The sequence below is a fragment of the Rhineura floridana genome, chromosome 12, assembly GCF_030035675.1.
Source record: "Rhineura floridana isolate rRhiFlo1 chromosome 12, rRhiFlo1.hap2, whole genome shotgun sequence".
Lineage (NCBI taxonomy): Eukaryota > Metazoa > Chordata > Lepidosauria > Squamata > Rhineuridae > Rhineura > Rhineura floridana.
Window position 1 is genome coordinate 28,406,555 of NC_084491.1, and position 120,436 is coordinate 28,526,990.

Genomic DNA, 120,436 nt, shown 5'->3' on the forward strand with positions numbered 1-120,436 from the left:
AACCTTTGGCCCTCCTGATGTTGCTGGAATACAGTCATCCCTGAGCACTAACAGTGCTGGCTGGGGCTGATGGGAGTTGGAGGTCAACAACATCTGGAGGGCCACAGGTTTGCTATCCCTGCTGTTACATGGTTATGCCTGACACACAAGTAGGGATGGACGAGAATTTCGCTTCAGTTCACATTTCAAGGTGAATTGATCAAATCCGCACTTTCTGAAACAATATGAGAACTAAAACACAGCCATCCTTTAAAACTTATTTGAATTTTGCAATGCAGTTCACCAACGATTGTTTACAAAAAAGTATATATTAGGGAAAAGTGTGCCTAAAAATTAATAGATGCCTGAAAATAACTCATATTTTAATTGCTATGTTTGAAATCGTTGTGATTTTAGAGTTTATTTCATTTTAATTATAACTTCTGTATGTTTTATGTGTTCTCAACTCTATTTGTTTTAATTTTTGTAAGCCTCCTTGAGTCCCAGTTCTGGGGAAAAGGGAGGACATAAACTAACAACAACAACAACAGCTTGCAAAATGTGTACATCAGTCAAAACGCCCTTCAAAAATGTATTTATTAGGAGAAACTTGCACTAAAATGCCAAAGAATTTTCATGAGGATTTTTTTTAAAAAAAAAATCACAAATTGCTGCAGAAATGTAGAGAACTGAATTTACGGCTGGAAAAATGAGAAACAGAGAGAAGCAAAACTGACAGCTCTTTCCATCCCTACATGCATGTAACACATGCCTTGTGTTGCATTTAGTTTATCCCTTCATCGGGAAGCAAAAGCATTTTGTGCATGCCCAGGGGCACATTATTTCATTATCCTATTAGAAATCCCAGGTCTGACTTTTTTTAAAAAAAAAATGAAGACAGCTTCCCAAAGCATGTCCCACTAGGACCAAAACTGGTATCTAAAGTGGCCCTTTGTATCTACAATGGCCTTTGGCCCAAGCAGTAATAGTAAACGGAAGTGGCTCTTTGTGGCAAATACCTACCTGAATAGAGCTGCTGCCGGAAACAGGATTCCCCGGGTTTTGCTTTACAAGGAGCAGTATTTTTAACACATGTGCCATTCCTATGTTCACGGAAACAGTTGTAGCATCTAAGGCTGCCAACTAGAGAGGAAGGTAGATAAATACAGAGATGGAGATAGGAAATATGACTCAGCATGGTGTACATTGAGCTGCTGACTGGTCAGCTGGCCATGGTAGCTGTCGTCAACAGCTGATGTGATGTGATGTGCAAACATGAGTAAGCAATAGAGATGGAGGAGAAATTTTATTCAGTTTGCATTTAAAGGTGAACCTACCTAATTCACACTTTCCAAAACAATGAGTGAACAGAAATACATACATCAGTTCTCCAAATTCTCAGTTCTCCAAAATTTTGCAATGCAGTTCTCCATCCAGGTACATAAATACAAATATAAGTGTGCATAAAATGCATATATTAGTGAAAACAACATACAAAAATGCATTACATTAGGGAAAATTGCTTTGCAAAAATGTGTATATTAGGAAAAATTGCATACAAACATGTGCATATCAGGAAAAATTCACACCCAAATGCTGATGAATTTTAATGAGGATTTTTATTTGGGGGGGGGAATATCCACAAACTGATGTGGAAATGTGGACAGCTGAATTTAAGATTGCAAAAATAAGAAACTGAGAGTGACTGAAAGTGACAGATTTCTCCTGTCTCTAGTAAACAATAATATTCTTCTTCACGTTTTAAAAAACCTCTGTTTTCTTCATATCATGCAGCTGTTAAAGGCACAACAGCAGACCAGGCCAGGTTGTTGTTTTTTCTGGACAGCTGGCTCTCCTGGAGTAGATCTACTGCCACAGACACATTTACTGTAATCTTTGGCATAAGAAAAGTAGGACCAGTGCAAAAAGTAGGACAAACAGCAATTTCTTACTCCAGGGATGGAGAACCTGTGGCCCTTCAGGTGTTGCTGGACTGTAGCTCTTAATGTGCCCGACCACTGCTTGACCGCTGGCCATGCTGACTGGGGCTCAGTGTCATAGGCTGCCCATCTCTGGCCTACTTTAATGCAGCAGCTATTGTTTACTTGCAGTTTTGTATGAGTCTAGGAGGCTGCCTTACGACAGATGACACCACTGCTCCATCTAGCACAGAGGCTGTGGTTATCCAGGGATTCAGGCAGGTGTCTTTCCCATTGCTATGTGGATATGAAGCAGGCCTCCTCCTGCATGCAAAGCATGTGCTCTACCACCGAGCTATCCCCTTCCCCCAACTCAAGGCTGAATGTAATTGCCAAAGGTGGCTCCTTGAGCAGGTTCACTGAAGAATTTTTTGCTATGTGAAGCTTTTTCTGCAGAGATGAGAAACTGCCTTTATTTATTTTATTTTTATTTATTAGATTTATATCCTACACTCCCTCCCAGTAGGAGCCCAGGGCGGCTGAAATGCCCTCTTCTACACAAGTCCACGTGAAAATTCGTACACATTTTCATGTGCATTTACATAATTTTGCCCAGTACATGCATTTCTTCAAGCCATTTTTCTCCAATAGAATTCTAATTTCACTAATATATGAATGATTGTACTCGTTCTTTCACTTGTGTCAACCAAACAGAATTTGGGAAAGTATGAATTTCAAAGGATTGCTGTTTCAGTTCACGTATACTGGATGGGAAAGTGAAAATGTGTTAAGTGTGCATTAAAAGGTGATCTGAACAAATTTCTCACCCATCCCTAAGGAAGGGTGCCCAGAACAGAGGGGGGAATCAACAGCACTCATACCCGCAGGACCCCTCATGTTTTTATTTTACACACATTTGAAGCACCAAAAGAGGGCTTATATTTTTAGTTTACACTAGTGGATGAAGGAAGCTGTGGACAGAAAATGCAGGAGTGAAAGGAGTGGAAGCTAAGTCCTTCCATCTCTGTAATGTTCCTTTCTATGCATGCATATACATTCTCATGAGGCTTAGGCATAGTGCCTCACAGAAGACAGGAGGACAACCCCAGCTGCTGCAGAGCTCTGATGTTTATTTCCAACTGAGCTGCTGCAAGCAGGATCACCTAATGATCCGGGGGGAATGATGTGGCTTATTCTTGTGTCTTCAGAATAGCCTGATGTGGCAGAAGTTGACTGCAGACGCTTTCCTCAGCATGAATAGAAGCATTCTGCTCAGCTAATGTCTGCGCACCATGCTGCCGTTGGTGGCATAGCTACCGTGGCCCATTGAATTATTGACAACCCTACCTAGTGCTGGAGAGTGGGACACTCATATTTAGTACTGTATGAAATTGTAAAGTTAAAGCAGTGTCACCAACATTTTTTTTTTAAAAAAAATGATACAGTGACCACATTCACACCACCCATTTATTCCATTATTATTCCACTTTAAACAGTCATGGTTTCCCCCAAAGAATCCTGGGAAGTATAGTTTTGTGAAGGCTGAAGAGAGTCGTTAGGGGACCCCCATTCCTCTCATAGAGTTCCAGTTCTTGGAGTTCTCTGGGGAGAGGATTGACTGTAAAACACTCTGATAATTGTAGCTCTGTGAGGGGAATAAGGGTTTCCTAACAGCTCTCAGCACGCTTCACAAACTGCTTGCCGGGATTCTCTGGGGGAAGCCATGCCTGTTTAAAGTCAGTGGAATAAATGTGTGGTGTGAATGTGGCCAGTTTCACATTGTACGTTGTTGCTACTAAGGTCAACCACAACTTCAAGGGTTTGTGCACCTGCTCATCTTCCAATCTAATATGCCATCATCAGCTGCCAGCAATGGCCTTTGGAATTCTGCACAGGGAAAGCAGGCCAGTCTGCATGCAGAAGAATAAATGTACACACAATCTGACATCAGAAACGGCAGTAATCGGAAACCGCTAGGAGCACATAGCAAGTGACCTGCTGTTACTGACCCTTAGGGTGTCCATTCTTGAATAAAGGGTCCCCAGAGGGAGACTCTAGCATTAAACTGCCGAAATAGGATAGATCATGAAGTTAAGTTCCATCATCTGTGGCCCAATTGAGATAACAACTTTTTATCCCACAACAGGTGTTAACTAGCTCATCAGTGCCAGGGAGTTTATGTTATCATCAACACTGCTTTGTGGATGGTTAGTCCTGCCCAACAACAGCCTGGCGCGGGGCCTCCCGAAGTGGGGCCTCCTGCTCAACAACAACCGCCGCTGCTGCGTCCTTCTCCTGCTCCAGGCAAGGCCCAGGTCCCCGAGCCCGAGCTCCCGCAGCCACCCCCAGACATAAACCAGCAGCAGCAGAAGCCCGGCGGGCAGCAGCTGAGCGACCCCGAGGACATGGAGAGGAAGACAACACTGAAACAGCAAACAGCTTCGCTGTAACAAATGCCTGTCGCCCTTCTGCCTCCCGCCCCTGCTAACACCACCTCCTCTTTCTCGGTGGTGTCGATAATGATAATGTTATTTGTTATTTAATTTAACTTTTGTAAATTGTATTGCTTTATTGTATTTTTATAGTATTTTTATACCTGTGTTTATTTTTCTTTGTAAGCCGCCTTGAGGGCCTTTGGCCGAAAGACAGGGTATAAATAAAATTTATTATTATTATTATAGTCACAGAAATTATTTTTCAATTTAAGTACTAACATAATTATGATGAACTGCGTTTCTTTCATTTCCCTCTAACCTCACTGCTAATGTTCTCTCTCTCTTTCCATCCATGTAGAAAGCTGTATGTTTTAAACCATGCCTCCTTTTAGCTGACATAAAAATCCCCCACCCCCTTCAAACTTGGCTCCCCTAATTATTTTATTTTAATTTTCAAAAGAATTGAAATATCATGATTTATTATTATGAATAAAATGTTGGGCTTAATCATAAAAATAAATCAATGTATTTATTTTAAAATATATATATTAAAATGTCACTTATATTGTACATATTTTTTGAAAACACTCACACCCTTCCCCCAAGATCTTCATATGGCCCCCTGATAAGAGGCACCCATCTGGTTGAGAAACATTTATGTAGAGAGTAATTTTCATGTATGTGATTGAATGGACATTGTTCTGCAAAAGCTTATGCTTATGCCACAATACATTTGTTAGTCATCAAGGTGCCAAAATACTTTTTTTGTTGCCACAGCCTAACACAACAAGACCTCTGGAAACAGCTATGCACTTGCCATTCTGTGGCAAAGCAATTGACAAGTTTTGTTAAAATGCCATAAGTTAGAGGCCAAAGATCTGTTTCATGGCATTTGTAATGAAGAAGCAGCTTCTTTCTTTGGTGTGAGTGACACAAACTAAAACTGGCTACTCACCTCTGCTTTCCATTCTCCAGTAGAGGGTAGTTGTACACTGAATTGCTCAACACAAAACAACCTCATCAGATAATAACAAGAATCATACCTTCCAGGCAAACTCACATACAAGCATGAAAATGTGGTTCGCTGAGGCCTCTGAAGTTACTGGTGATGCCTGTTTAGAAACCTACCCATTGCACAGGCAAGCAGAATCCACAAACCACGAGACAAAAGCTTGTTCATCCTGGAGCTTCCAACTCTCACGCCAAAATTTGCAGTAGATATTTAATCAGGATGCTTAGGAGGAACAGACCAGGAACAATGGAGGAGGTTCCATTAAACATTAACATAGGCACACAATCCCCTTCTGAGGATCAAGGGAGAGGCAACAGCAGTGGTTAGTCTGAAGAACAAACACCCCTTTTTCTCTTTTTGCAGGGCAGCCAGTTTTTCAAGCAGCCCCTGCATCAAGGCTGCTCTAGACACTGGTGTAAGTAACTAACTGCTAGTTTTAGATCCAATGAAAAAGAGAGAGAGAGAGAACTGGGTGCTAATCACCTCCAGAGACTGTATATATTTTTAGCATTGGGGACAAGATGACACCTAGCGTGTTTCATCAAGACCAGTTGACACCCAAGGGGTAGTCCAGCAGGCATCCAAGACCAGCTTTGGAAACTATCAGCTAACAAGAGTAGCCAGCTTGGTAGTCTCCTGATGTTGTTCAGCTCAAACTCCCATAATCCCTGTCCATTGGCAACACTGGCTGGGGCTGATGGGAACTGAAGCCCAACAATATTTGGAGGGCACTATCTTCGCTACTCCTAACTGCTGGTAGATACCTTGGGATGGAACACAGAGTAAACTGGAGTGATGGTTTTGAATTCCCAACCAACAGGAATGCTATGTAAGTCACATCCTTCTGAGATGAACTTTCATATGGGATTTAGGCATCTTCGTTAAAGTAGTTTCACATTATTGCAAACCTTGCCTTATTCTAATTGTCATATGACTAGACTGCTGATGGGGGTGGACGGCCAACAGCATGTGACATCCCTGATAAAACACTGGCTGCCCATATGCTACCAGGCAGGCTCAAGGCTCTTGTATGAACAACGTGGGTCCAGGATATCTTAAGGACTGCCTGAGCCCTTATATCCCAGCTCCATCACTGAGATCATCTGGGGGAGCACTGTTAGTTGTCCCCTATGTTTCAGAAACCCAGCTGGCTTTGACTAGTAGTCAACCAGTGGTCCCATGCTTTGGTGGAGATTCAGCAAACAACCTCCCTACTGATTTTCTGAAGTTTCATGAAGACTTTTTTATGCCGACAGGCCTATTCAGTGGTTTAAACTTTTTCAAGCTGAACCAGCCATTTTATGATTATTTTGTATTGTTTTAATGGTCTTTTATTTTATGTTTTATTGAACTTGTTGATTTTGTTGTCAACTGCTGTGATACTTTATATGAAGGGGCAGTCTATAAATATATTTTTTAAAATAAATACAAACACATATATTTTGAAATGCAGCCAGGTCGTCTTCATACGGTCGCCGTAAGTCAGGATCAACTTGAAGGCAGTCTATTTCCATTTTCATCTTCATAACTAGTTAGTACCTTTAAAACATTGAGTGGACTGAGATTGTGCCTGATGCCCACTTACCAAAAAGAACCAAGGACTTATGCACTTGATTTCCTTTTGTGTCCACCATGGCACACATAGGGAACTGTGGGTGAAGTAATCATTTCAATGCAAGGAGAGGTGCAATATTCATTTTGGAATTTCCTCTAGCAAGGGATGACACTTGAGAACATTGTACTACTAGCTGCACAGGCCAGCACAATCTAATCCAAACTTACCCAACCTGGTGCCCTCTAGATGTTTTGGCCTACAACTCCCATCGACCCCAGTGTCCTGGTTCCCTCTGAGCCCTCAGGTTCACAGCAGGAGTGGGAGGCACTTGAAGAGGAGGAGGACTCAGAAGAGGAGGAGTACTCAGAAGAGGCGGGGGAATGAGGCCATGCAGCAGAGATGGCTTGATGAAGCTCCTCCTCTGGCCCCACATGTGCTAGGACCTGATGAGGCAGGAGACCCAGGGGCTGCCCCTTCTCAGCCTGAGGTCAAGCTAGGTGCAGGGGGTGCAGCCTTCTGTGACAGAGCAGGAGAGTTCAGAGGAGGAGGGACACCCAACAATGTCTGCCAGGGAGAGGTGGCACATCACAGGAGACTTGTTCCTCTTGGAGAAGTGCCTGCCATCAGACCAGGTTTGCTCACAGGAACAGGAATTCTCATGAGTAGCTGGACACCTTTGCCTCTGCTTAAAGGCTTGCCAGGTAGGTGCCCGCATGGACACTTGTTGGAACAACCAAGCAGCTCCTGTGCGGTCTTGGAACTCTTGCTACTAATCTTGGACTCTTGAAGTTTGGCCTTTGCTGTCAGACTACATTTGTTTTTGCTACTCCTCTGCCTAGACTAGATTCTGTTTTTTCCTAGGCACTGAATTTGTACTGTTAGACTGCTATAATAAAAGTTTCCTTCCTTATATGCAAGTAAATACATCTGTTGTTTGGTTTGGGGTGGGAGCCAGGACACCCAGCCATCATGGCTAATGCACAGGGATGGTGGGAGTTGTCCAGCAATATCTGGAGGGCACCAGATTGGCTACCTAAAACATCATAATGATTTTTAAAAATGCCTGGGGTGCACACATTCCCTGCACATCCATGCCGCTTTTCAGAATAATCATGAAAACATACTGTACACATAAAATGAGCCTCAATAAATGCCCAGCTCTTTGACTACTTTTTATAAACATTATTAAAATACTATGTAAATAGTATAGCAAATTTTGATTTCCTTGAAGAACACTGCATACAACGCATTTGTCTGTTGGACATTTCATAAAATTCTACACACACACAAACACACGGTTCCTTGGAAACTTTCTCATGCCTTTGTGCAGTTGTTATGTCATGTGACTCCTCTACACGCACGCACGCACACACTAGGCATGAGCGTGAAATTTGATTCAGTTTGCATTTCAGGCTGAATCTATCAAATTTGCACCTTCTGAAACAATATGAGAATGGAAACACAGCCATACTTCAAAATCCACACTGATTCGAATTTTGTGATGCAATTTGCCAACCAATGTTTACAAAAATGCATAGGGAAAAGTGTGCATAAAAATGAATATATGAGTGAAAACAGCATACCAAATGCATTAGATGAGGAGAAATTGCTTGAAAAATATGTACGTTAGTCAAAACTGCCTACAAAACTGTGTTTATTAGAAGAAATAAGCACTAAAATGGTGGAGAATTTTCATGAGGATGTTTTTAAACAGAAGTCTGTTCCACAAGCTAGAGGGAGCCCCAGCTGACAAAGCGTCAAGGCGAGTTAAGCAGCAGAGCGAGTTCGGCAGCAGGGCGAGGAGGCCAGGGCCCCCCACTCTGCCCGTCTGTTCCCTGACCTCAACTAAACTGCAGTCTCCAACCCATTGACGTAATAAACCTTAAATAAAACTATGCAGGTAAGAAGCCAGCAGGGGTGTGGGGGCTTTCCAGTGTTTTGCACTGCCTGCAGCATGTATGACTATCTGCCTGTTGGACAGAAGTCGTGGGTGTGCTCTCGGTGCAATGAGCTCCTGGCTCTCCGGGAACGACTTCATTTCCTTGAGGCCAAGGTGGCGGACCTGGAAAAGCTGAGAGAGGCAGAGAGGTGTGTGGAGGAGGCCTTCAGGGACGTTATAGCTGTGTCCCACTCCAACGATGATAGCTCTCCTGCTATCATGGAGAACGATGGTCTCGGGGAAGGACAGCATCCAGCTGAGGAAGAGGGAAACGATCCCTTAGAAGGGGATCCTTGGGGGATGAGCAGCTATCCTCTTGTGCCGAGGATATATCTCCAGGGGGTGGAGGGATCCTTGTAGTGGGTGATTCGATCATTAGGAACATAGACAGTGGGGTGTGTGATGGGCGTGTAGACCGCAAGGTGTTTTGCCTGCCTGGTGCGAAGGTTGCGGATATTGCCCGTCGTTTAGATAGTTTGGTAGACAGTGCTGGGAAGGAGTCAGTGGTCGTGGTGCACGTTGGCACCAACGACATGGGGAAATGCAGCCGTGAGGTCCTGGAAGCAAAATTTAGGTTGCTAGGTAGGATGCTGAAAGCCAGGACCTCCAAGGTGGCTTTCTCTGAAATGCTACCGGTTCCACGCGCAGGACCAGCCAGACAAGCCCAGCGTGGATGAGACGATGGTGTCGGATGGAAGGGTTCGGATTTGTTAGGCACTGGGGAACATTTTGGGACAAGCCGGGCCTGTACAAAAGGGACGGGCTCCACTTGAACCAGAATGGAACCAGACTGCTGGCACTTAAAATTAAAAAGGTAGCAGAGCAGCTTTTAAACTGACTGAGGGGGGAAACCCGACAGGAGCTGAGAAAGGTCCGGTTCAGAATACACCTCCCCCCTGGGATAAAAACCAAAGAAATGATGAAATTTTAAAAGGGGTAGGCCTAGAAGTAGGCATTGTGAGAGCAGGGGCACAGGATATAAATTCAGAAGAGCAAAATTACCACAGGCCTAACCACAAGTGCCAAAGACACTTGAAGAGAGACACTGCTTACAAGTGCCTGTACGCTAATGCTAGGAGCCTCCGAACCAAGATGGGAGAACTGGAGTGCTTGGTCTTAGAGAAGAGCATTGATATAGTGAGCATAACCGAGACCTGGTGGAATGGAGAAAACCAGTGGGATACGGTTATCCCTGGATATAAACTATATCGGAAGGACAGGGAAGGACGTATTGGTGGCGGAGTCGCTCTATACGTGAAAGAAGGCATTGAATCCAGCAAGCTCGAAACCCCAAAAGAGGCAGACTCTTCCACAGAATCGTTGTGGGTGGTGATACCGTGCCCCAGGAGGGACTTAATACTGGGAACGATCTATCGTCCCCCTGATCAAAATGCTCAGGGAGACCTTGAGATGAGATATGAAATTGAGGAAGCATCCAAACTAGGAAATGTGGTAGTAATGGGTGACTTCAACTACCCGGACATAGACTGGCTGCATATGTGTTCCAGTCATGACAAAGAAGCAAAGTTTCTAGATATTCTAAATCACTATGCCCTAGATCAGTTGGTCATGGAACCGACCAGAGGGACGGCAACCCTGGACTTAATCCTCAGTGGGGACCGGGACCTGGTGCGAGATGTAAGTGTTGTTGAACCGATTGGGAGCAGTGACCACAGTGCTATTAAATTAAACATACATGTAACTGGCCAATTGCCAAGAAAATCCAACACGGTCACATTTGACTTCAAAAGAGGAAACTTCACAAAAATGAGGGGATTGGTAAAAAGAAAGCTGAAAAACAAAGTCCAGAGGGTCACATCACTCGAAAATGCTTGGAAGTTGTTTAAAAACACTATATTAGAAGCTCAACTGGAGTGCATACCGCAGATCAGAAAAGGTACCGCCAGGGCCAAGAAGATGCCAGCATGGTTAACGAGCAAAGTCAAGGAAGCTCTTAGAGGCAAAAAGTCTTCCTTCAGAAAATGGAAGTCTTGTCCGAATGAAGAAAATAAAAAAGAACACAAACTCTGGCAAAAGAAATGCAAGAAGACAATAAGGGATGCTAAAAAAGAATTTGAGGAGCACATTGCTAAGAACATAAAAACCAACAACAAAAAATTCTATAAATACATTCAAAGCAGGAGACCATCTAGGGAGACAATTGGACCCTTGGATGATAAGGGAGTCAAAGGTGTACTAAAGAACGATAAGGAGATTGCAGAGAAGCTAAATGAATTCTTTGCATCTGTCTTCACAGTGGAAGATATAGGGCAGATCCCTGAACCTGAACTAACATTTGCAGGAAGGGATTCTGAGGAACTAAGACAAATAGTGGTAACGAGAGAGGAAGTTCTAAGCTTAATGGACAATATAAAAACTGACAAATCACCGGGCCCGGATGGCATCCACCCGAGAGTTCTCAAAGAACTCAAAGGTGAAATTGCTGATCTGCTAACTAAAATATGTAACTTGTCCCTCGGGTCCTCCTCCGTGCCTGAGGACTGGAAAGTGGCAAATGTAACACCAATCTTCAAAAAGGGATCCAGAGGGGATCCCGGAAATTACAGGCCAGTTAGCTTAACTTCTGTCCCTGGAAAACTGGTAGAAAGTATTATTAAAGCTAGATTAACTAAGCACATAGAAGAACAAGCCTAGCTGAAGCAGAGCCAGCATGGCTTCTGCAAGGGAAAGTCCTGTCTCAGTAACCTATTAGAGTTCTTTGAGAGTGTCAACAAGCATATAGATAGAGGTGATCCAGTGGACATAGTGTACTTAGACTTTCAAAAAGCGTTTGACAAGGTACCTCACCAAAGGCTTCTGAGGAAGCTTAGCAGTCATGGAATAAGAGGAGAGGTCCTCTTGTGGATAAGGAATTGGTTAAGAAGCAGAAAGCAGAGAGTAGGAATAAACGGACAGTTCTCCCAATGGAGGGCTGTAGAAAGTGGAGTCCCTCAAGGATCGGTATTGGGACCTGTACTTTTCAACTTGTTCATTAATGACCTAGAATTAGGAGTGAGCAGTGAAGTGGCCAAGTTTGCTGACAACACTAAATTGTTCAGGGTTGTTAAAACAAAAAGGGATTGCGAAGAGCTCCAAAAAGACCTCTCCAAACTGAGTGAATGGGCAGAAAAATGGCAAATGCAATTCAATTTAAACAAGTGTAAAATTATGCATATTGGAGCAAAAAATCTGAATTTCACATATACGCTCATGGGGTCTGAACTGGCGGTGACCGACCAGGAGAGAGACCTCGGGGTTGTAGTGGACAGCACAATGAAAATGTCGACCCAGTGTGCGGCAGCTGTGAAAAAGGCAAATTCCATGCTAGCGATAATTAGGAAAGGTATTGAAAATAAAACAGCCGATATCATAATGCTGTTGTATAAATCTATGGTGCGGCCGCATTTGGAATACTGTGTACAGTTCTGGTCGCCTCATCTCAAAAAGGATATTCTAGAGTTGGAAAAGGTTCAGAAGAGGGCAACCAGAATGATCAAGGGGATGGAGCGACTCCCTTACGAGGAAAGGTTGCAGCATTTGGGGCTTTTTAGTTTAGAGAAAAGGCGGGTCAGAGGAGACATGATAGAAGTGTATAAAATTATGCATGGCATTGAGAAAGTGGATAGAGAAAAGTTCTTCTCCCTCTCTCATAATACTAGAACTCGTGGACATTCAAAGAAGCTGAATGTTGGAAGATTCAGGACAGACAAAAGGAAGTACTTCTTTACTCAGCGTATAGTTAAACTATGGAATTTGCTCCCACAAGATGCAGTAATGGCCACCAGCTTGGATGGCTTTAAAAGAAGATTAGACAAATTCATGGAGGACAGGGCTATCAATGGCTACTAGCCGTGATGGCTGTGCTCTGCCACCCTAGTCAGAGGCAGCATGCTTCTGAAAACCAGTTGCCGGAAGCCTCAGGAGGGGAGAGTGTTCTTGCACTCGGGTCCTGCTTGCGGGCTTCCCCCAGGCACCTGGTTGGCCACTGTGAGAACAGGATGCTGGACTAGATGGGCCACTGGCCTGATCCAGCAGGCTCTTGTTATGTTATGTTATTTAAGTCACAAATTGTTGCAGAAATGTGAAGAACTGAATTTAAGACTGGAAAAATGAGAAACTGAGAGCCAAAATTGACAGATTTTTCAATCCCTAACACACACACACACACACCTCTTTCTCTTTTTAAAAAAACACCATTGTGGAAGGGAGCTGAAGCGACAACTATGTGCAGGATACAGAATGAAAGGAACAGTTGAGCAGTTAGGATATTTGGCACAGAGACCAAAAGCGGCCTATGTTTCGGAGCTACTTAGCAATAAATCATGCTAGGAGGAGGCAGTGAACTACTGTTGGCTTGGGACTTTAGGATTAGTTCAGCCTGTCAAACTATTATTATTACTATTACTATTACTATTGTAATAGTAGTAGTAGTAGTAGTAGTAGTAATAATAATAATAATAATAATAATAAATGATGTAGTAACAGGCAATGTGGCATAGTAATTAGAATGTTGGACATGGGAGATAAAACAGAAAATGATGGAGAAAGGTGAAGAACTGAATTTAAGAATGGACAATGAGCAAGTGAGAGAACTGACACTGAAAGTGACAGATTAAAACATTATGGTTAGATCCAGACCAGGAATAAGGAAACTGAGGCCCGAGGAGGGAGGAAATGTGGCCCTCTAAGCCTCTCTGTCTAGCCCTCGCTGCTCTTCCGGAGCCATGGCCTATCCCCAGGCTACATCCCTTCCCAGCCCTGCTTTGCACCCTCCTTCAGTGTTTTGACTGGCTGGGGTGTGTGCCCTTGAACTCTGAGAATGCCTCTTGCTTGTCGAGATGGGGGATGGGTGAGTGTGCATAGAAACTAGCCTACTGTGCATTTAGAGTCATTGCTCTATCAATGTTCACCTCTGGTCCCACCCACCCGCAGCATATGGGCCCCAGAAGGTTACCCAGAAAAGAATGTGGCACTTGGCCCGAAAAAGGCTTCCCACCCTTGAATTAAGGAGGTGTGTGTTGTATCAGAGGTGTACACCCATAAGGCTGAGGGTGAAAGAGAATGTGTGAGCTTCTGTATCATCATTGTTACTGTAGTACTGTTGTTGTACAGGGGGTCAATGTGAGTCCAGACCTGGAAGGATCTGAGCTTGTACTGAAGAACATGCTAATACAGGCTGCTCACTCTTATCAAACCTTCATCTAAGAGCAAGACATTCTCTTCCTCATATTCACCAGGTGAGGGCCCACAGCCTTATGAGTCACAGGCTAAGTTATATCTAGACTAGAGATGGGGAAGAATTTCAATTCAGTTTGCATTTCAAGCCGAAGCTATCAAATTCGCATTTTCCAAAACAACATGAGAACTGAAACACACCCATCCTTCGAAATTCACACTTATTCAAATTTTGCAATGCAGTTCGCCAGCCAAACAGAAATGCACATGTAAGGGGGAAATGTGCACAGATAAATATATGAGTGAAAATAACATACAACAATGCATTATATTAGAATGGCTTGAACAAATGTGTATAGTCAAAACTGCATACAAAAATGTGTTTATTAGAAGAAATTTGCACTAAGGGATGCTGACCTTTGACTGGAATCACACTAAAGTACTGAAGAATTTTCATGAGGTTTTTTTTTAAAAAAAAATGCAAATTGCTGCAGAAATATGGAGAACTGAATTTAAGATTGGAAAAATGAGAAAGTGAGAAAACGGAAACTGACCGATCCTTCCATCCTTAAGATTCTAGTAGACAAAAAAAAGGAGGAGGGGGATTGGAGAGGAGATCAAGAATGTTAAATGAGAAGGTTTATCATGTATGATCTCCTGTCCTAAGCAGCAGCAGTGGCTGGAATGGTGAGGTGAAGCTTCCACCCCACATGGCATCACTACAGCTTACCTAGATGGGGCTAGGGTGGGGCAGGGTGGCAGCAAGATCAAGGCTGTCTAGACACACCAGGTTGGCTTTGCCAGTGTGCCCATGGAATCCTAATCTCATCCCTCCCCCCCCCAAGCCCTGTCCAAGCAAGCTCCACTACTGGGCACTACTGCTAAAGAGAGACAGTCAATCAAAATTACAGACAGCAACCAACAGTGGCAGAATTCCAGAAGCTGTGTGATAATAGGGAGATCCCTGAGAGCACAATTCCCACCCTGCCTCAGTTCCTTTGCATGACAAGTTCTGAGGCTCAATGTGTACTCAATTGTGCTACCCTTCAGATGTTGTTGGACTGTATCTCCCATCCATCATCTCTGACCATATTGGGTGAGTCTGGTGAGGACTGTCGTTCCAATACAGCCTGGAGGGCACCATGTTGGCTTCCCTTGGACAAATGGGACTATTTAGCCAACATGATTAATAACCACTGGAGGACCTCTCCTCCATGAATTTGCTCAATCCCATTAGCTAGTGAGTTATCGATCAAGTATGATGGGCTATCTGTTACTATACAAACAAAGACTGGCCTCGATTTTTGCCTCAAAAGAGAATGCAAGGACAAAGAAGAAACAACTGGAAGAAAGGGAGGAGAAGAATTAAAAGTTTGGTTTCTCTAAGGCAGAGCTAGGGAAACTGTGGCCCTCCAAATATAGTTGAACACCGACAATCATCATCTCCAGCCACTATGGGCAATAGTCACATGTCTGCATTTTCATCCAGTCCATCCAGTACAGTCCATTGGATGTGGACCAGGGAGGTTTGCTCCTAATTGTGGCACAACCAAAATCCTCCCCCATCCCTGGCCAGGACAGAATGAAGATGACAATCAATGTCCCTTCCCCTCATGTCCACATATTCATCTGATGGTCTGTGCATAGTGCAAGTTGCATGCACATCTAGACTCTCTCCAGGGAGCCAACACGCATACCACTTGTAGGCACAAATGCTCTGTACAGACCATCAGATGAATGTGTAGAGGCTAGGATGAGGCATAGAGGAGCACTCCTACTGCCTTCCCTCTTTGTGCATGCACCAAATGATTGGAAAGGACTAGATGTTCTGTGGGAGGTGATCATAATGATGGACTTGAGACTTGTCAAAGACTTGCCTCTAGAAACCAATCACAGGCTCACTCCCCACGTGTTCCTCAGAGGTGGATTCAAATTCAGAGTAGAGCTACACCCTCTCACACAGTGTTGCCTTGAGGGTGGAAAGGGAAACATGAACAGGCTTGTGCACCTTGGGTTATGGATGTTGCTGTCCATGGGAGTGGGTAAGTCTCTGAAGGAGGGATCTGTGGATCAGTCGATTTCAATTTCTCTCAGTTTCTTTCCATTTCTCCTCTTTCCAATCTTAAATTCAGTTCTCCAATTAGAGTGTTGGTGTGGCTGTTGTTCTTCATTTTATAAATATAAACAAAATATCTGCTGCCCTGGGCTCCTTCTAGGAGGAAGTGCAGGGTGTAGATTTACATTACAACAACAACAACAACAACAATGCGAACTGAACTTAAAAGTGGAAAAACAAGAATCAGAAAAAAACAGAAAAATTGGAGAAAATTGAAGAAGAAATAGGAAAAGGTGGCCCCTGGGGAGGAGTTCACAACCAGACTCAGGCTCCTGACTTTTATCTCAGCTGGAGACAGCTGTAATATGAAGAGAGATGTTTTAATGACTTAAACCTCACCATGAGGCTACCTATGAAAATGAAATGACCGAGAAGCCCAGGAGCAAATCAGACACTTCTTCAAGTCTGTCTTGTCCTTCCCCATCCACACCCACTCTTTTATTCACTGCCCCCTCCATCTCCTCCTGGCCCTCTACCATCTGGGGAAAATTAACAAAGGGTTTGTGCATGAAACAGGAAGATTCCCCTCTCAGGTACCCAGCCTATCGGGAGCTGGAGCAGAAGAATGTAGAGGGGGCAGTCACAGAGAGGGAAGGAAGGATGTCATGGGCAGAGTTTCTATCCTCACCTCTTGGTTCGCTTCCCCCAGTTGCTGGCATCAGCTGCGTCCACTGTCTGTACCAGCGCCCAGGTACAGAGTGTACCACTTGGAAACTTCCTTGCAAACTATATGCAGGGCAGTCGTGCTTCAAGCGGACAGTTTATTTTGGTAAGTGATCAGGGTTTCTAGTGTTTCAAATCCCAAGGTTCATTTCAGGACCATTTGAAGCAGTAAGAAAGGAAGCCTGCCTCTGAGCAGGAAGACCCATAACTCAGTGACAGAGCATCCGGTTTGGATGAAGAAGGCCCCAGCTTCAATCCCTGGCATCTTCAATTAGGGATGGGAAAGATCCCATACCTGAAACCCTGGAGAGCCACTGCCAGTCAGTGTAGATAATACTGAGTGAGGTGAACCAATGGTCTAACTCAGTATGCGGCATCCTTCTATGTTCCTATCAGCATATGCAGTAGGCTTTCCCCATTATCACAAGGCAAGCACTGCCAGCTTCTACAGAAATTAATGGGCAAAGCTTCTTGGTCAAAGTATGTTGTTCTGCTTTACAGAAATCACTAGGTGAAATGTTTCACTGCACAGAAGTGAAATGATCAGCAGAATCACTGCAGATCATGTGGTTCTTAAAGAAGCAGAGGCTGGGGAAAGGTGGCAACCCTACTGGCAAGTTTTCACCCCTGAAGCAATGGTACAGTGTTGGCAGAAGTGGTCACCAGATTTCTTATGGTCTCTAGAAAAACTCCATTGTAAATGAATGGTTGATTTTAGGGATGTAAAGACCTGTCAGTTTCAGTCCTCTCCAGATGTCATTTTTTAAATCTTAAATTCAGTTCACATTTCTGCAGCAATTTTCATTTTAAAAAAAAAATCCTGATTAATATCCTTCAGCATTTCAGTTGAATTTCTTCTGATAAGCACATTTTTGTATGCAGTTTTGACTAATGTACACAGTTTTGCAAGCAATTTCTCCAAATATAATACATTTCTGTATGTTGTTTTCAATAATATGTTCATTTTGATGCACATTCCCTCCTAATGTGTGCATTTTTGTTAACACTGGTTGGTTGGAGAACTGCATCGCAACATTTCGATAAGTGTAAATTTCAAAGGACGGCTGTGTTTTTGTTCTTTTTCTGTTTTGGAAAGTGTGGATTTAATATATTTGCCTTTAAATGAGAACTGCATTGAATTTTTTCCCCATCCCCAGTTAACACCAAAGCATTTGATCAGAAGGAAGGGGGACATCTCCCTCTAAATACAGTTTCTGGAGACATGCTTATCTATCTTCCTTTACAGGCCAGACTCCTCTCCACATTATCAAGGGCTGCACCTCAAGTTGCCAAAATGTGTCAACAAAGCACGGGGCTAAGAGCATTTATGAAGTCTACACTTGCTGCTCTGACAGACATTTCTGCAATCTCTAAGACACCGCAGTGATGTTCCAGTGGTGGACAGCTCTATTGCTTCTACTTTCTGCATACCTCCCCTTCTCAAGTCCACACTAGATGAGACGGTTCCTGATCGTATCTCCCATCTAGTTGAATATTCACAAACAGCAGCTACACCAAGGGGGAAGAGGAGATGATGATATAGATCTGTTGCAGGGAGGGGGGTATTTAACTCTTTCCCTTTGCACAGTTTTCCAAATGACCATCATGATTTGGCCTCAGCCTTCATCTGCCTCATTAGGGAAAAGGTGATATACAGTCATACATTTGCCAGTTTGTGTAATAAACACCAAACATGAAAGATTTCCCACAGTACTTTTTTTTCCTCATGCCCTTGGAGAGACAGATCTCTCCATTGACTTGCATTGCAAAGGTGGTGTTAGAAAAATAGCATAAATCACTAGGAAAGATTGGAGTGGGGAAAATGTCAGAGAGAGAGAGAGAGAGAGAGAACAAGAACTGGTTTTCACCAGGGTCACTGGTGAAAATTCTGCCACTCCCTACAGGCATACAGGAATTTGTGGGTACACAGCCTCTTCTCTCAGAGAAAGAGAAAGATCTTCACTGCCTGGCATAGCATAGATCCCCAGGAGAAATGTCACAAATGCAGCAAGGACCCTATTACTTCAAGAGTTGTGGGGCTTCTTCCCTTCCTTGTTTTTTGGGGGGAGGGGAATCAATGGAGATGCTTCCATTGACTTGCCTAGCGGAAGGCACTGCTCCACATGAAAAACAAATAGTTTTTAATCCCTCCCCCAAATCACTGTGATTGGAGTGCCCTGAGAAAATAACTCATTAAAAGCTAGGCCTGTGCTCCATAAATTTGTCTGATCCTCTTCTGAAGTCATGCAAAACCATCTAAGTTAGTGGATTATCAACTGACCATGGTGGGTTGTCATTAATTCCTGAGATACGGCAGTCCAACATTTTTATGATCAGCTGGCAAGAAAGAATATTTAATATGCTCACTTATGTGACTTATGAGTAGGTATTGCATGTGTCCTTCCCACATTGCGTGTCTCTTCCCCCCGCAAACGCCAAAGTAACAAACACACACACCTGGTCTGTTCCCATTTGTATCAGTCAATGATACTTCAAGAAAGAACATCAAAGCAGGAAAAAATCCACATCAGTCCACCTACAGTGTCCAAGCAAATCAAGCAATTAAGGGACTTGATATAGTTATGGGTTGCCTTTCATAGCCCCACTGCAAGAGGGACTCCAGAGCCTGATCTATTTGGAGCAAAGATGATTAAGGCCACTGATATTCACTAAACCATTAATAACCACTGATAGATCTATATGAATTTGTCAAACCCCTGTTCAAAGCCATGTAAGCTGGTGAGTTATCAATCAATCAGAGTGGATCATCAGGGCTTCAGCTACTGCTGCCATTGCTGCTACCTGTGTTAGCAATTTACTTTGCCCTGCACAAACACAATCAGACCAATGTCATCCCATTGAAGGGCCCTCATAGGCAATGAATAAAAGAAAGGAAAGATTTAACATTTGTAGTCTGTGTGCCCATCAGATGCAATCTGTTAGCAGGTTTTATTGATTGTTCATTAAGTAGGAAGCTTATATAAGTCCAGTTTTCTTAGATGGACATTCACACTCAATACACTCTGATAGCACAACATGCATCTGTTCACCTGAGCTCTTTGCACACCAAAGTTTGGGTGGAACAAGTAAGAAAAAGAAGAGGGAAAGCAATGAATATAAAACTTTTTAAAAATCAAACGTCTGAATGCTTTGAGCAAACGCACTCTGTCTCAGAGGCATTTGCTTAAAGAAGGCAATGATTTTCCTATGTGGCTATAAGTAGTGAATCTGAAGGCTTGTCTGTTCTTCCTCTGCTTGGGTTGTCTGTTGATAGAAGCCCTTTTCAGATTAGTTGGGAAGGACAAAACGGTCTTGGTCTGGTCCATATTGCTTGCACATGAGTAGATTGACACGTCTGTTCTATCCCAACTCTGAACTATTTTTTAGGAGAAGCACTAAAAAATCCACACACTTTCCAAACATTTAAATTGAGTTATGGAAGTATTTACAAGGTGGCTTGAAGATTTCCCTGGTTCTTGCTTTTAAACCATTTCCTTGCTCTTAAACTGTTTCACTACACTTGCCATTCTTATTCAAAACCTTTCATTGAAAGCAGCAGTAGATCAGGATGTACCCTACCTGGGTAACTGTATGGAGAAAAAGATGGCTGCCCCTAACCTATGGGTGCAACCTTTTTTCTTTTTTCTTTTTGGATACTGTCCCTGGTAGCCTTAATTTGGAGCAAGCCATGCTTAGAAAAATTATTACCCATGTGATGTAATTAAGGATGGAATGATCTGTCAATTTTGATTCTCTCTGTTTCTCTTTTTTCTAATATTAAATTTTGTTCACCACATTTCTGCAGCAATTTGGGATTCTTTAAAAAAAGTCCTCATGAATTTCTCCCAATAAATCCATTTTTATATGCAGTTTTGAGTAACATACACATTTTTGCACGCAATTTATCCTAATATAATGCATTTTTGTATGTTATTTTCACCAATATACTCATTGTGTGCACACTTTTCCTAATATATGCATTATTGTAAATATTGCTTGGTTGAAGAACTGCATTGCAAAATTCGGGTAAGTGCAAATTTCAAAAGATGGCTGTGTTTCAGTTCTCATATTTTTTCAGAAATTGTGAATTTGATAAATTCAGCTTTAACTGCAGATTGAATTGAACTTCTTGCCCATCCCCAGATAGGACAGAACCAAGATCATGATCAATGTCTCTTCCCCTGATGTCTACGTACAGTGCAAGTTGTATGTGCCTTTAGACTCTCCCAAGGAGCCTACATACATACATACCACTTGTAGGCACATAAGCATGTATTAATCCCCATCTTTTCCCCCTTTGTGTATGCACTGAATGATTGAAAAGGATTAGATGTTCTGTGGGAGCTGATCGTAATGATGTGCTTGGGACTTGTCATCCAAAGAAAACTACAAGGCATGTCCTCTAGAAACCAATCACAGGCTCACTCCCCACGTGTTCCTCAGAGGTGGTTTCTAATTCAGATTGGAGCTGCACCCTCTCACACAGTGTTGCCTTGAGGGTGGAAAGGGAAACATGCTTCTGCACCGTGGGCTATGGATGTTGCTGTCCATTGGATTGGGTAAGTCTCTGAAGGAGGGATCAGTGAATCGGCCAGTTTCAATTTCTCTCAGCTTCTTTCTGTTTCTTGCTCTTCCAGTCTTAAGTTCAGTTCTTCATTATTGTTGTTGTTGTTATAGTTTATAAATATTTGTAAATAAAATGTTTAGCCTCCTGGCCTCCTTCTAGGAGAAAGGGTGGGACAATAAAAACAGTAATAGCAATAGCAATAACAATAATAATGTAAATAAATAGGAGAAGGTGGCTCCTGGGGAGGAGTTCACAACCAGACTCGTACACCTGACTTTATCTTGGCCGGAGGCAGCTGTTATGTGAAGAGGGATGTTCCTATGACTTAAGCCCCACCATGAGGCTACCTATGAAAATGAAACGACCAAGAAGCCCAGCAGCAAATCAGACACTTCTTCAAGCAATCTGTCTTCTCCTTCCCCAGCCACACCCTCTCTTTGATTCACTGCCCCCTCCATCTCCTCCTGGCCCTCTGCCATCTGGGGAAAATTAACAAAGGTTTGTGCATGAGACAGGAAGTTTCCCCTCTCAGGTACCCAGCCTATTGGGAGCTTTGTCAACATCCCTCAGCTAGAGCAGGAGAATGTAGAGGAGGCAGTTGCAGAGAGGGAAGGAAGGATGTCTTGGGCAGAGCTTCTGTGCTCACATGTTGGTTCTTTTCTGGAGGCACTTTGCTACCTGTTCAGAGTACAGTATGTTCCCTTTGTATGTTACCTCTGTCTTCTTCCTTTTTCACCCACCAGCAACAGGATGACACTCACAGGCAGGTAGTTAGAAAAAAGACAGTGTCCTCTTGTCCTTATGCGCCAGATCAGCTTGGGGCAGATTTTCCTTCCAATTTCATGACAGAATCATGGTTTCTCTTCCCCCAGGTGTTGGCATCAAGTGCACGAACTGCCCGTATCAGGTCCCAGGCAAAGAGTGCATCCATCGGAAACTTCCTTGCAAACTACACGTAGGGCAGTCATGCTTCAAGCAGACAGTTTATATTGGTAAGTGATGTCGGTTACTTGTGTCTCAAATCCCAGGGTTTGTTTCAGGGCCATCTGAAACAGTAATAAAGAGAAGCTTGTCTCTGAGCAGAGGGAGACGTAGCTCAGTGATATAGCATCCGGTTTGGATGAAGAAGGCCCCGGGTTCAGTCCCTGGTATCTCCAGTTAGGGATGGGAAAGATTCCCTACCTGAAACCCTGGAGAGCCACTGCCAGTCAGTGTAGATAATACTGAGTGAGGTGAACCAATGGTCTGACTCAGTATGAGGCATCCTTCTATGTTCCTATCAGTGTATGCAGTGGGCTTTCCCCATTATCACAAGGCAAACACTGCCAGCTTCTACAGAAATTAATGGGCAAGGCTTCCTGGTGAAAGTATGTGTTCCCAGGCATGCCTTTTCCCAGAGATTATAACTTTTGAACACAAGTAGGTTCAAATGTATTTCATGGAGGGCTATTAAGTCATTCAATAAGTTTTACAGAGCAATCCTACTGGGTTGGGGATGAGAGGTGGACATCCATGGTGGAGCTAACATTTCTTAAGCCAGGGCAGAATGACAGAAGTTGGGGTGCGGGATGATTGTTTTTTATCTCTTTTTTCGTCCCTTCTAATAAGTCTCAGTGCTCTACAGTTTTTCAAGAGCTGAGATCCACCTGGAACTCCAACATGCAATAGGGAATCCATGTTCAAGAGTAAATGTACATGGAGTCAGTCTGGATTCTCTCAGTTTCTGTCCTGCCCAGAGTTCGAGCGATGAGATGGAGACGAAACTGGAATTAACTCTTGTTTTATTAAAGTAACTGTTACATCAAAAGCAGTACACATCATAGACCTCACTGTGCTGACTCAATACTGGCCCTAACTAAGTGACCTAGGCATACTCTGCAGCATGTGGAGTAAGTTGACTCAGCACCTCAATCAGGGGGTCGGTGCCTTAAGTAGGAAAGGTCTACGCCCATAATCTCTGACTCCTTCGAAGTTTCACCTTCTGGCTGACCCACTTCTCGCAGCATCTCACACAAGGAGAGGGGGGGGAAATCCGTCTGCTCATCTGACAGTACAGGCTCGCTAGGTGCCAGCTAACTTCAGGGGGACTGGAACCCATTGGTGGGGAAGCATTTGAAGTGCCAGATGGGGAGTCCTGGGGGGGTGGAGTTGGCATGAGAGAGAGGCCGTCCCCCAACGGCTCTGTTGGGGCACTTATAGGTGGAGTGGGATCCGCGTTGGTGGGTGGATTGTCCGTGGGAACTGGAGGGGCGGTCAACTTCACCCCCTCCCTCAATGCCCTGGAAAACCTCATCCACATCTGGCTCCTCTCCCTGATCTAGCTGAAGAAGCTGGGGCTCGACCGACTCCTCTCCCTGATGCTCCTGGGGGAGCTGGGGCTCAACAGTTTCTCATTGTCCCAGTCTTAAACTCAGTTCTCCACCTTTCTGCAGCAATATCCATTTTAAGACAAAATCATAAGAATTCTTCAGCATTTCAGTGCAACTTTCTCCTCACAAACACTTTGAATATGAATAATAGTTTCAGTTATTCATTTTTAACAGACAATATAAAAACAATACAAGCGTACCTTATTAGTGTAACAATATTATCATAAAATCACTTTAAAAAGGGGGCATTCTTTCGCTTCACCTGGACTAAATTAAAGAATTTAGCAACAGATTCTGTTGTTATCTTATCGGCATCAGACATAAGGAATTGTAAATACCAATCAGAAGATCTTCCAGGAAAATGATTAATTATAGGGAGAATAAATCTAAGATGTTCAGCATAGTAGAAATTACAGAAGAAAAAGATATGGGTCAGGGATTCAACCTCGGTGGATGAACATGGACAGACACAATTCACATAAGGGATACCTTGAAAGCGGACCTCAAGAATCACAGGGGGAAAACAGTTAAACCTCGCTCTGGAAAACAAGAGGCGATATTTCAGAATAGACAAATTTGCCAGGTAGGCAGCATGAGCAGGGAATTAAAATTGCAAACCAAAGAACATAGGAGAGCAAGTGTTATGGGCCCTAGATCTAGAATACTGAAGATCAATATCTTTAATGAGTTGCTCAATGATGCATTTGGCTGAGTTGGAGCCCAAAGAGGACAAGAGGTCTAATGAAAGGCCAAGCATCTTTAGTTTGTCCTGAAAGTTCTTTATCCATGAGCTAGTATACGAATCTTTCCATAGCAGATGTAAGTAGCCCATATCAGGGTTGGCATAGGCCACTTTAATCCAGAAACTTTCCCCTAATATAAGCATTTTTGTAAACACGGTTTGGTTGGAGAACTACATTGCAAAATTCTGATAAGTACCAATTTCCTGCGATGGCTGTCTTTCAGTTCTCACATTGTTTTGGAAATTACACATTTACTATACTTGCCTTTAAATGTCTACTGAACCAAATTTCTCCCCCGTTCCTAGCTGACATCAAATCATTTGATCAGAAGGCGGGGGACATCTGCTTCTATACAATTTCTGGAGAGACAATCATCTCTCTTCCTTTACAGGATGGACTCCTCTCTACACCATGATGGGCTGCATGACACGTTGTGAGAACTCATCGACAATGAAGGAGAAGAACGGAATTAGCAATGTTTACACTTGCTGCTCTGACCGACATTTCTGCAATCTCTAAGTTGCAGCAGTGGTGTGCCAATGGTGGACAGCACCACAGTATTGAAAGTTTAAGGACTAGAAGCTGTTGCTGACCTCCTTTCTACATGTACCCTCCCCTTCACAAGGCCAAACTAGATGAGATGACCCCTACAAATATCTCCCATCTTGTTAAACATCGGCAAACAGCAGCTATGTTGAGAGGAAAGATGAGATGGAGATCCAGATTACATCTGTGGCAATTCTTCCCCTTTGCACAGTTTTCCAGATAACAATCAAGATTTGGCCTCAGCCGCCATTTGCCTCATTAAGGAAAAGGTGATATGCAATCATAGGTTTGCCAGTTCATCAAATAAACACCAAACATGAAAGATTTCCCAGTAGACTTTTTTTACTCATGCCTTTGGAAACACAGATCTCTTCATGAATCTGCACTCCAAAGGGTGGTGTTAGAAAAAAAGCATATATCACTAGGAAAGATTGGAGTGGAGAAAATGTCACACACAAGACACACACAGCAAGAACACTTTTACCCCAAGGGTCGTTGGTGAGGGGTGAGATTCTGCCACACAGGAATTTGGGGGGATACAGCCTCTTCCCTCAGACACAGAAAGACCTTCACTGCCTGGCATACGGGAAAGAGGGTGAAAAAAATAGCATAGATCCCTAGGAGAGATGTCACAAACACAGAAAGGACCCTATTACTTCAAAAGTTGTGTGGCTTCTTCCCTTCTGTGTGTTTTTTTGGGGGGGGGGATCAACAGAGATGCTTCCATTGACTTGCCTAGTGGAAGGCACTCCTCCACATGAAAAACAATTTTTAATCCCTCCCCCAAATCACTGTGATTGGAGTGACCTGAGAAAATATCTCATTAAAAGCTAGACCTGTCCATAAATTTGTCTGATCCTCTTTTGAGGTGGTGTAAAAGCATCTATGTTAGTGGGTTATCAACTGACTATGGTGGGTTGTCATTAATTCCTGAGATATGTCAGTCCAACATTTTTAAGATCAGCTAGAAGAAGATTTGATGTGCTCACTCATGTGATGTATGGGTAGGTATTGCATGCAGTGGACACATTGGGTATCCCCCCTCTCATAAACACATACCAGAGCTTGGAAAAGTTACTTTTTTGAACTACAACTCCCATCAGCCCAATCCAGTGGCCATGCTGGCTGGGGCTGATGGGAGTTGTAGTTCAAAAAAGTAACTTTTCCAAGCTCTGCATACACCTTTACACTGCAGCAGAAAGGAATGTAGGGCAACCTGCTAGGTCAGATTAGAAAAAAAAATGGCCTGTTCCCAGTTGGACCAATTGATGATACTTCAAGAAAGAACATCAAAGCAGGAACAAATTCATATCAGTCCACCCACAAAGCAGATCAAGCTATTAAGGGACTTTATATAGTTGTAGTTTGCCTTTGTTAGAGGCACTCCAGAGCCTGATCTATTTGGATGCAAACATGATTGAAGCCATTGACATTCACTAACCCATTAATAACCACTGATAGATCTAAACTCCCTGAATTTGTCTAATCCCTGTTCAAAGCAATGTAAGCCGGTAAGTTATCAGTCAAGCTACTGCTGCCATTGCTGCTACCAGGGTTAGCAATTTGCTTTGCACTGCACAGACACAATCAGACCCGTGTCATCTCCGTCAACGGATCCCATGGGCAATGAACAAAGGAAAGGTAAGATGTAACATTTGTAGTCTGTGTGGCCATCAGATGCAATCAAAAATAGGGTGTTAGGAGGTTTTAAAGATTGTTCCTTTAATAGGAAGTTTATACAGGTCCAGTTTTCTTAGACAGACATTCACACTCTAATAGCACAACATGCATCTGTTCGCCTGAGCTCTTTGCACTATCAAAGTTTGGGTGGAACAAGTAATAAAAAATGAGGAGGAAGCATTGAATATGACACTTTAAAAAAAAAATAGCCAGCATCTGAATGCTTTGAGCAAATGCACTCTGTCTCAGAGGTATTTGCTTAAAGAAGGCAGTGTTTATTTCTGTATTGCTAAAAGCTGTGGATCTGAACACTTGTCTGTTCTTTCTCTGCCTGGGTTGTCTGTTGATAGAAACCTTTTTCAAATAGGAGTAGGAATGGACAAGATAGTCTTGTTCTGGTCCTAGGTAATTGTATGGAGAAAAAGATGACTGCCCCCATGTACTTATGGGGGCAAATTTTGCAGGGGTGACTCTGTCCCTCATAGTTTTATTTGGAGCAAACAGTGTTTGGAAAAATGAATAGGCATATGATCTAATTAAAAAACTAATAGTCATGCTCTGATCCAAGCATGGTCCATTGGATGAGGACCAGGGAGGTTCACTCCAAATTGTGGAGTGAACCAAAATCCTCCCCATCCCTAGACAGGACAGAATCAAGACCACGAGCAATATCCCTTCCCCTGATGTCCGCATAATCATCTGATGGTCTATGCACAGTAAAAATTGCATGCATATCTAGAATCTCCCCAGGGAGCCTACACACGTAACACTTATAGGCACATAAGCTCTGTACAGACCAACAGATGAATGTGTGGAAGCTGGGACAGGGCACAGCAGGAACAATCCCAGTGCCTTTCTTCTTTTTGCATGCACTGAATGATTGAAAAGGATTAGATGTTCCGTGGGAGCTAATTGTAATGATATGCTTTGGGTCATCCAAAGAAAACTACAAAGCATGTCCTCTGGAAACCAATCACAGACTCACTCCACACCTGTTCCTCAGAGTTGGATTCAAACTCAGAATGGAGCTGCACCCTCTCACACAATGTTGACTTGAGGGCAGAAGGGGCAACATGAGCAGGCTTCTGCACCTTGGGTTATGGATGTTGCTGTCCATTGGATTGGGTAAGTCTCTGAAGTAGAGATCTGGGAACCAGTCAGTTTCACCATCTCTCAGTTTCTTGTTTTTCCAATGTTGAATTCAGTTCTCTATATGTCTGCATCAGTTTGTGATTTTCGTTTTTATTACATCCTCATGAAATTTTGTGAGCATTTTAGTGTGCATTTATCCTAATTTACATGTTCTTGTATGTAACTTTTCAAAGTCTGAGTCCAAATAAGTGTGTGTGTGTGTGTGTGTGTGTGTGTGTGTGTGTGTGTGTGAGAGAGAGAGAGAGAGAGAGAGAGAGAGAGAGAGAGAGAGAGAGATCAGTATGCATCACTAGAAGATGCAACTTCCTTCCTTAACTAATGATGCTGCTGTGAATTCATCTGCTAAATGTACTACTATCCTGTATCGGAGAATGAAAAGCTGAAGTGAGTAGCTATAATATCTGCCTTTTCCTGCGCTCTCACCTCTTCCTGCTCCAGCTCCAAAGGAAAAAACTGCTTGCATGTTTAAGCACCTTTAGAAATACAATTCTTTGTTTTGCTGTTTCACGTTAACCACTTCACAAAGTACACAGGGAATATTTTCTTCATTCAGAATCCACTGTTCTGGATTCTTCAGACCTCTTTATAACACTGATTAGATATGCATGGGCTGTATTTGCACACTCAGTAGTATGTCTGGGCAAAATGGGCAAAACAGTGACACAAAACAAGGCACTTTCCATAGTGGCACCCACTTATGGAACTCCCTCCCAAATTAGATACACCAGTCCTCCATATTAGCTAGATTTAAGTGAGAGATGAAAATGTATTTATTTGCCCAGGCCTTTTGAACCTGATGTTTTGTTTTACTTTAATAGATTTCCTTTTCAGTTTTTTTATTTGGAATTGTAACAGAAAAGAAGAAAAAGAAAAATGAATAACAATAATAATCATTTAAAAAGAAAAATCCATTGCCAGCTTGTTATAGTCGCCCTTTGATTTTTCTTGGTTTTTGGCTGTCTCAGGCTTTCCAAGGTTAAATAAAATGTATAAAAGTTGGGAGACAGGATTTATTTTGTATTGAAAAAACAGCAGCTAGAGTACAAGCTGCTTAACTGCCTGAAGAGTTAAATTTCATTCCTTTACTCTTTTGCTTTTAATCTCTCCTCCCCTATCTGAAGACTAGGCAATCTCCCACCTCTTTTTTTTTATGGCTGCCAGAGAACAGCTGGTCCAGAAGGGTGCTAAGAGTCTAGGCCCTTCCCTCGTCTATTCTGTAAACGAAAGGCATCTCGGGAAACAAGCCTGTTAGACCTTTGGGGAGAGACCATGCAATACTGTCATCTCTAAGGAGTCAGAAGTCCTGTCATACCTTTAATGAATCACAGGATGTGATGCTCTTAAAGCTTTGAGCAGCTTCATAATGCGAAGCAGTTAACCTTCCAAGAAGGCACAAAAGAATAAAGTGAAAGCCCTCATCAAATAAGAAAGGCTAATAAATAGTTCGGAAACCCAGTGCTCAAGGCCGGTCCTTCAGGACTGTGCTAAAAAGGCGAGTCTTAGTGACCGCACTGAAGATTGAGGCCAACTAAGCAAAAAGTTTGTATTATATTTTGGCAGATATTTAACATGGTAAAGAGCGTAAGGAATATATATTTCCCCACATATGATGACTTTAGATGTGGCCAAAAAGAGACTATTATATAAAGTTTCAGACCCTCTGGCTGAGGCCAAAGAGAGCATTGTTTGTAAGCAAGTGAAATGTATAAGGCCGTTTGTACAAATAAGAAATATATCAGTCTGTTTGTACAAATACAAAGTGTATAAGGCTCTTATTAGGTGAATGTATATGTGCCTCTTTAACCATTAAGTTATAAGATAAAGCCAGCTATGTGCCTATCTAACCCATGTGATGTAAGATAGAGCTAGCTATGTGCTTGTTAGAACCATATGACTTGGCTACAGCCAGCAATATATGTCTGTTTAACTAATAAGCTACTGGGTAAGGCCAGATTCTTTCTATAATTATGTATGCATAGTTTCTGCACTGGCTGAGACCAGCTACTTGTATTTCTAGTCTGAACCAGACCTTAGTAAAGGAATTAAAAATATTATATTTTGATTTTCCACTGTGGAATCCTATTATTATATTTACTGACACATCCTCAGTCCCAAACAGTATCTTGGGTAGTATTTCTTTTTCTAGGGTTACCTACTCCAGTCATCCGCTAACAGGACTTTGGTGAGGACAATGTTTGATATATGACTCTGGGTAGATATAAGCCTAGGAAGAATGTGTAGAACCCTCATCCCTGTACATCCACTAAATAAGGGTCCATGTGGTAACAAGCTGATATTGACAATAAGAATATTCCATCAATTCCATTTTAAAAGGGTGCATTAATATAAGCAGTCCAAATAGGTTTCTAAGTGAAATTGACGATAAGAAATTGAAATTGAAAGGTAGAAAGGGAAGTGAGATCTTCAAACTACTGGGTAATAGATGGTGATGTTTGTTCTTCTAGCTTTGTAGTATAAGTCTGATGATGCTGAAGTCATCCACGGTCGTGAGGGATCATAGACACCTTACTTTTTTGGGAGCAGGGTCCCAGCCAGGTCCAATCATCATGAAAGAGAGTGTGTTAGCCACTGAGAAGAGTCCTTGTCTTTTTGTGCTGTCTGAAGCCAATCAAAGTGAAAGGAGGTGAGTCCACCACAAAGACTCTTCTCAGTAGCTAACGCACAGCCTCCCTTTTTATGCTGATTAACTCTTAGGGATGTCCGGTCTAGTGGAGTGTGGGCTCAGAGATGACACAGAGAGAAAGGGATACAAGGGAAAGGAAAAAGGGGCATGGCTGTGAGGCGTGTGGCCGTGACTATCATGAAGGGAACCTGCACTTCTAAATTTGCCACTACACTACTAATGCTAGCTGGAGTGTAGACTTAAGTGTTGCTGTTTTTATAATGGCTGCATGATTTTATTCTGTTTAATTTTATATGATATATTAATATTGTATGCTGCATTGTAAGTTGTATCTGCCGGAATGGTAGGGCATTAAAACTCTAAAATAAATAAATATCCTTTGTTTATGCATCACATCACAGATAATATCTAACTAACTTCTACTCAGAGTAAACCCATTGAAATTTATGGACTTAAGTTAGCTGTATCTATTAATTACGATGGGTCTACTAGCATTAGCCAACCAATGCATACCGTCAGAATTTCTGCTTGCACCACTGTACTTTCCCCCCTTCGCACCCTGTACCCTCCCCAGATCTGCTCCTGAGGGTTAGAGAAACCCTTAGAACAGGTTTAGGGGACCACACAGGGGGAGGAGAAGGGAAATCCCATTATTTCAGCAGAAATTCTTGTGCTGATGGGACTGTTTCTGCCTACTACTCTCCCATCCTGGGAAGTTAGCAAAGGGCCCTGCAGGTTCATACATGAGACAGGAAGTTTCTCCTCTCTGGCATCCAGCCTATAGGGCGTGTTGTCGATTTCCTTCACCTAAAGCAGGAAGAAGTAGAGGAGACGGTTGTAGAAAGGGAAGGAAGGATATCATGGGCAGAGATTCTATGCTCATCTGTCAGTTCTCTACTGAAGGCTGAATGTTCTCAGTGAACACTTTGCTGAATGTTCAGAGGGAAGTGCTTCCTCTTTGTATATTAACTCTGCCTTCTTCCATTGTTGCCTACCAATAATAGGATAACACAAGAAAATGTTTAGAAAAGCAAGGAGTGAATTGGGTTTGATGGACTGTATCGAGTCAGGTGATTTTCATACCCGTCTCTTGTTTTATTTCATCTTCTCTATTTTTCTATAGTTGTCAGCATCAAATGCAGCCACTGCCAATTTCAGCGTCTAAATGCTTCATGCTTCGAGCGGAAACGTCCTTGCAGATTATATGTAGGGCACTCTTGCTTCAAACAAACAATCTATTTTGGTAGGTAATGATACAACACCAAAAGCTGCCTTATATCTAATCAAGCTATTTGTCCATCAAGCTCAACAGAGCTTAGAAAAGTTACTTTTTTGAACTACAACTCCCATCAGCCCCAGCCAGCATGGCCACTGGATTGGGCTAATGGGTGTTGTAGTTCAAAAAAGTCACTTTTCCAAGCTCTTATATACAATATTGTCTGCACTGACTGACAGCAGTTCTCCAGGGTTTCAGACAAGGGTGTCTCCCAGCCCTACCTAGAGATGCTTGGGATTGAACCTGGGACTTTCTGCATGCAAAACAGATGCTCTACTACCGAACTATGGCCCATCCCCAGGGCCATATGTTTACCCATCAGATGATGGTCATTCATTCAATGGTTCACTTCTGGACAAGTTGTGGCAATAGTAAAACTTAGGTGTGTTTATGAGCATTTGCAGTGTGCAAGTGCAATCATGGGGCAATTGCAGTCAAGAGCTACAAAAGGTAATAGGCTAGGCTTCTCAGGATGTTGCTATTGTATGAGTATGAATATATAAGAGGATTGCTGCTGGACCAGCTTGACCCCTGTTTCCTGTATATCCAAAAGTTATCATTTAAAGGCAGGGAAGTTATCATTTAAAGGCAGGGAAGTGGGATAAAGAGACAGGATGTTGTGATGATGCAGTCTTCTGAAAACAGGAGGCCACCCCTACCAATCAGGGTTGCTAACTGCTCAGAAAAAAGGGGGGAAGCCTCAGCTATTCATGTGGGTTAAGGAGCAGGGGCTGAGATGAAACAGTTGGCAATCTTACTGCCAACTCATGATCCCTGAAACAATGAAAATTAGTCTGATTTCTTACTATCTGTAAAGCTTGATTGTAGATGTCTGATTTGCATCAAAGCTTTTGGTCAGAAGTAGGCAGAAGAGTCTCCTCCTAACTCTAAACACAGTTTTTAGAGATTGTATCTCTTCCTCTACAGGACAGACTCCTCTTTTTTCCAGCAAGGGCTGTGCCCCAAAATGTGTTAATGTCCAAGAAGAGCAAAAGGAAATGAACATCACTCAAACTGTCACATGCTGCTCCAACAGAAATTTCTGCAATTTCTAAGACATGGCAGTGGTATCCCAGTGGTGCGGGACAGCACCATCGTACCCACTTTCTGAATAAAAGTTCAAGGGCTGGAAGATATTGCTGGCCTCCTTTCTTCACATACCTCCCCTTCTTAAGGCCAGACTAGATGAGATGATCCCTGATAAGATCTCCCATCTTTTTAAACATTTAAACAGCTATCCCAAAGGAGAAGAGGAAATGGTGATTCAGGTCTGTTGCAGGGAGTGGGAGGAGTATTTAACCCTTTACCTTTGCACTGTTTTCCAGATGACAATCAAGATTTTGCCTCAGACGCCATTTGTCTCAGAGAAAATTTGACATACAATCATAAGTTCTCCAGTGCATCAAATAAACACCAATATTTTCCACCCTAACGGTTGTTTTTCTGAGGCTCTGAGTATCAAAAATGCCAAACTATAACAATTTCCAGCCACACTGCATTTTTTAAATGCCCAGGCTATCAAAAGTGCCCATTTCCATCAATTTTAAGGAAATATTTGGACTATATGTTGCTGGGGAAGTACTTGTTTGAGAAGATGGGCTTTGCTAGAATTTATTTTCAATCAGATTCTCTACCCATAAGGCAACATTAGGCACGACCAAGGTTTGCTGCTGCCGGAAAATAAGAATTTGACAAGGTGGGTTCTATCAAAACTGCTTTTTAGATTGCTGCTCTATCAATAAGACAAGGTATTCTTTAAAGAAAGTGTTGTTTTTTCCCGGATAGACTTTCTTACATCTAACATACCTGATATCAGGTGTAAAATTATGACAGGGTGCTGTCTGACAGCCACACTTCCAGAAGCTCATGCCTGTAGCCAACAGCGGTATCAAAACATGTGCATGTGTGGGGTTTTTTGTGTTTTTGATGACTAGCCTGCTAGCCAACAGTGAAAAGGAACCACTCTGATCTATGAGCTTGAATATTTCCTCCCATACCATCCTGCTCTTGTATTAAGATCTGCAAGAGTCCCAACTTGCAATTACTCTGCTCAGAGGTCAGGGAACATGGTCCACGAAAGGTCCTTCTCTGCCGCAGCTCCCTATCACTAGAAGGACTTCCCCTCAGAGGTGCGTGTAGCACCAACATTGCTGACTTTTCATCTGTTTGTGAAGATGCACCTGTAGGCCAGACCTTGCCAAGAGGGTGATCACTGTAATGAGCCAGTCTGAAACTGTCACCTGCTGTTAGATTATCTTGTGTATTCTAAGGATGCCTTATGATTTTTTAAAATCATTGTGTATTTATGGTTATTAGTTTATTCACTTGTTTAATTGCTGTATTCCGATCCTGTGGTGAGCTGGTGAACTCAGACAATATTCTGCTGGAGCTACGTCAAAGACAACATTCATTGAGAGGAATTTATCTTAACACCCACATTTCTAAATGTCATTTGAACCAATATATTGTATACACATCTGTGCAAACAACACTCCATAATGTCATGCATTTTTGTAGGTCGTTTTCACAAATATATGCATTCTTATGCATGCTTCCCCCTAATGATTGGTTGTATATACTGAATGGAGAATTTAACACCAAAATTCAGAAAAGTGTGAATTTTAAATAGTTGTCTTTTGGTTTATTATTGGTTTGAGAAGTGCAAATTTCTCATTAAAATGCAAATAAAATCTAATTTTCCCCTAATGCATGCTTTCCCCTAATGATTGGTTGTATATACTGAATGGAGAATTTAACACCAAAATTCAGAAAAGTGTGAATTTTAAATAGTTGTCTTTTGGTTTATTATTGGTTTGAGAAGTGCAAATTTCTCATTAAAATGCAAATAAAATCTAATTTTCCCCTAATGCATGCTTTCCCCTAATGATTGGTTGTATATACTGAATGGAGAATTTAACACCAAAATTCAGAAAAGTGTGAATTTTAAATAGTTGTCTTTTGGTTTATTATTGGTTTGAGAAGTGCAAATTTCTCATTAAAATGCAAATAAAATCTAATTCCTCCTGCCTCCCTCCACTTCACTGAAGGGAATTGTGCTCCCCATTTTTGATCGAGGTTTATCCTACTACATGTTTCTACTCCAAAGCAAATTCAACACAGCTTAGGCCCAATAAAGCGGGTACAGGATTGAATACAAACTGGTATAAAGCTGATGTTTGGAGAAAGACCACTGAGGGTGTAGAGGATTCCTGGGATTTCTCTACCCTGCGCCTGTGTTTTTTTTCTCATGGGGAGCGATCTGCATCAGAGGACAGTACCGTACCACTTGTTTTAAGCATACAGGTCTTTGAAATGCTAGATGAGCTAACAAAAAGTTGCTTGCACTTCAGTAGCCCCATCTCCTCCTGTCCAGCACAGGAGAGGTAGAAGGGAAATCTTTAAAGTTTATATGAATATTTATACTGTTTCAATATTTTTCCAAAATATTGTTTATTCATGTTCTGTCTATTCCTGTACTGCAGGGGATTTTAACCAATTAGAGTTCTCACTAAGCTAATTAGGGTTCTTCGAGAGTGTCAACAAGCATATTGACAGAGGTGATACAGTGAACACCATGGACCTGGACTTTCAAAACAGCTTTTGACAAGGTACCTCACCCAAGTCTCCTGAGTAAGCGTAGCAGTCATGGAAAAAGAGGAAAGGTTCTCTTATGACTGGCAAGGAAACAGAAATCAGAGTAGCAATAAACGGACAGGTCTCGCAAGGATCAGTACTGAGACCTGTGCTTGTTAACTTGTTCATAAGTGATCTAGAGTTAGGGGTTAGTAATGAGGTGGTCAAATTTGCTGCATTGTTCAGGGTTGTTAAAACAAAAAAGTATTGTGAATAGCTGCAAAAAGACCTGTCCAAACTGAATGAATGGGCAGAAAAATGGCAAATACAATTCAATGTAAACAAGTGTAACGTGATGCATATTGGAGGGGAAAAAAACTCCTTTATTTCACATATAGGCTCATGGGGTCTGAACTGGCAGTGAATGACCAGGACTGAGACCTTGGGATCATAGTGGCTAGCTCCGTGAAGTTCTCAACCCAGTTTGCAGCAGCTGTGGGGGGGGGAGGCAAATTAGTGCTAGGGATCATTAGGAAAGGTGTTGAAAATAAAAGTGCTGATGTCATAATGCCACTATACAGATCTAGTATTTGAAATAGTGTGTACCATTCTGGCCCCCTCACCTCAAACAGAATATCATAGAGAGCTGGAAAAGGTTCATAAAAGGGGATAAAGCAACTCCCCTATAAGGAAAGTTTGCAGCATGTGGGGCTTTGCAGTTTAGAGAAAAGACAAACAAGAGGTAATGACAGAGATGTATAAACATGCATGGCATGGAGAAAGTGGATGAAGAGAAGGTTTTCTCCCCCTCTCATGCTACTAGAACCCGTGGACATCCAATGAAGTTGAAAATTGGACAATTCAGGACAGACAAGAGGAAGGCCTTCTTCACATAGTGCATAATTAAACTAAGGAATTTGCTCCCACAAGAGGCAGTAACGGCCACCAACCTAGATAGTTTTAAAAGAGGATTAGACAAGTTCACAGAGGATAAGGCTATCAAAGGCTATGAGCCATGATGGCTCTGCTCTGCCTCCACCATCGGAGGTGGTATGCTTCTGAATACCAGTTGCTGGAAACGGCAGGAGGGGAAAGTGCTCTTGCACTCAGGTCCTGGTTGCCAGCTTATCATGGACATCCAGCTGGCCAGTGTGAGACCAGAATGCTGGACTAGATGGGCCACTGGCCTGCTCCAGCAGGCTCTTCTTATGACTGGCATGTCTAACTTGTTTTCTCACAAGTGCAACCACTTACATTAGCAAAAATCCTGTTCACTAGAAGCCAGCATCCTGACAAAGCCTATTCATTGGAATTTCTTCCTCCCCTACCACAGGAATTGCTAAGGCTCCAGTCTAGCTATTCTTAGGCACCAGTTTAAATTTCCCTTATTTCCAATCAGACTGAGAAAGAAAACTGATAGACTCAGAGGCAGGAATAATATGCACGTTTTATTTCTTTTGAGCAGCATTAAGTAGACCCAACTCTTCTTTCAGTTCCTGGAAGAAGGAAAAAGCAAGTGTTAGGGTTTTCTGGAGGATGGTTGCATGTGTATGTGGACAATGGAAACTCTACAGCTCCCTTACTTTACCCTGGGATGTGGGCAGGTCTGTGTGCCAGAGAGGGGTTTTCTAAGGTATACATCAAGTTCCCAAGCACCCATAAAATTTCCCAGCATCAGCTTCTTCTTTGTGGAAACAGTACCTATAATGTGTGGCTGAAGCATGAATTCTCTGAGAAGATGCCAACAAGCCCCTTCAATTCTTTGATGCTCTTTTGGTTTCACTCATGCACAACAGAGTAAAAAGAAACCAGAGTTCTATAGCTGCTTGAACTAAAATACACTATGATAGAAGCAAATGTGCACTCTGGCATTGTCAGAGAGTCAGTGCAGAGTATTCGGCAGAGACTGGGGGAACCTGGGTTCAAATCCTTGTTCAGTCACAAACCTTACCAGGTGACCTAGGACCAGTTGTTACCCACCCTACAGAATGGTTATTATTAGTGAGAGCCACGTACAACACCTTCAGCTCTTTGGAGGAAGGGAAGGATTTAAAATTTATTTTATTTATCTAACAAAATGTATATATATAAAACGAAACAGTGTACAAGACAAAGGTATCTACAAAAACAGTTCAAAACAAGTAATTCAAAACAAAGTCAGCAATAAAGTAAAAAAAGAGATGACAACATATGAACATCTATGTGTCTGGATACACTTGGCCTAAACAAAAATACTTTAAGCAGGCACTGAGCAGAACACAGTGAAGGCATATGCCCAATGTCAAAATGCAGGTCTAACTCGGTATATGTTCCTATGTCACTTCTCTCTTACCTTCCATCAGAACTTATAATCTCAGTTCTCCCTTCACTGCAGGCTTCCTCTTCCTGCTTGCTTTCCTCCCCTGTAGAAGAAAGTTTTTTAAAAGTTTAAGGGCCATAGCTCAGTGATAGAGCATCTGCCTTTCATACAGAAGATCCCAGGTTCAATTCCCGGCATCTCCAGGTAGGGCTGGGAGAGATCTCTGCCTGAAACCCTGGAGAGCCACTGCCAGTCAGTGTAGACAATACTGAGCTAGATGGACCAATGGTCTGACTCAGCATAAGGTGGCTTCCTAGGTTCCTAAAAAAGAGAGAAGAACTTACATGGAGATCAAAATGCAAGCTATGAGAGGAATATTTTTCAAGCACCAATAAAGCTAAAGGGACGCTCCTAACACTGAGGGAAACCTGGCATGCACTTCTTAAGTGCAGCTCCTTTGAGGCAACAGTCTCTGTTCTACTCTTGCCACAGCTAGCCCATCCTACTGGACGGGTGGGATATAAATCAAATAAATAAATAGATTTTTAGGTTTTCTGACTATTTAGACCAAGAATGTTGCTGCCCTGGGCTTCTTTTTAGAGGAAGGACTGGATATAAATTTACTAACAAACAACATGAACAAAATCAACTTTGGCATACCACAGGGTAGCGTCACTACTCTGTGTGCAAAAATATATATTCTAAAACAGTTCAGTATATTCATGGAGAATAGTTGCAAGTTCCATCAAGCTAGCTTTCTGTAACCAAGAGGAGGATGGGACTCTAAACCTGGGAGGGGAGAGAACAACTTCTTTATATCAATCATTGTACGTGGGGGTTGGGGGACAAAGAATGCATCCGTGTTATAGGGCTTCCATGTTATAATGAAAATGGTACTGAAAGGTACTTTTATGTTTTCTTTTAAAAATCGTCCTAACGGACACAGGGATTGGGACAAAAGAAGGAACCAAAACAAATAAACACAGTAACCAGGAGCAGAAACAAGAAACGGGGAACAGATGCGGGGCTGAGGAAGGGGGGAAAAAGAAAGAAATGCTTGAAAAAGGCAAACTACTGCCACCACGGCCGAGGCAAAACTGCTGCCACTGCATCCAAGGGGTGGAACAGGGAGGGGAAAAGCAGGAAGGGTAATGCTGAGGGAAGAATAAGTTAACAAATTAAACTCCAAAGGAAAGATTTAGGAGAATTCCACCCAAATCGGAGTTGGGACCGGATTTTTTAAAAAAACCCACCAATCTGTTCTCTTTCGACCCCCACCCTCATCCCTGCTGTGTTCTACAAAGATAAACTAAGGAGGATGAAGCAAACAGCCAGGAACACCTCCTGAACTGGTAAGGTCTGGCTGAGATTGGTGGGGCTGTGCTATTTGCCCTAATGGTCCAGCCTCCACTGCAGTACATCACAAGCAGAGCACAGAGCTACATGTCAGGATTAGTTCTATTGTCAGGTTCTATTCCACCAGAAAGCCGGTGGGTACTTTGGGGCAGACAGGCCCACACAAAGCTGGAGTAGCCTTCACTAGCCATTCGTAGGACATGGCCTAAAAAGGGCACCCAACACAGTCACCTCATTGAATTTAAGCAAGCCTGGGAACCAGGAATCATCAAGTGTGCCACCTAGAATTCTCTGGAAGAAAGGCAGAATCAAATGACTTAAATTCATTCTAGTTCCTAATAGATTAGGCATGGGAAACCTGTGGCCATCCAGACACTGTTGAACTCCAGTAGCCCCAAGCCAACATGATTAAAGATTATGGGAGTTGTAATGCAACATCTGGAGGGGCACAGACTTCCTTTCTCACCCACCCTTGTAATAGATTCCGCTTCTCTACCTATGATTTTAGTTTTACCAGAGATTGCTCCTGATCAGACAGCTGTTGCTCTTTCTTGGCTATAGATGCATGCTTGTGAGGTTGGCTTTTGACAGGTTTCATAGGAGACTCCTCCTTGGAAGAGTTCTCTGTCTCGTCACCTTCTTCAGAGCACTCTTCCTGAGCACCATCCCCTTCCCATGGGAAACCAACTGCAAGATAAAAGTTGACTCATGAAAATGTAGAAGTAGCTGTATAAAGAGCGACCATGATTTCTCAAGTCACAGGTAAATGGCCATGTATTTCAGAGACAGCTTGACTCACAGGGGAAAATTAGATGTGATGCTCAATTGTGTGAAAGCAATTGATGTGCACTTTTGTTATCTAAAGAACAGCCACGCAAAAGCCTGAACAGCTACTGACACAAATGGAATTCTCAGAACCCTGAAACTACAATTCCCACAGTTCTTGGCTAGAAAGGAGTACCCGTTGTGCTTAGGCTGGTAATACACATAGAAGCTAGCAAACAGAACTACCAAATGTGAGGCGATATTTAAGCAATGGGAGTATCTTGATTTGCCCAAACACATGCATGCATGAGTGAGACCACTGATAAAGAGCTAAAGGGTGGGGGGGGGAGCCCTTCAGCCGGATTTAGAAGTTAGGCTTGCATCCAGCCTGGATTCATAACTGACACACATACTGATCTTCAGTTAACAATGGGAAAACAGCCATAGATACAAGATGGGCAACTAATCAGACATGTATGCATCCTAAGATGCATTAAAAACAGATTTCAGGAGAGCCATTGGCTGACTATCCTGAATTTGTCAGACAGCATACTTGGCTAATTTCAAGATCAACTTTGGATCTTTCAATCGCAATCACTTGCTTTAGACTGGTGTTCTTCAACTTTGTAGTCCAACAATATCTGGGGACCCAACTCCCATGATCCTTTGACCAGTGGCTAAGCTGGCTAGGGATGATGGGAGTTGTAGTCCAAGAATATATGTGGACTCAAGGTTGAAGAACAGTGCTTTAAACCATGCAGAGGAGACAAATGCGGCCCTACAGGCCTTTCTAACCCTTATAGCTTGCCTCAGGTCATGCCCCTCAAAGGTCCTGCCCCATGTCCTCCTCAGGTGTTTTTGCCTGGCTGGAATGCATCTCTGAGATGCGACAATACTTGTTGCTTGCCTTGGACAGATGAAGGAGAGGAGTATTTATGCAAATTTCAGACTTTTTCATAGCTGCACTGTAGCCTCTGCCACAAGAACCAGTCCCAGGCTATGGTCTGAAGGCACAGAAGCTGAAGCTAAGCAGGGTCAGGTCAGGTCAATGTCTGGATGGGAAACTGCCTGGGAACCATATGTAAGCTGCCTTGGGTTTCAATCATGAAAAGATTGAAATGTAGAAATGTAATAAATAAATAAATAAGAACCATGTCCATTGCCCCACTCACTTGCTCTGGCCTCACCTACCCCTGACATGTGTCCCCTGAAAGGTTCCCCACAAGGGAACTCAGCCCTCACGCTGAAAGAAATTCCCTGCCCCTGCAGACTTTACCTGATAAATGTTGTCCAGCAAGGTAGACAGGCCCAGAGCCTGATTTTAGTCTGAATGTGACAGGAGGAGTCAGATCAAGTCCCACTAAGGTAGCCTAGAGGGTACACAAGTTCATATTCTGAGACACACCCCACCACACATAACAAACAAAGACATCAACAGCTATACCAGATTGGAAGCCAAGTGTTGCACAAATCCTACAGTGGCCTATGCTAGATCAGGCCAAGGCCTCATCTAGATGATGACATCTCCAGTTGGATATTTTGGGAAGCTCAAGAAATATTTGATCTGGCTAGAAAGTATTTTGGCAGAGGTAATCAATGCTTTTAAAAACATGAATAAATAAAATAGGCACTCACCATTGGAAGCACAGAAAGTTTCAAGGTTGCCACATGCACTGCAGTAGATGCCTTGCTATCTTTGGGAGGCATGATCTCCACAATATTGATTTCATCCTTGGCATTTTCCCCTAGACAGATCTTTTGAAAGAAAGCCAAAGCCATCAAGGGAGGCTCAAAAAAGCAACTGTAATAAGATCACAATTTCTTCAAGTGGTATTGGATGGAGATCCTTGGCACAACTCCATGATCATTCTCCTGTGAGTTAGCCCCGGTGTTTTCATTTTGCCTATACTGTGGATTCTAGCCATCAGATGTTTTGCAAGGAAGAAACAACTGCTGCAAGAAACTATACTGGATGATCTCTTTCTATCTGTGATTTCATACTCGCCACCACCCCCATGGCATATGAGGGATCTGTGGCCCTCCAAACGTTGCTGGACTCAACCACTCCCTGCCACCCCATGGTCATGCCCAGATATGAGTAACATGTGAACTGAGATAATGTAACATTACAGATCATTTTGGCTTGGCTAGGGTGGTGACACTGAAGAAATTGGATGGGAGAGCGCCTGGCAATTGCCTAGGTCATGGGTAGGGAACCTGTGGCCCTTTAGGGATGATGGGAGTTGGGAGTCCCAACAATATCTAAATAGCATGGCCAATGATCAGGGATGATGGGAGTTGTAGTCCAACAACATGTAGAAGGAACATGTAGAAGTTGGGGAAGGTACTCTATACCAAGGATGGACTATCTCGGACTCAATGGCCAAACGCAATCCTCCAGGCCTCTCCCTCTAACCCTCAGGACTCTGCCCAGGCCATTCATTTTACTGGCCCTGCTCTGTGTCTTCCTCAGATGGAATATGTCCTTGAGTGTGCTTGGATGTAGGATGCGACAGAGAGGGGTATATGTGTGCATTTATTTATTTATTTATTTATACATCATAGAAACCCAAGGCAGCTTACATACAGTTCCCAGGCGGTCTCCCATCCAGGCACTGACCAGACCTGACCCTGCTTAGCTTCAGCAGGGAGCTGGCCTCATGTGCCTTCAGAGCATAGCCTGGGACGGATAGAATGTAGCCTACTATACAAAGCTAGGAGTCCCATCCATTGCTCTATCTTCTTTTGCCTCTGGCCACACCCACCAGTGGGATGCAACCCCCTGGAAGGCTTCCCACAAGAGAATGCGGCCCTCGGGCTGAAATACCTTCTAATATACCTGATATATACCAGATATAATACCATGGCCAGCTAACTGCTCAGAGACCCTTCACTTTTTTAGGTAAGGCTAACAAGTCACATACCGTCCTCAGGGACAGCTGCTGATCATATGACCACTCCTCTGGGACATCAAATGTGTAGGTTGGGTTCTCACCATCTAGCTGACCACCTGGGCATGTAAAGCAGACATCAGAAACCTCGCTCCAGCTTTAGAGCAAACACTTTTTTATGTACATCAAGAAATGAAATTTCTCACCCCAGATCACACAGGTAGGCTTCTCTGATCTACAGCTTTCAGTGGTGGCAGAACTGTCCTCCAGGGCCATTGTTCCTGAATGGGATTCTTCTAAAAAGAAAAGGGCTCATGGTGAAGCCTGTACATCACTAACAAGGAGGAGTCCTATCTTAAGGATAGGCAAATCTGTCAGTTTTGGGTTTTTTCATGTTCTCATTTTTCCAATCTTAAATTCAGGTCTCCACATTTACACATCAGTTTGCATTTCTTGGGAAAAAAAGTTCTCATGAAAATCCACTAGCATTTTACTGCAAATTTCTCCTAATAGACACTTTGTGTGCAATTTTGCTCCATATACATGAGAAATTGCTTGCAAAAATGTGTTTATTAGGAGAAATTAACACAAAATACTGGTGAAAATATGACAATTTTTTTAAAAAATTGCAGATTGCTGCAGAAATGAGCTGAATTTCAGACTGGAAAAATGAGAATCTCAGAGAACCGGAATTGACAGAACATTCCTTACTGTCCTAGAGGGATGGAAATTTCCTATATTGTGAGAATTTTGGCTTGCATTCCTGTTATGCTCCTGACAAAGCATTTACAGGGACAACCAGTCCCCAAGGTTAGATATAGGTGACATTTCACCCTGGAGCAGAGACACGAAGGCTCTTCAAAAGGGATATAATACCATGGTCAGCTATTGACCTTTGTCATCCCCAGGTACGTGGGGGTGGAAGTGAGATGCTACCAACCATAGGCTCCAAACAAGTGTCTTCAAGGGAGGTTATTTGCTAAAGGCTGCCAGTGGAAAACAGGTAGAATCGAGGCAAGTTAAAACAGTGGGAGAAACTCTTTGGCACAGAGAGTAGAGAATCTTACACAAGGGGAGGAGGTAACGCAGGCAGCAGCGTTTTAACTGGAATTTTATCCTTGTTTTGAACTTTGGTTGCTGACAGCAATATTAGCATTTTTTTGCTAACAGATAGGAAATGGGGGACAGGAAAGTGAAAAGTCTTATTCATTGTGATCTAGTAACATGGAATGTTGTATTCATGACATTCAGATATAGTAAAACAGAATTGTGAACCATTATTTCCTTCACATGATATAACTGGGACATACATCCTGTTAGTACTACAATGGAAAGTAGATAGGTTTAGTTGTGTGTGTGTCAGCGTGCACTGGAGACTTGCAACACCAATGTTTTGTTTGCAAATAACCAGAGCCTAATGGAAGCAAGGAAATTCCTATAATAGACAACATAATAATTAATCTTACAGTAGATTGCCTAAAAACCTACAACTACTGCCAACTCCAAATCTACTAATATTTGTAACATGCACTTTTCATAAAACACAGCAAGGTAATAGGCAACATACCAAATTACGGTAACTGATAAAAGCCACAGTTAAAGCACTGAAGTATTTTAGCTAGCCACCTCTATACTATGTTAGCCTCCAAGCTAATTCTTAAGAACTGGTTCCAAATCGTTCTTCCCATCCGATTAAATATTACATCCCAAAGGTTGGAGAAAGCTCACCGCTTTCAAAAAACCATTGCCACACTTTAGTTTGAACATCTTGATTATGCTGAATGGGTACCCAATAGCATTGTCCCAAGCAGAATGTAGCACAACTATCCTTCAGATTTGTAGAGCTGACTTTCCCTATTCAAGGATTTAAAGCTAAATCCTTTAAAACTTTTTTAAAAGTTGCTAGCTTTACTTAGAGTAGGCCCATTGAAGTTAACTGACTAATTTGGATTTATTAATTTTGTTGGGTCTCCTCTAACTAGTAATTAGTTGGCTACAACCCCCCCAAAACCCCAAAGTATTCCATATTCAAGTTACTGCTTTGAGTTTCTTTTTACTTAGCCCTGCAACTGTGAGTTCTAGAGACCACCAAAGCTTCTAGGTTAGAGGAACATTAGACAAAGCTCCTGTTTTACACTTCCCCCAGTTGCAACTAACAGGGCCCAATATAACTCCTCACATTGCATTGATTAAGTACAGTCCTGCAACTCACTCCTATTTACTATAATACCATAGTTGCTAGATTACCTTCTTTAAGAAAATTAAGCTTAACAGTTGACTTTGAAACAAGCCTCTTTCATCCCCAGTGCTCATATCCAGAAGGAATAACAACCCGTTCTTTAATCCTTCCTAAAACCTTGTGAAATAAGAATTGAAGAACCCCTTACCAACAAATAGACAACACCCCAGAGCTTTTTTTCCCTTAATCGGGTGGCAGGGGACCTATTTGCTTTGATAAGAAACACTACAAAATTGAAAGTTTCCAGTGAATAATATTAAAGCTTAAATTACCAGAGAATAAGCTTGTGGCCCATATAAATAAAGTAACTATTCATATTGCAGCTATTTCCTACTACTTTTAGAACCCTAAAGTACACAAGACTATTTACTTACTAAAGCTATAGCTCACCAACAAACAACCCAGGAAAATCCAATCTAACCAGATACCCCTTATTTAAAAAACAAACAGGTGTTTAACACCAGCTTGGGCCAATCGACTTAGCCCACTAAGCAGAGGCAAAATTCTGATCTTAAAGAGGATGAGCCATGGGTGCACCAGTATGCCAGATCACAGATATTTCCAAAACTGGGAATGCTGAAAACATCAAAATAATGAAATAAGGGAGACAGACATTACCATTTTCAGTTCTGTAATTAAGGGACAACCCTTTAAAATATGAGATTACAGGTCATATAATGCAACCACCTGATACCTAAGTATATCAGGTGTGGGGAACCTTTGGCCCTTGAGATGTTACTGAACTACAACTCCCATCAGCCTCAGCAAACATGGCCAGTGGCCAAGAATGTTGGGATTTGTAGCAATTTGTAGCAATATCTGGAGGGCCAAAGGTTCCCCACACCTGAAGTGTATGGTGGCTGGGTGAAACATCTTTCAGCATCTTTAATGCTTCTGTAAGTTGGGGAATTTCAGCAGGTATAGATTGTATCTGAGTACCTCATATGTGACTGAGGGCTAATTCATTTTTTTGCTCACTCACTCTGGTATTGGATTACAGTAACTGTCTTGCAGTTTAAACCTATGGTTCTCTATTAAAATCTAAGGTCACTTCCAGACAACCTGTTTATTGGGCATTCATCCTGATAAGTTTACCCAAAATCTGCTGAGCAGTTATGAGACATTGGCTGTTCATTGAATATTCACTCTGACTTGCTTGCAGGAAGGTTATACAGTATTGCATCAAGCAAGTATTTCACACACTCCAGTGTATTTTCCCATCACTGCAAAAAAATTCAGATTTGGGGGGAAGTGGGTTTGCAGTGCAAGAGCTCCAAATCAATGTTTATTGTGTAACCTGAATTTGCCTGCATGTGATTGAATCCCACCCCAAAATGGTGACAGTTGGTACCTTTAAGAGGGAGTTTCAGCAATGTCTTGCCCTGGTGCTGCAAGGAAAATGGGAAGAGATGCAAAGCTAATGGCCCATCTAGTTCAGCATCCTGTACTCACAGTGGTCAAACAGATGCCTATAAGAAGCCCACAAGAAGGACCTGAGCACAACTGCCCACTTATGATTTCCAGTAGCTGACATTCAGAGTATACTGCCTTCGACAGTGGAGGGAGGGCATACAGCCATCATGGCTAGTAGTAGCCACCGATAGCCTTCTCCTCCATGAAGTTAATCCTCTTTTCATCATCCATTTCACCATGCATGTTAGTGGCTATTGCTACTTTTCAGTATGACATGGATATGGACTGTCTAGCCATCCAGATGATGCACTACAACTCCCATAAGTTGGAATCTAGCAATATCTGGAGAACCTCAGGTTCCCCTTCCTTGGAACAGATCAAGGTTTCCAAGTAACTGCATGAGAAGTAATCATCCCTCTTCTGCAAGGAACTGTTGATTGTGAGGTGAAGGCTTTGCCTGCCCACCCAACCCCAAATCAATCCTTTTGAAGCTTCAGGCTTTCTTTCTCTCCTTTTATAAGCCATTGCTGCTCTGATTAGAGAAACCATGCCTGACAGAATTCTCCAGGAAGAGAATTCTCTTCTTTATGTAGTTCTTAAAATACAGGACGCTAATGGATTTGACAGCCTTAAGGGGAAATGAGGTTCGCTTCCAGACAATCTGTTTATTGACCATTCATTCCGATGTCTTTGCAGGGTGGATATGTGATGTCACATCAAGCAATTGCTATCCCACACATTCCAATGCATCTTCCCATCATTTTCCTTACTGCAAGTTTTTTTGGAACTGGGTTCATTGCACACTAGAACCAAATCCACTTTAATTGCCCAACATGAATTTGCTGGGATGCAGTTGAATCTGGCAACCCTGTAACTAAGGTGGCCAGACACAGAAAAGGACAAGGTCCCTGCACCTTTAATTATAGCGTAGAAAAGAGGCTTTCAGCAGATGTAACTTGTCGTGCTGAAATTTCCTCTTTCACACAACTATTAAAGGTATAGGCGCCCTGCCCTGCTTTTTGTTCTGTTTTGTTTTAGTATTCCCATAGGCATCTGAACTATATGGGCCTTTGGTCTGATCCAGCAGAGCTCATCTTAAGTTTGAAGGAAAAGGAGCCGACACAAGGCAATTGTGTGGAATTAGGGATGTATGTTGTGTTGATCTGGTGTAATTTCTTTGTGCAATGACAATTACAAGAGAAGCCGTAATTGTGGCAAAAGCTGCATGTATATTTTGCATACAAAGAGGAGGGGAGTACCTCAGCCAACAGTGCGTGATACCAGCTGCATTCAGATGTAATAGCAAACTATGGTTTGGCAGAGTGCTTAAATTATTGGGAGACAGAGTCCACAAGCCCTATCTAGTGACTCCCCCAAATTATAAGCCAAATCATGCCCTCTACAGCCTTCGAGGGGGGGGGAACAGTAGCTAAGACAGCCAATGCAAAAGGTAAGAGGGCTAGGCCATCTCTGCCCCCCCCATGTAATTTGAGCACAGACCTTTGCCACACGAACAAACAAGCCTTATGTTTCCTCTTATTCACTCCTCCTCTTGAGTGCTCCAAATTCCTCTGCAGACCGGTTTGAATGTCCCTTTGCCCATGGGGTTTGAGATCAAACTGCAAGGGCAAAGGAAGCAGGGTTGCCTCAAACCTCACTACGTTTGCCTGTGTCATTTGATTTCAAACCGTGTGGGCTAAAACAAGCGTTTCTCTACAGGGCTTACTGTAACCACCAGTCACCTGATCAGCACATACAGCACACCTTGCTTGGCAAGGAACAATTGGGGCACACTTTAAAGCTCCCAATTGTTCTTTTACAGCCATATCTTTACCTGTCCCACACCTGATCTCACATATAATGTCACATGTGGCATGTACGTTGCCCATCCTTCAATACAAAACACACTTACTAAGGAGTAAGCCTCACTGAACACAGTGGAACTTATTTCTGAGTAAACATGCATAGGCTTCAGCCCTGTAGCCAGCCTTCCTTGTTAGGTGGGGCAGCCACATTTCTAGGTGGGGAATCTTGGGGGTAAGGCACATAGCACCAGCCAATCCCTCCCCCAACTCACTAGTGGAGAGAATGTGAGGGCCAGGCCAGGGGAAGGGAAAATCAGTGACCTTCCCCCTCATTCCTCCATGCAGAGAGTGTGTTAACTTACATAACGGGCTATGTAAAAGTCAAGTTAATAGAAAATTTAGTATGAATACCAGGAATTAATTTACTAGCATACTTTCTGTTTCATAAGAAAAAAAGAGGATGTTAAGGGTACAGTAAACAAAGTGAAACCCAAAGGTGTTAACTCCTCCTTTAGGATCTCTCATTCTAGTACTCTTCCTGACCTTTATAGTATCCTTCCTGTTGGGCAATCAAGGGAAAACTCTTTAACTGGTTGCTATATAAAGGACTAATTAAGAGATTGGAAACAAATTGTACTGGGGGGCAGGGTTGATTTTTTTTGCCCAGAAATCCTGAAAAGGTCTCATGCTGAGCTGCACACATTGGGAAAATCAGAAATTAGGTCTGAGTTACAACCTAAGTAATAAGCCAACCAGCTAACTGTAGTGTGCACAGCAGTGTTTCTATTTCTCTAGGGCTGTTTTCATCCTTTGCTATCAAGTACTCAAGTAGCCACTATGACTGTGAGTATAGTGAGTGCTTTGAAAGAGTGAAAGGTAGCTTAGAGTAGTTTTTTTTCAGATCACTTTATCTCTTTATTTCACACTTTAGAAATGTGCCCATATCTGCTCTACTCAGCATAACTGCAGAATAAACAAACACTTATGTCTTACTGCAGGCAAGCAAACATGCTTCTTTATTGTTAGCAGGGTAGAGAACACAACTGAAACTAACACTGAAAAGCAGAGCAAATGAAAGTCCAAGGAGTGGAATCTCCTCTAGTCCATAAAACAGAGTTCTAACATGTAACTCTTCAAGGATCATGTTACTATATAGGCTGATTTTTTCAGGATGACAAGTAATTATGGGGTGATTGTGGTCATGAAAATCCACCCTCAGTCAGAGAAAGTCGTGAACGAGCAGACTGTTGGAAGCTCTTCCAGATGAGGCTTTTGTTGTACATTCACCCTGCCTTACTCAATGAAGGTCATATTTTTTATTTGCTTCTGTTCTTAAACTGTCATTCTTTAAATGGAGGCTGTCATTGTCTGTCATGTGGCAAATTAAAAAGATAATTTTCCAAAACAAAAAATTGGGGGGTGCAAAGCACAGCTCTGGGGGGCAGTGCCTCCAATTCCCCCCCAGGGCCAGCACCAGGCATGCTGGGGCCCTTGGGTACCAGCTTGCCCCAGGCCCCGGCACATGCGTGCATGCATGCACATGCATGTGCGCATGGCCCACTTACCTGTCTCTCCTGTCTTTAGCAGCTGTGTGTGCTGTGCACGCAGGGCTGCTATTAACCAAGATGGCAACTGAGGTTTCCCTAAGGGGCTGAAGCCTCCACCATCATCTTGGTTGATGACACACATGCGTGCTATACGCGTGCATCCCTGCCATCAACCAAGATGGCAGCAGGAGCATCAGCACCTTAGGAAAACTTCGGCCACCATCTTGGTTAATGGAAGCCCTGCCCGTGCAGCCGCAAAAGACAGGAGAGACAGGTAGGCGGAGCCAGCAAACGGGTGGGTGGCTGGGACACTCTCTCCCTGTGATCCGCGGCAACTACTCTGCCACGGATCGCAGAAGAGGAACACTATTCCTCCCCACCCTATTGAGGGGGCCCTCAGTCACCCCTGTGGCCCCAGGAGCCCTCAGCTAGGGCCCAACCTGGCCACCCTTTAGCTCTGGTCCTGTCCCCCCCATCTACAGGGCTGATTAGGCCTTTACAATTAGGTTGACATGAGACCTGGGTTCAAACTCCATCTTAACCCCAAATCTACTGGGTGACCTTGGGACAGTCACTATCACTCAGCCTAACATTACTAACTGAGCTGTTGCAAGGATAAAGTGACAGGATAGGCACCATGTATGCTGTCTTGAACTCCTTGGAGGAAGGGTGGCTAAATATATGTGCTCAGGATTGCAGTCTTAGGCTGCAATCCAATACACACTTACCTGGAAGTGTCCCATTGAACCCAATGGGGCTTACTTCTGAGTATATATGTAGTGGATTGCAGCCTTAGTCTCCCATCATTTGTTCACCACATTATGAAAGAACTCACATGGAGAGACAAGCATAAAGGCAGATTTCTGGGAGTTTATTCATTAAAAGGAACCATAGTAGGAAATTATCCTGATGGGGCACCAAATTGTGTTTTAAATTGTTTTTAAAAGATGTGTTTTAAATTTGTATATTTGTTTTTAATGTTTTTAGTTACTGTAAACTGCCCAGAGAGCTTTGGCTATGGGGCGGTATACAAATACAATCAATCAATCAATCAAATCAATCAAAGGAATATGTATGTGATAGGACACGAGACCATCTCCTCCATTCTCTCTTTCTCTTTCTCACCTGACCCCAAAGATCTCTCTGGTTCTGATAGCAAAACACATTGTAAAAAGGAAGAAGCTGTCCATTATGGCTGATGGCAGCAGTTACAGACTGTGCTTGCAGAGTAAGGATGGAAAGATCTGTCAATTTCAGTTCTCTCAGTTTCTCATATTTCCAATCTTAATTTCAGTTCTCCACATTTCTGAAGCAATTCGCGTTTGTTTTTTTTAAAAAAAAACTCATGAAAATTATCCAGCATTCTAGTGCAAATATCTCCATATAAACACATTTTCATAGGCAGTTTTGACTAATGTACACGTTTGCAAGCTATTTCTCATCATATAATGCATTTTGTATGTTATTTTCCCTCATATATCCATTTTTAGGTACACATTCTCCAAAATACACATTTTTGTTAAACGTTGGTTGGTTGCAAAATTTGAACAAGTGCGAATTTCGAAGGATGACTGTGTTTCAGTTCTCATGCTGTTTCAGAAAGTGCGAATTTGATAGATTTGGCTTGAAGTTCAAAACTGAATTGAATATCTCTCCCATCTCCATTGAAGAGTGACAAGATAAGCTGGAAAGTTTTCTTCCCCAGCCCTGCCCCCTCCCCAAAAAAAGGCTACAATTTTTTCTGCTTTGTTATTGGGGCACTTCAGAGTTTGCTTAGAATTTTGGGGGATGCAGATCTTTAAGCTTTACCGGTGTGAGGTGGCCGAGGGTGATGCATGGTTGTGTTTTCTTTCCAGTAAACATTTCTCCAGCATTCTCCAGCTTTCTCATCTGCCCACGCTTCCTGGTCTGAAAAGTCCCACGGGAGGAGTTACCCCATGATGTCTTCCCCGTGATGTTTTTAATTGAAGCATGGGCACCCAGGAACGCTACAAAGCTCAAACCACTGAGACATGATGTATACAGTGGGAGAAAGGACACTTACAAACACTCCTTGGCCATCTGAAAAGTAAAGCCAGTTCAACAACAACAACAAAACCCTGCACCCAACCCAAGATTTCACCAGTTTTCTTTTTCCTTTGATAATTTTCAAAGGCAATTTCTTTTCTCATTGACTGATGGAGAATTAGAGTGGGAGAATTTTTTGGCACAGAACTAGGCAAGAGAAATGAGTGACAAGAGCACACTGGTGCTGTCCTGCTTCTAAGCTGCCCTCCACTTCCCATCCAAGACTACATATTGCAATAATCTCTGGAACAACAAACGATCTCATGCCACATGTAGGCACCGGTTGATCTGTAATTTTCACATTCCTGGAGACAGCCGACCTTAGAACGGATCATGGTATTTGCTGCAAAGAGAAAAAAGAAACTGAACACGTTATTTGCTGGGAAGTGAACTGCAAAACAGCCATTCCCCTCTGTTCTGTTAGTAGCTGATCTTTCTTGAAACTGTGAGCTCTTAACACTCAGTGGGCAATGTTACATTTTGCATGAGTGGCAAATTGCAGGTGCCATGTTGGCTGATGTAGTAGATTGGATTACTCAGTACATCCTCTATTTGCATGCTGGAAACGTCATTGACAGCACCCTCCTATGACTTTAATGAAACGTGGCCAGGTAATGACATTACAGAGCAAATTTGCACAAAACTGGGCTTTGCTCACCTTAGGGTTGCTAAAGCCCTATTTGGAAGACACAAACACATGCATGTTCAGTGAATGTGTGAGTGGGGAGCTGGATCAAACATGCTAGTCATCACACACACACACACGTAAGAAGAACCTGCTGGATGAGGCCAATAGCTCATCTAGTCTAGCATCCTGTTCTCACAATCGCCAACCAGATGCCTTTAGGAAGCCCACAAGCAAGACCTGAGTGAAAGAGCACTCTCCCCTTCTGCAGTTTCCAGCAACTGACATTTAAAGGCATTCTGTCTCCAACCATGGAGGAAGCACACCCATGTTGACGCACTCACTGGCCATATCTCTTTAGTGGTTGCTCCACTGTATCTTTGGTTTCTAGTGTATCTTTGGGGAAGCCTGGGCTGTTAAACCAGCTTAGGTTTGATAAGGTTAGTATGGTCACAAAAGGTTACTAATACACTGAAAAGGGCTGTGCCTCCCACCCTTGGCCTGCCTCTCCCTTAATAATCTAATCCAATCCCACCACTGGAGGGAGAGAGGACATCTACAACAAAGGTGGCTAACCTGTGGCCCTCCAGATATCCAACAAGCTACACCTACTGAAATTCCCTCTTCTATCGCACTACTGAAGGTGCCAGAGCCTTGTCCTTTTTGTATCTGGCCCCTCAGGCAGCTGCTGCTAGCCGTATGCCCAGGTTGGGCCCACTGCTGCCACCTGCTCTGAATCTCCATAATAGGATGAGGACGCGTGTCCTGCTTTACAGTGGACATCCCTTTCTTTGGAGGCATCCTATTTGAAAGGCTATCCAATCCAAATCTAGTTTAAATCTGATTTAAAGATGGAATGTGTCCTTGAACTCTGATCACGGAGATGGAGGAAAGAGAGATGTGTGAGTGTGTGTAGAAACTAGCCTGCTGCACAAAAGGTAAAATTCACATTGATTGCTCTGCCCACTTTTGCCTCTGGCCCTGTCCACCATTGAAATGTGGCCCCTGGACGTTTGTCCAGAAGGGAATGTGGCCCTCATGTTCCCAACCTCTGCACAAGAGCATCAACCCCACTTTAATTGCGCTCTCTGAATTCGCCAGTTTGCAGTTGATTCCCACCACAAAACAAGTGAGAGTATGGAAACCACCACAAAGCTTTTAGAATTGTCAGGCCAGTCTGGAAGCCCCCTCACTGCTCTGAATCCAAAGATATGATTCCTCAGACACTTACAGATATAAAGGTTTAATGTATAGCAGGCTGCTTCCTCACCAGCCCAGCATAATTCCTTTTGCGTAAGACAAACCCCAGATTTCTTTGACTTTTTGCACTGGAAACACCAGATGGCATTTGCTGCAGAAGAGGGAAGGAACAGAAAGAAGGTTGGGGGAAGAAGGGGAAAAAGCTGACAGTTTGTAATAGGAGCATAACCAAAGAAAAACCACCCTACATTGGCCAGAATGTCCATTTGCTTTACAAATGGTTCTCCTTATTAACAAGAAAAGTCCCTAAGTGTTATAGATACATAAAATAGCGCAGGAGAAGTCCAAGAGCAATATAGGCCTCACATATTTTAAGTTGGCTGACTGATTTAGGATCAAATTATATCAAGTATACCAAGGGATTTTTAAAATTTTAATTCTAGATGTGTAGAGGGTGAGATTTTCACCAGGTCTGCCGCGCATGGGGAGGAGAAGTTTAATTGACCAAAATGTCCGCATGATGCAGTTCCCAGATTCTGGAATGACTTCTCCTCCATGGCGTGTCTTAGGAACGTAGGAGACTGCCTTCTAGTGAATCAGATTCTCGGTTTCATCTTGCTCAGGTCTTTCTACACTGACTGGCAGCACCTCTCCAAGGTTTCAGGCAGGGGACCCTCCCACCCTTACCTGGAGATGGCAGGGATTGAACCTGGGACCTACTGGACACAAAGGAGACACTCTACCACTGAGTGACGGCTGTTCCCCTAAGTCTTGTGCCATCATTATATGCTTTTCAACAATTGGTCAAGAGTCAAGACTAGAGGTGTGTGGACCCATTAAAGCTCAATCCATCCCAGTTTGGCATGAGGACAGGATGAGATCGATCCCATTTATTTGTGGATTTTAATGGGGAAAACCTTAAAACTCCATGTGGAAATGTGAATGCTAAAAAAAAGTACTTAGGAAGTGATCTGAGAGCTACAGTCCTGCCTGTGCTAGTAACTTTTTTATAATTTCCTTTTTAAACATCCAAAACAGCCTAGGGTGGCTAGCGTGTGAGGCTCCTTGCTGCCGTGTGCTTTGAATATAGTAGAGCAAGTCCCCCTGGAAGTGACAGGACTTGAAGACAACCTACCACTCTCAGAATGAATTATATGGGGAAATATGACGGCTCCTAGTTTTCCCATGAGATAGCCATGTTTTTTCCATACAGTTGCCTCTGAGAGCAATGGAAAAATTGAAGCGCATGATCCTGCTAATTGCGTAAGCTGGTCCCTAGACATAAACCAAAAGAATTAACCCAGCAAAATTAGTACATCTTCACACTTGGCATGAAATGTGCCTTTGAATCTTCTGTATGTTATTTGTACATGCATGTGAATGTCATCAATGACGGTGAAAAATCAGGCCCCATTTAAAAATAATAATAATAACTGTTCAAGATTTTTATTAGCAATATGGGATATGCAAAATCTGTTTGAACTCTTGCATGTGAACAATGCCATTACTGATTTACAAAATGTCAAGATCTTGGAAACTCTTTTTGTTCTTCCAGTTTTCCTTTAGGGACTTACCAGTGCAAAGGCAGAGAAGTATCCATAGACCAGAAGCCATAAACTTGTTCAGCTTCATCTGTTTTAAATGTTGAGGAAGTCCTCCTAGCTGGCTCAGATGATGGCCTCTGTGAACTGGAGGGGAAAACACAAATATGATAGCGGAAGAAGCTTAGGAAATTCCTCCTCTAATCAGTTCCTAGGGCAGTCCCTCCTCAAACAAGTAGAGGATGGTCTTCAAGCTAGCAGTTCAGTTCCCACCATCCAAGGTGTGAGGCTGATACATTGTGAAATTTCTGCTGTGCCCACTATGCCTTTCTTCTTACTAAATTCTTAGGAAAGCTCTAGATCAAGAGTGTGGAAATACCCATTCATTTGAAACATGCGAGAACAAGAAATAGCTTTGCTAACAGGCTCCCCATTCTCTATCTTCTCCTCCCACTCCCAGCACACTGTGATGAGCACACAGCATAGCATTGCCCCACGGAGCATGCTGAACTTAGTACACAAGTATGCAGGTAATGATGCCTGGGAGCAGAAAAACATGATGGATTGGAGTTCGCCCACCAAAGCCACTTATCTGGAAACACCGGAGGTAGAATGGTATCTCCTGTGAACATAGGCACCCAACTCCAGCAACAGAAAGGCAACTTGCTGGACCAATAATCTCATGTGCAGTTGCAATGTTCATCTACAATGCCTTGGGGCAATGCCTTGGGGCAGATCAAAATGGTTGCTGCCAATTTATTTATTTCCTACATTTATATCCCACCTTTATTCTATAGTGAAACAAAAGGCTTGTGGTTCCTAGATGGTTACCTCCCATGTAGGCACTAACCAGACCCAGACCTGTTCAGCTTTAGCAAGGTGATGGACTCAAGTGCCTTCAGGCCATTCCCTGGGATTGTTCACAGGGAGTGAATTGAAGGCTGCAGTTTCCGTGCCATTTGGAGGACCGTGATTTCATTCCCCCATCCCCCAACCCAGTGGAGAGGGATTAAAATGGCTGTAGTAGATCATCTGTTTTGCACGCAAAAGGTCGCAGGTTCAATCCCCAGCACCTCCAGGTAGGACTGGGAATGTCCCCTATTGAATGCCCTGAAGACCCATTTCCCATCAATGTAGAAGACTCTGAGCTACATGGGCCCATGGTCTCATTGGGAATAAGGTAGCTCCCTATGTTCCTAATCACAGGGCTAGAAAGGTCCCCTCAAACAACTTCTACAACACAGATGGGGAACTGGATCAAGCTGGTGGGCTACATTACTATCTTCCGTATCCCCAGAAGATTAAGGGTACCCGGTGGCTTCACAAGACCCAGCAGTCAGCTGATCATCCTCAAGCACTGAGCACAGCACTTGGCGAGACCCACAAACAGTTGGTTGTTAGAGATTGCCAAGCGCTGTGCACCCCACTTTGCACAAGGGGGTGCAGGCTGATCAGCAGTAATAGCAAACCCCTTTCACTTCTTTTTCTGCCCCACATTTGACATCATGCATGCTGTCGGGTGTAGGGCAGGTGGGCATGGCTTGACTGGAATGGCCTGAAATTGTTGAGCCACCCCTATAAATTACACTGCAGTGAGCTGGGCAGTTATCCCCTGTTGTGGTTCTGTAACCTTGTAATGGAAAATATTATAATGTGAATTGGCTTATATGTACAGAGGCAAGATGGCGCAGCGAGCAGCTGTGTTTGAGGACTGAGGCTTGTCTCTGATTTATCACTTATGTTAATTACTCTTATCTATTTTATCTATTTTTATTAGGAATCTTCCGTTTTTAGCCCTTTTAGCTTGTTAGTTTTTAGTCTTTTTAGTCTGTTTTTAGGAAATCAGTAGGAGCCTACGGGAGTCTCCTGTTTCTGAGCGTTCTGTCTGTCTACCCACTGGCTTTTGTTTTGTTTTGTTTCAGCTATACTGCCAAAGAAGCCAGGAACAGAAAAACAGAACAGAAAAGCATTTTATCAAGGAACTACTTGCCGCTCCATTATTTTTATTTACAGGAAAGAGCTGGAAGGGAGTCGACACAATGCTGATATCTTAGACCTTATGTGGGGGGATTGCGTTTACTCAGAACAGCGGTGACTGATTAATTGCTGAAAAAGGAACCTTTGAGAACGACAGGTGAGGAAGTCTTATTTTACCCTACTTTGACTTCTAATCCCAGAAGGCTTCGATTATTTAACTAAGGACCTAGCCGTTGTGGGAGTCACTGCTGTTATTGCCTCTAATGCAGCATTATAATGATCATATCATTAAATACAATTGAGTTGCATCTCTTTTTTCCCCTTTTGCGGGCTAGATTTCTCTTCCTTCTTACACTGTCTAGGAGCGGTCTGCGCCTTTTAAATTTTTTTTAAATTGTGTTTTAAATTGGTTTTTGTGTTTTAAAATTTGTATATTTGTTTTTATTGTTTGTAATTGCTGTAAACCGCCCAGAGAGCTTCGGCTATGGGGCGGTATATAAATGTAATAAATAAATAAATAAATAATCCTTAAACTGGTATAGCACAGTGGGGAGGAGAGCCTGCCTGGGAGTCCAGAGTCTGAGTTCAAATCCCCTCTTGTGTCTCTTGGGTGTCAAGGCCAGCTAAAGATCACCCGCACAGTGAGTGGCTCAGGGGTTACGTGCCCTGCCACCTGTGCAGCTGTGGGCAAGCTGCATAGTCCCAAGGAGCCCAGTTGCCCCCCAGCTGGCAGTTGCAGACAAGGAAGGGGCTGGCTTGTGCAGCTATGGCAAGCTGAGCAAGCTCTAGCCAGCTGGAGAGGACTAGCCTCAGTGGGAGGCAATGGTAAACTCCCTCTGAATACCATGAAATCCCTATTCATAGGGTCGCCAGAAGTCGGGATCGACTTGAAGGCAGTCCATTTCCATTTTCTGTGTAGAGTGGCATGTCTACTCTCACTTTCACACCAGGTCTTCAGGTTGACCATTTTCACAGCCCAATCCTATGATCTTTATCATTCACAAAGGGAAATCCCACCAAGTACAGTGGGTCTAAAGTAACTGGAGGAATTGGGTCCAAACGCTTGAATAGCCATCAATGTACTGAGTGACCTTGAGCCAGCCAGCATCTCTCAGTGTAACCTACCTTATGGAGTCCTGTGATGAAAAAATGAGGGGAGAGATTATGAAAACCAGCTTCAAATCCTTGAAGGAAGGGTAGATAGGTATATATACAGAGAGGGAGGGGGACAGAGACAGAGATAAAGTTATATATAAAGATATATATGTTCAGGATTACCGTCTTAACTTCCCATGGTTTGTTTATGAAAGGACTCACACTCTGCTTTTGGTGGTTCAGATAAAGTTTGATTGGTTTTAATCAAATCAGTTTATTGCCAAGGACATTAGCAAGCTAATGACTTACACTCAGATATATCCAACCTCACAATGCCTTCTATATTTTTAGCTATTAATATTGATGTTTTTAAAGGAAATTTTGATATTTTAATAAAATATCTATAAAATTGTCATTCTTAGTATCGATGTTTTAGAGGCAGATTTTGTTTTTAAAAAAATCAAAAATAGCTGCAGAAAATTTCTACATAAAAATCTGAGCCGCAATTACAGAGAATAAGCAGAAAAAATGGAAAATTCAGTATAAGACCCAAACTAGGTGGAATTCTAGAACATCCCTACTTGACATTGAGACTTTTCTGCTCTGAGTTCCAGTCTACTTCATGCAAGCCTATTTATTGCAATAGTCGTAGTAACAGCAAATTAACTCATGCCGCATGGTGATTTTTTGCGATGTGGAAGCCCTACAGTCCTGAACACAACCAGCTTTGGAACCAATCTTGTTATTGCCTGGAGAGCAAAAAGAGAGACAACATAAGAGATCTTGTATGATATGAAACAGTCATTTCCCTCTGTTCTACCAGCTGCTGATGTTTCTTGGTACCCTGAGGTCTCAAATCTCAGCAGGTAAACATTGTATTTTGCACCATATGGACACCCTCAATAGAATGAATTCCATCTTCATTGACACAAGCTCACAGATCATGAAAACTCAGCAGACATTTGTCCAAAAGAGAGAAGGAAAATTTCTATGAAGCTGCAAATATCAAGGATGTTGGAATGTGGCTTTCCCAAGAGCCTTTGTAGTCTAGATCAGCTTACAAGAGGAAGGAGTGGGGGAGGACACAACAGAGCTAGATGAATAGATTCCCATTTCGGAGGATTCTCAAAATCCCATCTACTCTCTCTGAACATTCTGTCATACTTTTAGGTGACCAAATCCCTATTCAGAAGATGCCTGTACACACAGAAACAGGTTCAATTCACACTTTGGGGGGGGGAGCAGGATGATGCTTGCTAAGCATGCCTTTCCTGTGCTTGACAGGCCTCTTGGCTATGTCTTCCTGGTGGCCACAATTCAGCATTAATCTTAAGGGTGGGCCTACTCTGAAAGGGCTCTCTCCTGCATAGAAAAGCCCTACACCAGCCTTTCCCAACTAGTGGGCCACCAGGTGTTGTTGGACCACAATTCCCATCTTTCCTGAGCATTAGCAATGCTGGCTGAGGCTCATGGGAGTTGTGGTCCAACAACATCTGGTGGCCCACTAGTTGGGAAAGGTTGCCCTACACCTTAACACTGTAGGCTCCCATAAGAACTAGTGGGTAGCCACTAAGGTCCCATGGATGCATTGGCATGGATGTGACATGTTACACCTCTCTATCAGAACCTGAGTGTGTGTCCACCCTAGAGATGTGAAAGCCTGGGAGAGAAAAACAGAAAGAATCGGGGAGGAACACAGTTTCCCTCCCATTTTCCCTTTTTTTGGGGGGGCACAGAAAAAATCCAGACCTTCACATAGTCTAGCCACCCCACACGTAACCCCTAAAACTCCTTTCCTAGAGCAATTAAATCTTTTGCATGGAGACAATTGCACACTGCCCTCAAGATGTGTCTAAACTGTTGAAACTCAGAAATTTGATGCCAGAATATTTTTGGATGCCCAAGTGAAATGTCCATTTATTGTAAAGAGATAGCAAAGAAATGTGTAATCACAAGTCAGTTAAAGCAGTGCAGCATATACATAAATTCATAGGCACATCTCATCCTATTACCTAACACCAGAGCTTGGAAAAGTTACTTTTTTGAACTACAACTCCCATCAGCCCCAGCCAGCATGGCCACTGGATTGGGCTGATGGGAGTTGTAGTTCAAAAAAGTAACTTTTCCAAGCTCTGCCTAACACACTCCTAAACCTAATTGAAAGAAATAAGTGTAGCTATCCTATGAAGTGCAATGAAGGCAGTAGCACACAGCAACTTATGAGACTCCAAAAAGATGGCAAAGTCTTGGCTCTGTTTGAGCTTTCCTGCAGCTTTGTGAGTGCATGCAATGAAGCCAGGACTAGCAGTTTAGGAGCAAGAGTTCTATTCCTTAAAGTGATCTCAGTCTTTCTGGGTGATCATACAACCAGGCAACTGAAACCTTACCCAAGCTTCTTAATCTGGTATTCAGCACTGCATTAAAGATGTTCCTTGAGCGCATCATGTAGATGCGAAGAAGCGTTGGAACTAAGATAGCTGAATAACAAGGCTAAAATCTACCCTTTATGGGACTCCTTTCCAGTTGAGGTCAGGCAGGCCCCCTCCCTCTTGAACTACCAGCGCTTACTGAAGAGGGTTTTTTTTATTCCAGCAGGCTTTTTAGTGGAGTTCTGACTGTATCGCTCTATTTCATTTTTAGTTTCACTGTATAGAGTCTCCTGTACACAGCTTAGAGATGACTGTAATTAAGCAGTGTATCTATCAATGGTTGAAATAAACAAATATAAAAACAGTTATAAAAAATATAACTGTTATATAATTAAAGCACACAGCAAAATAATTATCAAATCATTAAAGGAAACATCTACAGTGAAAATGGTCAATGAACAAGTCCACTAACCTAGCATCAGAACTAAAACAGGAGGTTCAATTGGGTGATAGGGACAATGCTCATTTAAACAGGTGTTTCTTTAAGAGCCCACAGAATGCCAATACTGATGGGGCCTCTTGTATTTCCATAGGGAGAGCATTCTGCAACACTGTTTCCACCAATGAAAAAGCGCTCTGGAGGTTGAGATAACCTCTGGGGCATCACCAACTTCTGCAAATCCTTCACACGCACAAGGGAAGCTGCTCAGAATAAGATTATTTTCAATCTGGCACCACCTCCACTGTATTCCAGGGATGGGGAACCTTAGGTCCAGGGGCAAAATGCAGCCCTCCAGGCCTTTCTATATGGCCTTTGGAATGCTCCCCAGGCTATATCCCTTCTCTCAGGCCATGCCCCACACTGGCCTTCCTCCACACCCTCCTGAAGTGCTTTTGACTGCTGGACTGTGTCCTTGGCATGGGATAATGCTTCTTGTTTGCCCCAATAGAGAGATCTGTGAGGATGGTGGTACAAAAATTGCATTTTGTGTGGATGGAATCTAGCCTATTGCACAAAAAGTAAGTGCCTAATTTCATGTCCTACCTTGTTTTGCCTCTAGTCTCAACAACATTTTGCCTCTAGACCACTGTTCTTCAACCTTGAGTCCCCAGATGTTGTCAGACTCAACCCCCACCAGCCCCAGCCAGCTTAGCCAATGGCAAAGGATGATGGGAGTTGCAGTCCAACAACATCTGGGGACCCAAGGTTGAAGAACTAGACTCATTCACTGCTGGCATGCAGTCCTCCAAAGGTTGCCCATGAGAAAATGCATTCCTCAGGCTGGAAAGTCCACTCCCCTGCTGAGTCAATCCAACTCACTTTTATTGATTAATTTTGTTTATAAAAATATGTGAATACCAGCTGGAATTGCCTGACCAGGCCCTAGGGCTGCCCCACATAGATTGCTTTGCAGTAATCCAGCCCCATGGACCACAGTGGTCAGGTTATCCTTGTCTAGGAATGACCAAAGCTGGTGAACCAATAAAGCTGGTAAAAGGCACACCTAGCTACAAAGGACACTTGGGCCTTTAGTGACAAAGTTGTATCAGGAATCCCCCAGGTTACGTGCCTGTTCCTTCAGAGGGAGTGTGATCCCATCCAGAGCAGGTAACTTGCCTATCTCTGGGACAGGAGAACCACCTACTCAAAGAGCCTTCATCTTCCCAGGATTCAAGCACAGTCAATTGGCCCTCATTCAGTCCACCACTGCATTCAGACACCAGTTCCGAGCTTTCAGAGCGTTGAGCTGCATGTCATGAACGTACTGACAACACCTTGTTCCGAACCTCCTAATGACCACTCGCAACAGCTTCATATAGTTGTTGAATAGCACTGGAGAGAGAATCATACCCTGTGGGACCCCATAGCACCAATGCCAGGGGACCGAGGAGCACTCACCCAGTGGTATTTTCTGAAAACAGCCCTGAAGGTAAGAACAGGACCACTGTAATACAGCGCCTCCAATAGCCATCCCATTGAGTTGGGACCACCGCAATACAGTAAATACATTGCAATATAGTAAAAAGGGACCACCATAATACAGTGCCTCCAGTACTCAGTCGGTCCAGGAGGATACCTTTATCTCGACATCTTAAAAAGATGGTTTTTATTGTTTTATCACTTGTTGTTTGCCACCCTGGGCTCCTTCTGGGGGCAAGGGTGTGATATCAATTTAATAAATAAATAATAAACGCTGCTCATAGACTGAACAGGGTCGCAGTCTCCCTATCTCTCTCATTCATCAGGGTGCTCAAGGCTGATTCAGTTCTGAAAATAGGTCCAGACCCAAACTGTAGTGAATCTAGATCAGTCTCATTCAGGAATACCTGTAGTTACTCCACAGCCACCCTCTCCACCACCTTTGCCAACAAAGAGGTGTTGACAGCTGGTCTATACTTATTACACTCCACTGAGTCCAGAGTGGGCTTTTTAAGAAATGGATGCACCATTGCCTCTTTAAGGGCAGCCGGCAACACTTCATCATGCAAAGATGCATTTACCACACCCTTGGTCCATTTTGTCACCCGCTCCAACTAGTTTTAATAAGCCAGGATGGACAGGAAGTATTTGCATACTTACTAAAATAAACGTTGAATGTGAAGCATGCTGATCCTGGCCCCGCCCAGCAAAATTCTTCAAATGAACGACAATGCCCTGTTGAATCCAGCTTTTCACAATAGTAACACCATACAGCATCCGCTGCAGAAGAGTGAAGGGGATAGAAAGGAGGCTGAACATCAGGAAAAACTCGTAACTGTTAGAGCGGTACAGCAATGGAACTAATGACCTAGGAAGCTGGTGAGCTCTCCAACACTGGAGGCATTCAAGAGGCAGCTGGAAAGCCACCTGTCAGGTATGCTTTGAGTTAGATTCCTGCGTTGAGCAGGGGGTTGGACTTGATGGTGTTATAGGCCCCTTCCAGCTCTACTATTCAATGATTCTAGTAACAACATGTGGCATCCACTGCAGAAGAGCGAAGGGAACAGAAATGAGGTGGGGGGAAGAAACAGAGACCCAAGAAATCAACACAGAGGGCTTATCACACTTGAGGGTTTCAAGTGTTTCTTGTTCAAATACGTTTGTAAGAATGTCAAAAACCTTACCATTAAGTGGTTCCACTGCATGAAGCAGGAGCCTCAGAACTCAAACCTGGGATGGATGAAGGGTAGGAATGTCAGGGCTCCAAAATAATGTCCAGTCCTCCTCCCCCGCCCCCAGACCATTTCCTTAAAGTAAATAGGAGGAACAGCTAATGGGCAACTTACCAGACTAGGAAAAAATGAGAGCTAGAGTTTCTTTATGGGGGAGAAGAGAAAGTTGGGAAGAAAGGAAGAGGAACAATTCAATTTAAAGTCAGTCTCAGTAAGGCCCCAGCCCTTGCTCAGGGGAGTGGTGGCTAGAGGCCACACACCCAGGCTGCTGCAGGATCCACCAGATCTGCACTCAGTGTGGTGGTGAATCTCCTGGTGGCAACTCCTCTAGATTGACCATTTATCACGCACAAGGGTTTGTGAGGATTAGTGAGGATCGGGCCAACAGGCTGGCTGCCTAGAAGGCTGGTTCCTCACTCCATACTATGCCAAACCACAATGTTCTGTACCCAATAATGTTGTGGCCTTCTTGCACACATACACCACCGTGATGGACTGATTTGCACCCTGGTGTGGCGGGCGGTGGGGAGCTGGGTTGCTGCGGCTTGGGCCTCTGCTGCCCTGAGAATGAGCTAGCACCCTTGTGTGGGTCCCAGGGAATGGACCAAGCAGACGGCTGTGCTGCTGTGATCTGCACCTAGGTGATATAAGGACGCCTGGAGCTACTGTAGCTTCAGGGCTCCTGCTACCACGTTGACCTACCCACCTTCCCTTGGCTAAAAACACCTTACTATGGACAGCAGTTGGTTGCTGGTTGACAGGTCTGGGAATGAATCTTATTCATGGTCGAAACTAGTCTATGCCCTGGGTGTTTTTTATGGCTATAATGGGTCCTTGAACTCGGATAGTGCTCCCTGCTTATCTGGATGAAGGATAGAAAGGAATGTGTGAGTGTGCATAGAAACTTCCCTACAGTAAAAGGTAATATTTACATTTCTTGCGCCACCCATTTTTGCCTCTGGCCCCACCCACTACTGACATGTGGCCCTTGGCAGTTTGCTCAGAAGGATATGTGGCCCTTGGGCTGAAAAAAATTTCCCCACCCTGTTGACAATACTAAGCTAGATTGTTCAATGATCTGACTCAGTATAATGCAGCTTTTCGTTTTCCTATCTGATCATGGATCTCCTGCACCATATGTAGTCTGGACCTCTGGAGAAGGTGAGCTGAAATCTGTTCCTTGCCATTCTGTGCAGGGAGGGTTGTTTTGTTTTGTTTACATAGGGAAGCATTTGAACATGCAACCCTCCTCCCCTCCTCTCTCCCACCAGACACGACAACCCAAACTGGAACAACTGAAGGGGAAATGAAGTGCACGATCCTGCTGGTCCCTAAACATAAAACAAACTGGTTCCTAGACATAAACCAAAAGAATCAAGCTTTCAACATTAGTTCATCTTCACTTCTTCTGCATGCCATTTGTGCATGGATGTGTTTCTCATTAACGAAAGCCAGAAATCAAAGGCCAGTTTTTAATAAATAAATAAATAAATCTCTGTTAACAATCTTTATTAGAGATACAGGATATGCAAAAATTGCATGTAAACAATGCTGTTACTGATTTACAAAATGTCAAGATCTTGGCAGGAAGTTTGAAACTCCTTTTGCTCTTCCTGTCTTCCTTTAGGGACTTACCAGTGCAAAGGCAGAGAAGCATCCATAGACCAGAAGCCAGAAGCCCTTTCATCTTCAGTTCTTTTAAATGTTGAGGAGGTCCTCCTAGTTGGCTCTGATGATGGCCTCTGTGAACTGGGGGGTGGGGGAGACAAATATGACACTGGAAGAAGTTTTGCAAGTCCCTCCTCAAATCAATACCTAAGATAGTCAATCCTCAAGTAGGTAAAGGATGATCTTCAGGTTGGCAGTTCAGTGCCCATCCTCCAGGGTGTGAATCTCATGCACTGTGAAATTTTCCTGTGCCCACTACGCCTTTTCAGCAACCTTCTTACTGAATCTCTGGAAAAGTTCTAAAGCAGCAAATCAAGAGTGCAGAGATGTTCCATTGATTTGAAATGTGCTTGAATAAGAACTGACTGAACTAACAGGCTCCAAATTCTCTACTTTCCCCTACCCACTTCAAGCACACTGTGATGAACACACAGCGTATTATCACCCCACTGATAACACTGAGCTTAGTATACAAGCAGGTAATAACGTGAGTGCCCAGAAGCAAAAGAACATGATGGAAAGGAGTTTGCCCACCAAAGCCACTTATCTGGAAACACAGAATGGTACCTCCTGTGAACATAGGCACCCAACTCCAACAACAGAGAGGCAACTTGTGCACAGAGATTCACTTGCTGGAACAGTCATGCAGCTGCAATGTGCATCTCCATTGCAATGTACTGGGGCAGATCAAGACAGTTGCAGCCAATTTATTTACTCATTGACATTTATACCCCACCTTGATTCCATAGTGGAACTCAAGGCTTGCAGGTCCCAAATGATTACCTCCCATCCAGGCACTGACCAGACCCAGACCCATTTAGTTTTACATGGTGATTGGACTCAGGTGCCTTCAGGCTATTCCCTGTGATCATGCACAGGTAGTGAATTGAAAGTTGCAGTTTCAGTGTCATTTGGAGGACCATGATTTGATCCTAATGCATATTAAGCTAAAGCCTAGAGCCAAGCATTGTTCCTACCCCACCTTTGCATGACTTTTGTTTTCCACAAAGGGGGAGAAAACATATGGGGTACATTTGATTTTATGAAGTGGCAAGTGTGATTTTCTTTCCTTTTCTGTCACTCCAAGTGGTAGCTAGGCAGACCACCCACTGAGCAGTTTGCAAATGGGCAATGATGCTATCCTTTTTACATTCCTATCTGTACCAAATGCCATTTGGTTTCACCACTAGGGATAGAAAGATCTGTCCATTTTGGTTCACTCAGTTTCTCATTTTTCCCATCTTTAATTCAGTTCTCCACATTTCTGCAGCAATTCGTGTTTTTTTTAAAACTCCTCATGAAAATTTTATTGCAAATTTTTCCACATTAACATGCTTTTGTAGGCAGTTTTGACTAGGGGTTCCCATGCTGACCCAGGATTCTGTTTCCTTGGAATGAAGGTGGTTGGAGCCTGTGGTGTCTTTATGATATATGGTTTTATTTACACATATATACAACCTGCGTGTGAGATGAAAGAGGCTCACAGCATTAACACTCCAACAGATCTTGCTTCCCCATCAGGCTTCCAGGGAGGTGCCCCAAAGCCATGGCCTTGGATTCAGCACCGCGAGCAAGCCTCTGTGTCTTTCCCAGCTCCCAGCTCCATATCAGACTCACTCACACACCGGCTACCTCCTGGCCCAGGATGAGAGGAAGAGAGGCCTACCCTTCTTGGAAGAGGATCATCAGCCTGTTGTTCCTATGGCAAAACATCTCTTGTCCATGTCTTTAGACATGTTAAATCAGGTGCTTAACAGGTTCATCAACTTAACAAAGAAACTAGAGTGACCAGTTCAGCAGATTCCTCTACTACAAACTCCATCTGTACAGACACAGAATTACAGGCTTGGAGAAATCATCCAAACCAACGCCCCTCCCAGTCCTATAACGATATTGTAGTGTAGCTTTGTAATTATTGTATTGTGGAATAAAATTGAGTTGCATCCTCTTTTTTCCCCTTTTGTGGGCTGGATTTCTCCTCCTCACACTGTCTCGTTAATCTTTAAAGTGACCTCTGTCAGTCCATAGAGTGGCATGTCTACTCTCATTTGCATATCAGGTCATCAGGCTGATCATTTTCACAGCCCAATCCTATGCATATGTTCACAAAGGGAAATCCCACTGAGTTTGGTGGGTCCAAAGTCAGTTGGGGATATGAGTCCAAACTCCTCCTTAGCCATAAATGTACTGAGTGACCTTGAGCCAGCCACCATTTCTCAGTCTAACCTACCTCACGGAGCTGTTTGGAGGATAAAGTGAGAGTAGAGTCTATGACAGCCTTTCCCAACTAGTGGGCCACCAGGTGTTGTTGGACCACAACTCCCATCAGCCTCAGCCAGCATTGCCAATGGTCAGGAAAGATGGGAATTGTGGTCCAACAACATCTGGTGGCCCACTAGTTGGGAAAGGCTGGTGTATGATAACTAACTTAACCCCCTGGAGCAAGGAAGGAAGGAAGGAAGGAAGCAAGGAAGGAAGGAAGCAAGGAAGCAAGGAAGGAAGCAAGGAAGCAAGGAAGCAAGGAAGCAAGGAAGGAAAGAAGGAAGGAAGGAAGGAAGGAAGGAAGGAAGGAAGGAAGGAAGGAAGGAAGGAAGGAAGGAAGGAAGGAAGGAAGGAAGGAAGGACCAGACGGACGGACAGACAGACAGACTAAAGGATTGCCATCTTAGTTTCCCATGGATTGTTTATGAAAGGACTCATACAGTCAACTTTTGGCAGTTCAGATAAAGTTTGATTGGTTTTAATCAAAGCTGTTTATTGCCAGGGACATAAGCAGCTAACTTCACATGACTCACGCTGATTTATCTAACCCCTCAATATTGTCTATATATTTTTTAAAAAATACAGAGCATCTTCTGGAACTATTAATTCAATCAAATCAATTCAAAGAGGAGCAGGGGGTATAACCCTTTCCCCAACACACACATACACAAGGTATCTCCCATCCCCCAAGTGCTTTTCCACATATGGAGGACAAGATATGGGCACTGGAGCCATCTCAGGGGCTGGACCTTATAGACTGACCCCACAATCCTTGAATAGGTTGCAAGGCTGATGAGCCTTGTCAGATGGTCTGCTTATATAGTAGGAGGCAATGATCTTTCTTGAAATACTGTTCTGGGGGTAGGGTGGGCAAGATAAAGGACGGGCAGTTGACTTCTAAGCTGGCCAACCACTCTTGTTCATTCATGGAAGAAACCACCCAGGGAAATTATCGAGATGGAGTGTTGGTGGCAGATGTATCTGAGAGAATTCTGGAACATTTCTCTCACCTGACCCCAAATATCTCTCTGGTTCTGATAGCAACGCACATGGGAGAAGGGAAGAAGTTGTGCATTATGGTTGATGATGGCAGCTGCATCTTGTGCTTGCAAAGCGAGAAGAGAGGAAAGAATAGTGCTGTGCAAAAATCTGTCCTCCAATTTCTCAAGAGATAAGGGGGAAAGAAACATGAGTGACAAGACCACACTGCTTCTGAGATCTTGATGTTGAGGCTTTTGCTGTTCTAAGGTCCCCTCCGCTCCCCACACAAGCCTATTTATTGCAATATTCGCTGTGACAGCAAATGAACTTATGCCACATGAAGAGTTCCTCTGATGTATAATTCCTACAATCCTGGATGCAACCAACTTCGGACTGGATCATGCTATTTCCTGGAAGCCAAAAAAGAGTGAACATAAGAGAGCTTGTACAATATGAAAAAGTCATTCCCTTCTGTTCTATCAGCTGCTGATCATTCTCGATACCTTGAGGTCTCAAATACCAATGGGCAAACATTGCATATATTCTCAATCATGGGCACCATATTAACTCCCTCAATAGAATGAATTCTATCTTCATGACACAAGCTCACAGATAATGAAAAATCAGCAGAAATCTCTACAAATGTCAGAGAGGAAAAACTTCTGAGAAGCCCCAAATATCAAGAAAATTGGAATGTGCCCTTTCCAAGAGCCTTTGTCATCTATATCAGCGTACAGAAGGAAGGCTGGAAATGCAGCCAAGCTAGGTGAACAGATTCTCCAAATTCCATCCACTCTCTCTGAACTTTCTCCATCACACTTTTGGGGTGACCAAATCCCCATTCAGAAGACCCCAGCACACACACAGTCTTTCTCACACACACATATGTTCAATTAGTGTGTGAGAAGGGGGAGTAAGATGATGTGTGCTAAGCATGGCATCTATGTGCTGACAGGCCAAGTTTCTCCAGTGTCCACAATTCAGCATTAATCTGAAGGGAGGCCTACCCTGAAACAGTTCCCTCTTGCATAGAGGAGCCCCACACATGAACATTTGTAGGCTCCCATAAGATCATGTATGCGGTTGCTGCTAGTCAACGTAGACAATACTGAGCCAGATAGACCAATGGTCTGACTCAGTATAAGGATGCTTCCTATGTCCTGGCTGCCTGAAGCTTGCTTACGTGAGGAGGGTGAGGCTACTACCATGCCTCCTGGAATCTGCTGCCTGATATGACCTCCTCACTCTACCTAAAGGTAGGGCCAGCCCTGAAAAGAAATATTCTAAGAAAAACAGAAGTCTGCAAGCTCTGGTTTTCAGTGTCTCTTGGGTAGGAAAGGGGGAGAAATTCAGTTCAGTTTGCACGTTCAAAAACAATATGCAAATTGAACTGCAGCTATCCTTCAAAATTCACATTTTTCTGACCACTGCGATGCAGTTCTTCAATCAAAAATGTGTACAACAATGTATATACTATGGGAAAGCATGCTTTAAAAGGCATATATTAGTGACAGCAACATACAAAAATGCATTCTATTAGGGGAAATGGCTAGTAAACTAAAATGCTGACAAATTTCAGCGGAGACTTTTTTAAAAAAATTGCAAACCTGTGTGGAAATGTGGCAATATCTACTGAAGAGTGGAAAAGTAAGAAACCAAGAGAAAGTGAAATTGACAGAATGCATCCCTCAAGCTGAAAAAGATCCCCTGCTGAGTCAATCCAAACATACTTTCCCTTGCACACTTACCAATGAAAAGGTTCATTGTGAAGCAAGCTGATCCCGGCCCTGCCCAGCACATTTCTTCCATTGGAAGACAAGGTTCTGTTGGAACTGGCTTTTCACAATTGTAACACCATATGGCATTTGCTGCAGAAGAGTCAGGGGAACAGAAACAAAGAGGGGAGAGGGGGGAAACGGAGAGCCAAGAATCAAAGCAGAAGGCTTGTTACATATGAGGGTTTCAAGTGTTTTTTATTCAAATCCATTTGCAAGAGGACTGTAAAATTCCCACCTTACCAGAAACTGCTATGTTGTAGAGCAGTGGTCCCCAAACACCACCACCCCCGGACCACTTGAAAATTGTTTGTGGTCCTGGAGGACTACTTAATTTTCTGCCTGTTTTGGCAATTATATTGCACTGCGCTAGATGCTGTTTGACTTCTTTTTTATAAACTTTATTTGTTTTCTCTACAGGTATCAATTCTTCATATAACACCAAGATTTCTTATACAAAACCATCGGATACCAATGTAACCAAATATGAACAAAATTTAACAAAAATAAACAAGGGAACAAAATTTCCCCAGATACATATCTGAGAACAAATTCACTGTGTTGTCTAGCTGGCAAGAAAATGGTCCACTTTACCTGACCCAACAATAACTACTATAATTAAACATATTTCCAAATCTGCCAGGCCTCTATGGATGGGTGATGAGCAAATGAATCTTCAGAAGTATATTCAATAAATGAATGCCACACAATATCAAAAGAGTCCAGTGTTTCTTTTCCTAATCTCAGCTTCAGTTCATGTGTGAGCTTTTCCATTATGGCAATATTCCAGAGGCAGTTATACCAATGTTCAGTTGAGAGACTTATTGCTGTTTTCCATTGTGACGCAACTGTCATCTTTGCTGCCAAAGTCGTCTAAATGATAAGTTCTTTAGAAAGCAATTTCGCATGTGCGTCATCAAAAATGTTTAATAACATCAGTTTTGGGGGAAATGCCAAGTGCTCCTGAGATATGGTTAACATTTCATTATAAATCAATGACCAAAAGTCTTGTACAGTTTCACATTCCCACCATAAATGAAAGTAAGTTCCAATCTTCCCACAACCCCTCCAACTAAGAGGGGAAACGGTGTGCGATACCAACGCTGTACCAGTTTTAATTAATGTTCTTTTACATAGCTAGAAACAGGTTTAAATGGGCGTTCCTCCCACAGCTTATTCCAATCTCTAGGTTGTATCTCAGACCCTAATTCTGATTCCCATTGGTCTTTTAGTGAAAGTGTAGATTTTAAAGATGCATTAAGTAATGTTGAATATATTTTAGAGACTGAGCCTTTGTCTCCCTTACCCATATCCTGAAGTAGCTGTTCAAATTGAGTAATGGGTCTTATTGCTTGTTGTAACATAATTTAGTGAAATAAAGCCGCGTACTGGAGCAATCGTTAGCCAATTCAATTGAATGCCTTGTAATTTAAGCTTTAATATTTCAGGTGACAGCGGAGTGGAATTTGTATAGAAGTCACACAATTTATATAGTCCTTTAGCGCTCCACCTCTTCAATTGAGATTCTGTCAGAGTATGGAATTTAGGATGGAAAGCAATAGGTATTAAAGGTGAGATTATAGGAGTTAGCTTGTGTTGCCATAATTTCCAGGATATAAACATTTAGTAAACAGATTAGGCATGTTATTAATAAATTGGGATTTGATATTTAAAAAGGGTAAGGTCTTCTAAGACACATCTGAAACAATTTTAGGTTTCATCGCAACCCAGTGTTTCTCACCTATATTTCTAATTAGATACACAATTTGACGGATTTGGAAGGCGTTATAACAATATAAGTTTGGTATGCCCCAACCCCCTAAATTTGATTTCCGATATATTATAGATTGGGTTAGTCTATAATATACATAAATAAATGTGTTAATTGCTTGTTGCCATGATTTCATTACTTCTCTGGGTATGGTGATAGGTAAAACCCGAAATAGGAATAAAAAGCGGGGGAGTATCATCATTTGTATTGCAGCTATCCTGCCCAACCTTGAAAGAAATAATATTTTCCATGACTTTAGACAATTTCTGAGCTTCTGGATGATTGGATTATAGTTTAGATAAAACAATTTGTTCATTTTTTGGATAAGAAAACACTGAGATATTTAAATGACTTGGCACAAAGATACTTAAGGCAGTTTTAATTAGCCTTTGAGTGTCGGGGCCTAAATTTACAAATAAGGATTCAGATTTAGTATAATTAATCCAGTGAATCCAGCCACTTCTTTATATGATTGGAACAAATTTGCCAGGCTATTTAAGGATGATATTGGGTCAGATAAGAGAAGAGTTACATCATCCGCAAATAAGCTTATCTTGTGAGTAGTCTCATCCATATTATAACCTTTAATAGTGGTGTCTTCTCTGACTGCTTGTGCCAAGGGTTCCATTGTGAGAGCAAATCAAAGAGGCAAGAGAGGACATCTTTGTTTCGTACCCTTTTCAATCTTTATAGAACCTGACTCAAATGCATTAACTCTGATGCTAGCCAAGCTTTGTTTATATAAGTTTTGAATGATTTTAATAAATGCATCCCCAAACCCATAATGTTGCAAAACCTGTATTAAAAAGTCCCAACGTAAAGAATCAAATGCCTTTAAAGCATCCATGCTGTTTTATTTTTAATTGTATTTTTATTGCTTCTTGTATTTCTTATATTGTAATTCATTGTAGGACAATTGGCATTCCTTAAAATTCAAACCGTAATTCCATAAAATAAAATATAAAAGAAACAATGAAGATACAACAAAAAATCAATATGAATATTTAATGCAAACTTCCCACAGACCACTGGTGGTCTGTGGGACACAGTTTGGGATCCCCTGTTGTAGGGTGATAGGACCCAGGTTCAAACCTGGACAAAGGGGAAGAATGCCAGGGCTCCAAAGTAATGTGCAGCAGTGCCCCCCACAACCCTCACATTTGTTTCACGTAAATAAGAGGAATGTGTACAAAGGGCATATACTGAGAAGTATGCCTAAAAATACATCTAATAGCGACAATAGCATACAAAAACGCAACATATTAGGGGAAATTGCTTGCACAGATGTGTATATTAATCAAAACTGCATACAAAAATGTGCATATCAGGAGAAATTTGCACTAAAATGCTAGTGAATTTTTATGAGGACACTTTTTTTAAAAAACTGTACATTGTTGAGGAAATGTGGAGAACTGAATTTAAGACTGGAAAAATGAGATACCAAAATTATTGACAGATTTGTCCATCCTTACCCCTATGCATGCCATTTGTGAGGAGGCATGTGGATGTTGTCACTGTAGGACAGGAAGCAAAGGCAACCATTTTTTTAAAAAGTTGAATGTGAGTTTCACACTTTTATTGCAGAAACACAAAATCTAAACTAAGTCTCACATGTGATTACAACATGTCAGGATCATGGTTTGGGATCTGAAACTCCTTCCAGTTTTTGACTTACCTGTGGAAAAGCTGAGAAGCATCCATAGTCCACAAACCAGAAGCTTGTTCATTTCCACCTGTAGGGTTGCTGACATTGTGGCTGATGTTGATGAGGAAGCCTTCCTAGTTGGATCATAAAAAAGAGCCCCGTTGGATCAAACCAAAGGCCTATCTAGTTCAGCACCCTGCCTTGCACAGTGGCCAACCAGGGGCCTCCAGGAAGCCTACAAGCAAGACATTCAATAACCCTCTCCTGCTGTTGTTCCCCAACAACTGGTATTCAGAGGCATGCTGTCTCTGATCTTAGAAGTAGTATTTGGCCGTCATGACTAGTAGCCACTGATAGCCTTGTTTTCCATCTAAATTGGTGGTCATGTGGAAGCAAATCCCATAGTTTAACTATGCACTGTGCAAAGAAGTACTTCCTTTTGGCTGCTCCAAATTTCTCACCCTTGGTCTCTCTCTTGACACTGAAAAATAAGGTACAAAATAAAATAAAATAATCATAGGATTGCAAATGGTATGTAGCACATCCTTCAGATAAATTATTTCCTGGGACAGTCAATCCTCAGTTAGGATGAGAATGATCTTGGAGATGGAACAAGCAAGTGATAGAGCAGTGCTGTCCAAGGGGAGGGGTTGATGCATTCTGCATTTCTCCCCCCCCCCCATATCATACCTTCCCTTTCAGCAGGTCTCTTATTGAATTACTGGGAATGCTCTAAAGCAGAAAATCAAGAGTACAGGAATGTCCCATCACAAACTAATTTAAAACAGGATGGGAATAATTAACTGAGCCAACAGGCTCCACAGGTTCTACTTTCCTCTCCCACTCCTAGCACACTGTGATGGGCAAACAGCATGGTGTCACCTCTTTAGATCATGCTGAGCCTACTTAGGTAGACAGGCAGAGCTCTGATGGCATCTGTGCACATAGACAGTAGAACGCCATGGATTGCAGTTTGCCCACTGCAAATAATGGGATCTTCTCTGAGTGTAAGAGCTAGATTCCAGTAATAAAGAGGCAATTGGTGCTAGGGAACAAGATGAAATCCAATTCAGTTTGCATTTAAAGGGAAACTTACCTAATTCTCATTTTCCGAAACAAGATATGAACTGACACACAGCCATCTTTCAAAAATCACACTTCTGTGAATTTTGCAGTGCATTTATCCAGCCAAGTAATGTGTACAAAAAGGCATATAGTAAGGTAAAGCATGCATATAAATGCTTATATTCGTGAAAATAGTATACCAAAAATGTAGGATATTTGGGGAAAATGTTTGCAAAAATGAGTACGTTAATCAAAATTTCACACAAAAATGTGTTTATTATGAGAAATATGCACTAAAACACTGGTGGATTTTCATTAGGATTATGTTAACTAAAATGCACAAGTTGCTGCAGAAATGTGGAGAACTGAAATTAAGATTGGAAAAATGAGAAACAGAGAACTGACACTGAAAACAACATAATAAAATTTAATAGGGGTAAGTGCAGAGTTCTACACCTAGGAAAAAGAAATCAAGTGCACAGTTATAAGATGGGGGATACTTGGCTCAGCAATACTACATGTGAGAAGAATCCTGGAATGGTTGTTGATCGCAAGCTGAATATGAGCCAACAGCGTGATGTGGCTGTAAAAAAGGCAAATGCTATTTTAGGCTGCATTAACAGGAGCATTATTTCCAAATTGCATGAAGTATTAGTTCCCTTCTATTTGGCACTGGTTAGGCCTCATCTTGATTACTGTGTCCAGTTCTCGGCACCGCACTTTAAGAAGGATGCAGACAAAAATAGGCTCAGAGGAGGGCAACAAGGATGATCAGGGGACTGGAAACAAAGCCCTATGAGGAGAGACTGAAAGAACTGGGCATGTTCAGCCTGGAGAACAGAAGACTCTGTTGGATTCCTGCACTGGGCAGGGGTTTGGACTCAATGGTCTTATAGGCCTTGGGGCCCTTCCAGCTTTACTATTCTATGAAGTTTCTGACAGAATCATCTGTCCCTATTAGTGTACAGATATTCCTTTGCTGGATCAGTAATCAGACGTGCAACTGTAGTATTGCATCACAATGCAATGCCTTTGGGGAAGGCTGAAACAGCATCGTCGAATCCCCACTCCAGGAGGAAAATTGGGTATAGGCATCTCAGTGACCAGTTTAAGGACTGTGATTCTACACGCACACACCTCCACCACCCAAAAGTGTTTCAAGTAGAAAGGCTTATAATGGCTGCAAGTGAGGGGCTCCTCCTCAATCTCGTAACTTTTGGAAGCCACCAGCTATGCTGTTTGTTTTCCAGTATGTTCTATTGTATTGTATTATTGTATGCTTGAAAAATTCAATAAGCCACTTTGGGTATGATTTGACAGAAAGTGGGGATAGAAAGAAATAATCATTAATAGAGGTGCTTTAATTAAATAGAAAAAAAGACGTTTGGCTCTGCTCAAGCCAAATTCTCCCTTCTGTGCAATTCATAGGATATAATTCAAGAATCTACATTTGTCAACCTTAAATTGGAACTAACTAGATTTCATGGTGGTGGGCCAAAGAGTTACAAAAAAAGGAGTCTTGGGAGGAGAAACAGGAACAAAAGAAGAGCCTGGCTACTGCATGAGACCACAGACCCATCCAGTCCAGCATCCTGTTGTTGCCGTAGCTAACCTATGGGAATCCCACAAGCACAATCTGAGGGCACCAACACTTGTGATTCCCAGCAACTGACATTCAGAGGCATACTCCCCCTACAGTGGAGGAAGTATTACAGACATTGTAGCTAGTACCCATTGACAATCTCCTCCAAGTATTTGTTGAATCCTCTTTTAACGCAATCTAAGTTGGTGGCCATCGCTACATCTTACAGGAGCTTGGCATAATCCTTTAATTCCCAATGGAAATGGACTGCCTTCAAGTCGATCCCAACTTATGGCAACCCTATGAATAGGGTTTTCATGGTAAGCAATATTCAGAGGGGGTTTACCATTGCCTTCCTCTGAGTCTGAGAGGCAGTGACTGGCCCAAGATCACCCAGGGAGCTTCATGGCTGTGTGGAGATTCAAACCCTGGTGTCTCAAGTATTACCTTATCTCCAGTCTCTCTCTCCCTCACTGCCCCCCCAGTCTTTCTTCCACAGCTATGCCTTTAATTCTAGAATCTTTTGCTTTTCCATTTACCACCAAATACACTTAGAAACAGCATTTAAAATAACACTCAATATTCATCTCTTGATGATGGCAGTTTAGTCTCTCAAGCTGAAATCTCTCCATCAATCGTCTTCCTAATGATAGGGCTGGGTTGTACTTTTGAGTAAATGTGCATAGGATTGGCTGCATAGTTGTAATCTTATGCATATGACATTGGGAGTGAGCATCATTGGACTTAGTGGGTCTTACTTCTTATTTATTATTATTTATTAATTAAATTTATATCCCACCCTTCCTCCCAGAAGGAGCCCAGGGTGGCAAACAAAACACTAAAAACAGTCTAAAACATCTTAAAAACAAGAGTTTAAAATATACTAAAACAAAGCATCTTTTTAACAAAGCTTTAAAAACTTCACGTGTAAGATTTGATTGGCCATTGGCTTAGATGACTTCAAATGAAATTCAAGACATTCCTGAGGGGAGGAGGGTTTTATCAATGGCTTTTAGCCATTAGAGCTCAGTTGAGCAAAATGTCAGTGAAGACCAATTCCAACAGCAGAAGACAATAATTACTTTCATTCATTGCTTGTTGTGGGCTTCCCAGAGGCACTTGGGTGGTCATTCTGGCAAGCAGGATGCTGAACTAGGTGTACCTTGACCCAATCCAGCAGGATTTTATTTAAGTTCAATGTGTGCAGAATTTGCACAAATGCAAGCTATAAACATAAGCATCTTATCTATGCCCTGCAGAAATGGATAGGCTCTATGCATCAGGAATGATCCACAGGTGGAAGAAAAAGGCCTATTGCCCTACTTCCAAGTTCAGAGGCAAGATGTTTTTGAGTGTCAATTTCAGGGGAGCAAGGAAGAGAGACAATCACCTTCAGGTCCTATTTGTGGATTCTCCTTCCTTACCCCAGCATCACCTTTGAACAAATTTCAAGATGTTAATAAAAGAATCCCTTCTTGTGGTGCGGGGGAGCCACGCCCATCACCACCACCCCACACACAGAGCAGGCTCGTGAGGGTCAATTTGTTCCCAAACGCTTCCTTTCAGCTGGGCTGCCTAAATCTTCCCTTGTTATTTTGCCCCAGGTGATCTTTCAATGGGAAGAAATAGCCAGGAGCCTTCACTTTTTGATGCAATAAAGTAGGATCTGTACATTACATGGAAGTAAATGGCTTGGACGTTGCCACCAGCTCTGCTCCTAAATCTGTTCTGAGGGGAAAGAATATTTCAGGGGAGGGACTGCTCTATATCAAGGGCAAGACAGCCAGAACCACCACTGAGGTTGGCTGTCACTTGAAGAACTGTAACTTGAAGAATGTGCTTGCTTTTCCCTCCTCCTTCCCATTTCTTTTTCCTCCTGTGTCATGTCTTTTTAAATTGTAAGGCTGAGGGCAGGGAATCGTCTTATAGCCAGTTTTTGTAGGCCCCTCGGAAAATATTTTTGGCTAAAGGGTGGGGTATAAATGCTGCTAAGAAAATAAATAAATAAATATGTGAGGTAGACTCTTATTCAACACACTCATTTGCTTTTTTAAAAGAAGAAGTTGAGAACATATACTTTATTTTGCAAATGTTTTTGCTTTCTACAGACAAATTAAAGTACAGCCAGTCAAAAGCAGTCAGAGAGGTATGTGGCTGTCTGTTCAACAAAGGGCAAGTGAAGGAAAGGGCTGTAGCTCAATGCTAGAGTAGATGTTTTTGCCATTCAGTGTAGGCCAGAGACAGGGATCCTGTGGCTTTGCAAATGCTGTGGAGTCCAAATCCCATCAGCCGTTTCAATGGGTCTACTACTCTGAGTCGACATTAGTCAAATACAAGACCCAAAGTTACCCATTAGTCAAGTACAAGACTGATCTCCCATATATCTCTGCTTGGACGAAAATAAAATAGAAGGTATTATGTTGCCAGAAAACTTAGCAACAGAGCACCTCCAAAATGTCAGACTAAGTTTAGTAAAGCTGCCAAATATTATTTTTGTTACAGTAATCTGTTTGGCAGCAAAAGGTATACTTTATAAAGTCCATGCTCAACTTGACGGCTTGTATACAAAAGGTGGTGCAACCCCGGTGCACTCGCCTAATATGTCCCCCTAAGAATGAAAAGAGAAAGAGAGAAGATTACAGATAATCACTGCAGAACAGTAGTTCCCAAACTTCCACACACAACCACTTGAACATTTCTAAAGGTCTTGGCGGACCACTTAATAATTTTTCTGCCAGTTATAGCAACTGTAAGGTGCTGTGCTAGATGCTGTACGATCGTGAATCTCATTGTAATTGCTTCTTTAATTTAATATATTGTATTTCATTGTATTACAATTTGGATGCCATAGGATTCAGACTGTAAGTATTCTGTACAGACATGCCATGGACCACCTGAATTAAGCTTGTGGACCACTGGTGGCCCGTGGCCCACGGTTTGGGAAGCCCTGTTTTATTGTATTACAATGTGCATTCCATAGAATTCAAATTATACTACTGTAGGGCCCCGCTTTACAGCGCTTCGCTTTAAGGTGCTTCGCTAATAAGGCGGTTTCAATTAGATGCAATTAGACTAAAGCCCCACTCATACTGCGCTTGATCCTCTTTTACGGCGGTTTTCAGGCATCTGGCGCCATTCTATTCAATGAGTTCCGCTTTACAGCGGGGGTCCAGAACACAACCCACTGTATGAGTGGGGCCCTACTGTACAATAAAATCAGTAGTGCAGTGGCAAATTCACAATTGCAGGGTCCCTTCATGATAGTTATAGCCGCGCCTCCTCCCATGCCCCCCTTTTTGCTGCTGGGTTGAGAATTAGATCTTTGTTAATTCTTTTCCCACAACAACAGATGTTCCTAGGAGCCAATCAGCATGAAAAGGAAGAGTGTTAGCTACTAAGAAGAGTCTTCTTAGTGGCTAACTCACTTCCTTTCACTCTCATTGGCTCCTATCAGCAGGAAAGGATAATGAAGCATGTTAGAGAACTCTTTTCAGTGGCTAACACACTCCCTTTTCATGATGATTGGCTCATAGGATGCTGGAAACATAGGGACCCTGCTCCCAAAAAAGTAGGGGGTCTAAGTCCCCCCAAGTCCCTGGACAACTACACCCCTGAATAAAATATAAGAAATAAAAGAAGCACTGAATTACAATTAAAAATCAAAATGAGCATTTGATATGGACACACTACCGACCACCAGAATGAAGCTCACAGGTCACTGATAGTTCATGGACCAGTTTGAGAATGTCTGGCATGGGAAATCCCTGACCATTGCATCCCTGTTCATCTTTTCTATGGATGGTTCATGTTTCACAGGTACTAAGCAGAAATAGCTGCGTTTGTTTCTCTGTGTGCATACATGTGCCTGGAGCTCTGTGAGGGAATCTCCTGACATTCTCAACACTCTTAACAAACTACAGTTCCCAGGATTCTTTGGAGGAAGCCATGACTGTTAAAGTGGTATAAGAGTGCTTTCGATGTATGGTGTGGATGTGGCCTAAGACAGCATAAGAAGAACAGAATACACTCAGTCGTGAACAATAGCAATGAGTTCCAAAGGCCCAAATTCACAGGCGCATGCTTTGATCAGAGCTCAATTTCCTGGTCTGGGATAACTGCAGAAGCGACAGTAGCCCTGTCTTTTGCATCTGACCACCCTCCCTAAGAGTGAATTACCCAGACAATGGTTTTCCACAGAATCACCTTTGGAAACTCTTTGAATGTAGCAGAAGTTTCTACCAGCGACATCACAGAAATGCTTTTTTACACATGTGTTATCTTTCCTGACTTTGACACAGTGATGGCATTTGAGTCCTCCAACTGTGTGAAAAGCAGAAAGGGAGAACATGAGGCCAGATATACATATATATAGAGAGAGAAGTATATTAAAAACATCCCAGCTTCAGAAAATTGTAAGACAGGCTAATGGCTAATGTGGGGTTCAGAAGGATTATACAGACTTTTGAGCACAGCAGTAGTGCTGAGTTAAGGCAGGAGCGGGCAACCTTTTTGAGGTCAAGGGCCACACTCCCCCAGGGGCACATGGTCTGGGATGCATGTCGGCAGTCATGGATTCAAAGCCAAAAGTAAGTGGGAACACTCTCTCTCCCCAGCCGTTCTGCATCCCTGTGTGAGCAACAGCCTCCGCTTGTTGCCAGTCTGCCTGCCTCCCTCCCTCTCAGACCCCCAACACCTGCTTGTCAGCCTGCCTTCAACCTGGCTGCACAGAGATACCCAGGGGCCACACAGAGAAAGACTGAGGGCCACATGTGGCCTGTGAGCCATGAATTGCCTCCCTGTGCATTAAAAGAATGGCTCTGCCCAGTAAGAAGATACTAGGACCCTTGTCAAAAACGATACATAACAAAGGAAGGAAGGATACTGCAAGGTTTATTCTAATGTGCAGCTAGGCACATTTTGTGCAGTGTCAAAAAAACTGTGCAGTGTGAAATAAGTTTTTGCGCAGATGAGCCTATGGGATTTAATAAAGTGCTAGGTAATGTCTAAAAAAGGAATAAACAAGAGAAAAAAAGAAATAGAAAATGAAAACAAATAACTGTTCCTTTTAAATCTTCATAACTTTATATTAATAGTATATTATGGAACAAATTACTTGACTAGTTTGGAGGCAGGCAGCGTGCTGGCTGCCTGTGCAGGAGGGGGAAAAAAGCTTAGAATACCAAAAAACAAAAAAGCTTAGCAGAATGAAATGCCATGAGGTGATATTCTGATGTAAGTTAAAATGTGGAAAGGTTTCTGCTCCTAAGTTCAGTGGTTTTGGTGTTTTCCAGCTCATTGACACAAATGGAAAGGAAGAATACAAGGCCCCAATAAATCCTTGCTTGAATAAAGGTCACAGGGAGTCACAGAGACCAGTGGCTAAAATTTAGTTCAGAAGCTCTCTTGTGGGTTTCTGGATCACAGTAGGCAGCAATGAGTTAAGGGCTTCAATGTATACCTATATATGTATGTATAACGGTTTATATTACACACACACATGTCAACAAATACATCATCATAATAAACCATTTTGAACATTTAAAACTTCCATTCCCTTAAACTATTATGAAAAGCTAGCATGAACCATACAAAACTATGTGAAACATTTAAGGATGCTGGTCTAAAGGGAGGCTGTTCAACACAAAAAGCAGGAAAGTGCCCTGGAAGACATAATGGATTGCATCCAATCGTATCACACCCAGAAGAGGCCCAGACAAAGCAATACACTTAAAATAATCATGACTAACCTCCATTGGTTTCAATGTGTCCACTCTGAGTATGACCCAGAGGACACCATATATATGCTTTTTAGAAAGAGACTGAATTGAAATCCTCTCAGTGGGCTGTGCTGTGAAAAAGAAAAAAAGAAAGGAAAATCCCTGCCTTTAGAACTTACCTGCTGCTAAAGAGAGCATTAGTGAGAAGCCAAGAGCCAGAACCTTACTCATCTGAGTCTTCATTCTAAAACGGGTAGAGACAGAAAAAGAAACTCTTGAATCAAATCTTTAAAAGGATGCAAGGAATTTAGTACTTTTTTATTTATTATTAAAAATATTATAATAATATCTAATAACCTAGTTATGATTTATACAGGTGAACTGAAAAGTTACTTTACCCCCTCAAAGTTATCCTTGTGATTGTATGCAAGCCAGAATTTGAACTTAAAACTGCAGAAGTCTGGTTGCCACTCTTTTTACTTGACCACTAAAGAAGACCATGAGCTCGAAATGTGTTTGGCTATCAACACCTTCTATTCATCCCTTTTGTTAAAACCACCCAGTGGCTTTATTGGAACTTGTAAGATTGCTTATCTTAGCTTACAAATAGTTTCAGGACAATCTGCATTTCTTACTTGGTTTAACCATTTTTGTATACTTTTGATAATCAAATATTCTAGCCAATTTTCCCTTGATCTTTAAGGGTCATTCCTTTCTCTGAGGAACTCAAACCCTCCTATACCATATTAAGACTTACTTCATCAGCAACATTGTATCTTCAAGTAGCCATCCAGTAGAGCTTTTTTATGAATTGAAGGGACTGGTAGGGTCTGCCCAGGTATCTGTTGTGTCAAATCTGCAGGCACTTTGAGAATAAAATCACTTGGATCCATTCATAATTGGATGCTACACTTTGGTTAAGTCTTGTGGAGGTGTTGAGAGCACCCACTTGTTCAGTGTTGTTGGTTCAGTTTCGATTACTGTGACCAAAGGATGCGGACAAGTTGCTTGAAGACAGTGGTGGCACCTTGGACAGCTTCTTGGAAGTTCAGACTAAAACCTGGAGCACATTCCACTGCGCCACTAACATGGAGCCACCAGCCATCACTGCTTCTCAACCTTTTCTCTTCCTGGATGGTAAGAGCAAGCCAAAGGGATTGACTGAGGGGATCCAGTGAGTGATCAGAGCCTCACTTTAGCAGAGAGCAGCTCTGGGACCAGCAGTAGCTGGAGCCCATTGCGGCTGGTAGGGCAGAAGACAATTAGACCAACATTAAGTGGAGCCAGAGCCAATGACAAGCAGAGCCCTCCCTGACTGGTTGGAAGTAAGACGATGGACAAGTGGGAAATGGCTGAGGGCAGACTAAGGTTGGTGGGGCAGTGCTCCATTTGCCCTAATGGACCAGCCACTGCCTGGGACCTTCAAAGCAGCCACTGAGGAGGATTCTGGCCGCCATTCCTTCTAAGCAGGGGAGTCACGTAGACAATAATGAATAGAACTGCTGTAGCAGACTGAACATGTGCCAAAGATACTGATATCGCAGGAATGCATGGAGGAGGGTAGCTAGTATGGGGGCAGAGCATCACAGTAGCATAGAATAATTGGATGAGACTGTTGCTATAGCTATGACGAATGTAGGGGTATATATATGTCTGTACCCAACCGCTATTTTTAGTGGAGTTATGTACTTTGCTCCAGTAAAGTGCTTTACTGAATAAACAACCTTAAAACAGGCTTTGGCTTCGTTATTGTGTCTCCTCCAAAAAGAACCTAGTCGTAAATTCCATGACACCACACATCTGGGATTTGACAGGCAGGCTTGATGGCCAAAAGCTAATCGTACCAAATGGAAAGTCAAATCCCTGTATTCACCTTCCGCTGACATCTAGACAGTTTTCAGACTTAGCCACCCATGCTCTGCTATGTCCAGATTAGACTACTGTAATGTACTCTATGTGGAGCTGCCTTTAAAGACAGTCAGAAACTTCAGCTGGTTCAAAATGTGGCTGTCAGAGTCCTAGAGGGGTATGGTAGTCAGTTTCAATGAGAGCTGTATTATACCAGCTTCTCTGGTTTCCAGAGCATTTCTGGCCCAGTTTAAAGTGCTGGATTTAATGTTTAAAGCCTTAAACAGTTAAGCCTCTAGCCATCTGATGAACCACTTGCATCTGTACCATCCGCTTACTTTTTATGCAGACTAAGACTTTTAGCATAGTGGACCTAGACATTTGGAATCAGACAGGCACTTATAATGCTGATATTTTGCCTCCTGACGAGAACATTTCAGTTTCATCCAGTGTTGGTCATTTGTTTTGTATTTTATGACTTTATGATGTTTTAAAGTTTATATTGCACATCACCATTATTATTTTTATGAGTTGGCAGTTTAGAAATATTCTGATAAAATAAAATAAAAATCCTGCCCACACTGAGCCCTCAATTGGGGGCCCTCTTTATGGGTCCACTTCCTAGAACTGTGAGGTAGACATCTATAAGAGAGGGGGCCTTTTTTGCAATGGCTCCACACCTTGGGAACTCCCTCCCTCTTTGTAGATTGCATTGGGCAACTATACTTCCGGCTTTGGGGGAGGCCTTAAAAGTCTCTTTTGTTTCAACTGGCCTTCCCCAAGCAATTTTTTTGTCTAGTTCACTAGATGGAGGCTGGAATATTATTATGTTATTGGAGTTTGGAGTCTGTTTTTATTTTTATAAATCTGAAAAGGGGAATATAAATATTTTAAAATAAAATAAATAAATACAATTAATTGGCTGGGTATGGGAAAGGAATCAGGCCAATATTTTACCTGATCGCTTAGGATTCATATGGCAATATTTTTATTGCACCCAAAAAACAAGTTCCATTTACTGTGTGTATCTGAACTGATGGGGAGAACAAAAGTAATTAGCAATATCTGTCTTACCATGTCTTATTTTTGTTAATAGATTATATGCCCCCTTTTTCTGTCCCTCTTTTACTATGCTATATAAGATACATAAGCATTATTTATTTATTTATTTCAGTTTTTATATTTGATACAAAATACAAAAATAATATATAATGAATTCCCAAAATGTTTTAACCATTTTTGAAACCAAATTTTCTGTTCAGTGGAAATTACTTTCTAGTGCACCTTAGGATGACAGCTTTATTCCTTCAGTACTTTGCTGTACCTCTGCTTTAGCTAAGGTTAAATCAAGTAAGGTTTACATATATATCCCTTTTCCTTCTGTGATGGCCCTCCAAGTGGGGGTCAAAGTAGATACAACAAATACGGCAAATTAGTTTGTTAGCTTTGATCATGAACAAACTATAACAATCACAGAAGAGTGCTATACTCAGTTCCTAACAATTATAATAGAGCTGACATCACTTATAACGATAGCACCAGTTAGATTTATTGGCCCGAATTAGCAAAAATCACCAGAAAAACTCTGCAGCAACAAAAATACAAATAAGTTAAAAGGCCAGTGTAAGAAGAGCAATAAGGTTGTAAAATGCGCAATGATAACACTTAAAAAAAAAAATATCTCCCAGAGTAGGAATAGCTGTAAACTGCCCAGAGAGCTTCAGCTATGGAGCAGTATATAAATGTAATAGACAAGACAAGACAAGACAAGACAAGACAGACAGACAGACAGACAGACAGACAGACAGACAGACAGACAGATATTCATGTGTATAATCAACAGTTCTGAGTCTTCTGCCTGCCTCTGTGGCTCATATGGGAAGCCTGTAGTGGGATATATCACCTGGCCCCTCTGGAAGCCAAGTGTTATCAATTTCCCCAGGGTTAGAACTCACCTTATTGCAGATGATCTCTCACATGCCCCACTTCCTCATTAACTCCTGCTTAAATCCAAAGTAATTAGAAGTCAAGCAAGGTCACTACTGCTAACACTCATAGCCAGAACGTAAAGTGCAGGATGGAAAGGAATCAAGCAACCATCTCTCACCTGGCAGCAGTGGACACCATTTGCTAAACACCTCCCATTATTCACTGGAGAATAACAGCCAATGTTACCCTTAAAGTTTCACAAAATTCAGGCAGAGGCGTTATGTGCTGCTGCTCTGAAGGAAGTGCACCTAAATGCTTCTTGTTTTCCATGGATAACGGACATTTGGTCTTTGATCAGATCATGTTTTTCACTGGGAAAAGGTCACTGTGTGGGCAACCAAAGCTGATGACATTTTCATGAGACCATGGAGCACACTATGACACTGCTGGGTGGAGGACCACTTGTAATGATTATATAGTGGCACTGTGGGCTGGTTAGACTATTTGCACATTGGCTAATTTTACGATGAACTAATATTTCATTGTATATTTCATTGCGGAATAGTATTCCTGTAGACAGGCAAACTACTATCTGCAATTAAAGGTGTTTTGATAAGCTTTCTCAGTTGGGTGAACAGGTCTCTGCCATGGCTATGTGTATACTTTGTATTGTTTATAAATTTATCTGCTGTTATTTTCTGGTTTTTAACTGTATTTTGTACTTCACCTGGAGACATGTGTGGAAGGCAATTAATTAGTTAAGGGTCGTATTGAATTAGTCACAGTAGACCCACTGAAATTAATGGACCTATGTTAGCCAAGCCTATTAATTAATTTCAATGCATTTAGTCTGAGTAGGACTAGCATTGGATACAACACAATAATAATATTAACTATTACTATTACTTTTTAAATCCCTGCATTCTAGACCACTGTTCTTCAACTTCGGGTCCCCAGATGTTGTTGGACTACAACTCCCATCAACACCAGCCAGCTTAGCCAATGACCAAGGATGGTGCGAGCTGTAGTCCAACAACATCTGGGGACTCAAGGTTGAAGGACAGTGTTCTAGACTGTCCATATATCAAGGGGTTTCAGTAAGTAAGGACTTGGTTTTTGATCTGGAGACCATCCTCAACCACTCAAGTCAATTTCAGCCCTTTCTCTGTACAACTGAAATAGTGCCAAATTACACAAGTTCATTTAAAGAGATTGATAACAGTACTGTAAGTACAGATGGCAATTTTAGTGATGAGTTGGCTTCAGACCTCAGACACAACCCTTTTACATATTCATTCATCTGTTTCCCCCAGCATTTTCCCCCATCCTACTTCTGAAACTTGTGAATTTGGGCAAACTTGATCCTCATTTGATCATTTGCGTGTTTATTGAGCCCAGTGAGATTTACTCTCATGCAATCATGCTTAGGATAGGTAACACTGACCATGGGGGGGTGGGAGAAAGAAGAGGCAGGCAGGGAGGGCTGGAGTGGGCAGGGGGGAGGAAGAAGGGAGGTGATGGGAGGGAGGCGGAGGAGAGCAGGGCAGGTTTGATCATTTGCATGGTTATTGAGTTCAGTGGGATTTACTTCTGTGCAATCATGCTTAAGATAGGTAAAACTGACCATGGGAGAGGAGGAGGGGAGGGGAGGGGGGATTGGAAAGCGATGGGGAGAGGGAGGGGGAGGGGGATAGGAGGGAGGAGGAGGGGAGGGCTGGTTTGATTATTTGCTTTTTGAGCGATGGGATTTACTCCTGTGCAATCATGATTAGGATAGGTGACACTGAACTGGGGGAGGGCAGGGAGGGGAGGAGGAGGGAAGCAGATTGGGTGGGCAGACACTAGGCAGAGGGAAAGCCCCTTTCCTTTCCAAAAGGAAAACATTGTGAACAGTATCATTGTTTTTTGGCATTTTCCCCACCTTTGTATTTTACAGCAGGCACATGTAGTCTCCCACCCAAATTTAAACCAAAGCTGTCTGATTACACATCCACACCAGACCTTTATTCCACTTTAGACAGTCATGGATTCTCACAAAGAATCCTGGGAAGTGCAGTTAGTGAAGGGTGCTGAGAGTTGCTATGAGATGCCCTGTTCCCCTCACAGGGCTTCAATCAGAGTGGCTGACTGTAAAACCCCTCTGTCCACTGGAGCTCTATCAGGGGAATATGAGTCTCCTCTCAGCACCCTTCACAAGCTACACTTCCCAGAATTCTTTGAGGGAAGCCGTGATTTTCTAAAGTGAAATAAAGGTCTGGCATGGGTTTGGCCCCCTGATTAGGAAAGCCCAGCAGCTGTGAGTCTGGCTTTTAGAACACTGAGAGTTAGTTCTTACTGAGCATGCCCAAGCTTATCATTGATTGCAATGCTAAATTTCTTAAATTAATTAAAAATCAGCCAGGCATTTTTTTAACTTTTAAACCGCAGAAGGTGGAAGTCAGAGTATGAGGCAAGGTCAGTAATAGAATTACAGATACTTTGTGCACATGGCTGATTTTTAATTAAAAAATGTAAATGTACTGCCTTCAAGTCGATTCCGACTTATCGCGATCCTATGAATAGGATTTTCATGAGGCTGAGAGGCAGTGACTGGCCCAAGGTCACCCAGTGAGCTTCATGGCTATGTGGGGATTTGAACCATGACACTGACAGAAAAAAATCCAGCAGGGCTCTTGGTTTTTTCCCTCTCTCTTTACACTTTGAACGTTCAAGTCTCTCTGTTGTGTATCACCAAGAAAACTTAGAGGGTTGTTAGGCAAGCATTTCTGAGTTCAGGACTACAGGTTTTGTAAGTTTTTATTTTGAAATGAACTTATAGGAAGCATTAGAATAGCATGGGGGTTATTTTCAATTTAACATTGCGGAATGTAAAAAATCCATGCTGGCCATAGTATACAGTCAGTCTCATGGCTGTATAATTTATAACATAGAATGAATCTCACTTCTGCCTCCCCATTTACTACCAGACAGAGTACAAAGCCCTTACAACGCATAGAAAATGGGAGGCCAAAAGGGAAGCCCAGCAAATGTTAACTCGTGCTTCGCTCCTTCACTCTAGCAGAGCCTTCTGGCAATTAGTGTCAGGAATTCTCTCCCAACCTGAGGAACAGTTGTGCTGCTGCATTCCAGCTAATGTTTGGATGGAGCATATTCTGGCTATTTGCAGCAAGCCCCCGAACTTCCCCAGTGTTTCCATACCCTCACTAAAACCAGAGGTCCGTCATTGGCCTTCAGGAACTCAATTAGAAATCAAAGAAATCATATTGCAGTTGCGCTCTTGGAAGGCAGCTGGGCCGGGTAGCATCCCATCTGAGGTCCTGAAGTCAAACCTTGATCGGTGGGCCCCCTCTGTTAGTTAACATTTTCTCATTGATTAACAACTCTGGGAATATTCCCTCTGTATAGAAAATGGAAATGGACTGTCTTCAAGTCAATTCCAACTTATGGCGACCCTATGAATAGGGTTTTCGTGGTAAGCGGTATTCAGAGGGGGTTTACCATTGCTTTCCTCTGAGGCTGAGAGTCACTGATTGGCCCAAGGTCACCCAGTAAGCGTCATGGCTGTGTGTGGATTCAAACCCTGGTCTCCCAGGTCATAGTCCAACCCTCTAACCACTAGGCCACAACGGTGTCACTTTATTCCCTTGGCGTATCTATGTTGAAAGATCTATCATCTACAGGAAGGAAGGAAGGAAGGAAGGAAGGAAGGAAGGAAGGAAGGAAGGAAGGAAGGAAGGAAGGAAGGAAGGAAGGAAGGAAGGAAGGAAGGAAGGAAGGAAGGAAGGAAGGAAGGAAGGAAGGAAGGAAGGAAGGAAGGAAGGAAGGAAGGAAGGAAGGAAGGAAGGAAGGAAGGAAGGAAGGAAGGAAGGAAGGAAGGAAGGAAGGAAGGAAGGAAGGAAGGAAGGAAGGAAGGAAGGAAGGAAGGAAGGAAGGAAGGAAGGAAGGAAGGAAGGAAGGAAGGAAGGAAGGAAGGAAGGAAGGAAGGAAGGAAGGAAGGAAGGAAGGAAGGAAGGAAGGAAGGAAGGAAGGAAGGAAGGAAGGAAGGAAGGAAGGAAGGAAGGAAGGAAGGAAGGAAGGAAGGATGGATGGATGGATGGATGGATGGATGGATGGATGGATGGATGGATGGATGGATGGATGGATGGATGGATGGATGGATGGATGGATGGATGGATGGATGGATGGATGGATGGATGGATGGATGGATGGATGGATGGATGGATGGATGGATGGATGGATGGATGGATGGATGGATGGATGGATGGATGGATGGATGGATGGATGGATGGATGGATGGATGGATGGATGGATGGATGGATGGATGGATGGATGGATGGATGGATGGATGGATGGATGGATGGATGGATGGATGGATGGATGGATGGATGGATGGATGGATGGATGGATGGATGGATGGATGGATGGATGGATGGATGGATGGATGGATGGATGGATGGATGGATGGATGGATGGATGGATGGATGGATGGATGGATGGATGGATGGATGGATGGATGGATGGATGGATGGATGGATGGATGGATGGATGGATGGATGGATGGATGGATGGATGGATGGATGGATGGATGGATGGATGGATGGATGGATGGATGGATGGATGGATGGATGGATGGATGGATGGATGGATGGATGGATGGATGGATGGATGGATGGATGGATGGATGGATGGATGGATGGATGGATGGATGGATGGATGGATGGATGGATGGATGGATGGATGGATGGATGGATGGATGGATGGATGGATGGATGGATGGATGGATGGATGGATGGATGGATGGATGGATGGATGGATGGATGGATGGATGGATGGATGGATGGATGGATGGATGGATGGATGGATGGATGGATGGATGGATGGATGGATGGATGGATGGATGGATGGATGGATGGATGGATGGATGGATGGATGGATGGATGGATGGATGGATGGATGGATGGATGGATGGATGGATGGATGGATGGATGGATGGATGGATGGATGGATGGATGGATGGATGGATGGATGGATGGATGGATGGATGGATGGATGGATGGATGGATGGATGGATGGATGGATGGATGGATGGATGGATGGATGGATGGATGGATGGATGGATGGATGGATGGATGGATGGATGGATGGATGGATGGATGGATGGATGGATGGATGGATGGATGGATGGATGGATGGATGGATGGATGGATGGATGGATGGATGGATGGATGGATGGATGGATGGATGGATGGATGGATGGATGGATGGATGGATGGATGGATGGATGGATGGATGGATGGATGGATGGATGGATGGATGGATGGATGGATGGATGGATGGATGGATGGATGGATGGATGGATGGATGGATGGATGGATGGATGGATGGATGGATGGATGGATGGATGGAGCGAGCACTGGGAATAAGTGTGCATGTGGAGTGGAAACAGTTCCATTTTATAACGATGTATGGTTTCAATGAGGGCAGTGCTGAGTCTGCAGCCCTTCTGCAAGTTCATTTGCAGCTCTGATAATACTGCTGATTCTTAATTAACCGTGCAGAAGCAACAAAGCAAAGAAATAAGAAAAGGACCACAGAGCTTTAGAAGCCCAAAAACATTCCAGTTCGGCACTTATTCTTGCCGCGCATATGGCAGCAGTCAAATGAAAATATGAAATGACAACTATGGGCGGGCTCCATTTTTTTAGGTTTGTGATGCAATCAGCTGTGTCCTTGCTGAATAAGGGGCGAGGTTTAAATGTGTCACTCAGGTTTTTTGAAAGAGGTCAGCGGTTTATCTGACTGAAGCTTCGTTCGCCAACCATTGCGTTCCTGCTGTTGGCACGTTTAATACTCCCTTAGGCATCATTACATATTTCATACTTTCTCATTTAGGTTCACTGAACTCTGAGCAAGGTGTTCACCTCTTGTTAAACACCTGTGTCCATACCCCTTTACACAGCTTCAGATTCATCTCCTACTTGCTGAGGTAATTTTTCCTCACACATGCTTACATATTTGCCTCGCTTGCCATCTTTGACCAAATTTTATATGCCTCTGCATTGGGTAATTCAGGCTCACCATTCTACTGCTTCAGTTTCACCTCATTTGGAGGTCATGCACATCCTTCCGAAATACTTTTGCTCACATGCTGAGATTATCCTCACCTCCCTCATTGGAGGACTTCTGTTTACACTATCTGGCAAAACACAGGGAGCTTCATCTCTCTTACTTTACAGACACAGGCTCATTAACATTTACCTGTACCCATTTGCCTTACAGAACCAGTGTTTACAATCTTGTTTTTCATTATATTTTAGTTTTCTATTTAAAATCTTGTATATTATCTTCCACCCTAACAGGATCGGAGACACATACATTAAAAGCAGCAAGACTTTATGAACAGAACAACAAAACTCACAGCAGCCAAACTATCTAGGAGGGCTCAAAAGTCTGATCAAAGAGAAAAGTTTTGACTGCTCTCCCAAATGCAATCAGTGAAAGAGCCATATAGATCTCCTGGGGAAGGATGTTCCAGAGGTGGGGGGGGGGGGCACCACAGAAAAGTTTGCTCATTCAGAGTCTCTTGACACCTTAGAAGACTTCACAGGATCTCAGCTTATACATGGCACAGAAACACCTATGCAACCTTGTGTCTGGAGACCTAGAGCAGATAACACATTAAGAATCACTTTCCATAACTGTAAAGAGGTATGTCCACATGTGTGCATCCCAGGCACCTAAATGAGGGGCGAGAGCAGCATAGGAACATAGGCAGATGCCTTACACCACGGGTTCCCAAACTTTTCTTGAAAAGTTACACTTTTATTGTTTTTATTACATTTGTAAGCTGCCCTGAGCTCTGTTTTTAACAGTGGGACAGGAGGATATAAATCTTAATACATCAATAAATATTTCATAGTGTTGGAAACTACAGCCTAGGCATTTAGGGCTGAAAATGTACATTAAAAAAAGATTTCTCATGTCTCCCTTCAGTTTTTGTTGGTAATTACTAGGTACAAAACCAAAACAACAATGCAAATTAGCCTGCCCTGGATTTGTGGAACTGGAATATGGCAACCCTACCTAAGATGTATAGCTGGCTCAGTTCTCCATCTGGAGTTGGGTCTATGTACATTAACAAGCCTGGCTTGAAGTTGTGCTCTATGTTACTGGATCCGATTGCTCTGTAGGGAAGCTGCAGACCCATACATCTCTCTATGGAAAAAAGCTCTGTCATAGAGTGAAGATCTCTTCACTTGGCTTTTCTACTTACAGAGCTGTGCAGGCTTAAACACTTGCAAGCTAAATTTTTTGACAAGTAGAGAATTCTGAATATTGACAGAGTATGATAGCCTGGCCAAACAGCTCTTGCTCCCTATAGCCTTAGGATTAAATTTTTCCCTAGCAAAGAATGTACCCTTTATTTTGGCAAACTATCTGTGCCAAAGTATAGAATAGCATTTTCTGGCCAGGGTCAATGCCATGCCCTCTATGATGATCGAAGGCCACTTCCAAGATATACCCTACGATCAAAGACTGTGTTCATGTAGTTCTGGTGCTGTGGAGTCTAGAGTGTGCATGCTTTTGTATTGTAATTTTTATAAGTGTACAAGGGATAGGCTGTAGCATCCCATTTTGGAACAGTTTCCTGGTTGAGCTGAAGTTCCTTTGAAAGTATTATTTATTTATTAGATGTATATCCCGCCCTTCCTCCCAATAGGAGCCCAGTATGTTTAAATTATAATAGTCCCTATGCCATTTTAAATGTTGCAAATTTTTAAGCATTGTTATTGACACCACAGCTAAAATGCTTACTCGTTAGCAGTTTATAGAGTAACTGGTTTTGTAATGTCTGTTTATTTATTTATTTATTTATTATTTGATTTATATCCCACCCTTCCTCCCAGCAGGAGCCCAGGGCAGCAAACAGAAACGCTAAAAACACTTTAAAACATCATAAAAAGACCTTAAAATACATTAAAACAAAACAACGTTAAAAACATTTTTTAAAAGCTTTTAAAACATCTTTTTTAAAAAAGGGTTAAAAACATATTATTAAAGAAAACATATTAAAAGCAATTCTAACACAGACGCAAACTGGGATAGCCTCAGGAGGGAAGAGTGTTCTTGCACTTGGGTCCTGCTTGCGGGCTTCCCCCAGGCACCTGGTTGGCCACTGTGAGAACAGGATGCTGGACTAGATGGGCCACTGACCTGATCCAGCAGGCTCTTCTTATGTTCTTATGTTCTTATGATAGGTCTCAACTTAAAAGGCTTGTTGAAAGAGGAAAGTTCAATTATTTGTAATGGTCGCTAGATCAATAAACATATAATAATAATTAAAAAATTGGAATGGTGATGCCTTGGAAATGTGCTTCAGTATGAATAGGGCCTATGGCACTGGAAGGTGTAAGAACAGAGCAGCTGCAGCCAAACTCAGACTTGAGTTTAGCAATTTTTAATCCCAAACATTAAAAACATTACAGTAATCTGTTTCACAGCAAAAGTCATTTTCTATATAGTCATTTTTGAGATTTACACTCTGTTGGCAAATTGGACTGCAACCTCGGGCTACATTCGTAATGATTCCTGCTGCAAATAAAAAGAGAGAGAACAATCATTATGGGGGACCCATGTGGGAGAATTTCACCTATTCATAATTTTTATGGATTCTTCTTTTTCCCATACCTCTGTCCACAACAAATTATTACAAGTGGAGTCCACCCATCTTTCTTTGTGCCTGTACTAATATATTTGAAAGCAAAACTGGGGATAGGGGCAAATTCAATTAGGTTCACATTTGAAGCCAAATTTAACAAATCCTCACTTTCCAAAACAATGTGAAAACCAAAATACAGATACGCTTCAAGATTTGCACTTACTGAAATTTTTCAATGCACTTCTCCTATCAAACATGTTTACAAAAATGCATGTATTGTGCATATATATGCAAAAATGTGCATATATGAATATGAAAATAACAGAAAATACATTAGGAGAAATCACTTGCAAAAATGTGTACATTAGTCAAAATTGCAAACAAAAATGTTTTTAGTAGGAGAAATTCACACTAAAATGCTGAAGAATTTTCATTAAGATTTCTTTTTGAAAAAGTGCAAAATTGCTGCAGAAATGTGAACTGGATTTAAGATTAGAAAAATGAGAAATGGAGCAAACTGAAATTGACAGATCTTTCTATCCCCAGACAGAACAAACCAATTAGTCTTGCCTTCACATTCACAGACCGAGTTGAAAAAAGGAAGTTAAAGGCGAGTTGATTTGCAGGACTGTTACAAATGATTTAGCACAGGGGAGGGAAGTTCTGACTCTCCAGGTGTGGCTGGACTCCAATGCCCATCACTCCTGATCACTGGCTGTGCTGTCTGGGGCCGATGGAAGGTGGGAGTCCAACACAGGAAGCTGCCTCATACTGGGTCAGACGTCTATCTCAGTATTGTCTGCACAGACCAACAGCGACTCTCCAGACTTTCAGGCAGATACTATTTTCCAGTCCCACCTAGAAATGCTGGGGATTGAACCTGGGACCTTCTGCATGTAAAGCAGATGTCATACCACTGAGGTATGGCACTTCCCCAGCATCTGGAGAACCAATGGATCTTCACTCCTGATTTATCAAAACCATTGTGAAAATAGGTTAGAGATTTTGGAACTAACAATATTTTTTCAAACACCGACTAATCAACACATGCATATAAACCAGTTATCTACGTTCCTTCCTGTTCTTCAGGATTCTTTTAATACAATTGCCAAAAGTTACAAAAACATGCTAACAATTTTCCAAAACAATGTTCTGGTAAGTAAGCCATCCTAAAATTCCGTATCATAGGGGTCACCAACCTGTTGCCCATGGGCACCATGACACCCATGAAGGCCTTCAGTGGCACCCCTAGCTGGTAGTCCACAAACTGTGCTTTCATTTTTTTTAAAAGTAAGTCTAGAGCCCTCCTAGAAAGAAAGTTAAACATTCAACAGGCCAAGCATTTTCTAGAATGGAAATATGATTATGGGATAGCTTCACTATTATTACTGTCTAATTTTTTTGTTATGCCATGCCTTCATGACAACTGTTTTGGGCTACACCGTGCCTGTCAAGGCAACCATTTTGTGGCTGGTTCCCCTAGCAGTCTCTCAAAATTCAAATGTGCCCTCTGGTCCAAAAAGGTTGGCGATCCCTGCCATACCATATCAAAGATATATCCTCATATCCTTGGTAAGGTGTATTTGTCCACCTCATTGTTAATGTTTAGGTGGAGTTTTAAAACATCCCGTTCACCCAAGCAACTGGTGGCTGAAGAACAAGTTATTTATTTCTAACAACCTTGAAACTATTGGTTGTGAAGGTATTTGGCTTGTTTTTAAATTTTTTTAAATTTTATCTTCATTTTTTGCTACCTGGGATTCTTTTGGGGCGGGGCGGGGGCGGGAATTTGCTCCAATAGAATGCAAGCAAAGCATTCTGCCGCAGTTCACACATTGCCTTGTGGAAGGATCGGACACCTTTCACACAAAATTTTGCCGATAACATTAAAAAAAAAAAAAGGTTGTTGAACATTACATCATTAACAAAATGAGGTCAATTTTAATGTTGGTTTTATTCTGCTTAACGTTAACTTATCTGGGTGTCTGTCACATTGGCACTTTGGCAAATCCAATAAATGAAATTCCTCAGGCATGTTTCACAATCACACCAGGCACATGTTGGGGTGGAAACAGAAATGACAAATGCAATGACAAAAGAAGAATGTTGTTTAGAAGTCTGATGCCTGAAGCAAAAGGTCTGTCCACAGGTGAAGAGGTGGGGCTCAGGCCATCATATAATCAGAATGAGAGAAGCTGAAGCATAGAAGTTAACTAAATATTCATATGTGCTTATGGACTGCATCCAGCTGCAGTATAGATTTCCTGAGGTTTTAAGAATTGTTATTTATATACTGCTTAATGCCAAAATAGGCTTCTAAGTGATTTACAAATATGAAAACACGAATTGCACAAACATTAAAATATTCTACTGGTCCTTACCACTTTACATAACTGTTCACAGCACACACAAAAATCTGCTTTTTAGATCTTGAGGGATAATTACTTCTAGATAATGCATATTCTTTTATTTAACAAAATTCAAATGAAGATATACTTTGGAACCATAACAAGCATTTAGTAAAGACTATGTCCTTTGATAATCAGTATAAATGTACATGCAACCCATGAAGCTCCACATGTAACCTTGTGATGGTTAAAAAACTGAAGCATGTCATGCTATCTTGCAGGGATGTTATGAATAATGTGTGGTGGCTGCTGGATGACTGAGGACTAGTGAGTCACTCTAAGAGTCAGATCAGAAGAACACAGTGCATGGGTCACAATTTAAACATTGATTTTAGGAAAATCATAAAAATACAACAAAATGGTTTGCCAGGGCACAGCTGCTAATAATAATAAAGTTGGAGTAGGAGAAAACTTTCCACATGTCCCCTTCACAGCGTCACACAACAAACCTGCGAGGTAGCTTAGTTTGTTCATTTTCACCATCACAAAATACTTAAAAATAATTATGTTCATCTCAGAAAGTTTCACTATTCATTTATCATTATCATCATGGGGGAAGGGGGGAAACCTCAGCAAGTCTCATTATTTCATTGTGGATGGGAAAAACCCAAACCATGTTCAGACAATAACCATGTGGGCAGCTGGCTATTTGATGGGCATTTACCTGGCTCTTTAATTTGTGATTAGACACACTCAGGAAACATATGGAGATCATGAGCAGTACTGAATGTTATAGCATTGCCTATGTAAGAGGCCATTAAACTATCATTAGACTAGAAGTAACGTTAAATTCCTCCACTATAGTTCAGTGGGACGGTAAATATGTATCTTTGTGGAGCTTGAACGGCCACTGATAAACAATCCGTCAGACAGCACGAGATGAAAACATATGGCAAACTACATCCCTAACAGAGATTACTTGCTATGCCACTTAAGCACAGGAATTTTAATCTCTCTCATCCTATAATCAATTGACCAAAGATCCACCAAGAGTTGGTTGGGCAAAACACCTCTTCTCCTGAAGCAGCTTTACTCCCTAGCACTACCTTTTGAAACTCTGCGAGTGTAGCAGTATCCAGGTGATAGGCAGGAAGTCTGCTGATGGGAACAAACATTATTTGTATTAACCTTCCAACAGTGATGGCATCTGAGTCCTGCAACTGAGTGAGACAAAGGAGAATATGAGGCCAAAACAGAAACAAAAAATACCAACCTAGTTTCAGAAGTGGTCAAGGGGGTCTGAGAGGCCAGCGGTTGATGTTTAATTCAGAAAAATCTCATGGCATTCTAGACATTAATAAGGGATTTTATTGCTTCATAAGAAAAGACCAATGCCCATTCTGGAGATGACTTTTTGTTTTGTTTTTGTAAAGTGGCTGGTAAAGCTGCAAAGTAAGGACTGGCAGACGGTCGGGGCATGGACCATTTTCATTTCTGCAGAATTCTCAGAGCATGTAGATGGGGTGCAAGTTTATCTATGAATGATGTTCAGTGCATGTAGGTGAAGTAATTCTGAGAGCACTTGTATAAGCTTGCAGAGGAGTAGAAAGGAGGAATGTGTCTGTACATATGTTAGATGAATGGGGTGCTAGCTTGTGTGTGAATGGATGGATGGTGTGGGTGCTTATGTGTGAGATTTGGTGGAAGAGGGCAGCGATTCTGAGGAAGTGATTCAGGCTGGGTATTCCTGAAGAGCATTTAGGGTGGGAGGGGGCATGGTCCAGAGAGTTTTAGAATGCCTATCTGTTGGGAGTGGTTAAGCTGTGCCTCCAACTAGCTTCAACCTGTATATTTGTAAATACACTCAAAATATTTGAAGACACCAATAAGCCTCCAATGACCTCCTTCCAAAGGAAACAAAATCTGGGTAAATTCTTGCAAATTGTCACTGCTTGGACAAGTGAGGTGAGTGTAACAATGCTGCAGCCTCAATGTTCTGCTTCTGCACAGCCTGGAAACACCTAGCTGACAATTGCTGCATTGGTCTGATTGAGCAATGCTCTTACAATCTTTGTTGGGATCCAAAGCAAGGACTTTTAAATGCTATTAACTCACATGAACTGCATAAAGCACTGCAAACATTTGGACAATTTTAGCACTCGCCACTTAATGGTTAACCAAACGTTGCCCAGGAGACTGCAGAAAAGTGTAATGTATTAGTACTTAATTGGCTCACAGAACCATCCATTCCTCCCCACTGACAATACAAACCTCTTAATTCTACAAGCTCCTAATTTCAGCTCCATTCTTATGGAGCATTCCTGGCCCTAAGATGATGCTAGAGTTTACCTCTAATAGTTCATGACAGATCCTTTGAATTTAAATCCTCCCAAATGGCTGTGCCCCAATATTTCCTTATTTTTCTGATCTGTGGACTTACCTGCAATTAGAGACAGCATCACTGAAAAGCCAACGGCCAGAAACTTATTCACCTGAGCTTTCATTGTGAAAAGGTCAGAGAAACAAAATGAACCTCTCAAAGTCAGGTCTAAATTGCAAGTGATATTTTCCAAGTCTCCTCCTCCATAATATGGGGGTGGGTGGGTAGAAGAGTCCAATCTATTTATACCTTCAGCCTTGGCCAGGTTTTCAGCCAATAGAACAGGCAGAACAGGCAGTAACTATCATGATGCAGAAATGCATATCTGCAAACATCAGCTCATTGGTTTGGCATCTCAGGCAACAAACAGCCTAGGGAATTTCCCAAGGAGGGACAAGTACTCTTACACTTTGCAGGGCCTCCTACAATCTCTTAGCTGTTATATGGGATGGCCCAAACCAGCAGTATTTTTTATAAAATTCAGAACTAGTTTTCATGTATTTTTCCCAAGACTTGCATTCTTTACCTACAAAGCCAAGGTTACTCCCACTCAGCCGTTTATCTACAGATTAAAGGCTGCTTCAATTAACACTCAGGGGCCAGAATACAAGGAACAGAATGAAACCAATAATCACAAAACACCTGCCACAACTGGCTCGAAAAGTACAACCAACTTTACTCTTGAAGTATCACAAAGCCAACACAGAGGCATCATGTACTTATGCTCTGAAGAAAGTACACCTACATGCAAACAACGGAAATTTCATTCTTGACCACATCAGTCTATTACTTGGAAAAGATTACTGCGGGGCCAGCCCAAACAAGTGATGCTCCTTGAAAGTTTGGACTAAAACTCAGAGCAATTTCACTGCCTCACTGACCAGGACCCACCAGTGGATATAGGCTTGAGGATAAAATGTCTCTGTGACACATGGGCTGTAGCCGGGACTAGCAAACAAACCAGCCAGACCAACTATTCTTGTTAACTTCACTACTGTCACAATCTTTTTTTCTCTAGATGCTGCCACTAAGCAGCCCATTAATCTTCCCGATTAACTGGCCCAACCAACACGCAAAAGTGGGTAGAGTGGTATGGCACTTAGGCTTGGGGTAAGACCTTAGACCAATCTTTTTTCCAAATTATACTTTTAAGGATTTAATAAGGCAAAAGGTTTAACGTTTTTGAGAAAATTATTTGAGGGGGGGGAATCCCTAATGTTAGTTTGAAGAGTTACCCATAATAGCATATGGACTTCTACTGGAAGGGTGGGATATAAATCTAATAAATAAATATAAAATGTTATAGCTATACCTATTTTAGACTGTAAGCCTACCTTATCAATTTGCATCCTTTGGTTCAGCTTCTGGGTCCCTTTTCAGTTTCATCTTTGCTCCTTCCTGCTGCAGTGGCCACTTTCCACTCTTCCAGCCCTTTTTTCTCTTACCGTTTTTCATGTGTTTATCTCTGACTCTTACAACTTTTAGATTAAACTCCCCTATTTGTCTAGTTGTCTTATATACAATATTTTCACTCTCCCAACCTTTTACCAGATGTGGAGAACCTTTGGCCCTCCAGATGTTGAACTATAATTCCCATGCTTGCAAGGGCTGATGGGAGTTGTAGTTCAGCAACATCTGGAGGACCATAGGTTCCCCACCCCATTAAAACAAAACATTAATAACCTATCACCCTAAAGGCTTTGCCTACATGTTGAACTCAGTGGAACTTACTTCCAAGTAGATATGTATTGGACTGAAGCCTTAATCAGAGAATCCTCTTCCTTTATCTGCCCCTCCTATTATTCTATAAGTGTTCCCTCTGTGTATTTTGTAATCCATATATCAGCTGCTGGACATCAATGGCAATCCTTGCTCCTCACAAGCAGGTTTGATTTTCTCTTTGTCTATAAGAAGGCAGGTGGAAAACAAGCTACCTTGTATGTTGAAGATGTTGCACACAGTAATGGTGTGGTGCCAGCCCAAGGAATGAAAAAAATTGCTTGCTGAGAAACCCACCAAGAAACATGTTGGGATCCACCTAACGTAGATCACGGGTGAGATACCAGCCAAACATGTCATCTAATTACAGTGCAAGTTGACATGTATAGGATTGCTCTGTTAATCTGAAGCACTGAAAACTTGCACTTGTCATAACAAAAATTTAGCAAACTTGAGTGTGTTATATACAAGCTAAGTAAATACATATGAGTATCCACACAAACACACTGTACATAAAATCATGCATTTCTACAAGAACTTGTTAGTGAAACCATTACAATTTTCTCAGGTTTCTCAGAGAAGCTTTCCTTCATTTATATTGCCCAAACATGTCTCCCTCTGCAATAAATTTTATTTCAAGTGATCTTGCAATAAGAGGGAATTATCAGGATCCTCCCTTTTGTGTGACTAAAGTAGAAAATACACTCTAACAATCATTTGCTTTCTTTGCATTTGAGATACTTTATTTTCTAAATTGTTTTATTTTCTTTACAGACACTTAAAATTTCACATTTGTAGATGAAAGCATGACGAGTCAGAAGTATGGTCAGAAATTAGGTTTGTGTCTCGTCTTATTATCTAGTGCAGTAGTACCCAACTACAGTGTCCTCCAGTTGCTGCTCCAGTCTCGCCAGCGTGGCCAATGGTCAGGGATGATTAGAAGTGCAGTCCAACAACATCTGGTGGGCACTGTGTTGGCTACCCCTGCAGTGTGTCTGCAATGGTACATTTAAGTATAACCAGTCTGAAACAAAGTTGCTGTCTCTTTAATAAAAATAGGACTGGGCTGCATGAAAATGAATGAGGTATCTGCCATATGTAACGAACAAAGAAAGGAAAAGTGTGCAGCTGGAATAACAATTAATCCATTACACCTCTGTTTACACCAGGGATGAGGAGCTTGTGGCCCTCCAGATGTTATTGGACTACAACTTCCATTATCCCTGACTACTGATCATGCTGGCTGGAGCTGATGGGAGTTGTGGTCCTACAAATGTAGTTGGACCCACAGGTTCCTAATCTGGTTCACATACTTCTGTTTCAGAGTCTCAACAGGTCTGATCAGATCTTGGGGGGGGGGGAGAGAGAGACAATTATGCCTTGAAAATAGAAAAAAATTAAAATGGGAACCAACAGTGTTAAAAATAACCGTTGTGTTCTATTTTTTCTCTAGGGTAGCATGAACATAAATCTAAAGCAACATGCAGGAATTATATAGCTTCATTCAGAAGTCCTTGACAGTAGTGAAACAAAATCATAAACTGAACAAAATTGTTTGATAAGGACCTCATTTTAGACCCTAAATTTCTATAACACCAGTCATATTTATATAAAATAAACTGTTGGTTAGATCTAAAAAAAACAAGGCTGTCAAAGGGGTGCGATATCTCATGTTACATTTTAGAAAGTAGCACCTTTCCCCCAACTTCAATATGAATTATTTTGCAATTGTTCTACTTTATCTGGATGAGCATCTTGAATGACCTACAAAAAAGAATTAAAGTCAAGAATGTGAACTAAGTTAAGCCACACATGACTCTCATTATCATAATTAAGGGATACCCCAGCAAAACTTTGCAAATGTGCACCTTTACAAAAGTTATTGCCTGTTATCATATGCAGATAACTTGAATACCCAGCACCTGAAAACCAAAAAAAGATTTCCACTAAATGTCTGAAGTTCAGGGTATGGCAGCATAACTGTTCCTTAGCAGAAACAACTGAATCAAAATGGAACTGCTCTCAACCACAATGCTATCATGTGACCGGAAGCCATAGTTTCTGAGTGCTGACAACATTGCTTAGTTTCCCCTTGATCTTCAGGAAATGTCTCTTGAACTCCAAACCATCACCCTAGATAAGAAAAAAAAAGAATTATATATCTGCAGTTAGAAGTACATGCATCAGCTGTATTGTCCATAGATATAAGAGGGAAGGAAGCAACAGCTCAGATGAACATTTGGCAAGGAATCCACAAAGTTAACACTGGAGTTTAGATGTCCATAGAGCATGCAACAGTTTTTGTGGAGTGGTCATATACAAAAAAGTGGTAACTGATTTGCCTAAATGAAGGGTGGATAACCCGGAGACCTCCAGATAGTCTTGGGCTCTAACTCCCATCAACCCTGGTCAGCATGGTCAAGGATGATGGGAGTTGCAGTCCAACAATATCCAAAGGGCCACACCTTCCCCACTACCACTACCCTATATGGAAATTATATAAATGCATACTGAAAAATAAACCAAAGTCCCCTCCAAAATTGAGAGCAATCCTATGCGCGCTGGGAGAGTATTGGATATACCCTAGAATATATTTCTATATTCAAACAAATTTTTGCTTTTGATACAGTCATAATTGCACAAGTTGCCTATCAGTGTTAAAGCTTAGTTTTGGCTGTTTCTAATGTCAAGGGAAAAAAGACCTTGAATAGAGAAATAAGGCTGATAAAATGGTAGCAAGGCTATTTGCTACAGAAAAACAAACTAGTAACTACACAGACCCAATAAGGATCAGATCAAGCTATAACTGAGGAATTTGTTGATTACAAGTTGTATTTATTTAAAAAGGTTTATACTGCTTAATATAATAAAATATCTAACAATATTCAATAAAATATCCTAACAAAATGCAACTGTGTATCACAAATAAAACTGAGCGGTGTATGGAACAAAAACAAAAAGAATCAAGAGCCAGAGTCTACGAATGGTTGGATAAACATAGAAATTTTAAAATGGCATTTAAAGTTCATTATGGTCTCCACATCATCCACCAAGGGAGGGCATTCCAGAGGGTGGGTGCTAGCACCGAGAAGGCCCTCTTCTATGCTGCCACCAAGTCACAATCCACTGGTCATGGCACAATCAGCAAGGTCTCCTTGGAAGATCTTAAAGATCAGCTTGATCTGTACTAGCCAGGGGAGATGGCCTGCTAGGTATCGTGGTCCCAAGTTACTCAAGGCTTCAAATGTCAGCAACAACACATGGCTCAATGGCTACTAGGCAGCCAGTGCACATCTCTCAATATTGATGTAATACATCTCTCAATATTGATGTTCAGCTGAGTGTCCCACTAAGCACCCTACCAGATGCATTTTGCACTAGCTGCAACTTCTGAACGAGGTGTGAGGTTAGCTCTCCATACAATATGCTAGAGTAGAACCCTAATTCTGACCCCAGTAGAATAAACTGATTCCAAAGACTTAACATAACATTCTGAAAAAGAACAAGTTTCACATGCTGGGAAGTGGTAGTGTGAAAACTTTCTGCACTACTGAAGATCTATCACTGCATGGAGTACTGGTACTATTCAGGATTTCCTGCACATGAAATCCCCGTCTCCCATTGGCAAATCTCTCAGGGATTAAAAACTAAGGATGCCCACATCAAATTGAGTACTTGCTTTATATTGTGCCACATAAAAATGTAGCTACCTTTACTATAAATGCCAAAACATTCTTCTTCTCCTTGGAGTTAAATTTGTGGGTTAATTGGGCATACCTTAGAAAGGCGGAAGTCAACAAGAATTTTGTCATCCATTTCCAAGAGGGTTGCCTTGAAAATCAGTTTGTTGTTTCTTCTATCTGTAGTTGATATGGTGACCTTACAAGGAAAAAAATGCTTTATCAGCCGGAAAAGTTTTAAAATGCACATTTACAATCATATTTAAGTTTACAAGCATGTTTACTCAGAAGTCATAGCGTTTTCAATCGAGCTTTTTAAGTATGCATCAACTTGAAAAGCTATTTTTCTCCAAAGAACACTAGCAACCAAATCAGGGCTCATCCGCCCAAATGTTTCCCCAGCAGGCCTTAAATTAAACGAGAATATCTCTTAAGGATATTCTGTGTGTCCTAGCTAAACAAATTATATATATTTATTTTATAGGTATATATAAATGCATATATAAACATAAATTGAAATGTAATCTTGTTTATTTTTATCTGGCCTTTCTACTTAGGGCAGCTTAAACAACTTAAAATCACAATGTGAAAATACAAGAAAACTACAATGAAACACAATAAAAATAAAGCAACAAACATAAATGTAAAAAAATAACATTAAAAATACAACAAAAGGAGAGATCATAGGCAAATTGTGACATTTATAGCAGAAAGTTAGCAGACAAAAGCTTGAAGGAATAAAAAAAGTATTTACCAGTCAACAATAAAGACTACCGGAGAGAGAACCACCCATGCCTCATGGGGCAAGGTGTTCCTTAATATCAATGCAGCCACTGAGGCCCTGTCTCTTGTTGCTGTCAATCCTGCCTTCACCACTGTACACATTTATTGTGTATCCATATGGATAGATGGATGTGTTTGTGTGTGTGAATACTCACATTTATTGTGTATCCATATGGATGGATGGATGTGTTTGTGTGTGTGAATACTCACATACAAACTTGATTTATACCTGGTTTGTGCAGGCCTTCTTCCAGATGTAGCCCATCTTTTCACACACCTCCTTCAGGATATGGTAAGACTGGTTAGCATCCAGCTTCAAAAAGAAACGGGTCATTCTCTTCACTAAGCGCTGCCACGAGTTCTGAAAGAGAAAAAAAAGACACACTAGAAGTCAGCTGGCAGCTAAAATGAAAGTTGGGTGTCAAATTTTCATCGAAACTTTGCACTGTTTTATGGTTTCAAGTTGATGCACAACAAATACGGTAAGTGCATGAACCAAATTTTTGTGCAGGGGGGGGTAAATAAAAAAGACTTTTGGTTAAGAAGTGAAACAAATACACAAGTGCCTATACAAATTTCAAAAATAAAAATTACCACCAGCCTAATGGTTAAGCCACTAAACAATCTTGCCTGGGAAGAACTTGGTGTGCCTAGTAGTTGGCTGTTTAGCAGCATGTGTTCAGGACAGGCTGGCTGAGAGAAGCTGATCCCTTGTACTAGCTTGTCGATGCCGGCTGGACTGCTATCCCATAAAGAAAGACCAGTGCCCGGTTCAGGCTGGGAATTTGAACAGGTCATTTTTTCCTCACTGCAGCAATGGAAACAAAGTGTAGTTACGTTACTAAAATGCACTACAACACATTTTCTACTACTAGTTACTTCAAAGGGTTAATTGCTAGAGATGTTGGCCCATATAACTGGCCACTGAGTTGGCCTTCTTCTTGGCAATTTCAGTCGTGAACTTACTTATTTGATTGTCTTGATTTAAACATCAGTTGTTTTCTGCATTGCATGTTTGCAGAATCCACAAAGTACAAACAGCCCTGACTGTAGCATTTCACACACACAACTTGGACAAAGGATTGAATGAGGTTTTGTTATGTTATGGAAAACCCTCTTTTTTCCAGTACTTAAATAATTTGCATATCAAGGAATACATTAAAGCCTTATGTGTAGCCCAACTCTGGCATTAAAGCAGGATAAAAAGAGTGTTTTCTGATACAAAACCTGTATCTTCAAGGCCCTGGTGACCAACCTTTTCAACAGGAAACACTAAACAGGAATGCCACTGTAATATGCACACTGGTACACATGCAACATCTCCACTGCTGCTGTCACCCTCTGCTTAGGAGTGGTTCTGCTCCTATTCTGTCCAGTCAAGGGACGGGCAGCATTATAACATTAAGAGGGGAAAGAAGGGAGGCAAATCTGACCCTGCCAAACTGGGTACAGCAGCCTTATGGTACAGTACAGAGAAGCCACAGATTGCTCTGCTTGTGTCACAGAGCTTCTTCAGCTTCAGGATAAAGAATAAAAAATGTTACCATCAAGCTAAAAATATCAGCTGAGCACTACACACTTGTATACGTTTTCACCTGTGTGCACTTTTCACTGGAGAGAAGTCCATATCTGATCGAATGTGCTTAGAATCAGAAAGTCCCCCTGAGGAGACACGAGGCCGCTTTATGCCTACAGAGAAAGACCAATACTCAGTGCTAAAAAACCCCAATTTTTAGTCATTCATTGTTAAGTACAAAGAAATTCTAAGTAAAACACTGCTTTTTTATGTTGGGCTAAAGGCTCCAGCCTTCCCACAGGGAAGGTGCTATGTGCCAAACAGCAGAATAGTGACAAATTCAGAAGTGCAAGATCCCTTCATGACAGTCATGCCACATCCCCTAACAGCCATGCCCTACTCCACTTTCCCTAATCTCCCGTGCTCTCCCTGTTGTCTTGTGAGTCCACACTCCACTACAACAGACATTCCTAGGAGCTAATCAGCATGAAAGGGGAGGCTGTGTGTTAGCCACTGAGAAGAGTCTTCTCGGTGGCTGACTCGCCTCCTCTCACTCTGATTGGCTCCAATCAGCACAAAAGGGCAAGGACTCTTCTCAGTGGCTAACATGCTCCCTTTTCATGCTGGTTGGCTCATACATAGGAACCTGGCTGAGACCCTGCTCCCAAAAAAGTAACAGGTCTACGACCCCCTGCAACCCATAACCACTACACTCCGGTGCCGAAAGAAGCTAAACGCATCTCATTTGTATTTGTAAACATTGATGTATACTCAAAACCATCCATGCCAACTTCATTAATGATGTGATCAAATTAAAGTGAGAGAACTGCCAAATTATCTGCAGAATTCTCAGACTGATAACCTCTTAGAACTAATAAACCTGTTAACCCAAAGTGCATAAGAAAACTGAGAACTACTTTCCACATCATAGTTTTCATTTAGATGAGTGCTCCCACACATCATCCACATGGGAAAAAACACAGGAATAAATCTATCCAATGTTCCTGTGTTTATTCTCAAGTCAAACATGAATGTATCAAGAACGCAGAATGAAGCTTAAGTAGTGACAGCACTTAAATGGGATCACACAACAAGGAAATGAAAAAGAAAAGGAAATCTTGGAGGCTGGTGCTATCCTCAGAAGATTAAAATAGGCTGGGTTACCTAAACTGCAAATATCAGCATCTTTTTTAAAATTTTCAGTGGCATAGGTAACACTCCTCAGAACAGAGATATCATTAAACTGCTTGCTGTCAACAAGATTTTTAAAAATGCAGCTATATACTAAATTAATGTGCATTTAAAAGAAATTTACCTTTCTTTAAAGGTTTTGTGTACCATCTGTCCTTTTTTAGGTCTGCAATAGTAAGCCGGGACATTGGGTCATCAGTTAATATTTTGAGGAGTAGAGCTATAAAGAAATAAAGAATCTGGTTATGTATGGTCTACAAGTTTAAAAGTTGCCCAGAAGGTTTATGTGACAATAGGCTGTTAATTTCATCGACATGCCCTCAAACCTGCTCTGAGAGAATATATTTGTTTCACCAGAGATATCAAATAAATCCTTACAAGTTTTATACAGAACAGGTTCTTTGGCATTTTAGATGTCCTTTGGAAGATGTGATTTGTACTTAGTAAAAGAATGCTCCAGTTTCTTAGCAAAGCCATCAACACTCCCCACCAAGCAGATATAAAACCAGCCAATCAAGCTCAGTACCAAGTGGCAATGAATCAATCTTCTTCCATGGTGAAAGATAGGTCTTCTTCTCTTTCCAATCACAGTATTCTTGACAAGTGTCAACAGGTTGGTCCCATGGCAATTCTGCAAGAAAGGAAGCCACATTTCTAGACAAAATTTGTCAGTGGTCTGGAGAAAAACTTGAATTAATAACAACCTTGTAATCTCAGATTTGCAAAACAGTGTTAAGTACAGAAGTTATGAGCAACAAAGTTCCTGATAATTTCTTTTTTTCCCCCAGATTCGCTAAGAATTTCACACACTGTCAGGTGATATGATTACTATGCAGTATGTTCCAATTATGCAGTATGGCAAAGAAAGAGGCCTCCTAAAAATTATTGCAGATCCATTTGTTTAATATTTTATTTTATTTATTAAAACATTTATACCCTCCACCCTTCTAGGAGAAAAACATTGCTCAGGGCTGCTTACAATACTTAAAACATATGAAACTATCAACCATTGAGACAGGGTAGCTGTTAAAACCTGTTAAAATTAGGAACCATTCATTTTTTTAAAAGAGATAGCTGAATGAACTCTTTTATAAATGAAAATTCTGCACCGAATATATCCTAGAAGAGAACTGCAGTAATTTAAATGATCTCCCCTCCCCCAACTCTACTTTAATAATACAAATTTTGTTGTTGAACCTGAAGAGGTGGCTGTGCTTTTATTCTACCTGCTTAATTTCAATCTAAAAATATATTTTAAAAATAGGATGTATTGAAGGAGATGGGGAAGTTGATGCAGATGAGATTAATGGAGCTGCTGTTGAAGGGAAGGAGCTTTCTTATGGTAAACTCTACCATAAGAATGGGGAGACATTCTCAGTGATTCTCATCAGGAACCATAGAGACAGAAAGTATTTCGGTGCTAAATAATGCTGCAAACCTTCAGAATATGGCTGTTTGTTCCATAATACAGGAGTGCATTTAAATTAATTTGCTTCTATGTTTTTTCCTTAGCTACACTGGAAGGTAGATTTAACAGCACTCCATATGTTAATTGTGTACAGTTGGGAAGAATGAGAAACTATGCTACAATTGTGCAGTTTTTAGAGGCAGAAAAGAACCAGACCCATTTATCCTTTGTTTCCTTCCCAGCACTAGCTTTAGAGTGGCATGTGACCTTCCTGGTTATGTAACTGAGTCACAGTTGCAAAGTCTGTATTCCAAACAATTAAGATACACAAGCAACTTTTGCAGAATGATTAACAGATAATTTTTTCTAAACTTGTTTACATTTTTTAACAATAAAAATGTAAACAAGTGGTCTTTTCTGTTTTTGAGTTTCTTTTCCCCCCTCATATGGAACCCAATATTTGTTTTGATGACATTTAAAGGTCTGGGGACTATAAATAAACTACAATAAGCATTAGAAGTAAATAAAGATCCTGAATTCCCAGGAGATAATAAACAAAGTTTACTGCTGATCTGTACTGTTGTTGTGTAAATGTCAGTCAGGCATTAGTTTTATGAGACAAAGCCATATTAACAAATTAGTGTTAATAAAACAAACTAAAACTTGGGTAGCTCTTACCTCCTGCCAACATAGCAGTGAGAACTATTCCACATGACCAAACATCAACTGGCTCAGCATGGAAGTCTTTTCTTTTCAGGACCTCTGGGGCGACATATGGGAGTGTGCCACACATCTTGTTCAACAATCGCTCACGACCATTGTATTTAAATACAGTTGCTAGCCCGAAGTCTGAGATTTTGAGGTTATCTAAGCAAAGAGAAGCAGGAGGTAAACATGTATGTGTTGTCTTACTTCAACATCTTGTCTGAAGTGCACTGATCTAAATACATAAACATTTAACTCACAAAAATAGTCTATTAGCCAGATGCTCCTGTTTGGAAATAGCCCATTGATAATAATGGGTCATGTCTACATAAGTGGGTGTTAAGGTTTCTATCAGTGCTCCAACTCATGGCAGTTGAATGAAATGCTAAATAGAAACCTCCAAGTCTAGAGGCAATATACCTGTGAGTGTCGGATGGCAGGGGCAAGCAACAAAGAACTGTTGCTTTCATATCGTACATGTGGGCTGACAGGTCACTGGTGAAAATGGACGACTGAACTAAACAAATTATATCTAAAATCAGAATTTTTCCTATTTTCTAGGGACAACAGATTTTAGACTATTAGAACAGGGTAGTTTCTCTCTTACCTCTTTCATCTAGCAACAGATTCTCAGGCTTAACATCCCGATGTGTTACCCCTATACTGTGGAGGTAGACCTTTTAAAATGATACAAGGTATTAATACAAGGCATTAATTCCATCTTCTTCCAAGAAAAAGAATGAGGTTGGAAAAGCAACATAAAGAAACTTACCACACCAGCTATAAGCTGGTGGAAAAACTTTTGTGCTTCTGGTTCAGGCATTCCTACATCAGGCTCTGCAGGAAGACACCACATCATCAAGAAGACGCTAGCAACATTTACATCATGTTAGCAATATTTTTTTTATCAATAGAACATTTTGATGGTTTGCCCTGAAATAGTTATGGCTATAGGCACTACTGGTAGTAGAGAGAATACCATGTTTCACGGTAGCATTTATAAAAGCAAATGTCTTTTTAATTTGATTTCTTTAAATTCATAAAATGATTTTAGGTTATTTTAAAGGTGCTTTGCTTTGGATGTGTTTAAATGTCCCTGAAATGTGCTGTTTCAACAAAAAGTATAGCTGTAACCAAACTGTTCCCTGACCAACTGTGTATAATTTAATACTGCATTCCCCTCAGAATGCCGATAGTTTTATTTACCAGCCATCGAATGACTACAGGCTATGGCTACCTTATTGCATAAATTTTGTGCTTCAATGGCACCACCAAACTCCCAGATCAGTTTGGAAACTCAGATAGTTGAAACCAAGTTGCCATAATTGCTTTAATGGAGAACTAGTGATGTATTGGCCCCAGGTTTCAGGGGGTAGCCGTCCCATTAGTTTTTCAGGAGGTAGCTGTCCCATTAGTTTTTCAGGAGGTAGCTGTCCCATTAGTTTTTCAGGAGGCGGGTCTCGGCCGGGTCCCTTCCCTTCGGGGTGCCCAGGAAGTGGTTGCCGCTGCTGTTGGCTGTGCTCACTGGGCTGCAGGAGTTGCCAGCAGGTAGGCCTTTAAGGTGAGAAAAGAGGTGTGGGAAGGAGCTTTTGCTTGCACACGCACCTCAGGAGAAGGAAGAGCCACTGCTGCTACTGGGCTCAGGATGAGTGAGCACCCGCCCCCCTCATCTCATGTCACTCACTCTGTTGAGTGGCACTGTGCCAGGCAGTGGTGGTACCAGAGGCAACACCTCTTCCTTCTGAGGTATGTGTGCAAGTTAAAGCCTCCCTTCTTCCCATCCTCTCGTTTCCTGCTTGCCCACCTGCAACCCTCCATCCCAGTGAGTGCAGCAAAAGCAGCAGTGGCAGCCCCTACCAAGGAGGGGCATGCAGGGAAGGGGGCCCCTAGAGGGGTCTATGAGAGGGTGAGAGAAGTGGGGAAGGGCATGGAGGTGAGGTAAAACAGAGAGAGGTGTGAGGGGAAACTAGGAATAGGAGGGTTAGGGAGTAGCAGGAGGGCTGGGAGAGAGAAAGAAAAATGGCATGAATCAGGATTCACAAGAATTGGGATCAGGGGAAATGGAGGGGTGGGGGCAGGAAGGGCGAGGGGCTGGTAAGAGAAAGAAAATGGGGGTATAAGGTTGAAGGGGTGTGAGGGGAAACGGAGGGGTATGGAGCAGGAGGGGTTGTGAGAAGGGAGCATGGCTGTGAGGGGGCATGGTATAACTATCATGAAGGGACCCTGTACTTCTGAATTTGTCACTACACTACTCTGGAGGACTGCCTATATTTTAACTCCTTCAGCACTTTCATTTACAAAATTTTTGCTTTATAATCCTTCCCATTGTTTACATTAATTATATTAGATGAGTAGCATCAAACAAAGAAGAGATCATCTAACTATTCATCTTATACAAAATGTATTGTAATACCCAAACCTTTTACAATATTTACTATGAACATTTATGCACGAAATACTCCAGAGACACAGCATGGTTCAGCTATAACAACACAGAACACAACTAAGGTACAGTGTGCCCAAGATCTTAGGAAAACTACAGAGAACTGAGTGCACATAATTTCCATCCCAGAGCTGAAGAACCTTCAGATGTTGCTGGACTACAGTTCCCATTAATCCCTGACCACTGGCCACACTGGTTGGGGCTAACAGGAGTTATAGGGTCCAACGATGTCTGGAGAGCCACAGGTTCCCCAATCCTGTTCTCTGCTATCCTGTACTTAAAGCTATGGGGCTGAAATCTAAAGACACACATACAAAAATCCCAAATCATAAGCAATGCAATTCTTAGTGAAAAAGCTCAGGTTTTGCAAGGCAAATGAGCTCTGCAACTGTGGGGCAGCAGTTGATAATGCTTCTCTCCACGCCTTTGCAGTCAGAACTTGGTGCACCAATGCAATTCAAGAGGCAGTAGATATTAGAACTGCAGAGGTATTAAAATACAAGCTTCCACATTACTAAGGGTCAAGCTGAATATTACCCTTAATGCTCTTCTTTTTTTAAATTATGTCCATGGCAGGGAGTCTGATGCACACAGACAGGAGGGTTATCCCCCTCCCCAGAGGTGACCCTCCCTCCTGAAAATTCCCCTTTCCCATGGCTATGGGGATTAGCTAAAAGTCTTGGTACAATTAAGCATAACTTGATTTTAGTTTGATCCTTAGATAACATCCTCACCACTAAGCCCACCCTGTGATCTATCTTCATATCCCACAAAATCTTCTGTACCTATTCGGTCAAAGAGTTCTCCCCCACTGCAGTACTCTAGGAAGAGATACTGAATAGTGCCTTCTCGCCGATGTCCATAGAACTTCACAATATTCTCGTGATTTAACATTTTGTTAATGCAGATCTCCTTCTTAATCTGTTCTGGGCACTCTATAGCACGTTTCATGTCAACCATTTTTACTGCAACCGCTTCTTCAGTGCGCCTGTTCACAGCCAGCTGAACTCTAAAAAGAAGATGGAAAGCAGGGTTACAGGTAGGCTTTCTTCCCTGAAAATTATTAGTAAAGTAATGTATTTAGTCTTTGCTCACCAACCACAGTACACCCTTTTTCAAATTCCACAACCCAAACTAAAACTCCCATGAAACTAACAATTCCCAATAGAAAAATGCAACAGCAACTTCAGTTTACAGTTCACTCTTGTTTTGAAAGCACTGATTTATTTCCACTAGCTATTTGTTGTGTGTTGTTGCCTAAGCTGCTCATACTTACTCTCCGTAAGCACCTTCTCCAAGGGTCTGTACTAAGTCCCAATCCTCCACAAAAGGAACTGCCATGTTGACAAACAGCACAAACTCTATAGATCAAATGCATGAGGAATTAGACAAGTCAAGAACAACAAACACTTGGATGTTGAGATACAAGGTAGAAGAAAGGCTGTAGCTCAATGACAGAGAATCTGTTTTGCACGCAGAACATCCCAGGTTCAATGCCCAGCATCTCCAGGTGGGGTTAGGAGAGAACCGCATCCAAAAACCTAGAGATCCACTGCCAGTTAATATAGACAGTACTGAGCTAGATAGACTGATTCAGTATAAGACAGCTTCCTATGCAGATAGCCATATGTCATTTATTTCTAAATTAACACCAAAGTGCACAGGATAGATTTCTCACTGCAGAACACTAAAAATTCAATGCTACACACACTTACATCGAAATAATGGGACTTACTTGAGTAAGCATGCATAAAACAGACAGTAAAAGCTTGTCTTCATATATCTGCCTAGAAAAACCACAACAAACCTGAGCCATTTTATTAGGACTTCAGTCAGAAGCTAACCATGTACATGGGATTTTAATTGTGACACACTCCCAAGTGCATTTATCTTCTACTGTATCTTTGCCACAACTGAATTCAAGTTATTTTCAGGCCACAGGCAAGAAATTAACCTTAAGTTGTGGCAAAATCTTTCAGAAATATTTTTCAAGTTGTCAAACCATATTCCTCAAGGAAGAGGAAACTGTGGCTCTCCAGATGTTGGACTTGAGCTCCCATCATCCTTGACCATTAGCCATGCTGGATGGAGCTGATGGGAATTAAGAAAATATAGGATGGATTATTTTGTCTTTTAAAAAGGAAGCAGGGTTTCCCATCCCACACCCCTTCCTAACACAGCTTCTTTACCTGGAGTGGGTACAATTCAGCTGGTGCAGCATTTACTTTCATCACTGAGCTTGCAAGTCTATAGAAAGCCTCACTTGCTGAATTATTCCTGTCAAGCAATTATTAAAAGAGATGTGGAAATGCAACGCCCACTGTAGACACTGCTGGTTCCACAAAATTAGATAAGTAGGACAAAATGATTTAACTTTTTTAGGACCACTTATTTAATTCAGATAAACTTTCAAGTTACACAGAATTCTTCCTATATATTAAGAGTTATGTGCAACACAGCTTGCTTTTCACTTTTTAAAAAATGGGTGAGGCTACCACCACTAAAGGAAAAGACTCACCGCAAAACAACATTCACAGCCTTATCTATAATACACGATTGTATCCCCCCATATACAGACTTTTAACAACTGTTTAACAGGTAGTAATTCAACAGGTGAGGCTTTCTCCAGACTTGCAAGTGCAAAGATGAAGAAATGCTACACTGGCTGAATGCAACAAAGTCACTCTCAGAGGGAAAGGAGCTTTGCTAGGAATGAGGGGGGAGGTGGATTGGAAACCCAGCTCCCCCCCCCAAAAAAAATCCACTCATCCTGCACTATTAGCAAAATCATTGTCCAAGAGATGATCCTTATCACAAGGGAGATATCAACAGCATCAGGAAAGCCTACGGTTTGCAGAACTACAAAAAAACTGGGATGGGGGGAAAGAGGACTCTGAAGGGCCAAAAAATGTTGTGGGTTCCACTTGCATCATCATCATCATTAAATTTATATCCTGTCCTTCCAGAAGGAGCTCGGGACAACAAACAAAAACACTAAAAGCACTCTTAAAATATCTGAAAAACAAAAGACTTTAAACATATTAAAACTAAGCATCTTTAATAAAACAGTTTTAAAAACATCTTAAACAGCAATTGCAAAACAGACACAGACTGGGATAAGGTCTCCACTTAAAAGGCTTGTTTAAAGAGGAAGGTCTTCAGTAGTTGCCAAAAAGATAACAGAGAAGGTGCCTGTCTAATATTTAAGCAGAGGGAATTCCACAGGGTAGGTACCACTACACTAAAGGTCCGCTTCCTATGTTGTGCGGAACGGACCTCCTGATAAGACGGTATCTGCAGGGGGCCCTCAGCTGCAGAGCGCAGTGACATATAAGAGGTAGGACGATCATTCAGGTATCCTGATCCCAAGCTGCATAGGGCTTTGTACGCCAAATAGTGAACACCGAGTATAGCTTAACTGAGTATCACTTTTGCAAAACTCTCAGTCTGTTCATTACAGAAATAAACTATCAGCCATTACAATAGACATTACTAACATTCATAAAAGCAACCACGATTAAAAATCAAAACATCCATCCATAATTCTTAACTTCAATCAATAAACAGAATTTCATGCCTAACCAGAACTCTTCCACCTTCTCACCCCCAAGGCATCTTGTCTCCCTCAACCATCCCCCACTGTCTCTTAGTGGGAAGGTACTATCATCTGAAAAGCCACATATGTTGTTGCCTACCCATCAGAAAGAAGTTTAAGAATTAGGACGCAAGCACCTCACTGATGGTTACGGCCTGCATGCGCTGTATTGCTCTGGGGTGCTGCTGCTGTTTTTAATAATATGACTTGTTTTGTAATCTTTGTACAATTTGAGTAATAATTTAAAAAGGACTCAGCTGCGAAGCTCACGGGGGTTGACCTTGGGCCGGTGACCGTCTCTCAGCCTAACCTACCTCACAAGATTGCTGTGAAGATACAAGGGGGGGGGAGAGGAAGAACCATGTACGCCACCTTGAGCGCCTTGGAGGAAAAGTGGGATATCCATGAAAGTAAGTAAGTAAATAAATAAATAAATGTCTCCCATGGGGGTGGGGGAAGGCAGACTACACTATACAGAAATATCTCTTCCCTTCCCTCGAGGAAAGGAAGGCGGCAAACCCTCAGGGGGAAAGGGACCCCCGGGAGGGAAGGAGCGGGGAGGAAGCGACACCCAAAGCTATGGCTCTCTCCATTTGAGCCCTCTAAAACACACGTACACAGAGAGAAAATACGCGCTCACTTCTCACCCGCCCAGCGGCGCCCGGCTCCCTGGCTCCTCAGCAAACGGCGCTTCCCGCCGAACAGCGACGAAAGCAGGAGCCGGGCAGAGAGTGGAAGAGAAGCCGGGGCATGAGGCGGGGAGAAAGCGAGAAGCGGATTCCGGCTCCGCCTCCTGCTTCGGCTGTAAGGCAGCATAATGGCGCCCGTGAACGAGGGGAGCAACCACCTCAAAAAGAGCAAGAAGGCTGGCGAGCACCAGGCTAGAGGGGCGCTGTCTCAACACCCTTCGCCTTCCTCCTTGCACGGGCATACAACATACGGCTCCACTTCGGCTGGATTGCTTTTGCCTCCTTTCCGCCGCGTTAAGCCTGTTGCAGGAGCCACCAAGCCTCTCGCAGCAGCACTTTCAGAAACGGAGGGGGGTGTTGTATCAGCCAGTGCCAGTTCTACTCAAGAGTTACACACGGCCATTGATTTCAGTGGTTTTACTCTGTGTAGGACTAGCAATGGCTAGTCTTGTGGCTGCAGTTCTACCTTGCTTGGGAGAAAGTGCCATTGACTTCAATAGGACTTGCTTCTGAGTAGGCATGGTTAGGGTTTCTCTGTGAGACTACCGTCCTTTGCACACATAACCAGTGAGATTTGCTTCTGAGTACACTTGCTGGGGATCGCACTGTGCCAAATTTATTAGGGCATTGGCGTTTGTGGACTATCAAAGATTGTATGGCCAGGGATGGGAAATGCTGAACTACACAACAGTCCTGGCGCTCCCTGCATCTAAGCAAAGCACAAGGGCCATAGGAGGGCGTTGCCCATACATACACACACTCATTCTAGACTAGAGACTTGTTCACGTTAGTTTGTACCTGTGTTCAGTGTGTCTCTAGGCATGTACAAGTGTTTGTGTGGACAAATGCTGTATATATATATGGGTCTTCATGAAGGAAAAAGTATACTGTGAGTAGCCAATATGGTGCATTCTAGGGCCACATTCACAAGATACATTTATTCCACTATTCCACAATCATGGCTTCCCCCAAAGAATCCTGGGAAGTATAGTTTCTGAATGGTGCTGAGGAGGGCTGTGGAGTCGGAAGCAATGTTGGGTGGAGTTGCAGTCGGTAGAAATGTACCAACTCCGACTCTGGCTTCAAAATAAATTTTGATTGACAATTTTTTAAAAATATAAATTCAAAATGTCAAAGAAGCTTCCCATGAAGTCAGCTGAGCATTTCACCATAACTCAAGATGGAAAACATTGTGTGTGTCAGTGTATGACACAGGACCCAGATGAAGACAAATGCTGTGATGCCAAGATCAGTGCATGTTCAGGCAGTGATAAAAATGCTATGAGAACTTCTAATTTAAAAAGACATTTACAGCCCTTTCCAGGGCTGTGGAGTTGGAAGCAATTTTGGGTGGAGTCGGAGTCAGACAGTAGAAAAATAGAGGAGTCGGAGTCAAAGGTTTGGCGTACCGACTCCACAGCCCTGGTGCTGAGAGTTGTAGACTGTTAAACCACTCTGAGAACTGTAGCTCTTGGCAGAAAACAGGAGTCTCCTAACAACTCTCAGCACCCTTCAACAAACTACACTTCCCAGGATCCTTTGGGGGAGCCATTGATGGGGAAATTATTATATACAAACAATAAGCAAAATATATTCTTTTATAAAGCTATAAAAGTTTATAAAGGTTTATAACATTTTAATAGTTTAACATGTAATCATTTTAGTAGCCAAACAGAACCCTTTTTCTTCTTGTAGCTGTCTTCCCCGGCTGTGCTGGTTTGTTTGGAGCTACTTGTATTCAAAACAATTGATAACTGTGCTGAAAATCCTGGTATCTCTAAGACATAGAAAGAATTGCAGTCCAAAATGTGTAGCTAAAGTGTTTTGCTCATTAGCTGGAGTGCTTAGCTCACTGTGAAAATGTACTTTTATGTGATGTACTGAACATTGCCAAATTCACTGACTAGAATATGATGCAGAAAGTACAGTGTCTATGTAATACCTGTGCAATACTGTAATGCCTATGTCATCCTGATGTGTTAAATCCCGATTGGTAGATGCTAAAGTCTTTGTCCTGAAATGTATAAAAACCCCAGGCAACCAGTGCCATTAGGGCAGTTCTCCACTATGAGGGAGACTGACCAAGCATATGCTTGTCATCCAATAAAGGCCTACCTTTTTGCTGCAAACCTGTGTTCTTCAATTTTACTTGAGGACCCCCAGTTCAATGAACTACAAAATTCCCCATCGTTTTGGTGTCAGAAATTCCCCATCACCATAACTGTTTAAAGTGGAATAGTGGAATAAATGTATGGTGTGAATGTGGCCTGGATGTTCTTGAACGCCATCACCCATCACCCTGACCTTGGCTATGCTGCCTGGGGCTAATGGGAGCCACACTTTTCCTATGCCTGCTTTAAAGTGCGGTGATACCTTGTTTCTTTTGGTTCCTGTGGTAAAGCGCTATCCCCTTTTATGCCTTTTGGGGGGGATGTCTGGGCCTGGCTAAATATTTTGTCTGAGTGAATTAGTAGGGTTATCTTTTTTTTCGGTGATCAGCTCCCCACCCCATCCACTAATATAGGAAGCTGCCTTATACAGAGTCAGACCATTGGTCCATCTAGCTCAGTACTATCTACTGACAGGAAGTAGCTCTCCAGGGTTTCAGGCAGGGGTCTTTCCCAGCCCTACATGGAAATGCTGGAAATTGAACGTGGAACCTTCTACATGCAAAGCAGACGCTCTATCACTGCTCTACAGCCCTTTCCCAGAATTTCAAGAAGTTAAATTTGGGGGATGGATGCATCATGTCTTCAGTGGAGGACATGTAGCTAAACCAAAGGTAGCCAATGTGGTGCCCTCCAGATCTTGCTGGACTACATCTCCCATCATCCATCTGTTGATCACTGGCTGGGGCTAATGAGACTTGGAGTCCAACCTGATCTGGAGGGCACCACCTTTATTCCCCTCACAAACCAATAATTCTCAGAGTGGTTTAACAATCTCTTCCCAGGGAACTCTACAGATTGTAGCTCTGTAAGGGGATGAGGAGTCTCCTAACAATTCTCAGTGCCCTTAACAAACTACAGTTCCCAGGATTCTTCATGGGAAGCAATGACTGTTTAACATAGTATAATGTTGCTTTATATGTATAAAGCAGATGGGATCTGGGGCTGCAATTAAGGTGGGTACTTATGCATCGCCTAAGATTTGGTTTAAGCTAAGTAATATGTATAGATGCAATTACAGAAGAAATTAATCTAACTATATTCACTGATACGCAGAAAACCTTGCGGTTTAAGAACATACCTATAGCTGACAGATATTTCTATCAAACTTTTAAAAGCAGGGAAATAGGGCAGCTATAGTGAATGCACCAGGGGAGGAGACCTGATCTCCTCTCAGAGGTATGCTCAGAGGCACGTTACCAAATTCTTCCAAGCTACACAGGA

The 120,436-nt window shown here is 42.3% G+C and overlaps 4 protein-coding genes across 11 annotated transcripts; all 4 read right to left on the minus strand.

The window, feature by feature from the left end:
- Nucleotides 1-36,778: 36,778 nt before the first annotated feature.
- On the minus strand, nt 36,779-118,650 carry LOC133368434 (nucleoplasmin-like). Of its 5 annotated transcripts, none has more exons than XM_061592680.1 (8): nt 118,646-118,650; nt 42,861-42,950; nt 42,688-42,773; nt 41,399-41,518; nt 41,040-41,133; nt 39,513-39,685; nt 37,676-37,745; nt 36,779-36,839 (listed from the first exon to the last, which is right to left on the minus strand). In XM_061592680.1, the coding sequence occupies exons 2-7, from the start codon at nt 42,928-42,930 to the stop codon at nt 37,689-37,691; spliced, it is 600 nt and encodes a 199-aa protein (XP_061448664.1). In that variant the 5' UTR covers nt 42,931-42,950; nt 118,646-118,650; the 3' UTR covers nt 36,779-36,839; nt 37,676-37,688. The 5 variants fall into 5 exon arrangements, with proteins under 5 accessions (XP_061448664.1, XP_061448659.1, XP_061448660.1 ...); XM_061592675.1 differs by lacking the exon at nt 118,646-118,650 and adding an exon at nt 45,268-45,377; XM_061592676.1 differs by lacking the exon at nt 118,646-118,650 and adding an exon at nt 45,166-45,247.
- LOC133368812 (prostate and testis expressed protein 4-like) lies at nt 68,612-77,900 on the minus strand. The gene is made up of 4 exons (XM_061593488.1): nt 77,825-77,900; nt 73,818-73,921; nt 70,345-70,464; nt 68,612-69,006 (listed from the first exon to the last, which is right to left on the minus strand). The coding sequence occupies exons 2-4, from the start codon at nt 73,891-73,893 to the stop codon at nt 68,888-68,890; spliced, it is 315 nt and encodes a 104-aa protein (XP_061449472.1). The 5' UTR covers nt 73,894-73,921; nt 77,825-77,900; the 3' UTR covers nt 68,612-68,887.
- Nucleotides 78,903-83,389, minus strand: LOC133368770 (protein PIP-1-like). The gene is made up of 4 exons (XM_061593384.1): nt 83,346-83,389; nt 82,331-82,395; nt 80,638-80,754; nt 78,903-79,042 (listed from the first exon to the last, which is right to left on the minus strand). The coding sequence occupies exons 1-4, from the start codon at nt 83,387-83,389 to the stop codon at nt 78,903-78,905; spliced, it is 366 nt and encodes a 121-aa protein (XP_061449368.1).
- Nucleotides 101,757-117,308, minus strand: CHEK1 (checkpoint kinase 1). 4 transcript variants are annotated; one of them, XM_061593087.1, is made up of 13 exons: nt 117,003-117,308; nt 114,037-114,121; nt 113,546-113,769; nt 111,090-111,154; nt 110,925-110,994; nt 110,291-110,479; nt 108,731-108,835; nt 108,329-108,424; nt 107,093-107,186; nt 106,128-106,305; nt 105,727-105,858; nt 104,812-104,913; nt 101,757-103,167 (listed from the first exon to the last, which is right to left on the minus strand). In XM_061593087.1, exons 1-13 carry the CDS (start codon nt 117,169-117,171, stop codon nt 103,072-103,074), a joined length of 1,605 nt encoding a protein of 534 aa, XP_061449071.1. In that variant the 5' UTR covers nt 117,172-117,308; the 3' UTR covers nt 101,757-103,071. The 4 variants fall into 4 exon arrangements, with proteins under 4 accessions (XP_061449071.1, XP_061449073.1, XP_061449074.1 ...); XM_061593089.1 differs by having other exon boundaries at nt 116,996-117,086; XM_061593090.1 differs by having other exon boundaries at nt 116,973-117,062.
- Nucleotides 118,651-120,436: the final 1,786 nt, after the last annotated feature.

Coding starts and splice junctions, on each gene's coding strand:
- LOC133368812 (XM_061593488.1), bottom strand. CDS start 73,893: ATGTCAGCAACCCTACAGGTGGAAATGAACAAGCTTCTGGTTTGTGGA. Junction 70,465..73,817: donor GCTTCTCAGCTTTTCCACAG/GTAAGTCAAAAA, acceptor ACTCTTCTGCAG/CAAATGCCATATGGTGTTAC. Junction 69,007..70,344: donor CACAATGAACCTTTTCATTG/GTAAGTGTGCAA, acceptor TTTGGCTTCCAG/GAAATAGCATGATCCAGTCC.
- LOC133368434 (XM_061592680.1), bottom strand. CDS start 42,930: ATGGCCCTGGAGGACAGTTCTGCCACCACTGAAAGCTGTAGATCAGAG. Junction 41,519..42,687: donor AGCAGCTGTCCCTGAGGACG/GTATGTGACTTG, acceptor TTCTTTCAAAAG/ATCTGTCTAGGGGAAAATGC. Junction 37,746..39,512: donor CTGATCAGGAGCAATCTCTG/GTAAAACTAAAA, acceptor TTTCTTCTACAG/GGGAGGAAAGCAAGCAGGAA.
- CHEK1 (XM_061593087.1), bottom strand. CDS start 117,171: ATGCTGCCTTACAGCCGAAGCAGGAGGCGGAGCCGGAATCCGCTTCTC. Junction 107,187..108,328: donor CACAAAACCTTTAAAGAAAG/GTAAATTTCTTT, acceptor CTTTCTCTGTAG/GCATAAAGCGGCCTCGTGTC. Junction 104,914..105,726: donor AGAAGGCCTGCACAAACCAG/GTATAAATCAAG, acceptor TTTCCTTGTAAG/GTCACCATATCAACTACAGA.
- LOC133368770 (XM_061593384.1), bottom strand. CDS start 83,389: ATGGGCTCCAGCTACTGCTGGTCCCAGAGCTGCTCTCTGCTAAA. Junction 80,755..82,330: donor AATGCTCTCTTTAGCAGCAG/GTAAGTTCTAAA, acceptor CTTTTCACACAG/TTGGAGGACTCAAATGCCAT. Junction 79,043..80,637: donor CATTCAAAGAGTTTCCAAAG/GTGATTCTGTGG, acceptor TTTCATTCTTAG/GGGGACATATTAGGCGAGTG.